This window comes from Oncorhynchus kisutch, linkage group LG15, assembly GCF_002021735.2.
Source record: "Oncorhynchus kisutch isolate 150728-3 linkage group LG15, Okis_V2, whole genome shotgun sequence".
Classification (NCBI taxonomy): Eukaryota; Metazoa; Chordata; class Actinopteri; order Salmoniformes; family Salmonidae; genus Oncorhynchus; species Oncorhynchus kisutch.
Genome location: NC_034188.2, coordinates 47,562,832 through 47,707,010, shown reverse-complemented (window position 1 = coordinate 47,707,010; position 144,179 = coordinate 47,562,832). Strand labels below are relative to the sequence as shown.

At 41.7% G+C, this 144,179-nt stretch overlaps 6 protein-coding genes and 1 long non-coding RNA gene across 14 annotated transcripts in view; 4 read left to right on the top strand and 3 right to left on the bottom strand.

Annotated features, from left to right (window-relative positions):
• The window catches only part of LOC109905358 (NADPH--cytochrome P450 reductase-like), a 37,211-nt gene extending 35,432 nt beyond the window's left edge, over nucleotides 1–1,779 (bottom strand). The window contains exon 1 of the mRNA XM_020502672.2: nucleotides 1,654–1,779. The gene's annotated coding sequence lies outside the window, so the exon portion shown is untranslated. The remainder of the gene's footprint in view (nucleotides 1–1,653) is intronic.
• gdpd1 (glycerophosphodiester phosphodiesterase domain containing 1) lies at nucleotides 815–22,423 on the top strand. 5 transcript variants are annotated; one of them, XM_020502678.2, is made up of 11 exons: nucleotides 815–851; nucleotides 15,299–15,456; nucleotides 15,624–15,666; nucleotides 17,716–17,851; nucleotides 18,434–18,479; nucleotides 18,563–18,684; nucleotides 18,784–18,873; nucleotides 19,100–19,233; nucleotides 21,100–21,165; nucleotides 21,373–21,424; nucleotides 21,513–21,667. In XM_020502678.2, the coding sequence occupies exons 2-11, from the start codon at nucleotides 15,321–15,323 to the stop codon at nucleotides 21,663–21,665; spliced, it is 978 nt and encodes a 325-aa protein (XP_020358267.1). In that variant the 5' UTR covers nucleotides 815–851; nucleotides 15,299–15,320; the 3' UTR covers nucleotides 21,666–21,667. The 5 variants fall into 5 exon arrangements, with proteins under 5 accessions (XP_020358267.1, XP_031646246.1, XP_031646245.1 ...); XM_031790386.1 differs by lacking the exon at nucleotides 815–851 and adding an exon at nucleotides 11,453–11,985; XM_031790385.1 differs by lacking the exon at nucleotides 815–851 and adding an exon at nucleotides 12,269–12,558 and having other exon boundaries at nucleotides 21,513–22,423.
• Nucleotides 8,900–11,365, bottom strand: LOC116353607 (uncharacterized). The gene is made up of 3 exons (XR_004203071.1): nucleotides 11,275–11,365; nucleotides 9,232–9,315; nucleotides 8,900–9,115 (listed from the first exon to the last, which is right to left on the bottom strand). It is a non-coding gene; the product is annotated as an uncharacterized LOC116353607 (long non-coding RNA).
• Nucleotides 22,424–40,462: 18,039 nt separating the features above from the next.
• LOC109905357 (AP-2 complex subunit mu-B) lies at nucleotides 40,463–83,035 on the top strand. 3 transcript variants are annotated; one of them, XR_004203070.1, is made up of 14 exons: nucleotides 40,463–40,595; nucleotides 48,519–48,631; nucleotides 57,892–58,069; nucleotides 58,151–58,238; nucleotides 60,917–60,999; nucleotides 61,263–61,268; nucleotides 63,809–63,944; nucleotides 70,652–70,799; nucleotides 76,168–76,182; nucleotides 76,946–77,077; nucleotides 77,189–77,410; nucleotides 77,566–77,663; nucleotides 80,022–80,133; nucleotides 80,512–83,035. XR_004203070.1 is itself a non-coding variant. In XM_020502670.2 (14 exons), exons 2-14 carry the CDS (start codon nucleotides 48,558–48,560, stop codon nucleotides 80,644–80,646), a joined length of 1,341 nt encoding a protein of 446 aa, XP_020358259.1. In that variant the 5' UTR covers nucleotides 40,464–40,595; nucleotides 48,519–48,557; the 3' UTR covers nucleotides 80,647–83,035. The 3 variants fall into 3 exon arrangements, 2 of the variants coding, with proteins under 2 accessions (XP_020358259.1, XP_020358260.1); XM_020502670.2 differs by having other exon boundaries at nucleotides 40,464–40,595; nucleotides 77,189–77,324; XM_020502671.2 differs by lacking the exon at nucleotides 76,168–76,182 and having other exon boundaries at nucleotides 40,464–40,595; nucleotides 77,189–77,324.
• Nucleotides 83,036–89,220: 6,185 nt separating this feature from the next.
• Nucleotides 89,221–115,733, top strand: LOC109906136 (matrix metalloproteinase-23). 2 transcript variants are annotated; one of them, XM_031790383.1, is made up of 9 exons: nucleotides 89,221–89,549; nucleotides 89,668–89,823; nucleotides 94,572–94,708; nucleotides 107,111–107,250; nucleotides 107,381–107,548; nucleotides 112,783–112,947; nucleotides 113,306–113,416; nucleotides 114,055–114,181; nucleotides 114,559–115,733. In XM_031790383.1, the coding sequence occupies exons 2-9, from the start codon at nucleotides 89,674–89,676 to the stop codon at nucleotides 114,749–114,751; spliced, it is 1,191 nt and encodes a 396-aa protein (XP_031646243.1). In that variant the 5' UTR covers nucleotides 89,221–89,549; nucleotides 89,668–89,673; the 3' UTR covers nucleotides 114,752–115,733. The 2 variants fall into 2 exon arrangements, with proteins under 2 accessions (XP_031646243.1, XP_020359384.1); XM_020503795.2 differs by having other exon boundaries at nucleotides 89,221–89,823.
• A 9,045-nt stretch (nucleotides 115,734–124,778) lies between these two features.
• LOC109905356 (stress-associated endoplasmic reticulum protein 1-like) lies at nucleotides 124,779–129,128 on the bottom strand. Its single transcript, XM_020502668.2, has 3 exons — nucleotides 128,904–129,128; nucleotides 128,666–128,741; nucleotides 124,779–125,412 (listed from the first exon to the last, which is right to left on the bottom strand). The coding sequence occupies exons 1-3, from the start codon at nucleotides 128,985–128,987 to the stop codon at nucleotides 125,372–125,374; spliced, it is 201 nt and encodes a 66-aa protein (XP_020358257.1). The 5' UTR covers nucleotides 128,988–129,128; the 3' UTR covers nucleotides 124,779–125,371.
• Nucleotides 129,129–129,483: 355 nt separating this feature from the next.
• Nucleotides 129,484–137,162, top strand: LOC109905354 (eukaryotic translation initiation factor 2A). The gene is made up of 14 exons (XM_020502667.2): nucleotides 129,484–129,579; nucleotides 129,930–129,999; nucleotides 130,097–130,168; nucleotides 130,410–130,528; nucleotides 130,853–130,952; nucleotides 131,775–131,857; nucleotides 132,077–132,150; nucleotides 132,245–132,389; nucleotides 132,518–132,634; nucleotides 132,953–133,527; nucleotides 134,878–134,991; nucleotides 135,187–135,303; nucleotides 135,800–135,865; nucleotides 136,486–137,162. The coding sequence occupies exons 1-14, from the start codon at nucleotides 129,552–129,554 to the stop codon at nucleotides 136,549–136,551; spliced, it is 1,746 nt and encodes a 581-aa protein (XP_020358256.1). The 5' UTR covers nucleotides 129,484–129,551; the 3' UTR covers nucleotides 136,552–137,162.
• Nucleotides 137,163–144,179: the final 7,017 nt, after the last annotated feature.

Sequence of the window (144,179 nt, the reverse complement as noted above, 5' to 3'; positions counted from 1 at the left end):
TAAACATGTTTTAAATAATAGCTTGAAAAAAAATCGTAGCTTGGCTGCTGAGGCAAGGAGACCCCTTGCCCCGCTAAAACCATTTACAACTTTGTGCTGTTTTCAAGGGATTGTTAAATGTTATAAATATTTGGTTTTAATATCATGACTTCTTGAAGAGCATAGTCAGAAGTACACATTTCCGATTATTCCAAATGTCGTTCCATCAGAGTTATACAGCCAGTAACTGATGTTCATGATCATTCCTCATCAATTGATCAAGTAATTTCAGATACGTGAGGGTAGCCTAACCATTTGGCATGTAAGCTAGCTATGCAAACAACATGTGTCATTTAGCTTGCTTCATCAGAGATTAGGATATTTTTTTTTTTAAAGCTTGTCAACGGCAATCCTCATCCAAGTAAAGTGGTCAGTCAGACTTCTGTCATCACCACTATAGATGACAAGCAAATCAAACAATATTTGGATATAGCCATCTAACTAGCCCTATTGATGTGATCTGTTATTAGCTAGCTAGCCAATTTAATGTGGTCAGTCGAATATACGTGGTCCATCAATCAATGTAGCCTAGCTATCATGTCTGTCAGCCGCAATCGTGATTAAACACTTAAACATGTTGTAAGGGGGATAATGTCAGGCAACTTAACTAGGTAGGCAGGCCTACGTTGGTTGGATAAAAAAAAAAAGTACATTAGGTCTACTTATCACTATGTTTAGCCAACTGTACAACGTTTCTACCGGTAGCTTCCAAAGTAAACATCAAGTAACGTTCATAGGAAAAATGCGCCCTTCTGCTGCTTGACAGGCAGAGCGCACAAAGGGTTGGAAATGAACCTAAACCACCTCAACAGGTATAGTTCACTTTTATTTTATAGCACTCATATCAAATTTATGGTGGCCAATATTGATAGATATCGTCAGGCTATCCTCAAGTATCTGAAATTGTGATCAATTGATGTTTACTGATCATGAAAAGCATCCAGTTACTTGCTGTATAATCGGACATTTCTCGTTCTGACTATGCTCTTCAAGTGATGATATTACAACCAAATACTGTTAATGCCTTAACGGCACGCAGTTTTATTGATAACGACCAATATAACTTGGAATGGAGCTTGACCACGACATTAGCAATCAAATCATACAACTACTAAGTTAGCTGACTCTCCAAAGAAAGTGACAAGTGGCAAAGCTGTTAATTAAAAACAGGGTTTGGTATATCAGTAAGTCAACTTGCTTAAACTAAATAGCAGACTATAGAAATTAACATTTAGCTAGAAGCTAACGTTTGCTTTACTTGCTGAAAAGTTTTTACAGCCGGGGCGGCACGGTAGCCTAGTGGTTAGAGCGTTGCAAGTTCAGATCCCCGAGCTGACAAGGTACAAATCTGTCGATCTGTTAACCCACTGTTCCTAGGCCGTCATTGAAAATAAGAATTTGTTCTTAACTGACTTGCCTAGTTAAAGAAAATAAAGAAAAAAACCTTGACAGTTGGCTAGGTTATGTAGCAAGCCTTGTCGTCGAGCTAGCTAAGTTTGAATTAAATCAGCTTTATTACAATCCATTCTCATGACATTGACAGTGTTGCCAGAGAAACGGCACTTCAGGATATTAAACATTTCAACATAGCTAGACTTTCAGTTAGCTACTTACCGTCCAGTCTTCACAATCAAGAAAAAGCACAACACAATGCAGAAACTTCACGCAATGCTGTGACTCTGAGGGACTAAACCAAACCAGTTTACTCAAGGGGTGTAGTACTTCCTACTCAGAGTGGACATACACGTCACGACAGGCTCTGTAGACAAGGTCAGATCACTTGTACAGAAAGACTTCAAAGAATGACCTATTGTCTCTGTCTAACAATTCAATGATTGTCTAACTTATTCCAAACGATTTTCTTAGTATCTCACTTTGCATTTTAAGAAATGGACTAGTCCATAAAGACGTTACCCAATGACTTTGTAACAGTAATAATAAATCACAGATCACAGTGCAGTGGGCCAGGGGTCAAGGTTATGTATCCACCGAATAGTACAAAGTGTCTTCACATCTCTGAAACAAGTTACCTTCAGTCATATTGAAGGTATCCTCGCATACTGAAAGATTAGTGTGTATTTTGTTTGGTGATAGTACCAAGGACAGATAGTATAGCACAGACCTGAACCCAGTGTTGTAAAGTACTTAAGTAAAAATACTTTAAAGTACTAATTAAGTAGTTTTTTAGGTATCTGTTCTTTTACTTTACTATTTATATTTTTGACCAACTTTAACTTCACTACATTCCAAATGAAAATAATGTACTTTTTACTCCTTACATTTTCCCTGACACCCAAAAAGTACTCGTTATATTTTGAACGCATAGCAGGAAAGGAAAATGGTCAAATTCACACACTTATCAAGAGAAAATTCCTGGTCATCTATACTACCTCTGATCTGGTGGACTGAACACAAATGCTTCATTTGTAAAGATGTCCAGGTGTTGGAGTGCCCCTGGCTCTCTATAAATAAAAAATCTGGTTTGCTTAATATAAGGAATTTGAAATGACTTATACTCTAACTTTTGACACTTAAGTATATTTAAACCAAACACTTTTAGTCACCCAGTAAAATACTACTTGAGTATCACCCGAGTCATTTTCTATTAAGATATCTTTACTTTTACTCAAGTAAAAGTGGATATAGCCATCTAGTTTATCCCCTGAAAGTTAGCAAACTAACCATATTGACATGATCTGTTATTAGCTAGCTAGCCAATTTGATGTGGTCAGTCAAATAGACATGGTCCATCAATCGATCAATGTAGCCTAGCTATCATGTCTGTCAGCCGCAATCGTGATTAAACACTTAAAAACAATGTTGAAAGGGGGATAATATTAGGCAACTTAACTAGGTAGTGTTAGATGAATTTAGTTCTTATGTGTTCATTAACCAATTCAATTAAAACACTGTCCATTTCTAAGAATTTGTAAGGTTCTTATTTGCATAAAATGGACAGAGACCAGCCACGAAAATTAGCCAATAGTGTTTTTTCTCGAGAGCTCTGGTCATAATACCATGTACATTGGTTTATATACCTCACATTTCGTCATAAATGTCCCTCCTCCTCTCAGATACAATGGCAATATAGTTCACAAGCCTTCTCACATTGTCTGCCACCTGTTAAACAATCTACTACAAGCCCAAGGTCTCTCCCCTCCCTGGGTAGGGACAGAATGCCCTGTAAGGAACACAGTATTCCAGCCGGTCTGACGATAGCTCCATTAGTTTCTATCAAGGAACAGAAAGTCCTTGTTCTAATTCTTGACTAAAATTACACACATTATATTCAGTGTTATGATTATAATAAGATTCATACATTCATACAGTGACAGAGTAGTATTCTGTTTAGTTATAGTTCTACGTTAAATGTGTACATCATTTAGTCATTATTATCCCATAACAGGTATGTACAGTGCCTTGCGAAAGTATTCGGCCCCCTTGAACTTTGCGACCTTTTGCCACATTTCAGGCTTCAAACATAATGATATAAAACTGTATTTTTTTTGTGAAGAATCAACAACAAGTGGGACACAATCATGAAGTGGAACGACATTTATTGGATATTTCAAACTTTTTTAACAAATCAAAAACGGAAAAATTGGGTGTGCAAAATTATTCAGCCCCTTTACTTTCAGTGCACGTGACAAATATACGTGACAAAGCAAACTAACTCCAGCTCAACTAATCTCACAGCCAGTGGAATCCCACAGCCAGATCCCATACTCACATGACCAAAAAACAGGAAGGGCAGAAGAAATGTCAGCCCTCGCCACATCCAGGACTGAAATCCTTCTAAAGGATAGATGGGCACAGAATAGATGTAACTAAATGTATCTCAAATATATCTCTATGTAACTATAACAAGGCGCATCATTATTAGACTGTCTCACCCACAGTCCGGTAGATTGTGTCTTTCTCCCAGGGTTCTTAGTCTGTACAGACAGCCGCTCTGATAGTAGTACTGCATGCAGTGAACTATGTCTGTGTTGCCAGAAAATACACACGCACGCACGCACACACAAACTCGACAATTACTTGCTGTAATTGTAACGCTAATGTATTCCTTGTGTTTTAAGACTTGTTTTGAAAGCTTACTTTGATATAAATAAAAGGCGAGGAATTGGTTCCTGAAACTCTTGTACAGGTATCCTTCAGGCCTACCAGACATCAGATAATGACTGTTGAATACAGTGTACTATATTGTATACGGTAAACCTTTTAACTTCACAGTTCAATACAGGCTCATCTTCAAATTGCTCATGGTCACCTACAAAGCACTCAATGGACTGGAGCCCACATATCTTACTGACCTCCTGCAGCATCCCTACACTCCCACCTGTTCACTATGCTCTTCGACACTGGCTTCCTCACCATCCCGAACACCAAGCTCTGATCCATGGGAGACCAGACTTTTTAGAACTGCAGCTCCCTAACTCTGGAACTCCCTCCCTCTCCATGTCGGAACCTCAAAATCCATACAAATATTCAAATCCACACAGACTTACCCAGGTTCCCAGTTGTCTTAGCTTTCATCCTCTGTCTAGTTCACTTCCCTGGTTAGTCTGTCATCATGTTTAGTGTTCTCCATGGTTAGTCTGCCCTTATGTTTAGTGCACCTTTATATATGTACTTATTTAATATGTGATTTTATTACTTTATATCCTGCTGATTTTGATGTGTATGTAGGTTAAGTGACTGTGTGTCGTGAATAGCGAATAGTTATAATAGCCCTTTCCTACAGTCAAATGACCAAATAGTCCTCTAGTGGCCTCATGGGTGGAATGCTATTATATTTCATAATTAATAAACAATATTTAAATTAAATTAACTGAAAATCCGGTGTTTATGTCAAATGGTTTTGTGAGGTCTTCTGTGATGTATATCAAGTGTCAAGTTGGAATGCAAACTTAAAATTGAATACATTTCAATTATCTTTCTTTAAGCCCATAACCATGTGTGTGAGGTGTACACATTTGTTTCAAAGTAGATTTGTTTAAGACTACCAAGAAACTCTGTGTGACCCTGATTTAGCCCACTGCAGTAAAAGGTTCATTCATCGACCTGGCCAAGGCTTTCGACTCTGTCAATCACTGCATTCTTATTGGCAGACTCAACAGCCTTGGTTTCTCAAATGACTACCTTGCCTGGTTCACCAACTACTTCTAAGACAGAGTTCAGTGTGTCAAATCGGAGGACCTGTTGTCCGGACGCCTGGCAGTCTATGGTGGTGCCACAGGGTTCAATTTTCGGGCTGACTCTTTTCTCTGTATACATCAATGATGTTGCTATTGCTGCTGGGGATTCTCTTATCCACCTATACGCAGACGACACAATTCTGTATTCTTCTGGCCCTTCTTTGGACACTGTGTTAACTAACCTCCAGACGAGCTTCAATGCCATACAACACTCCTTCCGTGGCCTCCAACTGCTCTTAAATGCAAGTAAAACTAAATGCATGCTCTTCAACCGACCGCTGCCCACCCGTCCAGCATCACTACTCTGGACGGTTCTGACTAGGTATTTGTAGTTGTCCACATATTCTAGGTGTCTGGTTAGACTGTAAACTCTCCTTCCAGACTCACATTAAGCATCTCTACTCCAAAATTTAATCTAGAATCGGCTTCCTATTTCGCATCAAAGCATCCTTCACTCATGCTGCCAAACATACCCTCATAAAACTGACTATCCTACCGATCTTTAACTTTGGCGGTGTCATTTACAAAATAGCCTCCAACACTCTACTCAGCAAATTGGATGCAGTCTATCACAGTGCCATCCGTTTTGTCACCAAAGCCCCATATACTACCCACCACTGCGACCTGTATGCGCTTGTTGGCTGGCCATCGCTTCATATTCGCCACCAAATCTCCAAGTCTTTGGAAACTCTCTCCAGAAGTTCAGTGAGGATCTCTGAATGATCCAATGTTGACCTAAATGACTAATGATGATAAATACAATCCACCTGTGTGTAATCAAGTCTCCGTATAAATGCACCTGCACTGTGATAGTCTCAGAGGTCCGTTAAAAGCGCAGAGAGCATCATGAAGAACAAGGAACACACCAGGCAGGTCCGAGATACTGTTGTGAAGAAGTTTAAAGCCGGATTTGGATACAAAAAGATTTCCCAAGCTTTAAACATCCCAAGGAGCACTGTGCAAGCGATAATATTGAAATGGAAGGAGTATCAGACCACTGCAAATCTACCAAGACCTGGCCGTCCCTCTAAACTTTCAGCTCATACAAGGAGAAGACTGATCAGAGATGCAGCCAAGAGGCCCATGATCACTCTGGATGAACTGCAGAGATCTACAGCTGAGGTGGGAGACTCTGTCCATAGGACAACAATCAGTTGTATATTGCACAGATCTGCCCTTTATGGAAGAGTGGAAAGAAGTAAGCCATTTCTTAAAGATATCCATAAAAAGTGTAGTTTAAAGTTTGCCACAAGCCACCTGGGAGACACACCAAACATGTGGAAGAAGGTGCTCTGGTCAGATGAAACCAAAATTGAACTTTTTGGCAACAATGCAAAACGTTATGTTTGGCGTAAAAGCAACACAGCTCATCACCCTGAACACACCATCCCCACTGTCAAACTTGGTGGTGGCAGCATCATGGTTTGGGCCTGCTTTTCTTCAGCAGGGACAGGGAAGATGGTTAAAATTGATGGGAAGATGGATGGAGCCAAATACAGGACCATTCTGGAAGGAAACCTGATGGAGTCTGCAAAAGACCTGAGACTGGGACGGAGATTTGTCTTCCAACAAGACAATGATCCAAAACATAAAGCAAAATCTACAATGGAATGGTTCAAAAATAAACATATCCAGGTGTTAGAATGGCCAAGTCAAAGTCCAGACCTGAATCCAATCGAGAATCTGTGGAAAGAACTGAAAACTGCTGTTCACAAATGCTCTCCATCCAACCTCACTGAGCTCGAGCTGTTTTGCAAGGAGGAATGGGAAAACATTTCAGTCTCTCGATGTGCAAAACTGATAGAGACATACCCCAAGCGACTTACAGCTGTAATCGCAGCAAAAGGTGGCGCTACAAAGTATTAACTTAAGGGGGCTGAATAATTTTGCACGCCCAATTTTTCCTTTTTGATTTGTTAAAAAAGTTTGAAATATCCAAAAAATGTCGTTCCACTTCATGATTGTGTCCCACTTGTTGTTGATTCTTCACAAAAAATACAGTTTTATATCTTTATGTTTGAAGCCTGAAATGTGGCAAAAGGTCGCAAAGTTCAAGGGGGCCGAATACTTTCGCAAGGCACTGTACATTGCCCAGAACAAGATTGAGATATAGCCTGTGGTTTGTGAGATATGAATGACAACTGTTTTATTTAACAAGCCATTGAAATACATTACCAGTCCAATGTTTGGACACACCTAATAATATAAGGGTTTTCTTTTTTGGACTATTTTCTACATTGTAGAATAATAGTGAAATATGAAATAACTACATGATTCCATATGAGTTATCAAAAAAGTTAAACAAATCAAAATATATTTTATATTTTTCAAAGTAGCCACCCTTTGCCTTGATGACAGCTTTGCACACTCTTGGTATTCTCTCATCCAATATCACCTGGAATGCTTTTCGAACAGGATTGAAGGAGTTCCCACTTGTTGGCTGCTTTTCCTTTACTCTGCGGTCCAAATCATCCCAAACCATCTCAATTTGGTTGAGGTTTGGTGATTGTGGAGGCCAGGTCATCTGATGCAGCACTCCATCACTCTCCTTCTTGGTCAAATAGCCCTTACACAGCCTGAAGGTGCGTTTTGGGTCATTGTCCTGAAAAACAAATGATAGTCCCGCAAACCAGATGGGATGGCGTGTCGCTGCAGAATCCTGTGGTAGCCATGCTGGTTAACTGTGCCTTGAATTCTAAATAAATCAGTGTCACCAGCAAAGAACCCCCACAACATCACACCTCCTCCTCCCTGCTTCACAGTGAAAACCACACATGCAGAGATCATCCATTCACCGACTCTGCGTCTCAGACATGGCGGTTGGAACCAAAAATCTACAATTTGGACTCATCAGACCAAAGGATCGATTTCCACCAGTGTAATGTCCATTGCTTGTATTTCTTGGCCCGAGCAAGTGTCATCTTCTTATTGGTGTCCTTTAGTAGTGGTTTCTTTGCAGCAATTTGACCATGAAGGCCTGATTCATGCAGTCTCCTCTGAACAGTTGATGTTGAGATGGGTTTATTACTTGAACTCTGAAGCATTTATTTGGGCTGCAATTTCTGAGGCTGGTAACTCTAATGAACTTATCCTCTGCAGCATAGAACTCTGGGTCTTCCATTCCGGTGGCGGTCCTCATGAAAACCAGTTTCATCATAGCGCTTGATGGCTTTTGCGACTGCACATAAAGAAACTTTCAAAGTTCTTGAAATGTTCCGAATTGACTGACCTTCATGTCTGAAAGTATTGATGGATGGTTGTTTCTCTTTTCTTATTTGTGCTGTTCCTGACATAATATAGTTTTACCAAATAGGGCTATCTTCTGTATACCACCCCTACCTTGTCACAACACAACTGATTGGCTCAAACGCATTAAGGAAAGAAATTCCACAAATTAACTTTTAAAAACACACACCTGTTAACTGAAATGCATTCCAGGTGACTACCTCATGAAGCTGGTTGAGAGAATGCCAAGAGTGTGCAAAGCTGTCATCAAGGCAAAGGGTTGCTACTTTGAAGAATCTTAAATATAAAATATATTTAGATTTGTTTAACACTATTTGGTTACCACATGATTCCATATTTGTTATAATGTAGAAAGATAGTAAAAATAAAATTTAAAAAATGAATGAGTAGGTGTGTACAAACTTGACTGGTACTGTATATAAATCATCAGAATAGGAAAACAGCCAACAACTCTTTCAAATGTCCCTCCTCTAAGACCTGTGAAATAATGTTTTTAATGTAGTGACACTCATACGCATTTTTCTTTGGAAGGAAAGCCTCCGTTTCAAAAAGTGTTGGGTCTTGCTTTAATGTGCTCCTTGATTTCATCCAAGGTTTTTACATCGTCCTCTGTCAGTCTCTCCTTATTGCATCTGTTGATGAATGATGGAGAGGGCCTTGAAAAACTGTGTTCGGGTGCATGAAACCTTTTAGAGAAAGAGAGCGAAGGTGTGTGTGTGAGCGCGTGCATGCGTGTGCACTAGCTTACTTCTTCACTAGCTGAGACATGTCCTTCAGCCTTCTCCGCTGGCGGGCGATAGAGGAAGAGCTCTGCAGCTAGCTGGTGGCTCTCCTGGTAACGAAATGTTAAATGTCATCATATCAATATACAAGACAGTGACAATGTATAGCCCATTAAAATCTATTTGAATGATTCTTCCTTTTTGACAAAGTACTGTGATTACTGTATGTACAGTGCATTTGGAAATTATTCAGAACCCTTTATTTAAAAAAAAAACTGTTATGTTACAGCCTTATTCTAAAATGGATCAAATAAAACAAATTATCTACACACTCAATACTCCATAATGACAAAGTAAAAACCAGGTTTCAGAAATTGTTGCTAATTTATAAAAAATTAAATATCTTATTTACATAAGTATTCAGACCCTTTGCTATGAGACTCAAAATTGAGCTCCGGTGCATACTGTTTCTATTGATCATCCTTCAGATGTTTCTACAACTTGATTGGAGTCCACCTGTGGTAAATTAAATTGATTGGACATAATTTGGAAAGGCACATACTTGTCTATATAAGGTCCCAGTGTTGACAGTGCATGTCAGAGCAAAAACCAAGCCACGAGATCAAAGGAATTTTGTCCAGGCACAGATCTGGGGAAGGGTACCAAAACATTTCTGCAGCATTGAAGGTCCCCCAAAACACAGTGGCCTTCATCATTATTAAATGGAAGTAGTATGAAACCACCAAGACTCTTCCTGGCGCTGGCCGCCATGCTAAACTAAGTGTAGCTGATGTGAAATGGCTAGCTACTAGCGGTGGTGCGCGCTACTGGCGTTTCAATTGGTGACGTCACTTGCTCTGAAACCTTGACGTAGTGGTTCCCCTTGCTCTGCAAGGGCCGCAGCTTTTGTGGAGTGATGGGTAACGATGCTTCAAGGGTGACTGTTGACGTGTACAGAACGTCCCTGGTTCGCGCCCAGGTCGGGGTGACGGGATGGACGTAAAGTCTATACTGTTACATTGGCAAGTGAGGGAGGGCAAGCGAGGGCCTTGGTCAGGGAGGTGACCACGAACCCGATGGTCACGCTGACAGAGCACCAGAGTTCCTCTTTGGAGATGGGAGAACCTCTCAGAAGGACAACCATCTCCGCAGCAATCCACCAATCAGGCCTTTACGGTAGAGTGGCCAGGCGGAAGGCACCTGAAGGACTCGCAGACCTTCAGGAAACCAGATCCTGGTCTGATGAAACCAAGATTGAACTCTTTGGCCTAAATGCCAAGCATCACGTCTGGAGGAAACCTGGCAAAATCCCTACGATGAGGCATGGTGGTGGCAGCATCATGCTGTGGGGATGTTTTTCAGCAGCAGGGACTTGGAGACTAGTCAGGATCGAGGGAAAGATGAACAGGGCAAAGTACAGAGATATCCTTGATGAAAAACTGCTCCAGAGCAATCAGATTATCATTATTTGACCCTGCTGGTCATCTATGAACATTTGAACATCTTGGCCATGTTCTGTTATAATCTCCACCCGGCACAGCCAGAAGAGGATTGGCCACCCCTCATAGCCTGGTTTCTCTCTAGGTTAAGGCCTTTCTAGGGAGTTTTTCCTAGCCACCGTGCATCTACACCTGCATTGCTTGCTGTTTGGGGTTTTAGGTTTGGCTTCTGTACAGCACTTTGAGATATGAGCTGATGTAAGAAGGGCTTTATAAATACATTTAATGGGCTGTTTATGATAGGCAGTGAACTTTGACTTTGTTACAAATGTTTGAGCTGACCAAGTAATTTGGTGTCACTAATGCGGAAAGGTGGAATAAACGAGTCAGGAGTAGGTTTTCTTGATTGAACACAGTTCTCTATTGAGGGATTTCTGTCAATACAAACACTCCAACACAATCAATGAGAATCTCTCAAGGAAAAACACATCTTCTTCAGATGAAACAGGAACACATGATTATCTTTAAACTGTAACAAACAAACAAAAAAATCACAGGTTTGTCACCGTCTTAATGGTTGTTCGTGGATAGCTCCCCTCTCTTGGTGGCCATTCTCCTGAGATAGTTTACCTTCTCCTCACCTTCCAAATGATACGTCCTCTCCTTTGGTGGAGCAACAACTCGTATACTTTCTTTTTCCTTCTCTCTCTGTAGGGGAAAGAGAATATATCATTAGTACCGTCAGCTGTGCTTAATTGCCTCTGGTCACCTTGACTCACATGCCTGGTTGGGCGACTATCCGTGAGCCCAGCCTACCCTCTGGTGGTCCTTCCACACATGCTTGATTGACATGGACATTGTTCTCTCTTACAATGATCTGCTTATCACATCTGGCACTTAATGGTTTTTGCGACTGCACTTAAAGAAACTTGATGGACTGTTGTTTCTCTTTTCTGGACTTCCTTGAGTGCCTTGTTAGGGTGAAAGAGTTTGAGGTGCCAAGGATCAAGGCTGTACAGCAGAGCTCCTATGTGGAGGCCGTGAAGAGAGTTAAAGGAGTAATAGGGCATATTGCTGAAGATGCACCGCAACCAGTTGCGTGTGTTTTTATGTCGATCAAGTGATCTGGATGCACTCCTTGTGAAGAAGGTGGATTTTGTAGCATTCATAGCCACAGTTATTAATTGTAATGCACACGTGTCCAAGAAGTCCAAGAAGCTGGACATCATTGTTTCCGTAGTCAAAAATGTTTTTGGGGCTCCAAGACTTTACGGCAGACGCACTGCAAGGACTACTGTCACCAGAAAATGTCCTGCCCTCACAGGATTCTTCTAAGCCTGTGTAAGGACCTGATTAGAATTTTAACAGAAAGGCAAGTTGATTTAGCTTAGTTTAACTTTCTTTTTGATAGTTTGTACGATAGTTTGTATTTTTTTATCATGCTTTATTTACTTTTTGGGATTATCCACCATCACAACAGGGGGCGTAATGCACATCCGATTGTTGTGAAAGTCATTATACGTGAGAATAAGAATATTTTGGTGCGGCCAATCAGCGACATTGCAATAATGATCATGAGTATGTGGGCTACAAAGTATCAGCTGTGTGCAAAGGAGAATGACAGATGGATGGAGTGGCAGTAGAGATGGCGTCCCTCAAGGAGGCAAGAAAGAGATTGCTGCGAAAAAGGGGAATATTTTCATAAGGAGTCGTTTAATTGGATTTCGGAGGAGGAAAGGACGTAAAAAGAGAGGAAGAATAGGTTGAAGAGAATGAGAGAGGCAAAGGTTGAGTCTGAATCTGTTGGAGATGATGGAATAGAGAGGAAGTGTGTTTAAGATGTTTGGTGTCAAGTGTAACAGAGTGAGCCCTACGCCACACCGAGTTCTGGAGGTGAAATGGAAGTGAATGAGGGTGAGTTAACTGAGGTGTGGTGAAGAGCTCAGAGCCTGAATCTGACATCAATGGACATGATAAAGAAGAATCTGGTCCAGTGGGAGTGACATTTTTGTGGTTTCAGGGTGGGTGGGAAAGGAGTTGGGTGCAGTTGAATCAGTGAAGGTAACCGGTAGTGGACTTATGATATTTGTTTGTGTTTCTTCTACCCAGAGGGAGCGGGTGCTCCGTGTCACGCAACTTGGGTCAAGATCTGTTTCTTGCTTTGCGCTTAGGAATAGTGCACCATTTAATGAAGTGATTCATGGGGTAGTGTTAAGTGTGGAGGTGGAACAATTGAAGTTGAATATTCCTGGTGTTTTTGACGCCTGCCATTTGGTACGGTGCAGACCCGGTGGTGAATGTGGTGAAACAGAATCATGGTCAGTCCTTTTTAGTTTTGAGTCTTATGTTATGTTAAAATATATCAGTTATCCTGTTAGAGCTTAGTGTGCCAAATCCACTGTGGTGTTTCAGGTGCAATGTTTATGGTCATGTCGCAGTAGCGTGTTGGAGGGAGATTCCAAGATGTGGGTAGCAGTAAAAGTTGACCAAATGAAGGGGAAGATTCCCGGTGTTTGTGATGCTTGTCGTTTGGTGCGATGCAGACAGGGTTGCGTGAGAGGTGAAACAGGAGTCATTGTCTGTTCTTTTGAGTTTTGATGTTGAGTCTTTGCGCGACAAAGTGATGTTAGGATATATAAGTTATCCTGTACAAGCTTTTGTGCCAAATACATTATGTTCTTACAGGGGTCAAGCTTATGGGCATGTGGCAGCAATGTGTAGGAGGGAGGTTCCTAGGTGTGAGAAGTGTGCAGAAAGGCACGAGACAAAGACATGTGTAGAGCATTGGGGAAAGTAGGGGTATGTGTTAATTGTAGGGGTGCCCACGGGGTTGGGAATCAGACATATCCCGTGCGAGAGAGGCAGGTTGAGGTTTACAGGGTTAGAGTAGTGCAGAAGTTGTCATATGCAGAGGAAGACGAGTCAAGGGGTAGGGATCCTGAGAGGAGTGTGTGAGTAGTAGATCTGTACCAGTACAGAGGGATAGGCCAACAAGTGATATGTTTCAGTAAGATTGGATTTTTAGCATTTACAGCAATGGTTATCAACTGTTCTGCAGGAATGGAACATAAGTCGCAAAAAATTGAGGTTATGGTGGCAGCTGCAGAGAGGTATTTGGGTGTGCGAGACTTGACATCAGAAGAGTTACAGGGTGTGTTAATAAGTGGTGGTGTCCCATCCTTTCAGGTTGTTGGACTTAGGTAGGACTAAATAGATTTAAATAGTGGAGTAGGGTGGTGTTTTTACTTTTTTTATGTGTTAGTGTAGTGTTCGATGTAAAAATAAAAAAATAAACATTAAAAAATAGTATTTAACTAGCCTTATTTACAATGACTGCCTACCCCGGCCAAACCCTAACCCAATTGTGCGCCGCCCTATGGGACTACCAGTCACGGCCGGTTGTGATACAGCCTGGATTCGAACCAGGGTCTGTAGAGACGCCTCTAGCGCTGAGATGCAGTGCCCATAGACCGCTGCGCTACTCGGGAGCTTTGTTTACTGATTTCTTTTTTAATTTTTTTTCAAGAAAAGTACAAGGGAGTTGTACTCCAGTCTAGTAGGTGGCGGTAATGCCACATTTATTGTATGCCAACCTCCGTTAAACTTCATCAAATAAGAAGATTTATGCCATCTGTCGTTGAAGTAAAGATTGTTCTGTCTGTGGTTGCAGTTGTAATAGCGTTCAGCAGACAGGACTTGCATAAACCTTGGCGTTTACCGGGCAGAAGTTTCCACATATCCAGAAGAAAAGTTAGTTTGTTGTCAAAGGTAAAATGAAATTTGTTGGCTCACACTACTGTAGATAAACACATTCACTAACGTTTTAGCCCATCTACACGTACGGTATCTGTCATTCAATTGCTAGCTATTTGTCATTATTGTATCTTCATGTACAGCATGTACTGTACTGTGCCGTAAAGCTAGCTCATGATTATGACTCAGTTCTATTCAATGATGTATATAAATCGTTGGTTCCATTGCATTACACAAAGGCAGCTTCTGTAGGGGGTGATTTTGTTAAGAGCCCCGAAGCTCGGTCTGAACATTATTAACGCATCGCTTGCGGTATGGTTTTGGAAGCATAAGGACCTTTTTCATATCGACGAGAAATGCTTTTTGAAAAAAGCAAAAGGTTAAATTGACACCTTTTTTAATAGGGTTAGGGTTCCAACATCGCCATATTTCCTTGTTACGGAAACAGACGGAAGACCGAGTGAACTGACGTTACCTGTACTAATTAGTTAGCTATCTGCGTCTCCGAACACCTGTGTGTAAAACGGAAGACAGACGCCAACAACGTGTTGTCACTGGAAAAAAAAACTGTCGGCTGCAAATGTATTGAAACCGGTTAAAACATTATACATGAAGTGTTTGTTTTGCATTTATTACATTATTTTGATATGAAAGGAACTGTACCGCAATTTAGATTCGATTCACGTTTAAATGGAGTATCTGGGTGCTTTGGCTTCCAAACAGAACATGTAAGGTCCTTGGACTAAGCAGTATTAGGCAACTTTAGTCCAATTTTGGACAGCAGTATGAGCGTGTACATTTTTTAAAATGTAATCTGACCTACTTATTAAAGCTGAATCATGGTGACTTATCAGTATTTGCTAGTATAACTATGCTTGACCATACATGTTACCTTTCCCAGTTGAGCTAAAGGAGAATCAGAGATGTGTGCTGCTGTCTACGTGTTGTCTACGGTGATGGGGTATGTGCTCACCTCTGCCTTGTTATTGAAATGCCCAACACTGCTGCATCGGCGGAAGAGAGAGCCATTCCTGAGCAGACACATATCCCATCGTGGAGGTGAGTGTTGCAGGAATCTTGCTTCATCCATACATAACACATCCATGAAACTGGAACTACAAAAGGCAGTGTTGTACCTCAAGACATCTCGCTAACTTGGCTCACACCAACTTCGTTTCGGGCACCTCTAATTTATGAACTTCTTTCTGTCATGTCTGTATTTGCAGGGGCAGGTGAAAACCTGGAGAACACCATGGCAGCTTTCAAGCAGTGAGTCAAGTCCATATCCTCCCATTGACTCGTGTTGCATCATGTCATGTCATGTTTAACATAGCCTAATCCTCCTGTGTTGGCCTAAATATCCAGACTAACAGCAAGCAATGCCATAAGCAGATAACACATGGAACATAATTGATGGTAAACCTACACTCTATGGAGGAAGTAGGCAGATGGGACTGGATGTCCTTATGGGTAAAATATAATTCTGCTGAATGTATTATTCGGCTTGCCAAAATGACTCATATCATCAAGTTTGTTTTATTGCTAGTAGAGGATGATTGTGTGTAATAGTAGTCTAGACTCAAAAGTATAAATCATGTCATGTCGGTGTGCTGGAGTGCTTTATCATGTACTGTGTGTGGCTGTTGCAACTGACGGATCAGACCATATTTTGCCATAATAACATGACACCAACAATGTTCAATTAGGAGCAGTAGCGGTTCATGGTTAAAATCATTGAGAAAAAAAACATGTTGGTAATTGCGTTGTTTGCTCCATGACCTGTTAGTTCATATGCCATGCCACCGATCACGGTCACAGTGCATTCGGAAAATATTCAGACCCCATGACCTTTTCCACATTTTGTTACGTTACAGCCTTATTCTAAAATGGATGAAATCGTTTCCCACCCCTCAATCTACACACAATACCCCATAATGACAAAGCAAAAACAGGTTTAGACATTTTTGCAAATGTATAAAAAAAACTGAAATCACATTTTCATGGGTATTCAGACCCTTTACTCAGTACTTTGTTGATGCAACTTTGGCAGCGATTACAGCCTCAAGTCTAATTGGGTATGATGCTACAAGCTTAGCACACTTGTATTTGTGTAGTTTCTCCCATTCTCTTCAGATCCTCAAGCTCTGTCAGGTTGGATGGGGAGTGTCGCTGCACAGCTATATTCAGGTCACTCCTGAGATGTTCAAGGTTGGGCTCTGGGTTTGAATACTTGTCTAAAGAAGTTATTTTTTTTAATACATTTCCAAACTTTTCTTAAAAACCTGTTTGCTTTGTCATTATTGGCTATTAATTGAAAATCAGTCAATCACTACTTTTATTTTTGTTTTCCTAGGTTACCTGGCAAAAAATGTTGCTTGCTTGCCTAACTTTCGTCATGGGCAACGATGAGCAAGTTAGTTAACGTTAGCCTACTACGTCTAGCTACATATTGAACTTCCATCCTCTCAAGGGCCAGGTGCACAATGTATAAATTAATGGTTATATCAGAATCGCCATTTATAATCATTGGCCTGTATGTTGAATTAAGTAAAACCACAAGTCCAAATCCCTATCTCCATCCATGGCTAATTTGAAAAAGGGATGAGTTTAGCTAGCCACCGGAGGGCAAAGACATAAATGTAAAAATTAAAGTTTTCTATCAATGGTGTTTTGCTTTTGATGTGATTGGTGTGAATTCAAATCCAAACTGGCTTTCCTTGACACTTATTTTTGGTGCGTCAGGACCATTCACAATTTAGCTCAATGCTGATTTTTGGCTATTTTAACTTTCTTTTTTATGAAGGGAGGCCAAATGCTTGCTGGCTTCCTTTGTGTTCAATGCTACGGGCGGCAACAATGTCGTGACCAGACAGCATCAGATAGATGGGCTACACATACAGAGGGGCAAAGTTTCGCTCGCTCGGTTGCCTTGTCCGGTGAGATGCATTGAAGGAAAATTATGAAACACAGAGACGAAATATGCATTATTACTTATTTTGGTAAATGCACACCACTTTGAAGTGTGGGTAACCGAGTTGAATTGGTTAGCCTCACTCCTTGGCTTGAAATGCCAACATTTGTGCCATCGACTTGCTAGCGTTGCGGTGGTGTAGTTGGCTATGGCATTGTCAAGAGGGTGGTCGTGTGTTTGCAAGACAGAGGACGCACAATAAATCCCAATAAGGGAGGAAGATGTACTGTTCAGCAAGCAGCGTTGATGTCCATTACGTGTGTACCCTGTCTAGATTTGTTGATGCTATCCTCAACTTACTGCTGGTGGGGTATATGTGTGTGATTGTCTCCTTTACATGTGTCCAGTGCAGTGGACCTTGGCACTGACATGCTGGAGCTGGACTGTCACATGACCAAGGACGAGCAGGTGGTCGTGTCACACGATGCCAACCTGGAGAGGTCGACTGGCATCAGTGCCTACATCTCTGACGTGGCCTACGCCGTGAGTATCGCAAGGTTGACTTCTCAACAGCCATATAAAAAATATACGTACTTTACCTAGGCCTCATTGAGGCAAGTGGTCCGTAAGGCCTCCATGGTCCCTACCTTTCTTCCTGTCTTGGGCTATTTTAGACGCCACTTTCCAGGTCTTGAACTCTGCTTTCATGTAATTCTACTTCCAAGTCTTTTGTTGCATTTATCTCAATATTAGAATAGATCCTGTCAAAGGTTTAATCTGATTTTTGACCAAAGAATACATCTCAAGGGATTAGTGTCACGATACCAGTATCGCAATAATACGACACCAGATTTTCCTTGGCAAGAAAGAGTACATGAGGCAGAATAAACTCTATGGTCCTTTTTTATAGCCTACTTTTATAAAAATATTGTGTGCTGTAGCTTGCAAAATAAACATGTGACTCTGGGTGACATCATAAGCCTGTTTTTTCCAACATTAGAAGTGTTTTCCTCAATTAAGTCTGCTTCATGTTTTGTTTCTTTTTCTTCCTTACTTCCTGGTATTGTGACAACACAAAAAGGGATATGCATGATAAAATGTGTGTAATATGTTTGTTCTCTACAGGATCTGCCTCCTTACCTGTGCAAGCTTGGTGTGACTTTCCAGAGAGGTGAATATCACTGTTTGTATGTAGTACATGCTGCTTTGGCAGGTGTGGATGTGTTCTTAATATTTCCCTGTGTGTGTCTACAGAATGCGTCTGTGAGGGAGGGGAGGACAAACGCATTCCTCTCCTCAGGGATGTGTTTGAGGCTTTCCCTAAGACCCCTGTCAACATTGACATCAAGGTCAACAATGACACCCTTATCAAGAAGGTGTGGCCTGGGGTTAGACATTTCAGGAAAGAAGTGGGTGCTTTGAGTGTTATGGGGTAAGTGTTCTCATTGTGGGTTGTGAACTTGTTTGTTCTGCAGGTCTCAGAGCTGGTTGTGAAGTATGACAGAGAACACATCACTGTTTGGGGCAACTCTAGCAACCAGATTGTGCAGAAGTGTTACAAGGAGGTACCTAATGGCTCATTTCCTTGTATAATGATATAATCTGTTTATGCTTGATAATATTTACCTTGATCAACACAAAATTGGAAATTATATTTACATGTTTTTATGATGGGTGTTTGGGAAGAACCTTTTTAGCAAATAGGAGGACCGAGCTCTTTGTCATACTAGGATAGCTGGATTGTGGACTTAGTTTTTATCACCACCTTGTACTTTCCTGTCTGTGTTGTAGAACCCTCGTATCCCAGTGCTGTTCAGCATGCGCAGGGTTCTAATGCTGGTGGGTCTCTTCTACACCGGCCTTCTGCCATTTGTGCCCCTCAAAGAGCAGTTCCTGGAGATCCCCATGCCCTCCATCGTCACTAAGTATGCAACACCCAGAGACACGCACACCCACTTAGCTTAGGCCATAATTTTACATGTAACACCTATCCTTGGTTCTAGTGTTTGTATGACACGTTTTACTTGACATTATGAGGCATGTCTTACCTTGCTTCAAAGTAGCCTAGCCAAAATTCCACTATAGAAATGTGGAGGCAATTATTTTATAAAGATTTCTTCATTTTTAATTGTAATTTTATTTTACCAATTAGGTTGATTGAGAACACGTTCTTATTTACAGCAACAACCTGGGGTTATAGTTACAGGAGAGAGGAGGGTGGATGAATGAGCCAATTGGATGTCTGTTTTAAGTGCCTTGCTAAATATCGACGTAAAGAAATCCACAGGGGCTGGTGCACTTGACCTCTTCTTACTACAGCCTCCTGCCACACTCATTGTTGAATCTTTTAACTTGACAATTGCTCCTGGTGTTATCCCTAAGGTTTTGAAAGCGGCACATGTCCTCCCGCTACATAAAGGCAGGAAGGTCCTTTTGATTTAGGTAATTACTGTCCAATCTCCAAGTTATCTTGCCTAGCCAAAGTATTAGAATCTCTGACCCACTCCCAGCTAATAATAACTCTATTCTAAATATGCACCAATGTTGTTTTAGATCTGGACATGGCACTGTTTCAGTTACTATGGTAACTGAAGTGTGCAAAGCTGTCAAGGCAAAGGGTGGCTTTTTGAAGAATCTCAAATATAAAATATATTTTGATTTGTTTGACACTTTTTAAAATATTTTTTTTACTACATGATCCCGTATGTGTTATTTCATAGTTTTGGTGTCTTCACTATTATTCTCCAATGTAGAAAATAGTAAAAATATAGAAAAACCCTTGAAGGAGTAGGTGTTATAAAACTTTAGACCGGTAGTGTATGTTCTGTAATTCATGGACATTTTTCTCAGATGGGCTACATATTCACTCATTGGATGTACAGTGGGGCAAAAAGGTATTTAGTCAACCACCAATTGTGCAAGTTCTCCCACTTTAAAAGATGAGAGGCCTGTAACTTTCATCATAGGTACACTTCAACGATGACAGACAAAATGAGAAAAAAATCCAGAAAATCACATTGTAGGATTTTTAATGAATTTATTTGCAAATTATGGTGGAAAATAAGTATAAGTTACTTTTGATTTACCTCGACTAACCTGCACATTGACTCGCTATCGGGACCCCCCTGTATGTAGCCTCGTTATTGTTACTTTTTTGTTTTTGGTAAATATTTTCTTAACTCTTTCTTGAACTGCACTGTTGGTTAATAGCTTGTAAGTAAACATTTCATGGTAAGGTCTACACTTGTTGTATTTGGTGCATGTGACAAAGTGAGATTTGTTCTCTTCACTGGCTCTCCTGCCTCTCAATCTCTTGTTATCAGGAACCACAGGTTGCCGTTTGAAAGTTGATCTCTGGGCACAATTTAAATGATTCGAATAACATGCCTGTTCTCTAGATTATAAATACTTTCCAATTTGGAAGTAAGCCCAACAGCAGGGATCATATGGATTAATAATAAATGCCTTTCCATTTAAAGCAGCTGAATTTGGACGTAAACAGAGGTTGAAGCCACTGTGGTTTGTTATAAGCTAGCCATTTTTCTTTTTGTTCACCGGAAGGTCCTTTTCAGAGGGATATTGTGAGATTCTGTACATTTTTCATCTTACCCAGAGTCAGATGAACTCATGGATAGTGCAGGTGTACCTGTAGACTCCAAGTCATTGTGCTAACGCTAGTTGGCATTGGCTCGCAAAACCTCTATCCTTTAAAAGAGGATTGATCGGTTTTAAGAAGTGTGCTTTTGATTCCTTTATTTTCACTTATGTATTGCCTGTGTTTGATTCCACAGACATCTTATGAGGGATCCTGATAAGATGACCAGGAGTCAGCATGTCATCACCTGGCTGGCAGATACGTAAGTGTAATAGTCTGAGATTACTGTACCCTCCACTTGGAACAACTGCTCCATTGCACCCTTCAGAAGAAGCTCACATAGCATTACATTTACTTCTGATCAGTGGTTCAGTACTTCTGATCAGTGGTTGGCTGTGGTCCAGTACAGGTGATAAGTATCATAAATGATGAGGTTCATTAATCAGGGTCTAAAAACTTTCTCATGCAGCCTCCTGATGAGAAGAGCTCTGTTCAATCACCTAACAGCAAGGGGAATACAAGTAAGGCCATTCTGACAACTGCTATCGTTTGCTTTTTATCACAGTCACGTTGTATAATAATATGTGCTCTTATTTTTTTACATTTCAGGTTTATGTCTGGGTGCTGAACGACGAGAAGGACTTTAAGAGAGCCTTTGACCTGGGAGCCACAGGGGTCATGACCGACTTCCCCACAAAGCTGAGGGACTTCATGGAGAAGAATGGCACTGCTAAATCACTAAATAAACTAAAGACTGAATGATCTGCCAAAGTTGCCACTTCCCCACCACTAAAGCCAACTGACCTGTCAAACTATCTCCAGACTCCATGTAGATACAGTATTGTTTGAACACCAGCACAGGCAGCTAAGATTATTTGGCCTTTGTCCTGCATGTCAACTGGGCAATAAGCCTTTTTAGTGTATCTACTTTTACAGTAAGGTTTTATTGTTGTTCGATTTAATTTAACATGGGTCAGTTCAGATGTTAATTGTAGTTGAGGGATATTTGATCAATAAGTGGTTCAATATTCAAGTGTGTCTTGTATTTTGCTGTTTGACAGATAATGCACACATCTGTCTTATTCAAGACTTATTTCAGTGCCAGTCAGTTTGTGCTATAATGCCAACTCCATTGCTCATAGTTGAGCCTAACATGGCATGACAATGAGTGAAAAGGAGTTGGCATGAAAGCACAAAGACTGGCATTACAATTAGTCTTGAATTTATGTAATAGTAAAGTGATAAATATTTTCACCTGCAGAATCAATAGAATTTTAAATGTTTTATATTTTGCAATTTTATATTTAATTTTTTTATTTAAATATTGATTGGAAAATTGTATTGAAATGTGAAATGCGTTTGAAGTTTGGTCGTGCTGTAAAGACAACTCTCCAGAAAAATGCATAGATTTGTATAAAACACGGGAAAGGGATAGATGTTAACAGAATGAAGCCATAGACATGGAAAATGTATGACAATTGACAAGTCAGTGTCAGAATGATTAAAGTGATTTTTCTGGACGTTTTGTATAATTTCAGCTAGTTTTTGACAAGCTGTCACGAGCCAAAACACAACCTCATTTGCAACCTCATTGGACTTTACTGTACTGACCTGACCCCGCCTCCCACTTTAAGCTTGCAACCTCATTGGGCGTCATTCCACCTGCCAATTAACATTGTCCATCATGTCTAGTTGTTGCAGAAAATTTTACAGAGATGGGATGGAGAAGCGGGGATCAGCAACAAGCCCATTTGATGGGAACCACGATTGCTAGGGAACAAAGACAAAAGGCTGGTCATTGTTTTTGTGTTCGATCATAAATTTCGGTTTCGAAAGTTAACGCAGTTGCATTCCAAATATATTTTTTTAACTAAACCAAGATAGACCACAGCCTGTCGTTTCCATTGGGAACAAATGAGTCATAGTGGGCAGAAAAGGGAAGGAGGTGGGCAGAGCCAAGCACGAGCTAGCGAGATCCTATTTAAGTTTTTTAGCGTGCATCTGCATATTTCTGTTAGGGAACTAAAGTGCGCGTGTTCAATATCTAAATTCACATCTGCACTCCTGCTAAATGTATAGCTTCCGTCCCTCTCCTCGCCCCAACCTGGGCCCAGGGACCCTCTGCACACATCAACAACGGACACCCACGAAGCATCACTCCACAAAAGCCGCGGCCCTTGCGGAGCAAGGGGAACCACTACTTCAAGGTCTCAGAGCGAGTGACGTCACCGATCGAAACGCTATTAGCGCGCACCACCAACTAGCTAGCCATTTCACATCGGTCACATAAACACGGTTTATAATGGATTCTAGCTTTGAGAACAGAAAACTGTTTAATTGATGAGAATTTGCAGAATGTCGGCTAAAATCCATCTCGTTCTATCTTCTCTCCCTGCAGTCCAGTGGGCTTCCTCTCACTACCATATTTGATAGTGAGTGGAAACGCAAAGCTGATGCTTCACATTTATACAGTGAAATAGCTCTCATTGTTCTATCTTTGACTGTGCAGAGACCGAGGTAGGCATGGCAGGTAGCTCAGATGGGAGTAAGTCTGAGATGGATGAAGGTAGTAGGATTAGTGGTGTCTACTTACACGACTACGGAAAGAAAATAGGAAAAGGTACAGAAGAGGGAATGGGGTGTTATGGGTGTAAGATGGCGGGGGTGGATTTACCACAGATGGGGACATAAATGGAAGGGGGAATCTGGAAGTGCAAACGGGCAGAAAAGAAAACCTGTGGTTTGAATTGAAGAGGGCAGTCAATAAGCGCCGATGAAGGATATCAAGGATCTGGAAGGATTCTGTATGGAGGAATGGGCTAAGATCCCCCCAATGTGTTCTCCACAGCAAAACATTTTAGAAGACGGCTCAGCGCTGTTGTCCCTTTCAAGGTGAGGTATTGAAAGGTACTGAAAACATGAGTGTAATTCAATTAGGCCCCTATCTTGTTTGTTGAACAAATTCTCTTTCTATGAGCAATTGTATTAGTATAAAATCATTTCCCAATGTTTGGAGCATACAATAAAGCTCAGTCATTTCTGCCCATCTCTATCAAGGGGTCAATAATTTGGGACCCCAGTGTATAATATAATGTAGGGTTATTCCCTGTAGTATTATTGTAGTAGAGCTTGTCGGTCTTGCTACCAGTCTTCAAAGTTGCTTAGACAAGAATGAGCTAAGAGGAACAGTATTTTGGAGAAAGTTTGCTAATATCAACCAACAAGTTCGCCACTAGACAGCATTAGAAATTAATGTAATACAGCTATCAAAATGCAGTTAATAGCCCCGGACCATTATTCCTCCTCCACCAAACTTTACAGTTGGCACAATGCATTGGAGCAGGTAGCGTTCTCCTGGCATCTGCCAAATCCATATTCGTCCGTCAGACTGCCAAGGACTGGAACGAATTGCAAAAATCATTGAAGCTGGAGATATCTCCCTCTCTAACTTTAAGCACCAGCTGTCAGATCAGCTCACAGATCACTGCACCTGTACATAGCCCATCTGTAAATAGCCCATCCAACTACCTCATCCCCATACTGTTATTTATTTTTTTGCTCCTTTGCACCCCAGTATCTCTACTTGCACATTCATCTTCTGCACATCTATCACTCCAATTCACTCACGCTAAATTGTTATTTCGCCACTATGGCATATTTATTGCCTTACCTCCCTTATATCTTACCTCATTTGCACACACTGTATATAGACTTTTCTATTGTGTTATTGACTGTATGTTTGTTTATTCCATGTGTAACTCTGTGTTGTTGTTTGTGTCGCACTGCTTTGCTTTATCTTGGCCAGGTTGCAGTTGTAAATGAGAACTTGTTCTCAACTGGCCTACCTGGTTAAATAAAGGTGAAATAAAAAATTGTGAAACTTGATACATTACTCCAGAGAGTACGTTTTCACTGTACCAGAGACCAATGGTGGTGAGCTTTACACTACTCCAGACCATGCTTGGCAATGCGCGGTGAGATCTTAGGCTTGTGAGCGGCTGCTCGGCCATGGTAACCCATTTCATGAAGCTCCCGATGAACAGTTCTTGTGCTGACGTTGCTTCCAGAGGCAGTAGTAGTAGATCTCAGTAGTGAGTGTTGCCACCCAGGATAGAGGATTTTTATGCGCTTCTGCACTCGGCGGTCCCATTCTGTGAGCTTGTGTGGGTTACCACTGAGCCGTTGTTGCTCCTATACATTTTTCACTTCACAATAACAGCACTTACAGTTGACCGGGGCAGCTCTAGCAGGGCAGCAATTTGATTAACTGACTTGTTGGAAAGGTGGCATCCTATGACGGTGCCACGTTGAATGCCACTGAGCTCTTCAGTAAGGCCATTCCACTGCTAATGTTTGTCTATGGATTTGATACTTCTGAAATTGCCGAAGGGGTGTAAAAAAAAAAAAGTGATGTTAAAACATACAATCTACTTGCAGTGAAGCCGCTCAACATCTACATCACATGTCCACATACTTTTGTATATATAGTGTAATTAGGTACTGTCACTGACTTGTCATGATTGACTTCACTGCATTTATCAACCTGTCTTATTACCATTGTGATATTGTAAATTAATAGTTTATTTTCATTATATTTAAAGGGCATAGCTTTGCACATGACAAGGACACATTCCAAGTCTTTCTTGGAATGGTGGGCCGACTAAAAAAGGAAGATACAGTCATGAGAAAGTCCATCAGCCCTGCAGAGAGACTGGATGTGACCCTAAACGCTTTCTGTTAAAAGGAGAGACATTCACATCTTTCGCCTACGTATTCTGAATAAGTTGTTATGCCATCTCAGAGATTGTCAATGAGACATGCAAGGCGCTGTTAAGTGTACTGAAGACAGACTATCTGAAGGTGAAAAGCAATAGCCCAGGGATAAGATGGCACCGATAGACATTGCCGCCTTGTTTCAGGCTCCCAAGCAACTTTGCGGTATATATTCTGTATTTACAGTTGGAAGTCGGAAGTTTACATACACCTTAGCCAGTGGGTCAGAAGTGTACATACACTCAATTAGTATTTGGTAGCATTGCCTTTAAATTGTTTAACTTGGGTCAAACATTTTGGGTAGCCTTCCACAAGATTCCCACAATAAGTTGGGTACATTTTGGATCATTCCTCTTGACAGAGCTGGTGTAACTGAGTCAGGTTTGTAGGCCTCCTTGCTCGCACACGCTTTTTCAGTTCTGCACACAAACTTTCTATTGGATTGAGGTCAGGGCTTTGTGATGGCCACTCCAATACTTTGACTTTGTTGTCCTTAAGCCATTTTGCCACAACTTTGGAAGTATGCTTGGGGTCATTGTCCATTTGGAAGACCCATTTGCGACCAAGCTTTAACTTCCTGACTGATGTCTTGAGATGTTGCTTCAATATATCCACCAAATTTTCCTTTCCTCATGATGCCATCTATTTTGTGAAGTGCACCAGTCCCTCCTGCAGCAAAGCACCCCCACAACATGATGCTGCCACATCCGTGCTTCACGGTTGGGATGGTGTTCTTCGGCTCGCAAGACTCCCCCTTTTTCCTCCAAACATAACGATGGTCATTATGGCCAAACAGTTCTATTTCTGTTTCATCAGACCAGAGGACATTTCTCAGAAAAGTACCATCTTTGTCCCCATGTGCAGTTGCAAACCGTAGTCTGGCTTTTTTATGACAGTTTTGGACCAGTGGCTTCTTCCTTGCTGAGTGGCCTTTCAGGTTATGTTGATATAGGACTCGTTTTACTGTGGATATAGATACTTTTGTACCTGTTTCCTCCAGCATCTTTACAGGGTCCTTTGCTGTTGTTCTGGGATTGATTTGCACTTTCCGCACCAAAGTACGTTCATCTCTAGGAAAAAGAACATGCCTCCTTCCTGAGCGGTATGACGGCTGCGTGGTCCCATGGTGTTTATACTTGTGTACTATTGTTTGTACAGATGAACGTGGTACCTTCAGGCGTTTGGAAATTACTCCCAAGGATGAACCAGACTTATGGAGGTCTACAATTTTCTTTCTGAGGTCTTGGCTGATTTATTTTGATTTACCCATGATGTCAAGCAAAGAGGCACTGAGTTTGAAGGTAGGCCTTGAAATACATCCACAGGTACGCCTCCAATTGACTCAAATTATGTAAATTAGCCTATCAGAAGCCTCTAAAGCCATGACAGGAGTTTTCCAAGCTGAAACCTCTTGTGGCTGCATCCCTTTGTTCTCAATTTCTGCCTGAAGACATACCATAATCTAACTGCCTGTAGCTCAGCCCAAGAGGCAAGGATATGCATATTCTTGGTATCATTTGAATGGAAACATTCGGAAGTTTGTGGAAATGTTAATTGAATGTAGGAGAACATAACACAATAGATCTGGTGGAAGAAAAGAGAAAGAAAGAGCATACGTTTTCTGTTTTTATTGTTGTAGCATCATCTTTCACATGTACTAGAATAGCCACACAGTCAGATAGGATATAATTTTGATGGATAACACAAGAGGGCAACTGTAGGTGTGCAAAGTTTCAGACTGATAACTTCAGGAATGGGTGAGCTACATGACATTTAGTATGAAGTCACCCAGGTGTCCCACACAAGTTGCCCAAATGTACTCAAGTTGCCGAATTGGTGAAATGACCTATAACTATATACAGTGGGGCAAAACAGTATTTAGTCAGCCACCAATTATGCAAGTTCTCCCACTTAAAAAGATGAGAGAGGCCTGTAATTTTCATCATAGGTACACTTCAACTCTGACAGACAAAATGAGAGAAAAAATCCAGAGAATCACATTGTAGGATTTTTTATGAATTTATTTGCAAATTATGGTGGAAAATAAGTATTTGGTCAATAACAAAAGTTTATCTCAATACTTTGTTATATACCATTTGTTGGCAATGACAGAGGTCAAACGTTTTCTGTAAGTCTAGCTAGCTTTCTGTAGGTTTTCACACACTGTTGCTGGTATTTTGGCCCATTCCTCCATGCAGATCTCCTCTAGAGCAGTGATGTTTTGAGGCTGTTGCTGGGCAACACGGACTTTCAACTCGCTTCAAAGATTTTCTATGGGGTTGAGATCTGGAGACTGGCTAGGCCACTCCAGGACCTTGAAATGCTTCTTACGAAGCCACTCCTTCGTTGCACGGGTGGTGTGTTTGGGATCATTGTCATGCTGAAAGACCCAGCCACGTTTCATCTTCAATGCCCTTGCTGATGGAAGGAGGTTTTCACTCAAAATCTCACGATACATGGCCCCATTCATTCTTTCCTTTACACGGATCAGTCGTCCTGGTCCCTTTGCAGAAAAACAGCCCCAAAGCATGATGTTTCCACCCCCATGCTTCACAGTAGGTATGGTGTTCTTTGGATGCAACTCAGCATTCTTTGTCCTCCAAACACGACGAGTTGAGTTTTTACCAAAAAGTTATATTTTGGTTTCATCTGACCATATGACATTCTCCCAATCTTCTTCTGGATCATCCAAATGCTCTCTAGCAAACTTCAGACGGGCCTGGACATGTATTGGCTTAACTGTTAAGGATTAATGCCACATGGTCAAGGTTAGGCTTGCACAGATCGAGAGGACCTCAGGAATGTTCCTGAGGTCTCATTGTGCTTCTCACCCTAACTGTTCTCCCGCTGTCACCCAAAAGCACCTGCAATTTAGGGCCAGGCTTCATTATGAGCTCAGACCGAGCAAGCTATGGTCTAGCGGGGCATCTCGTTGAACTCGGCACAGCCTAGGGATTATGGTAATGCCATTGCAGGCTCTGAGTGTCTTTAACCTGTTGTAACTCCCATCCCGTGAACAGGATCATTGTCATCATCTGAAATGGCTGCCGAGTACTTTATACTGAAAAACATGCACAGACACACGAGGACAAACAATATAGTGTCTTACTATTCTCCATGGTTGGTCTTCTTGCCTATTTTTTTTTACGTGGAAGAGAGTTTACATGCATGTAGCTAAGTAAATAGAATAATACTCTTATTGCAATGTGAATCCTCTTAAAATAGCCTTTGGTTGTGTATAGGGTAGTCTATGGTGTTGCCAGTGAACTGCACCCTCTCGAAGAAGTAGTGTAGTGGAAAATCGACTTTCAAATATAAAACTTACAAGAACTTGTGAATTCAATAAAGGCTTTTAATACAAAATATCAGAAGCCGAGCTGGTCCGTGGAACAACTCCCTTCCCTAAGCTCTGGCTCTGTATTTATACACATACAACATATGAGTTCATCCCACTTGCAAATGAAGTTACTTCCCTCAATCCATCTGCCACCATTATCTTTCAATCTGAGCTTCCTGCTTGTTCACGCCCAAAAACTCCCATACTGTATCTGCTTTTAGTTAGGTTATAATGGTGGCAGGACCCCTTCATGTCCTAAAAATAATATATGCCCATCTATCCTATGGGCCTATGTCTTTGGCCTTCGTACTTATGTTTAGCTTGGTGTGCTCTTTGGTATGTTTGTCCTTATCAGGACTAGTAGACTATGTGTCTCTCTAACATTAGTATGTCCAGCTGTCTTATGCACTTAAGTGTCGCCTTCTTCTCCTGTGGTCTGATGTCCACCTGTCTTTGCTCTATAGTATTATATCTGTCCCTATATGTACCATTTACTCCCACAGTAGGAGGTGAAGATCTCCCATACACGGATTGCCTCCCCTGCTGCGTTGTTGATCCCCTATCCTTGAAACATCTTCCAGAGCAGCAGACCTCTCCTCTGGAACATGGCGGCGAGCTGCAGATCCCCTCCTGGTCCTCATGTCCATCCTCATGAAGTTATGCAGGACACAGATCGCCTGAATTACCCTAGGAGGCCAGTCCCAGATGGTCCTGGTCACCCAACCTTGCCTGTAGGCAATCATTTTGAAAGGATGTCCAGTTGCAAGGTATCCGTAGGAATATGGAAGATAATGTTGTCATAGAAATTCTACACAGGGACACTCAAAATCAATCTTAAATTAATCATTCTTTATTATCAGCGTGCTGGAGAGGTTCCAACCAACTCAATGCACCAAGTACACATGTCAATCAGGAGCTCTATTGGGGCAGTCCTGTTAGTTCTCTTATATACTGCAGACAAGTTATATTTGCATGATTTAGCTTAGTCATCATTCATAATTAATTCATCATTAAAGTTTGCTTCATTCATGTATTCGACAAATACCAGTTCATTCATTTGACAGACCAATACCTCACGAGGCTTCTTCTCTCTAAGCTGAGACCTTGAAACTGAGATATCTTTCGTTCTCAAAACAAGAGTGTAGGCGTACTGCCAAATTGCAGATACTGATAGTGAGGATTCGTTCTATCAGTCACATCCATGAACAAAGAAATGGCTTATTAGAAAAGCACAAACATGGAACACAGAAATATATTATTAGAAAAGCACAAACATAGAACACAGAAATTGGTTATTAGAACAGCAAAAACATTACAATTTCCATCACATTCCCTCCCTTATCACTCAATCTGTGATATTTATCATAACATCTTAAGGTGTGCATTAGATTATAGTTTCTACGATAAGTTTCTATACTTCTATTAAAGTAAGGGAAAACAACACATAAAACTAGACATAATTTCAACCCCTTCATTCTGAGTTACACAATCTAAGTAGTATAGTAATACTATCATCATAAAAAAAAGTTATACTTCTATTAACGTGAGTGAATTTATCAAACATACACACACATACACAGCCTATGTCACATGTGCTTCCTCTCCAGCTTCTAGGTCACCAGGCTGTTTGTTATGGCTCACACCTGTCACCATCGTTACAACGCGCGTCTGCGCATCATTAGACTCACCTGGACTCATCAATTCCCTGATTACCATCGCTATATACAGTTGAAGTCGGGAGTTTACATACACCATAGCCAAATATATTAAAACTCGGTTTTTCACAACTCCTGACATTTAATCCTAGTAAGAATTCCCTGTCTTTGGTCAGTTAGGATCACCACTTTATTTTAAGAATGTGAAATGTCAGAATAATAGTAGAGAATATGATTTATTTCAGCTTTTATTTCTTTCATCACATTCCCAGTAGGTCAGAAGTTTACATACACTCAATTAGTATTTGGTAGCATTGCCTTTAAATTGTTTAGCTTGGGTCAAATGTTTTGGGTAGTCTTCCACAAGCGTCCCAAATTAAGTTGGGTGAATTTTGGCCGTTTCCTCCTTACAGAGCTGGTCAGGTTTGTAGGCCTCCTTGCTCGCACACGCTTTTTCAGTAAGGCTCACAAATTTTCTATAGGATTGAGGTCAGGGCTTTGTGATGGCCATTCCAATACTTTGACTTTGTTGTCCTTCAGCCATTTTGCCACAACTTTGGAAGTATGCTTGGGGTCATTGTCTAATTGGAAGACGTATTTGCGACCAAGCTTGAACCTTTCTAGGGCAGGCGTTCCGCTAGCGGAACCCCTTGACAACATTCTGCTGAAAAGGCAGTGCGCGGAATTCAAAAATATATTTTTGAAATATGTAACTTTTACAGTCCAATACAGCAAATGAAAGATAAACTTCTTGTTAAGAGCGGGTGAGGTGGCGATGACGGGACTGGGGATTGGCATCCTCTCTTACATCAAAACATACCTGCAGATGAGAGACAGAGAGGGAGATAGCATGGCCAAATATCCCGTTTACTACGGGAACGTTATTTTTCCAAAATGAAAATACTGCCCCCTAGTCACAAAATTAAGATAACCTTTCGGCCAACTGGGGGCCTGTCATGCCAAATAGTGTCCCCCTCAACGTCACAATAGGATTCGATGAGTTTGAGCTTCTGTTGCTAGGGCTGTTGCTAGAATTTGCAACATTCTGACCGGATTACGTAATGAACCAAAGCGTCTTTTGCGATGCTGGTTGTTTGGCTCTGTTTGACCTTGAAGGATGATGCGGGCAGTTCTAGTTCTATTTCACCACATAAGCGCTCGCTCAGTCAGCGCAAAACTATTACCTCAGAATTTCTCTCCAAGGACAGTGTTTTTGATGGTGACAACCTGCTGATTCAGAGGACCAAAAAGACTGGAAAGAGAACACTTTCTTCACCATGTATTTGTACATATTGTTAAATAGGAATAAATAATTTAAGCTATAAAGCTAACTACTTTACTTATATACCTCAGCCTGCCTAGCCAGCTAGCCAGACAGTTTTATTTAGCTAATGTTAGCTAGCTAGCTAGCAAGCAAGCTACTGTAAATGTTATTGCAGCTTTCTGTTTGTATGTAACGTTAGCTTGCACTTCAATGGCATCCCTCGAGGAGATTTTATTACATTTTTCCAACTAGGCTAGGTACTATGAAGACACCACTGATCTCGACAAGAGGCGCAACATTTAGAGAAATTCATAATTCAGGGTAAAGTTAAGCAGTTAACTTCAATAAGATAACTGGATGAATTTAGCTACGTACAACCATTTTCCATCTAATGTTAGCTAGTTGCTAGCTATACATATAGTTCAGTGGAAGCTGCTGAGGGAAGGATGGCTCATAATAATGTCTGGAATGGAGGGGGGAGTAGGGGGTGAGAAGGAAAGGATGAAAGTGAGAGGTGAGGTGGGAAGAGAGTGGAATACAGACAGAGATGGAGAGAGAAACAGAGAGAAAGACAGCAGTGCAAATATACTTAGACTTGAGTATTTCAACAACTCTTCTCTTCCAACTCGTTAGGCAATCATTTTTACCTATGGGGGAAGGATGGCCAGCCACACAGGAGGGTGATTTTTACTAAGTAGGAGGAGGCCGTGCTGACAGAGATGCATGCTGGACATTTGGTTGTGAAGCGCATGAATGCCAAAATCAACCTACACTTCTTCTGACGGGGAATTGTCAAGGTGGACAGCTGGGCAAGTGAAATAACCTTTTGTTAATCAATCATTCTATTATGTCTGAAATTATTATGATTTCAATTAATGTCATATCAGAGAGCACACAATGTTTAAATTTGTCACTTTTTGATTAAAGGTCAGTACCTGTCTAGCCTGCAAGAAATTTTAGAGGGCGAAGACAGTGGCACCGGAGTTGAAGCCCATCAAGTTGTTTCACCATGGCACATGATCTGTAAGTTTCCAATTCAAATTTTGCCCTGATAAGTTGTTTTGTAATGGTTTCTTTATTTGACCACAGCAGAGTTCAATATTATAGAGCATGTGTGTGTGTGTGTGTCAGTATCCTTACAAATACCAAAATCTGCAGACTGTATGACACAGATAGAGAGGAAATTACTTTATTCTTAAACCTCACTTTACATGTTAGGGGTGGACCTCATCAAACCCTTCACGAAATCCAGGAATGGCAACAGCTGGTGTCTGCCAGCGACTGATCACTTTACCAAGTGGGTGGAGTACCCATTAAGGTCAGTAAAGGAAGAGTACGTGGTTCTGTAACCCATTAAAAAGGGTGCTTGGAACCAAAAATTTATTTTAGTTTTGTATGATACCCATAAAGGACGAGACTAGCGAGGCCATCTCCAAGGTGATGGTGGACATCTTCAACACCCACGGTTCTTCTGAGGTCATCTTGAGTGACCGAGGTCACGAACGTTGGAACAAAGTACGGATGTCATAGGTTATATTCTGTCACCAATGATTTGTTTTATTTAGTTTTTACAATTTGTTTTCCATGGTACATAATCAAACATATTTCAATATCTTACATTGTCCAGGTTTGGTGAATGGACAAACCAGAACCTCAAGACTGCCATGGGCAAGTCCCTTGATACCAGGTAGGGTGGGAGAACAACCTGAAGGTAATTCTATTTGCACACAACAGCAGCATCCAGGCCGAGTACGGACGGGAGCCGCAGCTGTTGGCTGAAGTAAACAAAGCAATTGTATATACAACTATTACATACTGTAGTCTTTCAAATTTGTGAAAGGACTTAGTGTTGTTGTTTGTCTATTGCTATTTTTGTATAATGTACTTTCAGATTACTGAAATCCCACCTGATGTGGTGGAAGTTGTCAAAAGAGATTCGAGTACTACCTTCAGACACGGACTGAGAAGTATGTAGAGGTTTTTGACCAGGTAAAAATGATTTCCCGCTGTTCATTTATTTTATAACACCGCACGAATCCATCACATATTCTCACAGTAAAGTGTAAACCGTGTGTTTGCTTGTTTACGTCTCTGTCTCCTACCTTTTAACTCTGCTCCTGTTCTCCAGCACCTTGGAGTTCTGCCGAACACCCAGACGTGGATCCACCTGATGTCCTACATTACCTGTTCTCCAGGACCTAGTGGTTCTGCCCGACACCCAGATCTGAATCCACCGGATGTCCTACATTACCTGTTCTCCAGGACCTAGTGGTTCTACCCAACAGCCAGACCCACCTGATGTACTCCATTACCTGTTCTCCAGGACCTAGGGGCTCTACCCAACACCCAGACCTGGATCCACCGGATGTCCTACATTACCTGTTCTCCAGGACCTAGTGGTTCTACCCAACAGCCAGACCCACCTGATGTACTCCATTACCTGTTCTCCAGGACCTAGTGGTTCTACCCAACACCTAGACATGAATCCACCTAATGTCCTCCATTACCTGTTCTCCAGGACCTAGGGGTTCTACCCAACACCCAGACCTGGATCCACCTGATGTCCTCCATTACCTGTTCTCCAGGACCTAGGGTTTCTACCCAACACCCAGACCTGGATCCACCGGATGTCCTCCATTGCCTGTTCTCCAGGACCTAGTGGTTCTACCCAACACCTAGACATGAATCCACCTGATGTCCTCCATTACCTGTTCTCCAGGACCATGGGGTTCTACCCAACACCCAGACCTGGATCCACCTGATGTCCTCCATTACCTGTTCTCCAGGACCTAGGGTTTCTACCCAACACCCAGACCTGGATCCACCGGATGTCCTCCATTGCCTGTTCTCCAGGACCTAGTGGTTCTACCCAACACCTAGACATGAATCCACCTGATGTCCTCCATTACCTGTTCTCCAGGACCATGGGGTTCTACCCAACACCCAGACCCACCTGATGTCCTCCATTATCTGTTCTCCAGGACCTAGTGGTTTGAATTTGCATATGAATGGAGTGTAAATTAGCTGACTTGGTGATCTGTAAGGTAAATAGCAAGATAAATACTTTGACTAATTATTATTATTAGTAATTGACTGACCCGATCTCTCCAAATCTCTATTTCTAGGGTCAATTTTAGATCAATGCTATGCATTTTTAGCCATTCCTGGACCTGAGACCAGAAACAGACTACCTGAGGGGAATACCAAAACAAATGGTCTACTGATTCTGTGTCATCACAACAAAATATGCAGAGCTTCGATGATTTTATGCCCCAAATATTCAACATTTTGTTGGTGGCAAGAATTCTATATAATAATTTTAGCTGAAAAGCACGAAGTCTTGAATCTTGCGTTGTTTTTTATACAGTTGAAGTCGGAAGTTTACATACACCTAGGTTGGAGTCATTAAAACTTGTTTTTCAACCACTCCACAAATTTCTTGTTAACAAACTATAGTTTTGGCAAGTCGGGCATGACACAAATAATCTTTCTAACATTTGTTTACAGACAGATTATATGACTTAAGCCACTTCTCCAAAACCGCCATAAAAAGCCAGACTACGGTTTGCAACTGCACATGGGGACAAAGATGGTACTTTTTGGAGAAATGTCCTCTGGTCTGATGAAACAAAAATATAACTGATTGGCCATAATGACCATCGTTATGTTTGGAGGAAAAAGGGGGAGACTTGCAAGCTGAAGAACACCATCCCAACCGTGAAGCACGGGTGTGGCAGCATCATGTTGTGGGGGTGCTTTGCTGCAGGAGGGACTGGTGCACTTCACAAAATAGATGGCATCATGAGGAAAGGGAAATTGTGTGGATATATTGAAGTAACATCTCAAGACATCAGTCAGGAAGTTAAAGCTTGGTTGCAAATGGGTCTTCCAAATGGACAATGACCCCAAGCATACTTCCAAAGTGTGGCACAATTTCTTAAGGACAACAAAGTCAAGGTTTTGGAGTGGCTATCACAAAGCCCTGACCTCAATCCTATAGAGAATATGTGGGCAGAACTGAAAAAGCATGTGCGAGCAAGGAGGCCTACAAACCTAACTCAGTTACACCAGCTCTGTCAGGAGGAAAGGGCCAAAATTCACCCAACTTATTGTGGGAAGTTTGTGGAAGGCTTGTTTAACTTGACCCAAGTTAAACAATTTAAAGACAATGCTACCAAATACTAATTGAGTGTATGTAAACTTCTGACCCACTGGGATTGTGATGAAAGAAATAAAAGCTGAAATAAATCATTCTCTCTACTATTATTCTGACATTTCACATGATTAAAATAAAGTGGTGATCCTAACTGACCTAAAACAGGGAATTTTTACTAGGATTAAATGTCAGGAATTGTGAAAAACTGAGTTTAAATGTAATTGGCTAAGGTGTATTTAAACTTCCGACTTCAACTGTTTCAACTCATACACCCTGTACCATGGAATCGGTACATCAAAAATCTCTTCCCAACTATTTTGCAATCTGTATGGCACAGTTGTCCACATCCTGGTCCTCAAATTAAACTGGTATACTTTCCTATTTATGATATTTTTATTCCTCCGCCAGTTTTGATCCTTTTCAAACATCTTTCCCATAAATACAGGTATTTTATCAACCAGCACATTTGAGTTCAGCCATAATATTTGCTGTAATATTTGTTCTATCTTTTCAGGAGGATGAAATTGAAATTGTAGCCAGCTCTGCAATGCTTGTTTGAAAATGTGAGATACTTTGAAAAAATTATCATTTTCAATTAATCGAAAATGAGACATGGCAATCTGCACAAAGGCGAAAACGTCATTTTTAAACAATGTATGAGCTTTTCTTATTAATCTACTTGAGAACCATTTAAGGTTCAAGAAAAAAACGTTTTAATAAGTGAAGCTTTTAGAGAGAGGTTTAGTGCTTTTATATTTAATCATTTCAACCCACCTAATTCATATTCATTATATAGATAGGCACGCTTTATTTTCTCTGGTTTAGCATCCCAAATAAAGCAAAATATTTTTTTATCATGTGATTTGAAAAACGAATCATCAGGAGTAGGCAGCGTCATAAGTAAGTGAGTAAACTGAGATATGACTAAGGAGTTAATCAGGGCATTTTTTTTCATAAATAGACAGGTATTTACCTCTCCATGGTTGCAGGATCTTGTCTATTTTTACAAGTTTTCTAATCAAATTCATTGTTGAGAGCTTATTTATATATTTTGTGATATGAATACCAAGTATGTCTACTTCACCATCAGCCCATTTTATAGGTCAACTGCAGAGTAATGTAAAAGTTGTATTTTTTAAAGATCCAATACATAATATTGTACATTTAACATAATTAGGTTTAGGTCCAGAGAAGTAGAAAAAAGTTATCTAGATCTTCAATGAGACATTGCAGGGATCTAGCTTGCGGACATAATATAAAACTTGAGTCATCGGCATACATAGACACCTTTGTTTTTAAGCCTTGGATTTATAATCTTATAATGTTGTTATGGGACCTGATTTTAATAGATAGTATTTCGATGGCCATAACGAATATATATGGTGACAGCGGACACCCTTGTTAAACTCCTCTTGACAATTCAAAACTCTCTCAGAAGTAGCCGTTATTTACTATTTTACACCTGGGGTTGCTATACATTATTTGTACCCATTTTATAAGAGAAGTACTGAAATTGAAAAAATCCAGGCATTTATAAATAAAATCCAGTCTTTATCAAATGCCTTTTCAAAATCTGCTATAAATACCAGGCCTGGCTTCTTAGATGTTTCATGATGTTATATTATTTCTAGTAGTTGCTGTAAATAATCTCAAATGTATCGTCCATGTAAAAAACCTGTGATCAGGATGAACAATACCTGGTAAAACCCTTTTAATTGTAAGTGCAATGTATTTCGCTAGTATTTTTGCATCACAGCATTGATGGGTTCCATGTAGAACCATTTCCACAGAGGGTTCTACATGGAACCCAAAAGGATTCTACCTGGAAACAAAAATTGTTCTATCTGAAACTAAAAAGGGTTCCCTTATGGGTCCAGCCGAAGAACCCTTTCGGACCCCTTTTTGTAAGAGTCTAGTTTAAGTAGATCCAATTGAAATAGCACCATTTCTAATAATATGTTTGTCAGCAAATAAAATCCTATTTTAACACGCCTTTTTTTCCAGGTGCAAAACCCTTGTGTTCTGATTCAACAGACACCCCACTTGGTGATTCATGTAAAGTTTTCTCCCTTATGCTCAGTTGCAAAGAAGAAGAAGAGATTTTCTAATTACACCAATTGGTTGTTGCTCTTGAACAAGATAATATTTTGTTTCTTTATGTTCACATACAGTGGGGCAAAAAAGTATTTAGTCAGCCACCAATTGTGCAAGTTCTCCAACTTAAATTGATGAGAGAGGCCTGCAATTTTCATCATAGGTACACTTCAACTATGACAGACAAAATGAGGAAACAAATCCAGAAAATCACATTGTAGGATTTTTAATGAATTACACTATACACTACATGACCAAAAGTATGTGTACACCTTCTCGTTGAACATCTCATTCCAAAACCATGGGCATTAAAATGGGCACTCTTCTAAGGAGGCTTTCCACTAGATGTTGGAAGACTGCTGCGGGGACTTGCTTCCATTCAGCCACAAGAGCATTAATGAGGTTGGGCGATTAGGCCTGGATTGCGGTCGGTGTTCCAATTAATCCCAATGGTGTTCCATGGGGGTTGAGGTCAGGACTCTGGGCAGGCCAGTTAAGTTCATCCACACCGATCTCGACAAACCATTTCTGTATGGACCTCGCCTTCCCCAAACTGTTGACCCAAATTTGGAAGCACAGAATCCTCTAGAATGTCATTTTATGCTGAAGCGTTAAGATTTCCCTTCACTGGAACTAAGGGGCCTAGCCCGAAACATGAAAAACAGCCCCAGACCATTACTCCTCCTCCACCAACTTTACATTTGGCACTATGCATTCGGGCAGGTAGCGTTCTCCCGGCATCCACCAAACCCAAATTTGTCCGTCAAACTGCCAGATGGTGAAACGTGATTCATCACTCAAGAGAACATTTCCACTCCGCCAGAGTTCAATGGCATTGAGCTTTACACCACTCCAGCCGTGCGGCTGCTCAGTTATGGAAACCCATTTCAGGAACTTGGTATTGAGTGTTGCAACTGAAGACAGGCAATTTTTATATGCTACGCGCTTCAGCACTCGGTGGTCCCGTTCTGTAAGCTTGTGCTGCCTACCACTTCGCGGTTGAGCTGTTGTTGCTCCTTAACAGCACTTACAGTTGACTGGGGCAGCTTTAGCAGGGCAGAAATTTGACAGACTGACTTCTTGGAAGTGAAAGTGTGTCCACATACTTTTGTATATATAGTGTACTTTAATTTTTGCATTTACTTTCTTCTTTTAAGACTGCCAAGCTGTCCTCAACTGGGGGAACCTCTGTCCGGGACAACGTCCTCAGGATTATGGAGCGGTGTGTTTATAAAATGTTGTTTGAATATTACAACATGTATTAGGATTAAGCAAAACTTCACCATTTAAAAATGGTCATTATCCAAATACTGTCTAATTTTGATATCCTTTTTCTTTCAGATTGATGACCAATGAATTAATGTCCCACTTCAATATGAAGGGAAAGAGGAGCAAACATGCCTTTGCTACCACTTTTAGTAGATTCTGACTGTTGAAGATATTTTACTGTGCTTTACTGTTCTGTCGTGTCCTGCATGCCCATATTATGCCAATCCTTAATTTAATTAGTTCTCTTTTTATGCTTACAGTTAATGTCATGAAAGTCGGAAAATTCAGGAGATTAATCTGTTGCGGGCCTTCTGGAAAGTCCTAAAAATATTCCCCTGACTGGCATGCTGGAGAAGGACGCAAAGGATGTATATGAGCAAGTTGAAAGCAAATCTAAAAAGCTGGACTATGTGCGCCTCTTCTATGCTCCCCGTTCTTAAATTTCAGTTTTGTGTCTTTTACTTTCGGTTTTGCACACCAGTTTGAAAAAGCTGAAAATACAATATTTTTGGTTATGGAACATTTCACAGTGGTTTAAATGTTACAAAGATTCTCTGCACAATGACTGATTGTTTTGTCACATAAACTGAAATTAGGCTAACTATTAGAATTTGAACAACCAGGAAATGGCGGAGCGATTTCTGCATATTGCATCTTTAACTATGACCAGTAGGCTTCCTAATATAGCACATAACTTAGTGGTCAGAATTATGACCATCTGGTCAGAAAGGGGTCACAATTATGACCAACTGGTGGTATGGTGTTCAGGAAAAAACGTAATATTCCGGTCAGTAAAAATACGTTAAAAAGAACATAAAAATACCTCATACATCTTTTCAACCAGGTTTTGCAAATTGGGCCAGGTTAAAGGTTGTACATAATACCCTTTTTTAATAGTGTGGTTTATTCCTCCAAACTAAATCTAAAAGTTTCATTTCTACTACTTTCATTGTTGCTTGGGGAACATCCAATGCCATTACAGTACATGCTAGTCTTGATAAAGCAATACGACCGTTGAAATCTATAAATCCAGCAGGGTTAGTAGTTGTGGGTGCTTCACTGCCCTATAATCCGCTTCATTGTCAATTGACAGTGAGTCTCTTCGGAGTTAGGAGCGGTCGACATCTTGAATTGGAGTAAGTAGGTGAGTGAAATAAAAAACCTTGATCTTAACCATCCTGTTTCAAAATGAGTGCCTTTTGGACACGTATTTGCTGCTTTTCGGGGAAATTGGCCTGTACAGCTTCAGGTGAATGCGAGGGAGACCAGTGAGAACAGGAGCAATGCAGCAAAAATTTGACCGAGACGAGAGCAAACGAGTCGTGACAATGGTAACGTTAGCTTGCTAGCTAATCAGCCACATTTCGCATGCTAGCAAGATAATTTTAAAAGGCAATTTGGAACCAAGGACTGTGTTGTGTGATGTTGAAAAAACGGTATAGTTATGGGAATACACAATAGGACAGAATACCCTAACGGCGATGGCTACAAAATGTATAGCTAGTTATCGGTGATGGATAACGTTAGCTGGCTACAGTAGCTAGTTTTCCGGTCAGGCAGACATCTAGCAGTACAGTAGTACTAGTAGATTTTAGCTAGATAGCTCATTTCAAAACCTCTTACGTTAGCTGACATTAGTGAGCTAGGTACCTTGGTTTGCTGCATCCCCATGCGAATCGATGTAATAACGACATTATAACGCGTATTTCATGTATCTGCCCTCTTGCCACTGAGGATGTTCACAGGCCATTGTAATCTCAAATTGTTAAAATAGACACACTACCAAATGCGTTCAGAGTTGTTATGAAGGTTAACTGGCTAATATTAGCTGCTAGACTATTCTAGAACGCTGAAGACACGTTGATGGATGGAATTAGTCATTCAATGGGATCTCAGTGTTGATCCCGCTGGTTCTCCAGTCTTTGAATGGATTTATCCTCAAATAAAATGGTATTTGTCACATGCGCCGAAAACAACAGTTTACGTACGAGGCCTTTGACAACAATGCAGTTAAAAGGGAAGAAACTGTGCTAATTATACTGAAAAAATATATAAACGCAAACATTTCAAAGATTTCCCTGTTACAGTTCATATAAGGAAATCGGTCGATTAAAATGAATTCATAAGGCCCTAATGTATGGATTTCACATGACTGGTACCGAAGCTCCAAATCTAGGTCCAAGAGGCTTCTAAACTGCTTCTACCCCCAAACCATAAGACTCCTGAACATCTAATCAAATGGCTACCCAGACTATTTGCAGCTTCTACCCCCCCCCCCCCCCCCTTTATGCTGCTGCTACTCTGTTATTATATATGCCGTCACTTTAATAACTCTACCTACATGTATATATTACCTCGACCATTGACTCTGTACCGATACCCCCTGTACATAGCCTCACTATTGTTATTTTACTGTAGCTTTACTTTTACTTCTGGGTTTTTTTCTTCATAAAACTGCATTGTTGGTTAAGGGTGTAAGGGCTTGTAAGTAAGCATTTCACTGTAAGGTCTGTATCTATTGTATTCGGTGTGTGTGACAAATACAGTTTGATTTGATTTGGGAATACAGATATGCATCTGTTGGTGACAGATACCTGAAAAAAGGTAGGGGCGTGGACCAGAAAACCAGTCGCTATCTAGTGTGACCACCATTTGCCTCATGCGGTGTGACTATGGAGAGATAGCTGCCAAAAGGTTGAACATACATATAATTTAGGATCGTAAGAAAATCCATACGTACATTGTTAGGATCGTAAGAAAAGCCATGCTCGAAACTTGAAACGTAAATGTTAAATTAGATCTGTAAACGTACAAACCCTATGTTACGAGTATGAATTAACATTTACAAGTTCAAGTCTTACTTTACATTTTTTTATATATATTTTCAATTATTCAACAACAGAACAATACAACACAGCAAAAGTAAATGCTACGACAAAAAGTAAATCAATCCTCCCCACCCCAAAAATAAAATTACTTAAAATGATGACAAATGAGTTAAATTAGAATAGTAATAATACAAATGACTAAATAAGACAAATGACAAGAGATACCAACATATACACAATGCAATACAAACCGTACATTGCAGAGAGAAAATCGCTACATCGATCTAGAAGCTCACCTCCACCAACCTCAATGAAAGTGTTTTCATATAGTCCAGGAATGGCTGCCATATTTTCACAAGGTGGTTTAATTTATTTCTAAAAGCATAGGTAATCTTCGAAAATAGTAATACATTTATTCATTTCAGAGAGCCATCTTGTAATTGGGAGAGGGGAATGCGATTTCCATGTCAATGCAATGCATTTTCTTGCAGTGGCAAGTGCGATTTCTGTAAATTTGATTTTGAAGCTATTCCTCAAATTCACATTTGTGAACTTACCCAGAAGGCATATTTCAGGTTCAAGTGGGAAGGGACCTCCATAATAAAGGGAGAAGGGAGGAACCGTTCCGTATTGTATCGAACGGGTGGCAACCCTAAGTCTAAATATTGCTGTAACATTTCACAACCTTCAATGTTATGTCATAATTATGTAAAATTATGGCAAGTTCATTTCTGTCATTGTTAGGAACAAATGGTCTTCACACAGTTCGCAACGAGCCAGGTGGCCCAAACTGCTGCGTATACCCTGACGCGAATACGCTTTTATTAAATCATCACCTGTTTTGCGAAGTAGGCTGTGATTCAATGTTAAATTAACCGACACCACATTGATTATATGCAACGCAGGACAAGCTAGATAAACTAGTAATATCATCAACCATGTGTAGGGATTATGTTAAGATTGGTTGTTTTTTATAAAACAAGTTTAATGCTAGCTAGCAATTTACCTTGGCTCCTTGCTGCACTCGTGTAACAGGTGGTCAGCCTGCCACGCACTCTCCTCGTGGATTGCAATGTAATCAGCCATAATCGGCATCCAAAAATGCAGATTACCGATTGTTATGAAAACGTGAAAATCGGCCCTAATTAATCGGCCCGGCCATGGTCGACCTCTAATCTAGAGTTGATGGTCGCTGACACACTATCTTGGCATACGTCCGACCATAGACCCTCATCAATTGTAGTATTCCCATCACTCTCTCGACTTATGTACATCTTGTTTTGGGCATTGTTGCATTAGCAATGAGTACACTCTGGATATAAATCTATATGTGTCATTGTTATCATGGAGTAGTTGTTCAATGCTTGATAGGTTTGGTAAAGTCATATCTCCAAAAGTGCTTCTGAGAAAGGTTTAACTGTAAATAACTAAATAAATGATAATTGGGTAACTGGTATTTTTCTTTTAGTTGCTCAAATGAAATAAGTACCCCATCTATATAACAATGTTCTAAATGCATTATTCCCTTCTCATTCCCTTCTCCCTTCTCAAATTTTCTTGCTATCCAAGATCATTGGCAGGAGTCTGTTTTGACACGTCTTCTTTCAGACCAAATAACTTACGAATTTCATACCAAGATCTTACTAAATTGATGTTACAGGTATTGCTGGTTTTTGTTGATGTAGTCTTGTGGTTCCACTTGTAGATACTATTACTCCCAACCTCTTCATGAAGAGCAAACATTTCCATCTGAGTCCAAGAAGGGGCTGGTTCAGTTTCAAATAGGAATGAAATTAATATAATTTGCACTGCCCAGTAATACATCTTGAAATTTGGAAGGCAGAGACCTAGACTATAATCTCACGTTAACTGGTTTTACAGTTCCGTACAAATTGTCTTATGGTATTGTTATTTTTTTTTTTACCTTTATTTAACTAGGCAAGTCGGTTAAGAACAAATTCTTATTTTCAATAACAGCCTAGGAACAGTGGGTTAATTGCCTGTTCAGGGGCAGAACGACAGATTTGTACCTTGTCAGCTCCGGTTACTAGTCCAATGCTCTAACCACAAGACTACCCTGCCACCCTTAAAGAAACTCTCGGGTCGGGTTATTCGTAAAGATTAAAATAGGTACATCATTTTAGGCAGAACGTTCATCTTAATACAGATAATTCTCCCAAATAATGTGAGAGGCAGATCTATCCATCTATTCATGTCATCCACCTCCTTCTGAACCAAGGCAGAGTAGTTAAGCTTGTACAAATTTTTAAGTCATTATCAACTGTGATTCCTAGATATTTGAACCCCTGTGGCGACCATCTGAACGGACCCGTTCGGGTTCATTCACAGATGCTATAGTCAAAGCGAGTCAGTGGAAGTATTAGACTTTTGTCCATGTTGACTTTGTAACCTGAGCTGTATGTACCCAAAAGCGTCTGTAGTTTTGAGAGAGATCCGGTCGGGTGAGAGAGGAACAAAATAATGTTGTCTGCGAACAATGAGATCTTATACGTTATCTGGCCCACCAGAACGCCCTTTATGCCAGGATCCGTTCTTATGGCCTCTGCCAGGGGTTCTGTGGCTAGCACAAAAAGGAGCGGGGAAAGTGAACAGCCCTGTCTACTATCTCTAAAGAGTGGGAATGTGGCTGACATCATGCCATTAGTTGTGATCTTCCGGTTTATTGTATAAAGTTTTAACCCAGTTGACAAACAAAGGACCATGGTTCAATTTTGCCAGTACCTTGAATAGGTATGGCCACTCCAGCCTATCAAAGGCCTTTTCAGCATCTAGAGCTACTGCTATACTAGGATCGCTCCTCACACTGGCCATGTGAATTGCGTTGAATAAGATGTGCAAATTATTGGTGGAGGATATTTTCTGTATAAAGCCTGTTTGATCGGTGTTAATCAGATTTGGCAAATATTGTCCTAATCTATTAGCCATCACCTTAGAAATCAATTTATAGTTGGCATTGAGGAGCAAGATCGGCCTATAGGAAGAACATTGTAGAGGATCTTAATTTAAAAAAATGTATAACTGTTATTATAGCCGTGGAAAAGGAGTCCGTTAGACTCTGCGTCTCAGCAGATACATTTAGAACATCCATCAAGAGAGGAATAAGCAAATCCTTAAACTCCTTATAAAACCCTGGGGGAAAGCCATCGTCTCCTGGTGATTAGCTGGATTGTAGAGAGGAAATTGCCTTTTCGAATTTCTGTTTTTGTAAAGGGGCGTTCTAGTTCGTTTTGGTCTTCCTGTGTGAGGAGTAGTAGTTCAATAGTTGACAGAAATGTGTCTATCATTACTGGTTCCGTTCCATCAGAAGTGTATAACTTAGAATAGTATTGTTTAAATGAATCATTCATCTCTTCCGGGTTGTGAGACACTTGACCATTCTGTGTTTCAATAGAGTTGATGGTTCTCAAATTCTCCTCAGCTTTTATCTGCCAGGCCAAGACTTCTTCTTGTCTTCTTCCCCAATTCATGTTTTATTTTGATTTATAATCCCATCAGGTAGCCTGATCTCAGGTGTGTCGTGTAAACAACATTATGAGGGACATCGTTCTTCTTGCACAGCATGTAGGCTAAGCGTTTAAATCAAGCTATTATATTCATCTGACTATTCACAATAAACATATTATTGTGTGCATACTCTGTGCCGGCCATGTTCCTATTGGTTAGTCACCAGGATCTGACACTGCTAGAACTTTGTCATAGCCTACGACCACAAGTAGCGGTACTTAATCGGCAGACAGACCCGGTCACACTGACCTTGGAGTGAGAGAGACATAAGGTCAGATCTTGTGGAACACACACAGATCTTGTGGAACTACAGGCCCATTAGTATATTACCTGTGGTGTCAAAGGTTGTTGAAAAGTGTGTAGCAGAACAACTGATTGCCCACCTCAACAACAGCCCCTTCACATTACACTCCATGCAGTTTGGCTTCAGAGCGAAACACTCCACAGAAACGGCCAACTGCTTTCTTCTGGAAAATGTGAAGTCCAAGATGGACAAAGGGGGTGCTGTTGGGGCTGTGTTTCTGGACCTAAGGAAGGCTTTTGATACTGTTAACCATGAGATTCTCATCACAAAATTGTCCAAGTTCAACTTTTCCCCTGATGCCTTGAGATGGATGAAATCATACCTTGAAGGCAGAACTCAGTGTGTCAGAGTGAGCAATGAGCTGTCGCCCACTCGTAGCTATGATGTGGGCGTGCCCCAAGGGTCAATATGGGGCCCCTCCTGTTCAGCCTGTACATTAATGATCTGCCTTCTGTCTGTACTGGGTCTGAAGTTCAAATGTATGCAGATGATACAGTGATATATGTGCATGCAAAGAGCAAACAACAAGCTGCACAAGAACTCACTACTGTAATGGTCCAGGTTACAAAGTGGCTCAGTGACTCGTGTTTGCATCTCAATGTGAAAAAAACTGTTTGCATGTTCTTCACAAAGAGGGCAACAGATGCTACTGAGCCAGATGTCTATGTGTCAGGGGAGAAGCTCCAGGTGGTATCCGATTTTAAGTACCTTGGCATCATACTTGATTCCAACCTCTCTTTTAAAAAGCATGTGAAAAAGGTAATTCAAATAACCAAATTCAACCTAGCTAATTTCCGATTTATACGAAATTGTTTGACTACAGAGGTAGCAAAACTGTACTTCAAATCTATGATACTCCCCCACTTAACATGCTGCTTGACTAGTTGGGCCCAAGCTTGCTGTACAACATTAAAACCTATTCAGTCTGTCTACAAACAGGCTCTCAAAGTGCTTGATAGGAAGCCCAATAGCCATCATCATTGTCACATCCTTAGAAAGCATGAGCTCTTGAGTTGGGAAAATCTTGTGCAATACACCGACGCATGTCTTGTATTCAAGATCCTCAATGGCCTGGCTCCCCCTCCACTCAATATTTTTGTTAAACAGAAAACCCAGACATATGGCAGCAGATCCACAAGGTCTGCCATGAGAGGTGACTGTATAGTTCCCCTAAGGAAAAGCACCTTTAGTAAATCTGCATTCTCTGTGAGAGCTTCCCATGTCTGGAATACACTGCCATCAGACACACATAACTGCACCACATATCACACTTTCACAAAATGCTTGAAGACATGGCTAAAGGTCAATCAGATTTGTGAACATGGTCCCTAGCTGTGTGTTGCCACTCCATGTTGTCTGTTGTCTGTAGCTTGTGAGGTGTGGAAACACTTTGTTGCTTTTATGAATTTTGTCTTGCTGCTTTTTGTTTTATGCTGCTCTGTCTGTATGCTACGTCTTGCTTGTCCTATGTTGCTCTGTCTGTATGCTATGTCTTGCTTGTTCTATGTTGCTATTGTCTATATTGTAATTGTTTTTAATAACCTGCCCAGGGACTGCGGTTGAAAATTAGCCGGTTGGCTAAAACCGGCACTTTTACTGAAATGTTGATTAATGTGCACTGTCCCTGTAAAAATAAAAATAAACTCAAACTCAAACACACAAACACACATTCACACACACTAGGCTATTACGCTGACTTGCATATGTTAACTCTATCAGTCTGGCTTCATGATGTTTGAATAGATATAAGGGTCAAATGAGTTCTCTGTAAGCTTTTGGATGTGTCCTTCTGAATAGACTGAGAGGTAGAGAGGTAAAGGGGGTGGGGGGGGTCCTTCAATCTGAGCCGAATTCAGTTCAATCATGACATGACTTGGAAATGTGCTTCCTATGGCACCTGAAGGTCGAATGAAAGGGTAGACATGTTTTTAATTCATTAACAAATTAGCCTAGATGACATCGCTCCTCTAGGGTCGTGTTCATTAGGGCGCGTATTTGTTATTGGGAGTTTTGGTAGGACCAACCCTGTTTCAGTCAGCATTCTTTATTTTGGGGCCTAATGAACACCTTGATTCCCCTCCTGTTTGTGTGTTAGCTATAGGAGCAGTAATCTGGTCTAGGCCTATTTTATTGGTCTTCCTGGGGAAGGGGAAGGAGAGGATTAGTTAATCCAGGGCTTTTCTTGTTATGGATCATGTACTTTTGTTAAACTACTCCTTTCCTGCCTAGTAGTATCTAGAGATGGATGTAATAGTCTCTCTCTGCCTCTTCAGGCAGATATATGATTTCTTTCTGAATTCCTCCTGACCCAAGAAGACGTTTCTTCAAGAAGCCCTTTTCCCCCTCTGATTTTTTTTATTGTTGTACTGCCTGCTGATCACATCCCTACTCTTATCTCTCCCCCATGCAGTCACTCCTCATGGCCTGTTATGACTGAGAGGCTGCCATCATGATTGGAGGATTGTTCATCTACAACCACAAGGGGGAGGTGCTGATCTCCCGCGTCTACCGTGATGACATAGGGTGAGTCCACAGAGTAGTGTTGCATGGTATACCGAAACGTCAGAAATTTTTTGATAAAAAAATGAAACGGTTCGGTACTAACATTTTTGTTACATTCTGTACTTCTGTCAAATGTCTCACGTGATTGAGAGGATCAAGTCTGTCGATCAGCGCATCCACTTTATAGCGTGAAGAGGAAAGTGCATGCTCCACTTAGTCATTCATTGCAAGGCTGTCTGGGCTGCATTGTTAGCTCCCCAGTAATGCTTATCAAACACTTGAATAATGCAAAACATGTAGAAATGTTGAAACTGTTAATTACTGTTCACAAAACAATGTCCATACAGATTATAACAGTATCTTCCTGCTTTAATTGTGGGCGTACTCCTTGTTAGCTTGCATCTGAATTCACTACCCTAGTACCCCAAAAAAGACCGATTTCAAAGCTATTTGTCATCCATCAAAAACATTCTTAATTAACTTAGTCTCCCTTGCCACCAAAAACTCATTCATTTCATTGTCTCCCTCGCCTCCGTCTGATTTCTACTAGATTCCATAACCACATTCTGCCTTGCGAATGACGTCTTTACTTTCTTAGAGACAGTGCACACTTTTATAAAAGAGATTGCTTCTTCTATGCAAATGTTTTTGATAAAATAATATGTTCTCCTAGCAGTTGCCAATAAAATAAGTCCTTAATGGCAGTGATTATTTCTCATCTGTAGCCCCATGGAATCATCTAAAACAACCTTAACCTCTCTGAACTACCGATACCGGATCCGGGAGCGTGACTACACCCTCAGGCTCATTACCATAACGCAACGTTAACGATTTTCTAAAAATCGCAAATGAAATGAAATAAATATGCCTGCTCTCAAGCTTAGCCTTTTCTTAACAACACTGTCATCTCAGATTTTCAAAATATGCTTTTGAACCATAGAAAATCAATCATTTGTGTAAGAGTGTTGATGGCTAGCTTAGCATTTAGCACATAACATTTTCACAATTTCATAATTTACCTTTGAAGAACTTCAGATGTTTCAATGAGGAGACTCTCAGTTACATAGCAGATGTCCAGTTTTTCCTGAAAGATTCTTTGTGTAGGACAAATCGCTCCGTTTTGTTACTACACATTTGGCTACCGAAACGAACCGAAAATTCAGTCACCAAAACATCGAACTTTTTTCCGAATTAACTCCATAATATCGACCGAAACATGGCAAACGTTGTTTGAATCAATCCTCAAGGTGTTTTTTCACATATCTCTTCATTGATATGCTGTTCGTGGAAGCATGGTTTTTCTCAGAATCCCATGGAAAAATACCAGCACCTGAGTTTTGCGCACCAATTTCCACGCAGGACACCGTGCGGACACTTGGAAAATGTAGTCTCTTATGGTCAATCTTCCAATGATATGCCTGCAAATACGTCACAATGCTCCAGACCCCTTGGGGAAACGATAGAAAGGGTAGGCTCATTCCTGTCGCATTCACAGCCATATAAGGAGATGATGCAAATCGGAGCCTCAGAAATCCTGTTCATTTCCTGGTTGCAGAAACATCTTGGTTTCGCCTGTAGCATGAGTTCTGGGGCACTCACAGTGAAAATCTTTGCAGTTCTGGAAACGTCAGAGTGTCTTCTTTCCAAAGCTACCAATTCCATGCATAGTCGAGCATCTTTTTGTGACAAAATATTGCGCTTAAAACGGGAACGTCTTTTTATCCAAAAATGAAATAGCGCCCCCATAAGCTCAAGAGGTTTTAATAACGCAATGCATGCACACACTCCTATTGAACAATAAGCATTTACCTGTATTGTGAATAGGCCTAGACAGCATCTTGATTTACCCAGTTCATCAATAGATTTATCCTATCACCATTGTTATTTTGTAGTTAGATTGGTCAAAACAAATTCAAATTGATTGTATGATTTGTATAATTGATTCATTAATGCATACAGTGTGTTACTACACACAATAACCCATAATGTCAAAGTGAAATGATGTTTTTTGAAATTTGTACAAATTAATAAAAATGAAAAGCTGAAATGTCTTGTCAATGAGTATTCAATAACTATTGTTATGGAAAGCCTAAATATGTTCAGGAGTAAAAATGTGCTTAACAAGTCAAATAATAAGTTGCATGGATTCAATAATACTGTTTAACATAATTTTTGAATGACTACCTAATCTCTGTAACCCACACATACAATTATATGTAAGGTCCCTCAGTCTAGCAGTGATTTTCAACCACAAAGACCAGGGAGGTTTTCCAATGCCTCACAAAGAGGGGGACCTATTGTTTTATTTTTACCCATATACCAATGTGTAGTTTACTAATAAAATGGTCTGACGGTGAAGTAATCGGTCTTCATATCCCGAAGGAAAGAAATTCTCACTACAATACATTTGAATAGAAAGTTAGATCTTGCTACCATTGACAGGAAAAGACCTGCCTATTTGTGGAAATATCTCCTTTATTAACTCTAGTCATATCCCAGTTTACTTATTTGTGTATGGCCCTGCCTAACTGTAACGGTGTTCTTCGTTTGTTGAAAGAGAGTCGGACCGAAATGCAGCGTAGTGGTTAATCATGACTTTAATGAACAAAGTGACACATGAAATAACTATACAAATACGAAAACAACAAACGGAACGTAAAATCTAATTACAGCCTATCTGGTGAAACTACACAGAGACAGGAACAATCACCCACGAAATACAAAGTGAAGCTACCTAAATACGGTTCCCAATCCGAGACAACGAGAATCACCTGACTCCGATTGAGAACCGCCTCAGGCAGCCAAGCCTATACTAGACACACCCCTAATCAACCACAATCCCAATGCCTACAAAATCCCCAATAAGACAATACAATAACCCCATGTCACACCCTGGCCTGAACAAATAATTAGAGAAAACCCAAAATACTAAGACCAAGGCGTGACACTAACGACTTGTTTCTTACATTTTATGAGCAAAAAATATAAAATTTTATTTGGAATGGCAAGCCAGACAAAATTAAACGGGCATATTTATATAATGAATATGAATTCAGAGGACAGAAATTATTAAATATTAAAGATTTAGACCTCTCAGTAAAGGTTTCAGTCATACAAAAGTTTTCTAGTAGTTTAGTAAGAAAGGCTCACCCCATGTTCAAGAATGGCTTTTCTCCCTTTATTCAGATTACAACTGCTCACTTTCGGTTATTTGAAAATGAAATCATCTCAAAAATATAATTATTTTTAAAACAAGCTATAGAAAGTTGGTTTTAATCTCAGTTAAAATGTACTAATTGATGAAATATATATATATATATATACTTTTGGAGGAGAGAAAAAAAGGTATAATTTTTGTAAATTATATCAAAAATAGGACTGATGGAGTTATGTCACACATGCAGCTAACAAAAATATATGGAAATGTCTGCTCTACTCAAAATTACAACCAACTAATTGCAGTATTACCGCAAAAATGGAAGAGGCAAGTGGAAGGGGGAAAAAGTAAGGAACTTGTCTGTCAGCCCTGCATTAAAGACCAAAATTGGCTAAAGATAATTGTGAAAAATAAAAAAGTATACCAGTTTGACAGATGTGCCATACAGATTGCACAATAGTTGGGAAGAGATTTTCAAGGCACATGGTTAACGAACACCGGATTCAGAATCATTAGATCATTTGTTTTGGTCGCAGGTTCAAGAATGGCTGAATGGCCACATTTACCCTGAGTTAACTCTGCAAATAGCACTACTGGGTGATCCGAAAAGTCATAGTCAATCGATCATTTGATACGTATAAGCTGGAAGTAGAAGCCTAAGTGGTGTTGTCCATTAGTTTACTCCAATAGGGGAGGGGTGGTATGGTTATGGGAATAATAAAGGAAAATACACCACATAATCAAGAGTATGTGGACACCTGCTTGTTATACATCTCATTCAAAACTCATGTTCATTAATATGAAGTTGGTCCCTCCTTTGCTGCTATAACAGCCTCCACTCTTCTGAGAAGGCTTTCCACTAGATGTAGGAACATTGCTGCGGGGACTTGCTTTCATTCAGCCACAAGAGTTTTAGTGAGGTTGGGCACTGATGTTGGGCGATTAGGCCTGGCTCGCAGTCGGCGTTCCAATTCCTCCCAAAGGTGTTCGATGGAGTTGAGGTTAGGGCTCTGAGCAAGCCAGTGAAGTTCTTTCACACCAATCTCGACAAACCATTTCTTAATGGACCTCACTTTGTGAACGGGGGCATTGTCATGCTGAAACAGGAAAGGGCCTTTCCCAAACTGTTTCCACAAAGTTGGAAGCACGGAATCCTACAGAATGTAATTGTATGCTGTAGCATTAAGATTTCCCTTCACTGGAACTAAGGGGCCTAGACTGAACCATGAAAAACAGCCCCAGACCATTATTTATCCTCCCCCAAACTTTACAGTCGGCACTATCCAGGTACTGTTTCCCTGGCATCCCCCAAACCCATTCGTCTGTCGGACTGGCAGGTGGTGAAGCGCGATTCTTCACTCCAGAGCACGCGTTTGCATTGCTTCAGAGTCCAATGGCGGCTAGCTTTGCACCACTCCAGCCGACGCTTGGTATTGCTGAATGTTTTAAACCATGACTAGAGAGACTCAACGAATACAGCAAAGAGCTGCTGTTCTTGTTTACGTTGGTATTCAGCACTGTCAAGACTTTGTTCAACACTTTTATAAGCCATAAAATGTGCGTTCTCCCTACTTCCATTCACACTACAATCTGCACTGCAGCTGCAATTATTGAGTAAAGCAAAGGTTTCCAATAAGCTTGCGTTGTTATTATTAACAGCTTGTCTTTTTTTATGTCAAGTAATATTTCACATTCTCTGCTCATAGGAGTAACAACATGAATTGGTGCATGAGGCAGAAATAATGCAGTGTGACTTGAGTTTCACCATCAGCTGGAAGGGTGTCCCCTTTTCTCAGCGGAGGGAGGGACGGTGAGTCGGGTGAGAGGCAGCCTCACCGCTGCTCCTTCCTTCCCCTCAGACAGAGCATCAGATTCAGGCCATCAGTCCAGTAAAAAAAATGCAAATGATTATGCTCACTTAGCCGGGTCTCACAAGTTAAACAACAAATGATATATTACCAGTTTGATCATATACCTATATCTTTTCAATATAATTTCAAAATGGTCTGAGAAGAATAACATTGGCAGGGCAATTCAAGCATAGCCAATATATTGGGTCTATAGCCTACTGCAAAAACCTCATTGCTACAGAACTGTTTTTAATCGGTTAATGTTGCATACAGTGGTTCCTTTAAAAGTTGCAGTGTACTGCGGTGCAGCTTGCATGGTAACAAAGTTGAACAGCTGAATTGTTATGAACATACCCTACTGTCTGTCTCCAACAGTTTGGAAAGCATGTTAGCCTGTCCACTTCCTTCAGATGTTGAAATCAAGTGGCCTAGCTTATTTCTCAGAAGGAGAACGATTTGCCAATTTCTTATATTAAATCAAATCAAATCAAATTGTATTTGTCACATACACATGGTTAGCAGATGTTAATGCGAGTGTAGCGAAATGCTTGTGCTTCTAGTTCTGACAATTCAGTAATAACCAACAAGTAATCTAACTAACAATTCCAAAACTACTGTCTTATACACACAAGTGTAAAGGGATAAAGAATATGTACATAAAGATATATGAATGAGTGATGGTACAGAGCGGCATAGGCAAGATGCAGTAGATGGTATCGAGTACAGTATATACATATGAGATGAGTATGTAAACAGAGTGGCATAGTTAAAGTGGCTAGTGATACATGTATTACATAAAGATGCAGTAGATGATATAGAGTACAGTATATACGTATACATATGAGATTAATAATGTAGGGTATGTAAACATTATATTAGGTAGCATTGTTTAAAGTGGCTTTGTGTTATTGTGTTTTATGCTTATTGCACATTTATAAAACATAGACTAGACAGCTAGTATAACCGTCTTTGGCTAAAAGACCAGCTAAAAAAGCGGAAATTTTCCACAATCGATGTTCATTGATACTCTCATTTCAGTAGTGTCTCCTCTGCGCGCAATTTGAGTAGTTGAGACATAAAAAGGTATAATTAGAAAATAACTTATCCTCTATTACAGTAAAATAATATCTCAATGTGTTTTGGTGTCCGTATGACCGATTCTGTTGGACCAAACCTCTAATAATACCGTTGATCTCTCAACTTTGTTGGCATGAGAGGCAGGGGGAGGGGCTTGGTGTGTGTGTAAACCATAGCGGAAGAGGCGAAGCAAGAGGTTTCACTCTCGTTAAAATCTGTCCTAAATAAGGCAGATGTTTTTTTGGGGACCTAAGGTTGTTGCCTGCCTTCTCGCCTTTGGGACAACGACTCCTATTGTTAGGGCGGAGACATTTCATTATATACAGATCTCTGGATACCTAGTCAGTTGTACAACTGAATGCATTCAACCGAAATGTGTCTTCCGCATTTAACCCAACCCCTCTGAATCAGAGAGATGCGGGGGGCTGCTTTAATCTAAATCCACGTCATCGGCTCCCGGGGAGAAGTTGTTGTTAGGGGTTAACTCCTTGACGCTACCCACCTCGTTCGCGGGATCATTTTCGTCAGCAACCGCTGAATAGCATTCAAATAATCAGTCAAATAATATTACAAAAAAATATTCATATTCATGAAATCACAAGTGCAGTATTGCAAAACACAGCTTAGCCTATTGTTAATCCACCTGTCGTCTCATATTTTTAAATTATGCTTTACAGCGAAAGCAATCCAAGTGTTTGTGTAAGTTTATCGATAGCATAGCATAACATTATGTACACTAAGCATTAAGTAGCTAGGTCACGAAAATCAGAAAAGCAATCAAATTAATCGTTTACCTTTGATGATCTTCAGATGTTTTCACTCACGAGACTCCCAGTTACACAACAAATGTTCATTTTGTTCCATAAAGATTATTTTTATACCCAAAATACCTGTTTGTTTGTCGCGTTATGTTCAGAAATCCACAGGAAAGAGCGGTCACGACAACGCAGACGTATATTGCAAATAATATCCATAATGTCCACAGAAACATGTCAAACGTTTTTTTATAATAAATCCTCAGGTTCTTTTTAAAATATATATTCGATAATATATCAAACGGGTGTGTAGGTTTTTCAAAAACACAGAGAGAAACAATGGGCGCTTTACTCTGTAGCGCAAAACTCACTCTGAGAGCCCCCACCTATCCACTTACGCAATGTGATCTTTCACGCTAATCTTTTCAAAATAAAAGCCTGAAACTATGTCTAAAGACTGTTGACACCTTAGGGAAGCCATAGAAAAAGGAATCTGGTTGAAATCCCTTTAAATGGAGGATAGGCATGCATAGGAACAGAGAGGTTTCAAAATAAGAGCACTTCCTGATTGGATTTTCCTCAGGTTTTCGCCTGCAATATCAGTTCTGTTATGTTTTGGGAACTTTAGAGTGTTTTCTATCCTAATATGACAATTATATGCATATTCTAGTTTCTGGGGCTGAGAAATAGGCCGTTTCAAATGGGTACGTTTTTTAGCCCAAAACGAAAATACTGCCCCCTATACGCAAAAGGTTAACTGCCTTGCCCAATGGCATCTCTTCATTATATACAGATCTCTGGTGTAAATGGGAAGGTAAAGGGGGATACCTAGCCAGTTGCACAACTGAATGCATTTAACTAAAATGTGTCTTCCGCATTTAACCCAACACCTCTGAATCAGAGCGGTGCAAAGGGCTGCCTTAATTGAAACCCACATCATCAGCACCCAGGGATAAGTTGTTGTTAGGGGTTAACTACCTTGCTCAATGGCAGAACAGCATGTTTTCCCCTCTTGCCAGCTCGGGGATTTGAACAAGTGACCTTTTGGCTTCTGGCCCAACGCTCTTAACCGCTAGGCTACCTGCCGTACCTGGTTTACACAGCACAGAGGAGCGAAAGGGACGGGACCAAAAATACAACACGAGAACAAGCAGACATAAATGTTCATAAAAATGAAAAAATAAAAAAACTTGATTCTTGCAATACAGGCATTTGGAATAGTGCGCAAAAACATTCATTTGAATTAATCAAATCAAAAAATCGCCCAGCCCTAGGTGTGTTCAGTAGGATATAGGCCCAAAACACTTATATTGGCTCTGCTTGAATTGCCCTGCCATTGCGTGGCTATATGATCACACCGGGTAATAGATCAGTTGTTGTATTACTTGTGAGGCACAGCTGAGTGAGCATACATTTTAATAATTCACTTTTTTTTATAAATTTTACTGGGTTGATGGAGCCTGCATCTGAGTTGATGGAGCCTGCATCTGACAGTCTCAGTGGAGGGAGAGAGCAGCAGACTGAGGGTTTGCCTCTCAACGTCCCTCCGCTGATACTGACTGGAAAGGGACCGTCTGGTGACTTGGTGAAACTCAAGTCACACCACATTATTTCTATAGTGATTTGCTCTCTGGGCCTCGGGGCAGCTAAATCGGGTGCACCTACCTTGGATAGCGACCGGTTGGTGACCACCTTACGGCCACATGCACAGTAGCCTGCATTTGGCCGTACCAACATTCATCTCATCTTTCTCCACTACAATTAAAACATTTGTCCACACGGAGGACATTCCAGGCTATAGGCATATTTTTTTCGTATTTTTTTTTTTGCGAGAATGGTGCTGAAGCGTGAAATTGGGATGCCGGCTAGAATTGTATTTATTTTTATCAGCCAAAAGCCTGCAGTTGCCAGCTAATGGAAACCCTGGTGTGCCTGTGCTTGCGCCCGCCATTCGTGTGTCTCTCTAACCCTCTGCCCTGATGTCTCTATTCCCATCTTCATTCTCCACCTCCTTCTTCTGCTCCTCCTCCTCCTTGTCTTTTGTGTTTCTGTCCACCCTTTTTGCTGGTGCCATTTCTCTCCATGTCCACCATCTTGTCCATTGGATACTGTAGGAATAGGTAAGATGATGTGCTCGCCTGGCAACTGATTATCTCCTGACTGAAGTGTCTTGCCGGCATGCAAGCTACATTGACAACCCCCCATTAAAGCCTGTTTTCTTTTTCTCCAGATGTAAGCTTACCGTTTCCTTTCTTCGGTGCATCTCGTGGTCATATATTTCTCCTCTTCCTCTTTCACTCTTCCCCTTTTTGACTTTTAATCATCTCATATCTTTACCTGCCTAATAAATGTCTCTAACACTCTCTGTTCCTCTTCCTGCTCAAGGTCTTTTGAATGTCCCTAACGACCCCCTCCTTTTCTTTCCTGTCTTTGTGTGTCCAGGCGCAACGCGGTGGATGCGTTCCGCGTGAACGTGATCCATGCGCGGCAGCAGGTGCGCTCGCCGGTCACCAACATCGCCCGCACCAGCTTCTTCCACGTCAAGCGCTCCAACATCTGGCTGGCGGCGGTCACCAAGCAGAATGTCAACGCCGCCATGGTGTTCGAGTTCCTCTACAAGGTACATTTGTTGGTGTTGTATGTATTGGCTGGAGCAATCACATTTTCTTAAATAACTATCTGATTTTTATCTCATCTTAAGATGTGCGACGTCATGACGGCCTACTTCGGCAAGATCAGCGAGGAGAACATCAAGAACAACTTTGTGCTGATCTACGAGCTGCTGGACGGTAAAGGAAGCCTTTTCTTTTGCCACTCTTTTAGGTTATCGCTCTCTTTTTTCTCTGTCTCTTTGTTCCTCTGGAAAGAGTCGTCTTGAAAGAGTAGAGGTGATGCATCAGTCGTCTATTGTTGCTACTTTGTGTGTGTGTGTGTGGTGTGTGTCTGTTAGGGATTTCTGGATAGTCGAAATACATGTTTTAAATATTATATATGTATTTTTACTTCAATTGGGGCTTGCTCGTGCTCTCAGGTAAGAGCCGGTGCACTCTGCTTGTTGTTTTAACAGAAGGGTGGGGGAGGGTCGAAAGAGGAGCAGGGGCCAGTGTGTGATACGGAGGAAGAACAAATGAGAAAGTAGCCAAACTGGCAAGTTAGACAAAAGTATTACTGCGATTGGTTATCTATCATCTCATCTGGTAGTGTCTGTCTTCACTGCATTAAATCGATGTAAAGTTAGCTACACCATCCAGATTGCAACTTTTGAATACTCTCACAAGTAATCGAATACTAAATACGTTCTGATATTTAAATAACTGCCCACCCCTGGTGTGTGTGTGTGTGTGTGTGTGTGTGTGTGTGTGTGTGTGTGCTCAATTGCAGCTTGTTATTTTCCCCCTCTGTTTACAACCACCTAACAAACTTTACAGGAATTCCACACAACCATCATGCCACATCCTGAAGTGGTTCTCTTGTGCCACAGTCAGCCTTTCTCCTGTGCTGTTGTTTTTTTAGGTTTAGACTTTTGTGACTTTTAAGTGAGAAAATCTAAACCTAAAAAAAATATAGCGCTGGCAGACGTCTACGTGTGCTGTGACAGACATTGCATGCAGACTTGCTAATATCCACTCAAGAAATTGGTGAAATTAATATGATTGCTTTCCTTTCTTTCAAATAATTGCTTTTTATTTTCAGATAGTGAGATAGGATGATAGTGGGGAAAGATGGAGGCCAGTAGGCCAGATTAGAACCTATGCCCACACAGTAGACGTGTGTCAGAGGCTGGGGCTTTACCCCTAAACCAGCCAGGACACATTGGTTTTCTTTAGGTGTATACAGAACATGTTTTGAAAACATACAAGTACCACTTTCTTCTGACCTATGATGTGATGATGTTTGGGGAGACGACTATGTGTTTATGAAACTAAAAGAGGGTAACTGTTCTAGGGCTGTACCCGACAAAAAACAATCTTGGTCTACCGAAAGTTGTCTGTTCTTTCGACCAATCGATCTTTAAAAAATGTAAACATGTGTTTTTCCATATATAGACACTCCCTATGTGTTTTAAGAAAATCAACTATATGCAGTGAGCTTGTCTGATTCTTTAAGCTTATGATTTGATGAAATAAGACAAATGCCTCAATAGGGCGCCAGATATCTAGATAACCAGAAGAAAAAAACCTGACCCAACTATTCTTCTCCCGCTCCCGCTGGCTTTCACAGATTCTGCCGTTACTCGCTTGAAGTTGCTAGTAAATAGACTACATGGCCACCTACTCAAAAACCTTTCTCATGTACAATGCCAATTTATTTGACCATTTCTACCGATCTGCGTGCTAGTTATAGTTTTCATATGCACATTTTCAGTTTCAATTTCATATATAATGTCTTCATATTTCAAAATCATTGTCGTGTTAATCAAAATTCTATCCAAATCTATATGAAAATGATACAAACCTAAAAAGTAACTTCTATTGCCAACTATATAAAAATAGCCTACATAAAGCCAACAAATAAAAACATTTCAGCCTGCAGGTAGAAATATTCTGATAAAAATAAATATCCTATAAATCACATTGGCTACACATGGCCTGTCTGCAACCAATTTGAAACATTGTATAAACTATTAACTTGGGTCAGGCTTTACTAGCGAACTTGCAACATTATATAAAATATTCTGGGTCTTCAGAGTTTCCAGCGCACAGACACAGATGTAAGCTATTTGCTCAGGGGATAAGAAGCAGTGCTTGACTTGGGCACTAGCTCACCGGACCTGAGTACCGGCACCTGAAATGTTCCACTGATTGAGCTCCTGTTCCTCTTATAGAATATTATCTCTAAAGTATTGTGGAGCTCCTGCACCTAAATATAAACAGTAGCAGCATCCAAAATGAGAACCGGAACCTATTTCAGTCCAAGTCGAGCACTGATAAGAAGTAATCAGGTAGGCCTGTTTTATGACGTTTCCACTGGATCAGAGCAAAACTGTCATCAAGGCAAAGGGTGGCTACTTTGAAGAATTTCAAATATAAAATATTTTTTTGATTTGTTTCACATGTTTTTGGTTACTACATGATTCCATATGTGCTATTTCATAGTTTTGATGTCTTCGCTAGTATTCTACAATGTAGAAAATAGTAAAAATAAAGAAAAACCCTTGAATGAGTAGGTGTGTCCAAACTTTTGACTGGTACTGTATTTGTTTGTTACTGCTCGACTAAAATAATCTTGGTTGACCAACAGCCTAACGACCAAACAATCAACCAGTCGAGTAATTGGGCTCAGCTGAATTGTTTGAAACAACCCCTCTCCTCCCCTGCAACCCTTTCCCAGATCGTCGCTCATGTTCAATACAGAATTTACCTGGTCAAATAACGGATACATAAAACAAGATGGTGTTTCTTTGTGAGCCCATCTGGTGAGCTCATAGCAGAAGTGTGTGGTCTCACGGTCCCCTTGTCCGTTGTAGAGATCCTGGACTTTGGCTACCCCCAGAACTCGGAGACTGGCGCACTGAAGACCTTCATCACTCAAACAGGCATCAAGAGCCAGGTGGGAACTACGACCATTTTTTAAAGATATATCTCATATCCAGTTTGGACTGCGTGGTAATCACAGTAGTATACCTTTTCAGCTGTTGATGTTGGGCATGAGGGACAGCTCCAGTCAGAGCTGATGATATTGTTTAATTGGTTGTAGACTTGTGTAATGTCCTTTTCTCTCTCTCACTTGCTCTTTTTCTTCTCTCTCTCTCTCTCTCTCTCTCGATGTGCTCCGTGGCTGATATTTTATCGCCTGGTCATGTCATTCTCCAGCACCATGTGAGTACTCTCCCTTTTGATTGGTTGTTTATAGGCAGACTCAACTGTTTTACATCTTGCACAGCTTGGTGACTGTGGCAAATCTTGGTGCTTGGTGACAAATCAAATGTTATTTGTCACATGCGCCGAATACAACAGGTGTAGACCTTACAGTGAAATGCTTACTTACAAGCCCTTAAAACCCCTCTGGGATAGGGGTCCCGTCAGCGGGACGACTTCCGGTGAAACTGGAGGGCGTGCAATTCAAATAAATAATCATAAAACGTATTAATATTAACATTTGGTACATATAAATGTATAATATCAGTTGAAAGCTTAAATTCTTGTTAATCTAACTGCATTGTCCAATGTTCAGTAGGCTTTACAGCAAAAGCATGCCATGCGATTGTTTGAAGATGGCGCCCCACATCAAAATATTTTTCCACCGCACAGGTTTCATAAATTCACAAATAGCTATTAAATATTCACTTACTTTTTCAAAATCTTCCTCTGATTTGTCATCCAAAGGGTCTCAGCTATAACATGTAGTGTCGTTTTGGTAGATAAAATACTTATTTTATCCCAAAAATTCTGTTTAGTTGGCACCATCGATTTGAGTAATCCACTCGTTCAACATGCCAAGATAAGAATCCAAAAATCTACCCCTAAACTTTGTTTCAACAAGTTAAAATACGTTTCTATTAACTCCTCAGATACCCTAAAATGTAATCAAACTATAATATTTCATACGGAAAGAAGTATGTTCAATAGGAATCTGATTTTAGCAGGTGCGCATTGTCTTCATGGCGCTCGCACACATGAATTTCCAAGCAGGTGTCCTTGTACTCTTGTTTTATGTAACCGTTATTTGACTCATTATTCTTACTCGTTTTGGAAGAATCAAGCCTGAAGCCTTGAACAAAGAATACTGACACCCAGTGGAAGTCATGGGAATTGCATCCTGGGAGGTAGATTTCATGATTTCCCTATACTTTCCATTGTAAGAGCATGGGCTCTCAAAAAAACAAATCTGGTTGGTTTTTCTTTGGATTTTCTCCTATCATATCTATTGTGTTATAGTCTCCTACATTATTTTAACATTTCTACAAACTTCAGAGTGTTTTTTTCCCAATGGTACCAATTATATGCATATCCTGGCTTCAGGATATGTAACAGGCAGTTTACTTTGGGCACGTTAGTCAGGCGGAAATTGAGAAAAAATGACCTTAGCCTGAAGAAGTTTTAACCAACAATGCCGTTTTAATAAAAAAATATAAAAAATGTTATAAAAAGTTACAAATAATTAAAGAGCAGCAGTAAAATAACAATAGCGAGGCTATATACAGGGGGAACTATATACAGGGGGAATAATAGTAGCAGCAGTGTAAAATGGGTGGGGGGGGGGCAGACTATAGCCAGATTAGATGTTCAGGTGTCTTATGGCTTGGGGGTAGAAGCTGTTTAGAAGCCTCTTGGATCTAGACACCGGTACCGCTTGCCATGCGGTAGCAGATAGAACAGTCTATGACTAGGGTGGCTGGATTCTTTGACAACTTTTAGGGCCTTCCTCTGACATCGGCTGGTATAGAGGTTCTGGATGGCAGGAAGCTTAGCCCTGGTGATGTACTGGGCCGTTCGCACTACCCTCTGTAGTGCCTTGCGGTGGGAGGCCGAGCAGTTGCCATACCAGGCAGTGATGCTCTCAACCTGCTCCACTACAGCCCCGTCAATGAGAATGGGGGCGTGCTCGGTCCTCCTTTTTCTGTAGTCCACAATCATCTCCTTTGTCTTGATCACGTTGAGGGAGAGGTTGTTGTCCTGGCAACACACGGTCAGGTCTCTGACGTCCTCCCTATAGGCTGTCTCGACTGTTGTGTCATCGGCAAACTTAATGATGGTGTTGGAGTCATGAGTGAACAGGGAGTCCTTGAGGGGACTGAGCACGCACCCCTGAGGGGCCCCTGTGTTGAGGATCAGCATCCAGAGGGAGGTGTTTAGTTCCAGGGTCCTTAGCTTATTGATGAGCTTTGAGGTGTTTCTTTTGTCCAGGTGGGAAAGGGCAGTGTGGAGTGCAATTGGGATTGCATCATCTATGGATCTGTTGGGGCGGTATGCAAATTGGAGTGGGTCTAGGGTTTCTGGGATATTAGTGTTGATGTATATGTCACCAACATATTGCTAAGTCCAACTTTACATATTGAGTTATCATTACAAATTATCCTGGTGAAAAATGTTTCAGGCATAACAATCTGGCATTCTCTTTTTCTCACTCCTACTGTTTGTTCATCTCTCTCTCTCCCCTATCGCTATTTTTTCCCTCACTATCCTTTTACTTTCTTCTCTTTATGTCCATCCCTCTTCTCTTTCCTCTTCCTTGTCCGTTTCCTGTATCCTCTCTCTGTCAACCTTTTTTCTCTACTCCTCTCTATCCTTTTCCTCCTGCCCTTCTCCCTATCCTTTTCTCCCTCTCTCCTCATTGTCTTTTCCCTCTATCTCCCCTATCAATGTCAACCACTTGTTTCTCTCCCCTTTCTGTCCCTTTTTCTATCTCTGTCCACCAGTCCAAGGAGGAGCAGTCTCAGATCACCAGTCAGGTGACCGGGCAGATCGGCTGGCGTCGCGAGGGCATCAAGTACCGTCGCAACGAGCTCTTCCTGGACGTGCTGGAGAGCGTCAACCTGCTGATGTCCCCACAAGGTAATACCGGTGTCGAGTTTGTTTTGCAGCAAGGACTTTGTATCACTGCTGTACTGAAACAAATCAACAAAGACAAACGTACACTGGACTCGGGTCTTGAATTAAAACATTTTATTGGACATGTTTAAAATGCATATAGAGGTGACTCATTCATGTGAGGACAACACTAATTACATAAAAAAATTATAAGAGAATTTTAAAAACAATGAAGTCTATTGACTTATTTCCATTATGGTCCTCGTTATCATGTGGGCAACAAGAATGGACAGTGTGGGCAAGACTGGCCGTGCATTGGGCACTTCAAAGGCACTTCAAATTCAATACAATTGGAAAATACATACAATACAGGGATCTCTAAAACTATTGGGACAGTGACACACTTTTTGTTGTTTTGGCTCTGTACTCCAGCGCTTTGGATATGAAATGGTACAATGACAGACTGGTTGAATTGCTGACTGTCAGCTTTAATTGCTTTAATTTTAATCCATATCAGGTAAACCGTTTAAATTCTAGATTATTTTTTTTACATAGTCCACCCACATTAAAGGGACCGAAAGTATTGGGACAAATTCACTTATGTGTATTAAAGAGGTCAAAAGTTTCAAGCTTGTGACTACAAATTTGTTTAACGCATTTTCTGTTTGTTTTGGCTGTTTCAGATTATTTTGTGCCCAATAGAATTAAATGGTACATTTATTGCAAATAAGAATAGAATACTTTTCTAAACACTTCTACATTAATGTGGATGCTACCATGATTACGGATAGTCCTGAATGAATCGTGAATAAGGATGAGTGAGAAAGTATCATACAGACATGATAACCTCTCACCATTAGACTAGCATGGTAGGCTAGCATTTTTTTTTGGGGGGGGGGGGGGATGATAATTGTGCATCTAACTTTCTCACTCATCATTATTCACTATCTGTAATCATGGTAGCATCCGCATTAATGTAGAAGTGTTTAGAAAAGTATTCTATTCTTATTTACAATAAAAGTGACTCTGAAATGACAAAATACATTATTTAACTTTAATTTACATTGAGCATAAAATAATCAGAAACGCAACCAAAACAAACAGCAAATGCATCTAACAAGTTGTAGAGTCACTAGCTTGATGTAATTATTGAATATTAGGATTATGGGACCAAATACTAAACTTTTGCTTGCTTTAATACACATATAAGTGAATTTCTGTTCCCTCAAATGGGGAATATGTACAAAAAGGGCTGTAATTTCTAAACGGTTCACCCAATATGGATGAAAATGACTGACTGCACCTTAACCTTATAGTCATTGTATCGTTTCAAATTCAAAGTGCTGAAGTACAGAGCCAAAATAACAAAACATTTGTCTCTGTCCCAATACTTTTGGAGTTCACTGTATATACACACTATACAGTCACCTAGACTAGACAAGGTCAGGGATCCAATGATCTATCAAGTTTTTGTAAGTGCAGTCGCCAATCCATGAAGGGCTATGATGAAACTGGCTGTCATGAGGACCGCCACAGAGGATAAGTTCATTAGAGTTACCATCCTCAGAAATTACAGGCCAAACAAATGCTTCACAGAGTTCAAGTAACACACATCTCAACATCAACTGTTCAGAGGAGACTGCCTGAATCAGGCCTTTATGGTTGAATTGCTGCAAAGAAACCACTACTAAAGGATACCAATAAGAAGAAGAGACTTGCTTGGGCCAAGAAACACGAGCAATGGATATTAGACCGGTGGACATCTGTCCTTTGGTCTGATGAGTCCAAATTTTAGATTTTTGGTTCCAACCGCCGTGTCTTTGTGAGACGTAGAGTAGGTCAACGGATGATCTCCACGTGTGGTTCCCACCGTGAAGCATGGAGGAGGAGGTGTCAGTGATTTATTTAGAATTCAAGACACACTTAACCAGCATGGCAACCACAGCATTCTGCAACGATACGCCATCCCATCTGGTTTGCGCTCAGTGGGACTATCATTTGTTTTTCGACAGGACAATGACCCAACATACCTCCAGGCTGTGTAAGGGCTATTTGACCAAGAAGGAGAGTGATGGAGTGCTGCATCAGATGACCTGACCTCCACAATCACCCGACCTCAACCCAATTCAGATGGTTTGGGATGAGTTGGACCGCAGAGTGAAGGAAAAGCAGCCAACAACTGCTCAGCATATGTAGGAACTCCTTCAAGACTGTTGGAAAATCATTCCCCATGAAGCTGGTTGAGAGAATGCCAAGAGTGTGCAAGCTGTCATCAAGGCAAAGGGTGGCTACTTTGAGGAATCTAAAATCTATTTTGATTTAACACTATTTTGTTTAGCTCTTTTATTGGTTACTCCCTGATTCCATATGTTTTATTTTATAGATTTGATGTCTTCACTATTATTGTACAAAGTATAAAATAGTAAAAATAAAGAAAAACCCTTGAATTAGGTGTGTCCAAACTTTTAACTGGTGCTGTATATAATTTTTGCATTGTAACTTCAGAAAATGTCCATAATATATCTGCAGTAATAATGTAATGATAGTGTTTCACAGTATTACTTATCCGACAGAGCGATTTCCACTAGGTAACAAGGCCAGAAAGTCAGATCAGCTTTCCATATCAAGAAGCTGATTGAGCAGCATGTTCATTACACAGGTGCACCTTGTGCTGGGGACAATAAAAGGCCACTCTAAAATATGCAGTTTTTTCAAACAACACAATGTCACAGATGTCTGGGAGGGAGCGTGCAATTGGTATGCTGACTACAGGAATGTCCACCAAAGCTGTTGCCAGAGAATTTAATGTTAATTTCTCTACCATAAGCCGCCTCCAAAGTAATTATTTAGAATTAGAATTATGTCCAAACGGCCTCACAACCGCAGACCCCGTTTAACCATGCCACCCCAGGACCTCCACATCCAGATTCTTCTCCTGCGGTATCGTATGAGACCAGCCACCCAGACAGCTGGTGAAACTGAGGAGTATTTCTGTCTTTAATCAAGCCATTTAATAAAGCCCACCCATGACTGCGCCCCTGCCCAGTCATGTGAAATAAATAGATTTGATTTAAATTGACCGATTTCCTTATATGAACTGTAACTCAGTAAAATCTTTGAAATTGTTGCATGTTGCGTTAATATTTTTATAATGGACATATAAGCACTACTATATGTTAAATATGTTGGGTATTGAAAAATAAACAACAGGGCTAAACCAAACTAGGGATAACAGCAGTAATCATCAAAAACATAGGCAAAGAAGTCTAACAGCTGGTTTGGACAACAGTTAGTGAGCTAGTAAGCTCCCTCCATGTGGAAACAACAAGTACAAATTGGGGGGTTGTCACTGGACCAACAAAGGGACCTTCAATGTTTGTCAAGTGCTGTAGGAAGTTGTGCTCTAGGAACATCCATGGGTTTACTTTCAGCTTGATTTAACCATGTCTGATTGTAGCCCTTTGCTCTGAATCTTTCTTGGAGTTCGCCCTTTCTTCTGTTGAATGTGCTTTAACTCATGGATGTTCCTAGAGTACAACTACTGAGAAAGCCCACAAGCCATAGAGCCAGACCGTCTATCCAACTGGTCACTACCAACACCCCACAAAGTCCAGAACTACTAGACATCATTAAAAAGCAGTTGGCATATTCTACGCTCAGACTCGGCCCTAGGTAATACATTTCAGCATCCTCCTGCGGCTGCCTACCGTAGAGCTAAAAACATTAAAGACAGTGTTGTCCGATCCGACATCAGCCAAGGCGCAAACAAGACCAGCCTCCTGCATATTCCCCCCCGGCAACTACAAGTGTGCCAGTACACAAAACATATGAAAAGTTTCTCACACCCCAGATCGGGTCGAGACATAAAAATCAAAAGTACCATCAATTGTAATTCTCACGTTGGGATCTATGGGATTCGCTGCCCGTGCAGTTTATTTTACGTAGGAGAAACTTCAAGGGAGTTACACACACCGGCTCTGACGCTCATCGAATATGGCAGGGCTTGCAAACCATTACAGACCAGAAAGGGAAGCACAGCCGAGAGCTGCCCAGTGACACGAGCCTACCAGACGAGCTAAACTACTTCTATTCTCGCTTCGAGGCAAATTACACTGAAACATGCATGAGAGCACCAGCTGTGTGACGACTGTGTGATCACACTCTCCGCAGCCAATGTGAGTATGACCTTTAGACAGTCAACATTCACAAGGCCGCAGTGCCAGACGGATTACCAGGACCTGTACTGCAAGCATGCGCTGACCAACTGGCAAGTGTCTTCACTGACATTTTCAACCTCTCCCTGTCCGAGTCTGTAATACCAACATGTGTTAAGCAGACCGCTATAGTGCCTGTGCCAAAGAACACTAAGGTAACCTGTCTAAATGACTACCGACCCGTAGCACTTACGTCTGTAGCCATGAAGTGCTTTGAAAGGCTGGTCATGGCTCACATCAACACTATCATCCCAGAAACCCTAGACCCACTCCATTTTGCCTACAGCCCCAAGAGATCCACAGATGAGCAGTCTCTATTGCGCTCCACACTGCCCTTTCCCACCTGGACAAAAGGAACCTATGTGAGAATGCTATTCATTGACTATAGCTCAGCGTTCAACACCATAGTGCCCTCAAAGCTCATCAATAAGCTAAGGACCCTGGGACTAAACACCTCCCTCTGCAACTGGATCCTGGACTTCCTGACAGGCCGCCCCCAGGTGGTAAGGGTATGTAACAACACATCCGCCACGCTGATCCTCAACACAGGGGCCCCTCAGGGGTGCATGCTCAGCCCCCTGCTGTACTCCCTGTTCACTCATGACTGCATGGCCAGGCACGACTCCAACACCATCATTCAATTTGATGATGACACAACAGTGGTAGGCCTGATCACCGACAACAACAAGACAGCTTATAGGGAGGAGGTCAGAGACCTGTCCGGGTGGTGCCAGAATAACAACGTCTCCTACAACGTGATCAAGACAGGAGATGATTGTGGACTACAGGAAAAAGAGGACCAAGCACACCCCCATTCTCATTGACGGGGCTGCAGTGGAGCAGGTTGAGAGCTTCAAGTTCCCTGGTGTCCACATCACCAACAAACTATCATGGTCCAAGCACACCAAGACAGTCATGTAGCAGGCACGACAAAACCTATTCCCCCTCAGGAGACTGAACATATTTGGCATGGGTCCTCAGATCCTCATAAGGTTCAACAGCTGCACCATCGAGAGCATCCTGACTGGTTGCATCACTGTCTGGTATAGCAACTGCTCTGCCCCTGACCACAAGGCACTACAGAGGGTAGTGCGAACGGCCCACTACATCACTGGGGCCAAGCTTCCTGCCATTCAGGACCTCTATACCAGACGGTGTCAGAGGAAGGCCCTAAACATTGTCAAAGACTCCAGCCACCCTAGTCATAGACTGTTCTCTCTGCTACCGCACGTCAAACAGAGAGAACAAGTCTAGGTCCAAGAGGCTTCTAAGCCATAAGACTCCTGAACATCTAATCAAATGGCTACCCAGACTATTTGCATTGCCCCCCCTCCCCTCTCCACACCTTTGCCACTCTCTGTTATCATCACTTTAATATCTACCTACATGTACATACTACCTCAACTAACCGGTGCCCCCGCACATTGACTCTGTACCGGCACCCCCCTGTATATATTGTTATTTTTTACTGCTGCTCTTTAATTACTTGTTACTTTTATCTCTTGTATTTGGCGCATGTGACTGAATAAAATTTGATTTGATTTGATACTAGAATGTGTGAGCACCGAAGTGCCATTTGACGTGCTGACCCCAACAGCCCAGTGGCCTTCCATTTCAAAGAGAGGGGACAGTAAAAACAAACGGGGTTGCGAAGACAAAAGGTCCAGAGAGATATACTGGATCCATTCCTTAGATACTTTAATCCCCAGAGTTCTTAATCTAGAGAAGGACTAAAGCTTTTGTGAAGGGCCCCATCCTTTTGTTGGTCCAGTGACACCCACAACAATCCAGCGTAGCATCTTTTTTAAGTTTACAAAAAATAAAAATGGTTCTGCAATGTTACAATCCAATAACAAGGTGTGGAAACCACTTTTTTTTCTCCAATTACAACTTCTGATCTTGTTCATTCTTTTGTTTGTAAATTAAATTTTAACACCCTTTTCCCCCCAATTTCGTGATTACGATCTTGTCTCATCGCTGCAACTCCCCAACGGTCTCGGGAGAGGCAAAGGTTGAGTCATTTCGTCCTCCGAAAACATTACCTGCCAAGCCGCCCTTAACACCCGCTCAATTAACACGGAAGCCAGCTGCACCAATGTGTCAGTGGGAAACACCGTTCAACTGATGACCGAACCCCAGGCTGTAGTGGCGGCCCAACCCTGCGATTCCGTGCCTTAGACCACTGCGCCACTCGGGAGGTCAATTGCAACTTATTTTCGAAGAAATGGGGAATTATTTCAGAAAGTGTAAGGGTGACAATATATTTGGCCGCAACTGTATGCATGACTATGTATGCATATTTAGCAGTGTGGTGTAGTGCCGATGTGGCCACTAGAGGCCGCCACCCGCCTGTTTTAATGTTTGAGAAAGCTTCTCTTCTACTATAAATTATTCTATAACTCTACATAAGTGTATCACTACCTCATAAAACACTCCTTGACAGCTCTCCTGAACCAGTTACCTGCCTTCCGTGTTGCTCCGTGGTAACCTCGCCCTCTCTCCCTCTTCTCCAATCAGGCCAGGTGCTGAGCGCCCACGTCTCGGGCCGCGTGGTGATGAAGAGCTACCTGAGCGGCATGCCGGAGTGCAAATTTGGAATGAACGACAAGATCGTCATCGACAAACAGGGCAAAGGGGGCGCCACTGAGGAGGCGGCGGGCAAGAGGTGAGGGGGCAACGGGTGTGTCCAGCTTTGGCCGTTTAGGGTCGTACCACCTCCCTGGATGGGAGAGAAGATGCTGCTGGAAGTGGTGTTGTATGGCCAGTAGGACACACTCTTTCCTCTGGTCTAAAAATATACACTGCTCAAAAAAATAAAGGGAACACTAAAATAACACATCCTAGATCTGAATGAATGAAATATTCTTATTAAATACTTAGTTGAATGTGCTGACAACAAAATCACACAAAAATGATCAGGGGAAATCAAATTTATCAACCCATGGAGGTCTGGATTTGGAGTCACACTCAAAATTAAAGTGGAAAACCACACTACAGGCTGATCCAACGTTGATGTAATGTCCTTAAAACAAGTCAATATGAGGCTCAGTAGTGTGTGTGGCCTCCACGTGCCTGTATGACCTCCCTACAACGCCTGGGCATGCTCCTGATGATGTGGCGGATGGTCTCCTGAGGGATCTCCTCACAGACCTGGACTAAAGCATCCGCCAACTCCTGGACAGTCTGTGATGCAACGTGGCATTGGTGGATGGAGCGAGACATGATGTCCCAGATGTGCTCAATTGGATTCAGGTCTGGGGAATGGGCGGGCCAGTCCATAGCATCAATGCCTTCCACTTGCAGGAACTGCTGACACACTCCAGCCACATGCGGTCTAGCATTGTCTTGCATTAGGAGGAACCCAGGGCCAACCGCACCAGCATATGGTCTCACAAGGTGTCTGAGGATCTCATCTCGGTACCTAATGGCAGTCAGGCTACCTCTGGCGAGCACATGGAGGGCTGTGCGGCCCCCCAAAGAAATGCCACACCACACCATGACTGACCCACCGCCAAACCGGTCATGCTGGAGGATGTTGCAGGCAGCAGAACGTTCTCCATGGCGTCTCCAGACTCTGTCACGTCTGTCACATGTGCTCAGTGTGAACCTGCTTTCATCTGTGAAGAGCACAGGGTGCCAGTGGCGAATTTGCCAATCTGGGTGTTCTCTGGCAAATGCCAAACGTCCTGCACGGTGTTGGGCTGTAAGCACAACCCCAACCTGTGGACGTCGGGCCCTCATACCACCCTCATGGAGTCTGTTTCTGACCATTTGAGCAGACACATGCACATTTGTGGCCTGCTGGAGGTCATTTTGCAGGGCTCTGGCAGTGCTCCTCCTGCTCCTCCTTGCACAAATGCAGAGGTAGCGGTCCTGCTGCTGGGTTGTTGCCCTCTTAGACTTTTACCCAACTGAAGGCCATTAGACCAATATTAGGATATCCCTAGATGTGAAATATCTTCACTCCTAGAAGGGCCTCCAGGCTTCTGTCATAACGGTCAATTTTGAATGAGGGAAAAAAAGATTGGACATGCTGGGGTAATAATTACATAACCAATGTTCTAAAGTAATACTAGTCCCATGCGAATAGGCCTAGACTGTCCATGTAATTCCACTTATAGATGTCACTTTTTAAATTCACTTCAATCAGTGTAGATGAAGGGGAGGAGACAGGTTAAAGAAGGATTTTTAAGCCCTGAGACATGGGTTTTGTATGTGTGCCATTGAGGATACGATTTAAGTCACTTTGAACGGGGTATGGTAGTAGCTGCCAGGCGAACCGGTTTGTGTGTGTCAAGAACTGCAATGCTGCTGAATTTTTCATGCTCAACAGTTTCCTGTGTGTATCAAGAATGGTCCACCACCCAACGGACATCCAGCCAACTTGACAACTGTGGGAAGCATTGGAGTCAACACGGGCCAGCATCCCTGTGGAATGCTGTCGACACCTTGTAGAGTCCATGCCCCGACAAATTGAGGCTGTTCTGTGGGCAAAAGGGGGTGCAACTCAATATTAGGATGGTGTTCCTAGTAAAATAAAAAAAATTGTACACTGTATATTCACCCCTCAAAAAGACAGGCAAAAGTTAGTTGAATTTCCAATGTGTGACCACTATGCTTTCAACCATCTAAAAAGCGCAATCAAATACCAGTGGAAAAACACTTTGACATTTTGTTAAGTTGTCACCCTATTGTCTATCACTGCACTGTCAACCATTTAAAAGTACAGAAAGTTCCAATGGGAATACAATGTCAGATATTTTGTTTATTTATGCAACAGATTGTGTTATCACTGTTTCATCTAATAGCAGAACCAAGTGACCTGCATTGTAGTTGAGATTGCATTCAAAGTACATGGTGCAAGTGATCAATGCTGTTTGAGATTCTGTGCAGATTATTACAGCAATTGTGAAGATCTGCGACGACCTTTGCATATGCTATCTTGAACATGCACACTTTATACGGTTACATAAGACATTTATAGTCACTGTAACCTGAATGTGGCCATGGATGTGTTACTAATTTTAAGGTTGAATGTTACATTAGTTTGTAATAAAACTATTTACTGTATTACAAAAGTAATATTGAATTGTGTTTGGTTGACAACGCAACCAAATATCAATATTTAAAGGAGATGTATCCTCTGCTTGGATATCTGTGCCACTGACTTAATCTGACTTTAATTTGTCTACAGATAAAAAATGTATAGTCTGTTGATTTCACGACTCAATCTCAACTGCCAAATATTTGAATGTACTTTAAAAAAGTTTTAATTTAATCCTATTCTTTAAGTTTGATGTTTAGTTGATACGGAGACGTGAATCCAACAACCTGGAATTAAAGCCAGACTAAGTCAGTGGTACAGATGGAACTATCCAAGCAGAAGATACATCTTTAAATGTTGATATTTGGTTGCACTGACAACCAAACATAATTAGGGCTGTAGCAGTCATTAAATTTTGTCAGCTGGTGATTGTCAAGCAAATAACTGCTGGTCTCATGGTAATTGACCGTTAATTAACATAAACACATTTAGAATATCCTGGCTTCCACACATATCCTACCATCCACAGACCTTTGGAAAATCTACATTTTTACAAATCTAATAAATCCATGTAATATATCGTACACCTTCAAAAAATCTATTATTTATTTTAGACAGGTCTAAAGAAAGATGATATGAAGAAAATGTAGTATATTTCAGAAGAACAGAATAGCGTACTGTGAGTTGTCCTTATGTTAGTTTCCTGATCTGGCTACGCCATATGGCTGTGGGCTACACTAGTTCATTTAGCAGACAAGATTTGCTTAGAATTCTGTGGCATTATTTTATATTATTTTATAGTATGAGGAATACAATGGAACAAAACTGAATAAAATAGAAAGGATATTTTCTCCAAATGATTTGAGTGCGCACATGCAGCAGTTAATAAAGAAACAGGTCCTCCTATATGCTTAATTTAGAGTTATTTACGTAACTGCAGTTGTGATACAAACATTAGGCTATATGTTTTGATGTATAATACATTGTAAGGCTGCATGATACGACTCTAATGATGGTTTGAAAAGAAGTCACATGAAAGTCATGAGCTCTCCTTTGTTTTTTTGCACAGGCTGTACACTCTTCATCAGTCTCTTATTCACAATTTGACAAGCACTTCATAATGCCTTAAATTTCCCGGCTGGCATCCCTGTTGTGTGGCCATAATGCTCCCTAAAAAAATCCATACTTTTTGCGGCCAGTGACCGTTTGTGCCCTTGAGCTGAATATAATATTATAATTCCCTTCTCCCGGCTGGGTGCTCGAAGGACCTCCCACTCACATGGCTCTCTGTCACGTGATCGTGTCTTTCTCACAGGCTACAAGTGAAGACAAACACATCTGGGACAAAGATATAAGAAGAACAGCCCACATTTACTTTTCATCAGCCAACAAGATGAGTAGGCCTAACGAACAGCAAAATCACTGACCTATGTCAATATACTATCCCCCATAGTGCAAAAGATTACCTTTTCTATTCTGTGCGAGAACTGAAAATTCCGAACATGGTCTTGGACAGTTGTGGGAGGCGAAAGATTCCAAATTAAAACAGCCAGTAGCATCCCCCAATCAATTTTACACAATGAGGCTGGGGCAACAGATCAGAACGTTTAGCTTAAAAATGTTGATAAACTATTAGGCCATTTCTTCACATAGGCTCAGCAATGCGCACACAGCAGTATATTATAAGCGCAAATGTTACAGCGGTGTATATATATCCCAATGCCCCAGGTCAGTGATTGAGGACATTGCCCTGTGTAGGGTGCTGTCTTTTGCATGGGACGTTAAACGGGTGTTCTGACTCTCTATGGTCGCTAAATATCCCATGGCACTTATCATAGGGGTGTTAACTCCAGTGGCATGGCTAAATTCCCAATCTGGCTCTCATACCATCATTGCCACCTAATCATCCCCAGTTTCCAATTGGCTCATTAATCCCCCCTCCTCTTCCCTGTAACTATTCCCCAGGTCATTGCTGTAAGTGATGTGTTCTCAGTCAATTATTTTTGCAGATGTCACTGTCCGAGAGTATCAAACAAGATATCACAACAAAAACAGTGGCCCAAAAATATAGATATAGAAGTAGATTAGAATATAGATTAGAATCATCTGTGGAATAGATATAGAAAGGCACTTGATCTGATTCAATTAAGCTGTGCACAGCTCTTGTATTTCCAAGGGGGCAGAGGTGCTTAATGAGGTTTCACAGCTACGGTCCATAGAACTCTCACCCCAGTAAGCTGTTGAATTCACCAATAGGAAATATTCTAAACTCTAGAGCAAGCTGACTGAAGGCCCTTTGCTGGTGCCTGCAGCTATACCGTGGATTAAGCTAGCCTGAGTGCCAGTCTGTTTGTGCCGTCATGCCAACTCTGGCAATCATTGTCATGCCAAACAATGTTTGGCTTGCCAATGACATCAATGGAGTTGGCAAAAACAACAGATCTGGGACCAGGCTAGAATTAAGCTCCTGTACTGTACATTTTTGTTTTAAAATATTTTTGTTTATGCTCATTGAATGTTTTGTAAAGCCTTGAACATCTTGATTTTTTTTAAGTACCCATAATGATCAAAGCAAAATGGGTCACTGACACGGTCAAGTACTGGATTACTGCTGAAAAGACTGAGATAAAACTGTAAAATGGAAAACCTTAAATCATTATCTAAAGTGTTTTCACATGCCGTTCTTCTTGTCCAAAACACTGATTGGGAGGTGAACACATTGGCTGTGTTCCACATGGCACCCTATTCCCTATGAAGTGCACTACTTTTGACCAGATCACTCCGTTTTCCGCAGCCATCGTAACCAAGTCATCATGCTGCAACTACATCACATGGCTTGTTACTTTGTTCATCATTTTCCACCACCCTCTTTTTTATGACCTTTTTCTTTCCTGGCATTATGTTTATAGTGCTAAGATGTCAAGCTGTGTTTTTTCCCCCTTCTTGATTCGTGCTGTGATTTTCTCCCTCTCTCTGTGCTGGACCTCAGTGATTTGGGAGGCAGGTAGCGTACATCATTCACTCTCCATCCTCAGTCTGTCTCTGTGTGTGTCTGTCTTGTCTGTCCATCGTTTTGTCTACACAGGGTTGCGTTCAGTACCAGAGCAATGTTATGTGTCTGATTTTCTGACTGGTAGATCTGGACATGTAGTGTTCATAATCAATCAATCTAATGTTGCATCCTTCTGAACACAACATGACATACAAGTCAGACCGACCAGGCAATTAGTGTTGTGGTGTCTGGCTGGTATACCTCTACTGCTTTGTCTATCCGTTGTGTGTGTGTGTGGATTTCAGTATGTTGGAGCTCAGAGTGCATCAGCTCTTCATTGAAATTCATACTCTTCGTAAATGTATGTTAATTGTTAATCTCACTGTCATCTAATGTCTGTGTATTATGATAAGGATCGGTTTCCCCTCCTTCAGTGTGTGTGTCTATGTGTGGCTCTCTTGTCCCCTCTAAACACCTGTCTCCCTCTCTCCCCTTTATCCCCCCCCCCCCCCCCTCTCTCTCTCTCTATTTCTCCTTTATCTCACTCTCTCTTCTCTCCCTTCCTCTCTTCTTTATCTCCCTCTCTTGCTCCCTCGCTCTCTCCCTCCTTTATCTCCCTCCCTCCCTCTCCTTTATCTCCCTCTCTCTATCCTTTATCTCCCTCTCTTGCTCCCTCGCTCTCTCCCTCCTTTATCTCCCTCCCTCCCTCTCCTTTATCTCCCTCCCTCTCTCCTTTATCGCCCTCTCTCGCTCCATCCCTTTCTCTCTCTCTTAGTGGCGGTGGTGGCGGTAAGCAATCCATAGCCATTGACGACTGTACATTCCACCAGTGTGTGCGTCTCAGCAAGTTTGACGCTGAGCGCAGCATCAGCTTCATTCCTCCGGACGGAGAATGTGAACTCATGAGGTAACGAGCTTGTGTGATACAGACACACAAACACATGCACACACACACATTCACACACAGGCTATGTCTTTATGTGTCTGTTTTGTGTGTGTGTTTGCCTCTTCTCCACAGGTACCGCACCACCAAGGACATCATCCTACCCTTCCGTGTCATCCCCCTTGTCAGGGAGGTGGGCCGCACCAAGCTTGAAGTCAAGGTGGTCATTAAGTCCAACTTCAAGCCCTCGCTTCTGGCTCAGAAGATTGAGGTATGGCTACAGAGGGATATAGGGGTACCAAGTGAGCATAGAGCTTTGGACACAGTACCTGACCAGGTCGTGGTCATCACGGTCAGGTAAAAGTCCTGAAATTACACACTTTTGTAGTAGTGCTCAACATAGCCATTTTGGAAGCACCCTTGGTCTTACCCATAAACTAATGAATGAGTGTTTGTAGATGGGGAATGGATCCACTGAGCTGAATGTCTTTTTCCATGTTCTTACTACCCAGGTGCGCATCCCCACCCCTCTCAACACCAGCGGGGTCCAGGTGATCTGCATGAAGGGCAAGGCCAAGTACAAGGCCAGCGAGAACGCCATCGTCTGGAAGTAAGTTTTCCTCACTGTCGTTCTCAGGTTATCCGTACCAGGGCCCTGTTTATTAGGGCTCACATTGGAAAACATTACGCAACCGGGGGAAAAACATGGAAAATAAGTGGTTCTTATTGGACAAGTCCAGGTAGTCCCTCCCTGTTTCAGTCCATTTTTACTGTTTTGTACCTGATGAACTCCACACGGGTTAGGCGCCAGTCTAAGAAGCGCTTCACAGTCGCCTATAAACTACGGACCAAAAAAAGTTGTTAATTGCGCCACTGGTTAATTGGGGACTTTATTCAGTTAAACAAGTCCTATATCGACATAACCTGTAAGGCCGCTCAGCAAGGAAGAAGCCACTGCTCCAAAACCGCCATAAAAAAAGCCAGACTACGGTTTGCAACTTTTTGGAGAAATGTCCTCTGGTCTGATGAAACAAAAATAGAACTGTTAGGCCATAATGACCATCGTTATGTTTGGAGGAGAAATGGGGAAGCTTGCAAGCTGAAGATCACGATCCCAACCGTGAAGCACGGGGGTGGCAGCATCATGTTGTGGGGGTGCTTTGCTGCGGGAGGGACTGGTGCACTTCACAAAATAGATGGCTTCATGAGGAAAGCTTGAGGATATATTGAAGCAACATCTCAAGACATCAGTCAGGAAGTTAAAGCATGGTCACAAATGGGTCTTCCAAATGGACAATGACCCCAAGCATACTTCTAATGTTGCGGCAAAATGGCTTAACCTCTCTGGGATATTCAGGACGGTAGCGTCCCACCCCGCCAACAGCCAGTGAAAGTGCAGGGCGCCAAATTCAAAACAACAAAAATCTCATAATTAAAATTCATCAAGCAAACAATTATTTCACACCATTTTAAAGATAAGATTCTTGTTAATCCAGCCACAGTGTCTGATTTCAAAAAGGCTTTACAGCGAAAGCACCACAAATGATTGTTAGGTCACCACCAAGTCACAGAAAAACACTGCCATTTTCTAGTCAAAGAGAGGAGTCACAAAAAGCAGAAATATAGATAAAATTGATCACTAACCTTTGATGATCTTCATCAGATGACACTCATAGGACTTCATGTTACACAATACATGTATGTTTTGTTCGATAAAGTGCATATTTATATCCAAAAATCTCATTTTACATTGGCGTGTTATGTTCAGTAGGTCCAAAACATGCAGTGATTTTGCAGAGAGCCACATCAATTTACAGAAATACTCATAATAAACATTGATAAAATATACAACTATTATACATGGAACTATAGATAAACTTCTCCTTAATGCAACTGCTGTGTCAGATTTTTTTAAAACTTTACGGAAAAAGCATACCATGCAATAATCTGAGTACGGCGCTCAGAGACCAAAACAGCCAAAGAGATATCCGCCATGTTGTGGAGTCAACATTAGTCAGAAATAGCATTATAAATATTAACTTACCTTTGATGATCTTCATCAGAACTCCCAGGAATCCCAGTTCCACAATAAATGTTTGATTTGTTCGATAAAGTTCATAATTTATGTCCAAATAACTCCTTGTTTTTTAAGAGAGAGAGAGAATGAGTAGGAATAGGAGGTGCATCTTGTGTTGATAGCAAGCCCTAAGCCTGATGGAGAGGTGTGTGTGTGAATCTGTGAGTGGATTATGAGAGAGCTGTTTGTTCAGGAAAATAAACAGAATTGAGCACTTTAGATGTTAATATCGTCCTAAAACTGAGCACATATTACTTTTATTGCTTTATATGAAATTAACGTGAAAAGAAAACATCTCAAAATGTATTGCAGATTTTCAGAAAAGCTGCAGCAAAACAAGCATTTTTGGCCACGGGAATCACAATTTTTCTTCACAAAATCCTGGAGGCACTGCATAATATGGACACCAAATAGGGCTATCTTCTGTTAACCACCCCTACCTTGTCACAACACAACTGATTGGCTCAAACGCGTTAAGAAGGAAAGAAATTCCACAAATAACTTTCAACAAGGCACAACTGTTAATTGAAATGCATTCCAGGTGACTACTTCATGAAGCTGGTTGAGAGAATGCCAAAAGTGTGCAAAGCTGTCTTCAAAGCAAAGAGTGGCTACTTTGAAGAATCTCAAATATAAAATATATTTTGATTGGTTTAACACTTTTTTGGTTACTAAATTATTCCATGTGTATTATTTCATCGTTTTGATGTCTTCACTATTATTCAACAATTTAGAAAATAGTACAAAATTAAACAAAACCCTTGAATGAGGGTTTGATATCCGGATATTCGATTAACCGTGCTCATCCCTAGCGTGTGTGCGCGTGTGCGCACGCGCCTGTGTTTGTGCTGTGGAATGGTCTTAACTGTGTGTGGCTATGCGTGTCTGCAGGATCAAGCGTATGGCAGGGATGAAGGAGTCTCAAATCAGTGCTGAGATCGAGCTGCTGCCCACCAACGACAAGAAGAAGTGGGCGCGCCCTCCCATCTCCATGAACTTTGAGGTGATTAGGTATTTTATTTCCTTTACACAGTCATCTCTACTGTAGCTGGGCTCCAGATCAGTTTGTGCTGTATTACCAACTTCAATGGTTGAATGACCCAGATGTGATAATGTTTCTGGCCTGTCAAATGGGCCACCCAGTGGCACAGCGGTCTCAGGCACTGCATCTTCATGCTAGAGGCGTCACTACAGACACCCTGGTTTGAATCCAGGCTGTATCACAACGAACTGTGTTTGGTCCCATAGGGTGGCGCACAATTGGCCAAGTGTAGCCGTCATTATAAATAAGATTTTGTGCTTAACTGACTTACCTAGTTAAATAAAAAACAATACTGAACTCTCTCCCAGGTGTAATTATGGTTCTGTTATGGTCTCCCAGGTGCCATTTGCTCCGTCCGGACTCAAGGTGCGCTACCTGAAGGTGTTCGAGCCCAAGCTGAACTACAGTGACCACGACGTCATCAAATGGGTGCGCTATATCGGCCGCAGCGGCATTTATGAGACACGCTGCTAACCGCCACCTCACAATCGGGTGGAAAGAGGGACGCAACAGGGAAGAGGCTGGACCAAGGGAGGGAGCGAAAGACGACAACATGGGATCGTTTCTTTCAGTCTTTTTTTCCCCCGGGCTGGCTGACAAACGGAAAAAAAATCTATATATTGAAAATTATTATATTACTAAAAGCATATATGTATAAATAATGCAAACATCCTGTGAAGTACAAAAAATACCATCTGCATCTAAAGGGTCTTTTCCCCTTTTTAATCTAAACAAAACATCCATTCCACCCCCATGATATGTTGTTTACTATTCCTGTACAACCCATCTATTCCCCCTGGCACTGAATTAGTGGACGACTGTACCCCTTGCCCATAACCACAGATCTAGAATCAGATCATGCACCATACCCTCAATCCTAATGTATTAGGAGGATAAAAAAAAAGTGTCTGACCATGTATCATTGGCTTAGGAGTAACTGCTACCCTCCCTCTCTCTTGATGCTGGCATAGGTGTGTGTGTATCGCTCTTCTGTTCTCCTGTAGCAACTAACGTCTCCTGTCCCACCTCTCTCTCCCCAGCCCTGCCCCTGTATCTATATCTAACCGGCGGAGTCACTCTTTAGCCCAGTGTGTAGTTTTCAGCCGTATGTGGTGTAGACGCATCCGTTAAGTGTCATGCCGTTGTCAGTACATTTTCTAAGTTTTGTTATTTTAACACCCGGCCTTCCCAGAGTATTGTATTCATGAATCGTCTTGTGTTTTTGTATTTAGTGCTTTGTCGTGCTTCTCTAAAGCTCTCTGGCCACCATTCCATCGAGCTGCCTCACGGTCTTATCCCACACCCTTAGTCCTCCTCTACTATTTCCAATAGCTGGTGGTGTCATTATTATGATTCCTCCTGACGCAGGTATCATTTTGCTGTAGTTCTGTCTTAAGTGCTGCAGAGATTCCTTCTGTGTGACCAAAATTGTCAGTTTTAGGAACAAAAAAAATGTAGCGATGACAATAGACGGGACACATCAGTCTATGAATATAAATATATATAAACACATCTCTATATTGTATGAATGGTAAAAATGTGCTATCGAGCAGAGCCAGTTGTTACGGTCTCAATGGTCTGCTGTTAGGGATGGTGTTTGTGTAGGAGACGCAGTTGAGCAGATCTGTGTGTGTGTGCGTGCGTGCATTGCTATTCTTCCCCAGGACCACGATCTGCTAAACATGTCTCGGGAGTCTGAAATTCTGGCTGCAAATTCCCAGTTCTGATCCCGACTGGAATTCTGACCCTCCCATATGCTTTACATTAGCATGGGTGTATTTATTGACCAGTTAAAGGGATAGTTCAACAAATTACAATGGCTTTGGTTTCCTTACCCTGTAAGCAGTCTATGGACAAGGTATGACAACAACATGCTTTGGTTTAGTTTCCCTGTCACTGTTATCACATGCAAATGTTTTATCATTTGTGGCACAAATCCCATTCATGTCATGGGACCGATATTAGCATTTGTCGCGCATCATGTTCAAATCAATTTGTGATCCATTTGGACATGATGCATGAAAAACGATAATATTGGTCCCATGACTTCAATGGGATTTGTGCCACAAATGTTAAAATGTTTGCATGTGGAAACGGTGCCAAGGAAGCTAAACCAAAGCATGGCTTGCTGTCATACCTTGTCCAAAGACTGATTTCCCCCACCCATATAAAAAAATATATTGTTTACAACTTAATTTTGAAATCAGTTTAATGAAGGGATTTGGATATGGAACAATGGTGTGTGTTACCAGAGAGAGAGAAATGGGTTGCGTCCCAAATAGTACATTACTTTTAAGGTGCCATTTGGGACAGAGACAGAGTGACTGAGTGTTCAACTCATCTCAGCCTACTGGACTTGGACTGCCTGCATTTCAAATGAACATTTTGAAATATTCCACCTTTCAGATAGCGTTCCTCTTCCTCTCATATTCCTTCTAGTTCAGTCATGGCTATTGTGGGTATTAAACAAAGGCTATCAGATTGTATGAGCATTTGCAGTTGCAACAAACACTCAGTGTGACACTGCATAAAGTTTCCATTCTCTTTTTCTCTGGCACTACGTTCTACCAATGAACACTAAAAGCGCTTCTGCTAACTCCTGAAAAACCCTATCTCTCTGGCTGGCTGTAATTGCACACTATTCCCAAAATCCTATGGGTCCTGGCCAAAAGTAGTGCACTATATAGGCAATAGGTTGCCAATTGAGACCTAGTCTCCCTCTCTGGTCAATGCCCACTATGTCATGGGATGGGGAGGGAGAGTCCTGGGGGCTTGACCCTCTGCTTCAATGTTTCCATGGGATCCATTTGGTAACTATGTGACTGTCAAGGTAATCCCAATAAAAAAGGTGTAACCAATGGAATTCTGTCTATCAACTTATTTCTGCAGCAGAAGTTCAGTTTCTGTCTTGCAGTTACAGTGCTTTCAGAAAGTATTTGCACACTTCGACCTTTTCCACTTTTTGTTGTGTTACAGCCTGAATTTAAAATGAGATATTTTGTCACTGGCCTACATACAATACCCAGTAATGTCAAAGTGTAACTCTTAAAAAAAAAAAATGTTTTCAAATGAATTTATCAAAAGCTGAAATATGCTGAGTCAAGTATTCAAACCCATTTGTTATGGCAAGCATAAATACATTTAGGAGTAAAAATGTGCTCAACAAGTCACAAGTTGCATGGACTCACTCTGTGTGCAATAATAGTGTTTAACGTAATTGTAATGACTACCTCATCTCTGTACCCCACACATACAATTATCTATAAGGTCCCTCAGTCGAGCAGTGAATTTCAAACACAGATTCAAGCACAAAGACCAGGGAGGTTTTCAGACAATGAATATCCCTTTGAGCATGGTGAAGTTATTAATTCAACTTTTGATGATGTATCATCAATACACCCAGTCACTACAAAGATACAGGTGTCTTTCCCAACTCAGTTGCTGGAGAGGAAGGAAACCGACCAGGGATTTCATCATGAGGCCAATAGTGACTTTAAAACAGTTGAAAGTTTAATGGCTGTGAGTAACACTGATAACTTGGCAAAGCCATTCATTAACTTTTTGTCCAGAATAGAAAGTGATATGTTTGAGGAATTTCCAATATAACACATCACTGAGTACCACTCTCCATATTTTCAAGCATAGTGGTGGCTGCATCATGTTATGGATATGCTTGTAATCATTTATTTTTGAACCTTTATTTAACTAGGCAAGTCAGTTAAGAACAAATTCCTATTTACAATGACAGCCTACACCGACCAAACCCAGATGTCACTGGGCCAATTGTGCGCCACCCTATGGGACTCCAGATCACAGGCAGTTGTGATATAGCCCAGGATCAAACCAGGGTCTGTATTGACACCTTTAGCACTGAGATGCAGTGCCTTAGACTGCTGCGCCACTCTGGAACCAAAATTCATTAAGGATTTGGGAGTTCTTCCGAATAAAAAAGAAACGGAACGGAATGAAGCTAAACACAGGCAAAATCCTAGAGGAAAACTTGGCTCATTCTGCTTTCCACCAGACACTGGGAGATAAATTCCCCTTTCAGCAGGACAATAACCTAAAACAGAAGACCAAATCTATACTGGAGTCCCTTACCAAGAAGACCATGAATGTTCCTGAGTGTGTCACGTTGTGTCATGTTGGCTGGTCCTCACTTCATACTCGCCGCCAAACCCACTGGCTCCAGGTCATCTACAAGTCTTTGCTAGGTAAAGCACCAATTTATCTCACTGGTCACCATAGCAGCACCTACCCGTATCACGCGCTCCAGCAGGTATATCTCACTGGTCACCCCCAAAGTCATTTCTTCCTTTGGCCGCCTTTCCTTCCAGTTCTCTGTTACCAATGACTGGAACGAACTGCAAAAATCACTGAAGTTGGAAACACTTATCTCCCTCACTAGTTTTATCCACCAGCTGTCAGAGCAGCTCACAGATCACTGCGCCTGTACATAGTTAATCTGTAAATAGCCATCCAACTACCTCATCCCCATACTGTATTTATATATCTTGCTCCTTTGCACCCCAGTATCTCTACTTGCACATTCATCTTCTGCACATCTACCATTCCAGTGTTTAATTGCTATATTGTAATTACTTATTTATTGCCTTACCTCCCTTATCCTACCTCATTATATAGACTTTTTCTACTGTATTATTGACTGTATGTTTGCTTATTCCATGTGTAACTCTGGATTGTTGTTTGTGTCGAACTGCTTTGCTTTATCTTGGCCAGGTCGCAGTTGTAAATGAGAACTTGTTCTCAACTAGCCTACCTGGTTAAATAAAGGTGAAATAAAAAATGTGAGTATTGTGTATAGATTGTTGACAAAAAGATTACAAATCCATTTTAATCCCACTTTGTAACAACAAAATGTGGAAAAAGTCAGGGTAGCCTAGTGGTTAGAGCGTTGGACTAGTAATGTGGAAAAAATCAGGGTAGCCTAGTGGTTAGAGCGTTGGTTGTAAGTTCAAACCCCCGAGCTGACAAGGTACAAATCTGTCGTTCTGCCCCTGAACAGGCAGTTAACCCACTGTTCCTAGGCCGTCATTGAAAATAAGAATTTGTTCTTAACTAACTTGACTAGTTAAATAAAGGTAAAAAAATAAATAATACCTTCTGAAGGCGCTGTATATTATTAATGTTTACACTAATAACTATATACAGTGCATTCGGAAAGTATTCAGATCCCTTGACTTTTTCAAAACGTTGTTACGTTACAGCCTTATTCTAAAATGGATGAAATAATTTCCCCCCTCTCATCAATCTTGACACAATACCCCATAATGACAAAGAATAACTCGTTTTTAGACATTTTTGCAAATATATTGAAATAAAAAAACTGAAATATCAAAATTACATAAGTATTCAGACCCTTTACTCAGTACTTTGTTGAAGGACCTTTGGCAGCGATTACAGCCTTGAGGCTTCTTGGGTATGACGCTACAAGCTTGGCACACCTGTATTTGGGGAGTTTCTCCCATTCTTCTCTGCAGATCCTCTCAAGCTCTGTCAGGTTGGATGGGGAGCGTCACTGCACGGCTATTTTCAGGTCTCTCCAGAGATGTTTGATCGGGCTCTGGCTGGGCCACTCAAGGACATTCAGAGACTTGTCCCAAAACCACTCCTGTGTTGTCTTGGCTGTGTACTTAGGGTCGTTGTCCTGTTGGAAGGTAAACCTTCGGCCCAGTCTGAGATCCTGAGCACTCTGGAGGACGTTTTCATCAAGGATCACTCTGTACTTTGCTCCGTTCATCTTTCCCTTGATCTGGACTAGTCTCCCAGTCCCTGCCGCTGAAAAACATCCCACAGCATGATGCTGCCACCGCCATGCTTTACCGTAAGGGTGGTGGCAGGTTTCCTCCAGGTGTGAAGCTTGGCATTCAGGGTAATCTTGGTTTCATCAGAACAGATAATCTTGTTTCTCATGGTCTGAGAGTCCTTTAGGTACCTTTTGGCAAACTCCAAGTGGGCAGTCATGTGCCTTTTACTGAGGAGTAGCTTCCATCTGGCCACTCTATCATAAAGGCCTGATTGGTGGAGTGCTGCAGAGATGGTTGTCCTTCTGAAACATTCTCCCATCTCCACAGAGGAACTCTGGAGCTCTGTCAGAGTGGCCATCAGGTTCTTGGTCACCTCCCTGACCAAGGCCCTTCTCCCCCAATTACTCAGTTTGGCCAGGTGGCAAGCTCCAGGAAGAGTCTTGGTGGTTCCAAACTTCTTCCATTTAAGAATGATGGAGACCAACTGTGTTCTTGGGGACCTTAAATGTTGCAGAAATATTTTGGTACCCTTCCAGAGATCTGTGCCTCGACACAATCCTGTCTCAGAGATCTACGGACAATTCCTACGACTTGGTTTTCGCTCTGACATGCACTGTCAACTGTGGGACCTTATATAGACAGGTGTGCCTTTCCAAATCATGTCCAATCAATTGAATTTTCCACATGTGGACTCCAATCAAGTTGTAGAAACATCTCAAGGATGATTAATGGAAACAGGATGAACTTGAGTTGAAATTAGAGTCTCATTGCAAAGGGTCCGAATACTTATGTAAAGGTATTTCTGTTTTTATAAATTTGCAAAAATTTGACAAAATCTGTTTTGCTTTGTCATTATGGGGTATTGTGTGTAGATTGTGTGTAGATTTTATTTAACCCATTTTAGAATAGGGCTGTAACGTAACAAAATGTTGAAAAAAATGAAGGGGTCTGAATACTTTCTGAATGCACTGTATAATAAGCCATCAAATGTGTGTGAATTGTAAAGCTTATATCGGATTTATAAATGGGGGGGGGGGGGGGGGGGTGACTCATTAGTACCCACTACTTATAAGTAGATAATTCATGCGCATTCATGAAAGTCAATGTGTTGGCAATTAGATTTTTCTGTCAAATTTAAAAGAAACATTTTCAATGTTTAAGTGTGATTGAGCGTTGTGTAGGCTAACTCTAATGGTGGGTTACTGACTTTGAAGTTAAAGAAGTAAAACAATGTGGGGATAAACTTGAAATAGGTTTTAAAGTGTCCGTAGGGAAAAATTTGCTGAAGGTGACTGTTTAGAAATGTTAGCTTGTGCAGTGTTGGTGTGGGTTGGACAGATGAATAAAGAGATGCGTAATTAAATTCTCATCTTTCAGGGCCCCATAAAAGATCTCCTTTCCAGCTTTTCTTTTCGACTCCCCCCATTTCCTCCTTCCTTCCCTATTTTCTCTCCACTCCTTCCCAGGGTGGGTGACATCGTCAGGTCAGCCCGCCCAGAGTTTCCCTAGTCACCTGGAGTGCAGCCAGACCCTGGGCATAGGGCCAAGTCCAGTGAGGGGCGGAAGTTATGAGACCGCCATTCAGGTGCCCTTTACTGAAAAATCTGTCTCTAGAAAGGATTTTTTTCTATATTTTTTGGGGTGAACCAAAGTGGACGTCTTAGGCTACTCTCCTTATGTTTAGGTTTATTTGAACATCTTGGTGACACAGACAGACACATACAGAAAATGTGATGTCATACAATATATACACACAAGTAAAAAATAAAAATGTATGCGCTTATTCTGTAGATGTGTGTTAGTGGTAGTTTTACAGCAATTTAAAAAGTGTGATGGTCACTGACGGTTCTCACAGTATCCATCATCTCCGGGCGATTTTGCGACAAGCTACTCGTCAAAAAGTGATTAATTTATCCGAATTTATCAGTGGAAGGATGGGACAACAAAAGCATTGTCGTTGGGCCTGATCTATAAATATCATGCAACATAACCCACAAATTCTTGCTATATGTTCTTAAGAGTCACAGGGGTCCTCTTCTATTGAAAACCACAGGCTGTCTCGGGGTCTTCCTAAGGTCAGCCCGAGTGATGGGGATAGGGGGAAACTGTGGACCACTTGGCCAGCCAGACCATGGGCAATGCCAAAAAGTTCAATTGACAAACATTTTACCTCATTCTGCACAATGTATTTTTTATGAGAGCACACTTCACATGCAGAATTGTATAACTTTTAGAGTTGCCAGCGTGGCCACTTTCTGGAGGTGAATGAAGGGATGTAGGCTAGAACAAACCCTTGATGCAGTGAGGCAAAGCCTAAAGCCTTTTCCTGAGCCACAGCATTGCAGACGGTGACACATTGCTGTAGCCTAACCAGGATGGGGCATACTGTGGGCTAGTCATGATAGACTACTAAACGCCCTCCTCTTCAATGGATCATCCATAATTAGCTGAGGAGCTATCACACCTAGATGGGGCTCAGAGAGAGTTGAGATAGGCTAGATGTAGGCCTGGATTTCAAACATTATTTTGAGTTAGTTTACTTTTTGACATCTCCTCTGTTAGTCTTTTGAGTTGCCACTTGCTAATTGCAGGGAAGTGGATAATGGAGCCTGTTTGAACAGATGGATTGGAAAATGGATCCATTCAAGCAAAGAAAAATGAGCGCATCTGGAAGGATGTTCTTTGCGGCAATATTGTCATGGTGCCCACCTTCCTTGCACAGACAGTTGGGACTGCACGCCACATGAGTCAACAGGTGAAGAAACAGTCTGTGCAATTTGGAATCCTTGGGACGTCCATACCCCTTTGGGACGTCCCTATGGTTAGGGTTAGAGTTTATGGACGTCCCAAGGATCCCCGATAGTACTGACCCTGGCTCTGTTGCTGTGTTTTTTGCGGGTTTGCAGACTTGCCGGTGTCGATGTCAAGTTTTGGTGGCTAAATAACACTTACTAATAAATGTGGAAAAAAAGTTTCCTTATAAAAATGTGTCTTTAGCCTATAAACTATGAATGACTTTCATAATTTGTATTCTAAACCATGGCGGATTGAGGCCTCAACCGATGAGAGATACTTTTACATTCCACGAGCGGTTATTTAAGTAAGAGTTTACAGCCCAAAAATAGTTTGAAGACTTGAAGGCAACATTTTACCCTCTATTCGTCTGGTTGAGAACTGTGTGTAGTTTGAGAGCCCTTGAGAGAATGGGAGAGCAGAGGCTGTGAGACAAATTGTTGTTTTAGAACTGGGCGGCGCTCTCACTCTATCCCACCAACTCGACTGACGTGCACGAACTTGTACGACCGACACCTGATCCGTTCGGTCGCTGCATAGCCCAGGCAGGGAAGTATCAAAGTTACCCAATAAACATACAAACGCGACGCAATTAACCAAGGACTCGGTTGAAAAGTAAGAGTTTACAATTATATCACAGGGGAATAGCGCGGAATGCTGAGAATGATACGAGTTTGATGGGACAGGAGAATTTGGAGCTCCATGCCCAAATGGCCAATTCTCCGCAGAGCTGTTCAAATGTGGTTTTCACGTTGTGATACGCACCGCGTTCTGGTTCAGAACTCATGCTTTCTGCATGAAAACACCTGAATTAGGGTAGCCTATCCAAGATGATCAATCTATTTTATACCAATCCTTGCATTTAGCAGAATCATGTGCTCTCAACATTGAGTGTAGGTTACCATTGACTGTCAACTGTAAAAAACGACTACAGGTTCCAATGGAGCACAGGAAGCAGAAGTTGAGTTCGGCCAAGGACTTCGTCCCAGTGTTTGAGATGCGCGGAACTCGTCGGATACTTTTTCTACTAGTGCTGATGTTGGTAGGTTTGGATGGGGTCGGCGGACTCCCTACGTGTAGAAGGAAAACGGTAAGTGGACAGCTGCACATGGAAATGATAAAAGTAATATTTAGACTGTTTGTCTGTGCGAGCAACTCAACAAACCCAGTATTGTCATTAATTTATTGTGTTTTGTTATAATTTTTTTTACAGACTGAAAAAACAAGTGTTTTAAGTAAGCTACACTGACAGTCATATTTTTCTGGTTTGATCCTAATGTATTTTTGTGTATGTTTATTTTTTGATCAGTGTTACAATAGCCTACAATAGGAAAATAAATGGGGAGAAAGAAGAAAAGAAAGGAAGGAGTGGTTTAGGTGGTGAGGGGAGGGGAGCGCTGGAGGAGAAGCTTCAGCTCACATGTGGGTGACAGATATTTTAGCACAGAGAGATGGATAGATAGATGGAGAGGGGCTGTCAGGCGACGAGAGCAGATGAGGAGGGTTTTACATCTGTGTCGGGTTAAGTTGTGATTTCTGTTCCCTTTTGCACTTGTGCCACGTGTCTTTTTTTACATTTTCTTCCTAGAGGCCAGACATGCTCCCTTTTGCCAGGAAGCCTGAAAAATGCTTAACTTGACTTATTCCTTGTTATTCCTTTTAACTCATAGTGGAAGAAATGTGGAGAAATAGAATGAACAACTCCAATTACTATTTTGTGTTTGGGTGGTAGTTGAAATCTTCCCCCATTTACTGATTCAAAAAAATGTCATAATTGATAATTATAATAATTGGTGGGGTAAACTCAACTTGTTTTTTTATGCATGCCAGCAAAGCCACTACACAACACACACAACACTAAACAATACATTAATTGCACTATAACGGTGACAAACGGTGCCCGCAAACTGTTAGGGTCTACATAAAGCTATCCCAGCAGCAGAAGCTTTCTTTTCAGCACCATGGAGTGAATCCTAACCACTGCTGCACCTGGCTATCAGCGGAGCCTTGTCTGGCAGCGAAACAGTTCATTCAGCCTCATTTACTGCATAAAACAAAAAACATATCTGATATTGCTGACTTGCTTAAACCAATGTGGTTTCTACTGACAATTGAGATGTACAAACTATGGCATAAGGGAATGACGGGCAGATAATAGGCAATCCGTAATTTCGATTAAGACATTAATGAGCGAGCTAAGACGGACGTAGTCAATATAACTATATGTTCAGCGACAGAATTCAGAACATGGCCCGTTCTTACAGTATTCTCTCTGTACACCAAGTCAGAACCGTAGGATAAATAAAGGGGGCATATAAGCAGACAATGAAAGCTCTTATAATATTCAATGATTACATTTCTCTAAAACAGTCTACAGCCTACATGTGCACCACCAAGTCAGAACAGTAGGCTAAGTTATGAGGGGGAAAGGGCAATTATTAGGGTGAGGCACACGGGCTACTATGAGCTTACTACACAACATACACTTAGTATTACTTTCTTAGCTACAGTATACATATCTCCCTGGCATATTACATCATTTATGCAGCAGCATACAATACACTTTTGGACTCAAATGGTTGTGCTGTGCTCACTTGAACAGGAAGGTAGCTCTGCGGTCCTTGTGGGCAAATTTTGTCATCAAACTATGTCATCAAAGTCTGGCATTCTCTGGATTTATGATGGTTTTAAGACAACTGGGAACTCTTAAAAAAACAAAGTTGAATCATGACGTCATTGATCTTCAGATCAGAGCTCTAGAAAGAGCACCGAGTTCCAGACATGGAATTCCGAGTTGGATGACCATTCAAAACGTATTTTCATAGTCGGAGCAAGATTTCCCAGTTCCGAGTTTCCAGTTGTTTTGAATGGGGCAGAAGTCATGTCGGAAAGTATTCAGACCCCTTGACTTTTTCCACATTTTGTTACCCTACAGTCGTATTCTAAAAATTATTAAATTAATATTTTTCATGGCCTAGTGGCGCAGCAGTCTAAGGCACTGTATCGCAGTGCTAGCTGCGTCACTACAGATCCTGGTTCGATCCCAGGCTGTGATGCAGCTGGCCGTGACTGGGAGACCCATGAGGCGGCGCAAAATTGGCCCAGTGTTGTCTGGGTCAGGGGAGGGTTTGGCCGGCTGGGTTGTCCTTGTCCTATTGCACTCTAGTGACTACTGTGGCAGGCCAGGCGCAATGCACACTTACACGGTCGCCAGTTTCCTCCAACACATTGGTGCGGCTGGCTTCCGGGTTAAGCGAGCAAGGTGTCAAGAAGCACTGCGGCTTGGCTGGGTTGTGTTTCAGATGACGCATGGCTCTCGACCTTTGCTTCTCCTGAATCTGTACGGGAGTTGCAGCGATGAGAAAAGACTAGTTACTAGTTACTACCAATTGGATATCACAATATTAGGGAGAAAAAGGGGTAAATATATATATATATATATATATATATATATTAACAAAAATGCAATAATTGTCACGTTCTCACCTTAGTTCTTTTGTTATGTCTTTGTTTTAGTATGGTCAGGGTGTGTGTTGGGTGGGTTGTCTATGTTAGTTTTTCTATGATTTGCTATTTCTATGTTTGGCCTGGTATGGTTCTCAATCAGAGGCAGCTGTCTATCGTTGTCCCTGATTGAGAACCATATTTAGGTAGCCTGTTTTCTATTGTGTTTCGTGGGTGATTATTTTCTGTTTTCTGTTGTGTGTCTGCACAAGCCAGTACTGTTTTTGGTCGTTCTCTTTGTTAGTTTTGTTAACTCCGTGTTCATTTGAATAAATATGGACACATACCACGCTGCACCTTGGTCTTCACCTTCTTCCACCAACAACGGCCGTTACAATAATGTTTTTCCTCATCAATATACACATAATACCAAATAATGACAAAGAGGAAACAGGTTTTTAGAAATGTTTGCTAATTTATAAAAAATAAAAACTGAAATACCGTATTTGCATAAGTATTGAGAGCGTTTTCTATGAGACACTAAATTGAGGTCATATGCATCATGTCAGAGCAAAAACCAAAGCCATGAGGTCGAAGGGATTGTCCAAAGAGCTCAGAGACAGGATTATGTCGAGGCACAGATCTAGGGAAGGGTACTAAAACATTTCTGCAGCATTGAAGGTCCCCAAGAACACAGTGGCCTCCATCATTCTTAAATGGAATAAGTTTGGAACCACCAAGACTCTTCCTGGAGCTTGCCTCCTGGCCAAACTGAGCAATCAGGGGAGAAGGGCCTTGGTCAGGGAGGTGACCAAGAACCCAATGGTCATTCTGATAGAGCTCCAGAGTTCCTCTGCGGAGATGGGAGAACCTTCCAGAAGGACAACCATCTCTGCAGCACTCCACCAATCAGGCCTTTATGGTAGAGTGGCCAGACGGAAGCCACTCCTCATTAAAAGGCACATGACAGCCTGCTTGGAGTTTGCGAAAAGGCACCTAAAGACTTACAGATCATGAAAAACAAGACTCTCTGGTCTGATGAAACCAAGATTGGACTCTTTGGCTAGTCAGGATCGAGGGAAAGATGAACGGAGCAAAGTACAGAACGATCCTTGATGAAAACCTACTCCAGAGCACACAGGACCTCAGACTGGGGCAAATGTTCACCTTCCAACAGGAAAATGACCCTAAGCACACAGCTAAGACAACGCAGGAGTGGCTTTGGGACAAGTCTCTGAATGTCCTTGAGTGGCCCAGTCAGGGCACGGACTTGAACCCGATCTAACATCTCTGGAGAGACATGAAAATAGCTGTGCAGCAATGCTCCCCATCCAACCTGACAGAGCTTGAGAGGATCTTCAGAGAATAATGGGAGAAACTCCCCAAATACAGGTGTGCCAAGCTTGTAGCTTCGTACCCAAGAAGCCTCAAGGCTGTAATCGCTGCCAAAGGTGCTTCAACAAAGTACTGAGAAAAGGGTCTGTATATGTATTATGTAAATGTCATATTTACATATTCTTTTAATACATTTGCTAAAATACCTGTTTTTGCTTGGTCATGATGGGGTATTGTGTATAGATTGATGAGGGGGAAAAACGAATGAATCCATTTTAGGACAAGGCTTTAACGTAACAAAATGTGAAAAAAGTCAAGGGGTCTGAATACTTTCCGAATGCACTGTATTTCAACCTTTTCTGGTCCATGGTGTTGAATGCTTATCCTTTTAAACTTGGAAGAGAGACCTTTAAACCCAGACTTGGACCACACACCTTCTCCACTGAATAGCAGGCTAGTGCTTGCTTTGCAACACTTGCGGTTAGCCACTGATTCCTTCCAAACCACTGATTTGAATTTGCGATTTTGATCTTGGTGTGTAATGTTCATGTCAAATTGTCAATGAGCACCGATACGTTTTATCTATAATGTCTCTTCATATGACAAGGATTGAAAAGGATTTGCCAGTAGATGATGACCTCTTCTCTAGCTTGCAAGCAAAGATTTTGAAAGTGTGATGTTGACATGATCAGTCCAATCAAAGCTACGGTAGATATAAAGTGAATTGATGTCATTTTATCTGTGGCCAATGACCTTGAGCATTCTTGGATGGGCACTTCTGATGTAACTCTATGGCAGGACCCAAGGGGCTTGAATTTTCGAGCTCGCCCTGAATGGCGGGTTGCCACTGGTCCTGTCTTGTTTCACAGGCTACTGATCATTTGTTCTTTGTCTCAGGCGCTGTACCATTCTCTCTCTACTGCAACATACTGACTATGCAAAGCTTCTCTCTCACTCTCTCTCCTACACACACACTGTTTTCACCTCTCCATGGTCATGTCATGCTCCTCTTGTCACCTCTAATGATCTCTCTCTCTCTCCCCGCTCCATCTCTCTCAGGAAGCTGGTGAGCGGTCTGTGGAGTCCCTGAGCTCTGTGAAGCATCATCCCGTGACGGGAGCGGCATTGAGCCGCTCCAAACGCTACGCCATCAACCCATTGGGACACAAGTGGAAGCATTTCAACCTCACCTACAAGTGAGACCCTGAATACCAAGTCAGACCCCTGTCCCTACCCCCTAGGCACTTTTGAAGATCTGAGAGGATTAGATATGCAGTGCCTTCAGAAAGTATTCAATCCCAATGTTCCTTCAAAAGGGACACTGAGCAAATTTCAGGTCTGCTGACCGCAAACTTGAAGGTGGTAAAAAATTCTGTGCAACTTCCAGCGTGCGTTTACTGTGAACAATAAGGCTGTCAAGCCTGTCTCGAAATACGACACTGCCCCTTTAATACAAAACAATCTTTACCAGACTCGCTTTTCAAAGATGTCTAGAAATGTTCACGTTTTGTGCTCCTGTAGAAAGCAATCACTCCCCTATTGCTGACTACAAAGGATCTATACCTGGACTACTAACTCACTAATGAGCAAAGGATATGAAAACATGTGCAAACGTGGCTCCATGCAGCTCTCTCTTTGATAAAAAAAAAGCTCATCTACTCATGACCACTCATGCTGTAAACACAGTCCAGTTCAAAGTGAATGGCACAAATCCATATACGGCAATGGTCTATTTGCATGTAAGCCTACCACAGCTCTGATTAGTACAGGCTGAATTGTACTCTGATGCGTTCTGCCTACAATAAAATCTCTTCAAATCAAATGTTATTGGTCACATACACATTGTTAGCAGGTTATTGCGAGTGTAGCGAAATACTTGTGCTTTTAGTTCCGACAGTGCAGCAATATCTAACATGTAATCTAATTATTCCACAACAACTACCCAATACACACAAATCTAAGTAAAGGAATGGAATAATAATATATACATATAAATATATGGATGAGCAATGACAGAGAGGCATAGGCAAGATGCAATCTCCTTTGTTTTGTTGACGTTGAGTGAGAGGTTGTTTTGCTGACACTAGTACCCTCACCTCCTCCCTGTAGCTGTCTCATCATTGTTGGTGATCAAGCCTACTACTGTTGTGTCGTCAACAAACTTAATGATTGAGTTGGAGGCGTGCATGGCCACGCAGTTATGAGTGAACAGGGAGTACAGGAGGGGACTGAGCACACACCCTTGTGGGGCCCCAGTGTTGAGGATCAGCGAAGTTGTTTCCTACCTTTATAACCTGTAGGTGGCCCGTCAATTAGTCTAGAACCCAATAGCACAGGGCGGGTTTGAGACCCAGGGCCTCTAGCTTAATGATGAGCTTGGAGGGTACTATGATGTTGAATGCTGAGCTATAGTCAATGAACATAGGTATTCCTCTTGTCCAGATGGGATAGGGCAGTGTGCAGTGTTATGGCGATTGCATTTTCTGTGGACCTATTGGGGCGGTAAGCAAATTGAACTGTGTGATCCTTGAGTAGCCGCTCAAAGCACTTCATAATGACTGAAGTGAGTTCTACGGGGCTATAGTCATTTAGTTTGTTTACCTTTGCCTTCTTGGGTACAGGAACAATGGTGGCCATCTTGAAGCATGTGGGGACAGCAGACTGGGATAGGGAAAGATTGAATATGTCCGTAAACACACCAGCCAGCTGGTCTGCGCATGCTCTGAGGATGCTGCTAGGGATGCCGTCTTGCGAGGGTTCACACGTTTAAATGTCTTACTCACATCAGCCACGGAGAAGGAGAGCCCACAGTCCTTGGTAGCGGGCCATGTTGGTGGCACTGTATTATCCTCAAAGCGGGAAAAGAAGGTATTTAGTTTGTCTTGAAGCAAGATGTCGGTGTCTGTGACATGGCTGGTTTTCTTTTTGTAGTCCGTGATTGTCTGTAGACCCTGCCACATACGTCTCGTGTCTGAGCCTTTGAATTGCGACTCCACTTTGTCTCTATACTGACATTTCGCTTGTTTGTTTACCTTGCGGAGGGAATAACTACACTGTTTATATTCGGCCATAATCCCAGTCACCGTTCCATAGTTAAATGCGGTGGTTCGTGCTTTCAGTTTTGCGTGAATGCCGCCATCTATCCACGATTTCTGGTTAGGGTAGGTTTTAATAGTCACGGTGGGTACAACATCTCCTATGCACTTCCTTATAAACTCACACGCCGAATCACAGCCCAGGATTTTTTCAAATGTTGTCGTGTTATAGCCTGAATTTAAAATTACATTGAGGTTTTGTGTCACTGGCCTACTGACAATAATGTCAAAGTGTAATTATGTTTTTAGAATTGTTTTACACATGAATTACAAATGAAAAAATGTAATGTCTTGAGATGTCTTGAGTCAATTCAACCCCTTTCTTATTGCAAATAGGTGCTTAACGAGTCCCACAATAATCGCTGCCAAAGGTGACAAAAAACATATCTAATTGGTAGTTACATTCTTGTCCCACCGCTGCAACTCCCGTACGGACTTGGGACTCGAGAGCCATGAGTCATCCAAAACACTACCCTGCCAAGCCACACTGCTTCTTAACCCGGAAGCCAGCCGCACCAATGTGTCAGAGCAAACACTTTACAACTGGCTACCGTGTCAGCGTGCATGCGCCCAACACGCCACAGGAATCAGAAGAGTGTGATGGGACAAGGACATCTCAGCTGACCAAATCCTTCAATAAGACCGCTGCGCCACTCGGGAGGCACAGCCAAAGGTGATTCTGACAGGGGTGTGAATACTTATGTAAAATAGATTTTTCTGTTTTTCATTTTCACAAAATGTGACCTTTGTTTTTTTTTTAAACATGTTCTCACTTTGTCATTATAGGGTGTTATGTGAAGATGGGTGAGGACAAAAATCTATTGAATCCACTTGGAATTCAGGCTGTAACACAACAAAATGTTGAATAAGTCACTGGGTATGAATACTTTCTGGAAGCACTGTAGATAAAGAAATATGGCAGCAATTCCCCCGAGTTTTAGTGGGTAAGATGGAGGTTCCACCATATTGCTGACACCTATCCAATCCTCTCAGATGTAGTGTCGAGGAGGAAGGGACTAGGGATTCAGGAAGTGAGAGAGAAAGAGACAAATGGGGAAAGAGAGAGATGGGGAGGAGATGGAAGAGACTGGGAGGTCGGCTTCGGAGTAATATTTTGAGAATTATGGCTTGGGGCCACTGGCCAGATATATAAATATTCATTGTGAAAGCAAAATTGATAACATACAATTATGAATATAATTACTGTTCCCTTAAGGAGGAACATACTATGGAGAGTCAACGACCATTCATATTCCCCTGAAAACTTAAATAAATCCCAACTGGCCAATAGATGCCGAGCCTGCCCTCAGAAGCTCTCCTGGCTATAATACCCAAAGGCAGCCCACTGCCTCCATTTCCTCAATTCAGTACCCCTCTTCAGCAAGCTCAAATCCCCTGACAGCACGAGGCAAAAGTATAGGGAACAGTAGTTATTTTCATACATTCTCTTTCAGTCGGTCACTTGCTATAACATACAGTGGGGAAATACAATCAAGCCCCAAGCCGGCAAACGGTTCCAAGAACAATACTTACCTTGAGAGCCTGAAATGTCAGAACTCGTACAAGGAACCCCAAGTCCAAAACAACAGAACACCTGTCATGACATGGTAAAGCATAGCATCGACCACGGCAGCCCAAGGCTCAAACCCACAGGAGACTGTGGTAACCTTGATAATGCGCACGTTGCACGCTGCCAGCACCCACTTCTGGACCCAGCCATAAGAACACTATGAGCCACACCGGGAGCAGTTACATCCACGCAATAAAACCTCACAAAGGTATGTTGGGAACCCCATCTCACTGCAGCACAGATATCACCAATTGTCATAGCCCTGAACAATACCCAAGCAGCCGCCACACTCCTAGTGGAGTGAGCATGCACACCGCTAGGCAACCTTTGTCCTTGTCGAAAGTCAGGGACCTCTGCCATATCGTGGATTCGGAGCTATCCATCTAATAGAACTCAAAAGGTTCTTTAATGGAAGCTTCTCTAATGTCAAGCATGTAAAGTGTGGTGTACCGCATGGCAGCTCTCTAGGCCTTTTACTCTTTTCTATTCTTACCAATGACCTGCCACTGGCATTAAACAATGCTGAAGATTCAACAATATACGCATCAGCAACCACAGCTAATGAAGTCACTGAAACCCTTACAAAGGGTTGCAGTATGTTTTGGAATGGGCGGCCAATAATAAACTGGTGCTGAACATCTCTAAAACTAAGAGCATTGTATTTGGTACAAATCTTTCCCTATGTTCTAGACCTCAGCTGAATCTGGTAATGAATGGTGTGGCTGTTGAACAATTTGAGGAGACTAAATTACTTGGCATTACAAGAGATTGTAAACTGTCATGGTCAAAACATATAGATTCAATGTTTGTAAAGATGGGGAGAGGTCTGTCCGTAATAGAAAAGCAAGTCCTGCAGGCTCTAGTTTTGTCTTATCTTGATTATTGTCCAGTCGTGTGGTCCAGTGCTGCAAGGAAAGACCTAGTCAAGCTGCAGCTGGCCCAGAACAGAGCAGCATGTCTTGCTCTTCATTGTAATCAGAGGGCTAATTATAATTATTATGCATGCCAGTCTCTCTTGGTTAAGAGTTGAGTAGAGACTGACTGCATCTTTTCTTATTTTTATAAAAACATTAATGTGTTGAAAATCCCAAATTGTTTGCATAGTCAATTTACACACACAATTATCCCACCAGACATGCCACCAGGTGTCTTTTCACAGTCCCCAAATCCAGAACAAATTCAAGAATGCGTACAGTATTATATAGAGCCATTATTGCATGGAACTCCGTTCCATCTCATATTGCTCAAGTGAACAGCAAACCTGGTTTCAAAAAACAGATAAAGCGACACCTCACGACACAACGCCTCTCCCCTGTTTGACCTAGATAGCTTGTGTGTGGGCTACGGGTGTTGCGGGGGGCTGTTGCGGTGACTGTATTACCGCCACACCGGCGGTCACGAGTCATGAAGGCAGTCACATTTCACAGTTACATTTCGATAATTAGGCTTCTCCAAGCTCTGATAATGCTGTTGGTCATTAGTAGCCTACCAAACTTGCTAACTGCCTGATACTCAGCAATCTGTTGTCCCTCTTATCACAGCGTCCTTCATTCGCTATTCAAGTGCGTAGATGACATGTATTTTTTCCCGCTGCCCCTGTTTCGAGACGGGTGCATGATAATGGTCCATTCTAAATCAAAATGAATATTATTTAGTATATGTAAATACAAGAATAAATCAAGAATAGTCTGATGGGTGACAATATTAGCCTATCACTTGTGAATAATATATTATCACTTGTGAATGATGCCCAGCATAAGGTTTGTATCACAGCTAAAGCGTCCAAATAACTTCTCAAAATTAAGCACATTAATCGGCTTTACATAGGTCGTGGAGCCTAACTGGCATACATAAAGCAGTGTGCTTCAAGTTTGGGGAAGATCATTTTCACCATAAAAATGCACCTGCGGTCACTTTGCGGTCACTTTTGAGAGTGGTGTTTTCCCGCTAATGGAACATTCCTGCTTATAGCCTTTCTGCGCTTATAATGTGCAGGAATAGCCTAATAGTTTAGCCGTGTGCACATTGCTGCACATATCATTTGAATAAATAGCCTAATAGTTTATAAACATTTAAAACTAAACGTCTAAACTAAACCTCTGTTGTGTCAGCCTCATTGCATAAAAAAGTTTGTTTGATGCTAGTGGTTGTATTAATTTGGGATCTATCGTATCACACAACTGTCCCAGACTATGCTTGGAATATTTATTTCTCACACAGAATAGGATAGGTAAACTTTTGTACTACGGGGGATAGTAGATTGACATAGGCTAGTGCTTTTGCTGTTTGTTAGGCCTACTCATTTTGTTGACGAAAAGTAAATGTGGACAGTTCTTCCAATATCTTCAATATGCACCTCGCAGTTGCGTTCCCGATGTGTCCGTCTCCACTTGTAGCCTGTGAGAAAGACCCAATCACGTGATGGAGTGCCCTGCGAGTGAGATGAGAGGTGCTTCAGAGCAGGCAGACATGTATTTTTTTAGGGAGCATTATGGCCACACAAAAGGGATGCCGCTGGGAAATGTGAGGGCTTCTCTAATTGTGAATTGGAAATTGACAGAGTGTGTACTGCCTGCGCAAAATAAACAAAGCAGACCTCATGCCTTTCAAGGGACATTTTTCAAATCATCATTATTTGTATTTATTTTTTATTTCACCTTTATTTAACCAGGTAGGCTAGTTGAGAACAAGTTCTCATTTGCAACTGCGACCTAGCCAAGATAAAGCAAAGCAGTGCGACACATACAACAACAAAGAGTTACACATGGAATAAACAAACATACAATCAATAATACAGTAAAAAGGTCTATATACAGCATGTGCAAATAAAGTAGGATAAGGAGCTGCTCTGACAGCTGATGCTTAAACCTAGTGAGGGAGGTAAGAGTCTCCAGCTTTAGTGATTTTTGCAGTTCGTTCCAGTCATTGGCAGCAGAGAACTGGAAGGAAAGGCGGCCAAAGGAAGAATTGGCTTTGTGGGTGACCAGTGAGATGTACCTGCTGGAGCGCGTGCTACGGGTGGGTGCTGCTATGGTGACCAGTGAGCTGAGATAAGGCGGGGCTTTACCTAGCAGAGACTTGTAGATGACCTGGAGCCAGTGGGTTTGTGAGGGCCAGCCAACGAGAGCGTACAGGTCGCAGTGGTGGGTAGTATATGGGGCTTTGGTGACAAAACAGATGGCACTGTGATAGACTGTATCCAATTTGTTGAGTAGAGTGATGGGGGCTATTTTGTAAATGACATCACCGAAGTCGAGGATCGGTAGGATGGTCAGTTTTACAAGGGTATGTTTGGCAGCATGAGTGAAGGATGCTTTGTTGCGAAATAGGCAGCCGATTGTAGATTTAATTTTGGATTGGAGATGTTTAATGTGACCCTGGAAGGAGAATTTACAGTCTAACCAGACATTTAGGTATTTGTAGTTGTCCACATATTCTAAGTCAGAACCGTCCAGAGTAGTGATGCTGGACGGGCTGGCAGATGTGGGCAGTGATCGGTTGAAGAGCATGCATTTAGTTTTACTTGCATTTAAGAGCAGTTGGAGGCCACGGAAGGAGAGTTGTATGGCATTGAAGCTCGTTTGGATGTTAGTTAGCACAGTGTCCAAGACGGGCCAGAAGTATACAGAATGGTGTCGTCTGCGTAGAGGTGGATCAAAAAATCACCAGCAGCAAAAGCGTCATCATTGATGTATACAGAGAAGAGAGTCGGCCCGAGAATTTAACCCTGTGGCACCCCCATAGAGACTGCCAGAGGTCTGGACAACAGGCCCTCCTATTTGACACACTGAACTCTGTCAGAGAAGTAGTTGGTGAACCAGGCGAGGCAATCATTTTAGAAACCAAGGCTGTTGAGTCTGCCGATAAGAATGAATGGTGATTGACAGAGTCGAAAGCCTTAGCCAGGTCGATGAATATGGCTGCACAGTAATGTCTCTTATCGATGGTGGTTATAATATTGTTTAGGGCCTTGAGCGTGGCTGAGGTGCACCCATGACCAGCTCTGAAACCAGATTGCATAGCGGAGAAGGTACGGTGGGATTCGAAATGGTCGGTAATCTGTTTGTTAACTTGGCTTTCGAAGACCTTAGAAAAGCAGGGTAGAATAGATATTGGTCTGTAGCAGTTTGGGTCAAGAGTGTCTCCCAATTTGAAGAGGGGGATGACCGCGGCAGCTTTCCAATCTATGGGAATCTCAGACGATATGAAAGAGGTTGAACAGGCTAGTAATAGGGGTTGCAACAATTTCAGCAGATAATTTTAGAAAGTGAGGGTCCAGATTGTCTAGCCCAGCTGATTTGTAGGGGTCAGATTTTGCGGCTCTTTCAGAACATCAGCTATCTGGATTTGGGTGAAGGAGAAGTGGGGAGGCTTGGGCGAGTTGCTGTGGGGGGGTGGAGGGCTGTTGATCGGGGTAGGGGTAGCCAGGTGGAAAGCATGGCCAGCTGTAGAAAAATGCTTTTTGAAATTCTCAATTATAGTGGATTTATCGGTGGTGACAGTGTTTCCTAGCCTCATTGCATTGGGCAGCTGGGAGGCGGTGCTCTTATTCTCCATGGACTTTACAGTGTCCCAGAACTTTTTTAAGTTTGTGCTACAGGATGCAAATTTCTGCTTGAAAAAGCTAGCCTTAGCTTTCCTAACTGCCTGTGTATATTTGTTCCTAACTTCCCTGAAAAGTTGCATATCACGGGGGCTATTCGATGCTAATGCAGAACGTCACAGGATGTTTTTGTGTTGGTCAATGGCAGTCGGGTCTGGAGTGAACCAATTGCTATATCTGTTCCTGGTTCATTTTTTTTTAATGGGGCATGCTTATTTAAGATGGTGAGGAAGGCACTTTTAAAGAATAACTAGGCATCCTTTACTGACGGGATGAGGTCAATATCCTTCCAGGATACCCGGGACAGGTCGATTAGATAGGCCTGCTCGCTGAAGTGTTTTAGGGAGCGTTTGACGGTGATGAGGGGTGGTCGTTTGACTGCAGACCCATAACGGATGCAGGCAATGAGGCAGTGATAGCTGAGATCTTGGTTGAATACAGCAGAGGTGTATTTGGAGGGCAAGTTGGTCAGGATGATATGTATGAGGGTGCCCGTGTTTACGGATTTGGGGTTGTACCTGGTGGGTTCATTGATAATGTGTGAGATTGAGGCCATCAAGCTTAGATTGTAGGATGGCCGGAGTGTTAAGCATGTCACAGTTTAGGTCACCTAGCAGCACAAGCTCAGAAGACAGATGGGAGCAATCAATTCACATTTGGTGTCCAGGGCACAGCTGGGGGCAGAGGATGGTCTATAGCAAGCGGCACCGGTGAGAGACTTGTTTCTGGTAAGGTGGATTTTTAAAGGTAGAAGCTCAAATTATTTAGGTACAGACCTGGATAGTAAGACAGAACTCTGCAGGCTATCTCTGCAGTAGATAGCAACACCGCCCCATTTGGCAGTTCTATCTTGTCAGAAAATGTTATAGTTAGGGATGGAAATTTCAGGGTTTTTGGTAGAGTTGCATCATGCAGTCTCACAATGTATTAAATCTTCAAAACATATAGCCTAACATTTGTAGAACAACTAAAGTTATATTAATAACTCTAAATTAAGCACATATGAGTACCAATTTCTTTGTTAACCCCTCAACACAGAATAGCATGTGTGCACTCCCTCAAATCGTTTGGAGAAAATATCCTTTGTATTTTATTCAGCTTTGATATAGTATTCTTAATATAAAATAATGCAACGGAATTCTAAGAAAATCTTGTCTGCTAAATTAACTAGTGTAGCCCACAGCGATATGGCATACTCAGATCAGGACCTAACATAAGGACATCTCAGAGTATGCTATTTGGTTCTTCTGAAATTGACTACATTTTCTTCATATCATGTTACTTTAGACTTGTCTAAAATAAATAATGGATTTATTGTAAAGGTGTAGGCTATATTACATGGCTTTATTAGACTTTTTAAAATGTAGATGCTCCATAGGTCTGCATTACTGGCTTGTAGGCTATGTGTGGAAGCCAGGAGATGCTAAATGTGTTTATGTTAATTGACGTACCAACAGTTATTTGCTTGACAATAACCGGCTAGCAAAATTTAGTGACCGCCACAGCCCTACGTATGCCTTTGTCTTTACATTTAAAAAAATAGTTTTGTTCTCTAGCTGTTGTCTAGTAATGTTCTTTATTATGTCATGTTTCATATTTTGTGTGGACCCCAAGAAGAATAGCTGTCGCATTAGTATGTAACATCAATTTGGAGTCGCCTGGCACGGACTCCATATGGGAAGGGTATAATGATATAAACCTTTAATGTGGAAAAAGAAAGGCCCTACTCAAAAAGCTCCTGCAAGGACATCAAAATGTTCACCAAAGACCTCTGAAAAGGAGAAACTCCTTTAACGTGACACCAAATTGTGAATGAGAGACTGACGAACAACCCTCTTGTAAAGGGCGCATGTGACGACTGTATAGTCGTAATCACGTTTGAGGGTAAACTCATAGCCGTCAAATTCAACCTTTCAGGGGCCAAACCCACAGATCCCATATCTGTGGTCCTGTGCGCCTGGGACAATAGACCCAATGACACAAAACCCACCACAGGTCCCCTCAGAGTGCACAGATCCCTCATTGAGAAGAACAGATGACAACACGCAGTTTTGTTGCTTTTTTAATCAGAACAACAGTTTTATTCTGTGCTAACATAATTGCAAAAGGGTTTTCTAATTATCAATTAGCCTTTTAAAATTATAAACTTGGAGTAGCTCACACAACGTGCCATTGGAACACAGTAGTGATGGTTGCTGATAATGGGCCTCTGTACGCCTATGTAGATATTCCATTAGAAATCAGCCGTTTCCAGCTACAATAGTCATTTACAACATTAACATGGTCTACACTGTATTTCTGATCCATTTGATGTTATTTTAAGAGACAATAACATTTGCCTTTCTTTCAAAAACAAGGACATTTCTAAGTGACCCTTAGAAAACTTGGCAGCTTTCCATCCATCGGCGGTGTGCAAACGAGCCCCGCCTCCTTCATACCCTCTACATTCATGAACTCATCCATAACCTGGCAGCACCAGCCTGGCTGAATGAGGGGAATCCCAGGTCGTCTTTAGCTCATCTGCAAAATGTTTAAACTGGGCTAAGCGACGCTTCACTTCTGCAGGGACAGAAGGTAAATACCTTCCCCCAAACCTGGAATATGTCCACTGAGGGGGAGAAGATGGCCAATCCACAACCAGGTGATCTGCCGCCTTACAACACAGCTCCATCAAAGGCGCATTAACCACCAACAGTCCACTCTTCCCGCCAAAACCATAGCCGGGGCTTTAGGTTGCCCCAGACTGATGTCATCCGACTAGTTAGCCTTTTTAAACTTACTCTTACCACTGGCCATCTTACTCAAGCAAGGAAGCACTGGCTAAACAAGCAGAGCAGAAATTAATGGGGTATTAGCAAACACAAATCCTACCCAAGCAAGGAAGCATTAGCTACACAAGTAGAGCAGAATGTAGTTTGCTTTAAGCAAACACAAAAACCGATACCAATACCCAAAACTCTAGGGGGATGAGTACTCCCCACTAACAGACACCGAAGTCAGAGGCAAATCTCGTAGTCTTTGTGTGCTTGAAAAGTTTGCTTGATAAGCCAAGCTGAAGAGAAAATAATTGAGGAAATGGATGTGAGCATTTACTAAGGAACGGACACAGAACGAGACAGGAACAGCATCAGCACAAGGGTAACAAAGACAAAAACAATTAATGCATCAGCAGGTACTAGGGCAGGGGAACTGACAAATATAGGGGAGGTAATAAACATGTGATGAGTGAGTCCAGGTGAGTCCAATATCGCTGATGCGCGTGACGAGGGAAGGCAGGTGTGCGTAATTGATGATGGCAGGAGTGCGTGATGCAGGGCATCCTGGCGCCCTGAAGTGCCAAGGGGGGAAGAGCGGGAGCAGGCGTGACAGTACCCCCCCTCTAGGGGCGCCATCCTGCGTCTAACCTGGGCGAAACGGCCGAGACATACGCGCTGGGCAAGCCAGTTGGGGCGTGGAAAGCCCGACAAACCGGCAGGAGCATTGGAGCGTGGAGAGCCGGCTGAGACATGGGGGCCTGACGATCCGGCTGAGGCAAGGACGCCTGTCGATCCCTCTGCAATGAGGGAGACCGATGATCCGGTGGAGCGTGACATGGAATGGAAACCTGCCGAGCCAACCGGGGCAAGGAAACCACTCGAGCAAGCTAAGGCGTGGAAGCCCGACGAGTTAGCTAGGCACCTCCGGTTCCATCAACGGTGACCCAGAGCTGACGTCACCACCAACCGGAACACCAGTACTCCCGATGCTTCGAATGTCGGCTGATGCATTCTGTCACATGAATTGACGCTGGAGAAGCGAAGCAGTTATGGGGAGTCAAACATTTTCTAAGGAACGGACATGGAACGAGACAAGAACAGCGTCAGCACAAGGGTAACAAAGACAAAAACAGTTAATGCATCAACAGGGAACAGAGCAGGGGAACTGACAAATATAGGGGAGGTAATAAACAAGTGATGAGTGAGTCCAGGTGAGTCCAATATCGCTGATGCTCATGACAAGGGAAGGCCGATTGAAGGCAGTTTGTGCAATTGATGATGGTAGGAGTGCGTGATGCAGGTCAGCCTGGCGCCCTCAAGCGCCAAGGGGGGAAGAGCGGGAGCAGGCGTGACAGACTTGGCATCCATTGGCCTGTTGGGCGTTTTTCAGGTGAATACGGTTGATCGTTGACTCCCCATACTATGTTATACTGAATGACCGACTGAAAGGGAACAGCAATATGTTTTTGGGAATCCAAGTTCGTCGCATTGTCTGTCACTTTCCAATCTATACTTGTGTCTGTCTTTCTGTTCACATCTGTCTGTATGTCTGCGTGTCCGTTCACGTCTGTCAGGATCGTGAAGTTTCCCAACACGCTGAACAAAGACGGCACCCGCAAGGCCATCAGCATTGCGTTCTCCAAGTGGAGCGACGTGTCCCCTCTCTACTTTGCTGAAATCACAAACCCCAACAAAAGTGCTGACATTATCATCGGTAAGACTACATAATTAAATAGAACCTGACAGTATCACTATGGATTAGACATTAATAAGTTAACGGTGTGTGTGTGACTTTAATTCACCCTGCTTTAAATGTGTGCACGTGTGTGTGCTCATGCTTCCAGGCTTCTACACGTGGAACCACACAGACTGCTGGTGGTCTCCATTGCACCCCTGTTTTGATGGGCTAAACGGGGAGTTGGCCCATGCCTTCCTACCCCCGCGCGGGGAGATCCACTTTGACAACCATGAGTTCTGGATCCTGGGGAAGTCCCGCTTCAGCTGGAAACAAGGTGCAAAGACTCTACTCCCTGTCTGTCTGTGCTCCGATTCTCTATCCTCCCCCAAAACGTGTACTCGTTCACTTTCCCTCACCCATGGATTTCAAAAGAATCGATTGACGTTGATGACATCTTTTTTAGATGCTTTTGTCAGATGTAAACTTGATGTTGTCTTGAAAAAAAAACTGTTTACCTGGTTGTAATAGAGACCAGTTGGTTATAATCTGGTTGACGTATCCTCAACCAGAAAACCAGTTTACAACCAGAGGTGCACTTGATATTGTGTGTGTTAGATGGGCACGAAGAGGTTGCACTTTGTGCTGACTCTGCTCGCCAGACGAGTTACTGTAAATCGAACATCCTTCCGTTATCCCCCTTGTCCTTTTTGGAGGCGGAAAATTGTATTTATTGGTTTTCACAACATTCAATAAGTCATGTGATATTCAGTAATTCCATTTTATAAGCACAGCAAATAACAAAAACAAACAACAAACAAACAAAAACAAAAAACATACAGCACATAGATACATCACACAAATGTATTGTATCATACAATAATATATAGGTAACTGCATATACAGGTAACTGCAAAAACAAAGGAAACACCAACATAAAGTGTCTCAATAGGGCGTTGAGCAGCTCCAATGCACCTTGGCATAGATCAGGGGCATCATGCACCCAAAAAATCTGAGGGGGCATAAACTATGTGAGGATGTCTAGGGGTGGTACGTAGGGGGGCTAGGCCCACCGTCCTTAAGTTGGACAATTTAGAATTTTTCAAACACCTAAAACAGCTTTTTCCTGCAATCGAGAGCCATAATAATTATGATTAAAAAACGTGTTTATTTTTCTGCATGTCTAAGCATACCTCTTGAGCTGTCTGTATCCTCCTGACTGGTGGCAATTTTTTTTTAAAGATGCAAAATATGCTTCTCTGCAACAATCTGGGTAAAAGATTGAAAGGCATGTGAGTCTTACTTAGTACATTTAGTTGTTGTTTGCTTTTCTAAAGTCCTCCAACCTTGCCAGCAGGCATGCCAGCTAAGACGGTTAGACAAGCTAGCTACTCTAACTTGATTGATAGCCTGAAATGGTTTCTTGGTAGCTAGTTATGAGGTTGGGAACTTATCGGGGCTAGCTGAAGCCAATTTCATAAAAGTGCTAGGTGGCTAGTAGTATTACAGAGAAACAAACAACCAGGTGAAATGGGGACATCCAGGAGTCATCAGGCCAGGTAGTCCTGGGGCATGGTCCTAGGGCTCATGTCCTCCAGGAGGGGAGGGAGAGAGAATTAGAGGGAGCATACTTACATTCACACAGGACACCAGATAAGACAGGATAATTACACCAGAAATAACAGACTGATTCTAGCTTCCGGCACATAGACTAGTGCAGCATTGATACTGGAGGTTGAGATGGGGGGGGGGTTGACACTGTGGCCCTGTCCGATACCTCCTGACAGGGCCAACCAGGCAGGATATAACACCACTCACTTTTCCAAAGTACAGCTCCCACACCACTAGAGGGATATCAACAGACCACCAACTTACTACCCTTAGACAAGGCTTATAGCCCACGAAGATCTCCTCCACCACACAAGCTCAAGGGGGTGAAAAAACGGACAGGAAGATCACGTCAGTGTCTCAAACCACTCAAGTGATGCACCCCTCCTAGGGACGGGATGGAAGAGCATCAGTAAGCCAGTGACTCAGCCCCTGTAATAGGGTCAGAGGCAGAGAATCCCAGTGGAGAGAGGGGAGCTGGCCAGGCAGAGACAGCAAGGGTAGTTCGTCGCTCCAGTGCCTTGCCGTTCACCTTGCACCCCTGGGCTAGACTACACTCAATCATAGGACCTACTAAAGTGAAGAGTCTTCAGTAAAGAATTAAAGGTTGAGACCGAGTCTGCGTCTCTCACATGGATAGGCAGACCATTCCATAAAAATGGAGCTCTATAGGAGAAGGCCCTGCCTCCAGCTGTTTGCTTAGACATTCTAGGGACAATAAGGAGGCCTGTGTCTTCTGACCGCAGCGTACGTACGGCAGGACCAAATCGGAGAGATAGGTAGGAGCAAACCTATGTAATGCTTTGTAGGTTATCAGTAAAACCTTGAAATCAGCCCTAGCCTTAACAGGAAGCCAGTGTAGAGAGGCTAGTACTACTATTAGCCACATTAATGGAAAATAAAATATATTGATTAGATATGTATACAACGATCTGGGTCAATAAATGTTAAAATAACCTTTGGCAGCGATTATAGTTGTGAGTCTTTTTGGGTAAGTCTCCAAAAGCCTTGCACAACTGAATTGTACAATATTTACCCATTATTCTTGAAATAATTATTCAAGCTCTTTCAAGTTGGTTGTTGATCATTGCTAGACAGACAAGTCTTGCCATAGATTTTCAAGCCTATTTAATTAAAAACTGTAACTACGCCACTCAGGAACATTCAACGTTGTCTTGGTAAGCAACTTCAGTGTTTATTTGGCCTTGTGTTTTAGGTAAATGTCCTGCTGAAAGGTGAATTCACCTCCCAGTGTCTATTGGAATGCAGATTGAACCAGGTTTTCCTCTAGGATTCTGCCTGTGCTTGGCTCTATTACGTTTATTTTTATCCTAAAACACTCCCTGGTCCTTGCCGATGACAAGCATACTCATAACATGTTGCAGCCACCACCATGCTTACATATGAAGAGTGGTACTCAGTGATGTGTTGTGTTTGCCCAGAACATAACGCTTTGTGTTCAGGACAAAAAGTGAATTTCTTTGCCACATTCTTTGCAGTATTACTTTAGTACCTTATTACAAACAGAATGCATGTTTTGGAATATTTGTATTCTGTATAGGCTTCATTCTTTTCACTCTGTCATTTATGTTAGTATTGTGGAGTAACTACAATATTGTTAATCCATCCTCAGTTATCTCCTATCACAGCCATTAAACCCAGTAACTGTTTTAAAGTCACAAAGCCCTTCTTTGTATATATACAGTTGAAGTTGGAAGTTTACATACACCTTAGCCAAATACATTTAAACTCAGTTTTTCACAATTCCTGACATTTCATCCCAGTAAAAATGTAATCCCAGTTTAAATATATTTGGCTAAGGTGTATGTAAATTTCCCAACTTCAACTGTATTTTTGTACTTTTATTTAGCTAGGCATGTCAGTTAAGATCAAATTCTTATTTAAAATGGACTGCCTACTGGAGAACAATGGGTTAGCCCAATGCTCTAACCACTAGGTTCCTGCCACCCCTGTGGGGTACTGAAATGGGGTAGTCATTTAAAAATCATGTTAAAAACTATTATTACATACAGATTGAGTCCATGCAACATATTATGTGACTTGTTAAGCACATTTTCACTGCTGAATTTATTTAGGCTTCCCATAACAAAAGGGTTGAATACTTATTAACTCAAGACATTTCAGCTTTTCATTTTTAATTAATGTGTAAACCTTTCTAAAAACATAATTCCACTTTGACATTATGGGGTGTTGTGTGTAGATCAGTGACACAAAATCTCAATTGAATCCATTTTAAATGCAGGCTGTAACACAACCAAATGTGGAAAATGTAAAGGAATGTGAAGACTTTCTGAAGGCACTATATGCTCCACATGGGGCGGCAGGGTAGCCTAGTGGTTAGAGCATTGGACTAGTAACCGAAAAGTTGCAAGTTCAAATCCCCGAGCTGACAAGGTACAAAATCTGTCGTTCTGCCCCTGAACAGGCAGTTAACCCACTGTTCCTAGGCCGTCATTGAAAATAAGAATTTGTTCTTAACTGCCTTGCCTTGTAAAATAAAAAATGACAAAAATTATGTGAACATCTGCTCATCAAACATTTCATTCCAAAATCATGGTTATTAATATGGAGTTGGTCCCCCCCCCCTTTGCTGCTATAACAGCCTCCACTCTTCTGGGAAGGCTTTCCATGAGCTGTTGTAATATTGCTGTGGGGACTTGCTTCCATTCAGCCACAATAACATGAGGTCGGGCACTGATGTTGTGTGATTAGGCCTGGATCGCATTCAAGTTCATCCCAAGGTGTTCGATGAGGTTGAGGTCAGGCCTCTGTGCAGGCCAGTCACGTTCTTCCACACAGATCTCGACAAACCATTTCTGTATGGACCCCACTTTGTGCACAGGGGCATTGTCATGCTGAAACAGGAAAAAGCCTGCCACAAAGCTGGAAGCACAGAATCCTCTAGAATTGCATGATTCCTCCTCCACCAAACTTTACAGTTGGCACTATGCATCCGCCAAACCCAGATTTGTCCATTGGACAGCCAGATGGTGGAGCTAGATTCATCACTCCAAAGAAGGCGTTTCCACTGAGTCCAATGGTGGGGAGCTTTACACCTCTCCAGCCGAGGCTTGGCATTGCGCATGATGATCTTAGGCTTGTGTGCCGCTGCTCGGCCATGGAAACTCAATTCATGAAGCTCCAGACAAACAGTTATTGTGCTGACATTGCTTCCAGAGGCCGTTTGGAACGCATTAGTCAGTGTTGCAACCGAGGTCAGACGATTTTTACACGCTACGTGCTTCAGCACTTACCGGTTCCATTCTGTGACCTTGTGTGGCCTACCACTTCTCATTTGAGCCGTTGTTGCTCCAAGATGTTTCCACTTCACATTTTACAGCACTTACAGTTGACCGGGGCAGCTCTAGCAGGGCAGAAATTTTACGAACTGACTTGTTGGAAAGGTGGCATTCTGTGACGGTGCCACGTTGAAAGTCACTGATCTCTTCAGTAAGGCCATTGTACTGCCAATGTTTGTCTCTGGATATTGCATGGCTGTGTGCTCGATTTTATACACCTGTCAGCAATGGGTGGGGCTGAAATAGCTGAATCCACTAATTTGAAGGGGTGTCCACATACCTTTGTATATATAGTGTATATGTATATTTTTGAACTGGACAAATCTGAGGTGGCACGTGCACCTGTGTCGCCTATGAGCATGATGCTTCTGGCATAGATTCTACAAGTGTCTGGAACTCTATTGGAGGGTTTCGACAACATTCTTCCACAAGAAATACCACACACACACACACTCATTTACTCGTGTTTCCTTTTTTTTGGCAGTTACCTGTACATACCAACACACCATTCTAGAATCTTTAAGTTTCCTCAACCATGATCACGTCTATAATGACTCTACGTATTCTACCCAGGGATCCCAATCCCCCTTGTCCTTTGATATAAGTTGTGTACCTGCGTAATTGTGTCTATTCCCTCCCCCAGGTGTATGGTTGAATGACCTGGTACAGGTTGCGGCTCATGAGATCGGGCACGCCCTGGGACTGTGGCACTCCCGTGACCCCCAGGCCCTGATGCACCCCAATGCCACCTACACGGGCCAGAGGAACATTGCCCAGGACGACATCTGGGGAATCCAGCGCCTCTATGGTGAAGGAACACTCAGATCAATCATATGGTTTTTTGTTTGTGTGCAAGGATACATTAAGACTTTTTATATATATATATATATATATATATATATATATATATATATACATGTATTGTAATGATGTAGTTTCTAACATTGTATTAACATTGTCTTAACATTGTATTAACATATTCTCTATTCCCCCAATTGCCGCTCAACTCATTGTGCAATTACAACACAATAACAAGACAAATACCACAGTACCATGTAACGTGTTAATACAATGTTATTGCTACACAAGTCATTCGTTTTAATTATAAGACATAAGTCTAAGAAAACGTTAATACCACAAATGTCTATATGTGTGTTGTATTCCAGGATGCACAGACAAGAAGCGCGTGTGTGATCCATGGGCTCGCCTTGGCTTCTGTGAAAGGAGGAAGAGCTTCATGAAGAAACACTGTGCCCGCCGCTGCGACCTCTGCTATGGTCAGACAGGCATATTGTCCACTCTTGATTGTACATTCATTTAAGTACACTGCAGTTCAACAGTTGGATTTTTATATTGAATGTAAAGTTTCATTCTCCATGTATCTGCATCTATTAACAGCATGCTTTTAGGACTGTCTTAAGCCAACAAATGGATCAGGACTCAATAGTTAAATGTGGATCTAGCATGGTTTTGATAGATTTGATTTTGGACCTGCCTGGGTTTGTAAAGGAGCTTTGGATGACAACATTTGCGAAACGGATAACTAAAATGCTTAAACCTTGTGTTATGTTGCACAAATTCAGGCTTTAGCTTGCCCAACTCTGTGTTCTGTGTCCTCCCTTGTCCTACTGTACTGATATCACTTCTGTGGCATATGTTTTATCCCCAAATAGACTCATCTTTACACAAATCCTCGCATCATATCTTCTCTCCTCTTTCTCAACCATATTGGAGGAGAACGTCCAAGGTCTCTCCCCTCAGACCTTCTCCTCCGGTTTGTTTTGAGAGGGAGGAGAGGAAATAGGATGCGAGCAATTGAGGAAAGATGAACTGAGAAAAACCCACAGAGAAATATTAGGCCTATCTTGTGGGGGAAGTATCATGACTGTCCTGGTATTTCACTCACTTCCTGTAGAGCCTCTTGAGGCCGTTATCACGCCAACTCCACTGCCTTCCAACGTCAAGGTCAAGATGGTTCCTCGTGGAAAGGTTGTGGGCTTCCGCTGTGGGACGAAGAATCCTAGATCGCCTCCCAAAGTCAGGTGAGAGAATAGTCTAAATACAGTAATGTACAAATCATATTTTTGGTATTTATTGGACAGGATAGAGAGCGAGAGAAGTAGATGGAGGAGATATGGTGATAGAAGGTTGGTTTCGAACCAATGCACATAGTGGCAGTACACAATACAAGTGATCCAGAGGCAGAGGCAGACGGCTTGTCCAAATCTCAGACCACTATATACCATAATTAATGGTCAGATTCTCCCATTGCTCTGTCAGGTCTTTTTATGGGAGTATTTCTTATTTTACTGTGACTATGTTTCTGGCAAAGGTTGTTGGACATATGTACATAACATTTGAATGATTGATTCCTCTCTCCCCGTGCTCGTCCCTGGTATGACCTTTGACCTTGCTCCAGCTGGTACAAGGATGGAGAACAGCTCCTGATCTCTATCCCCGGCTACATCATCATGAAGGGCCGCGACCTCCGCATCGTTGCCAACGAGTTTAACGAGGGCACTTACACCTGTCGCGTCCATCGTAGCGGCAATGTGGTCTCTGCAAACTCCTGGGCCATCCGGCTGAAGCCTGAACAGCCCTCCAACAGTTGAGCTGAACGGAGTGAGTGAGGGAAGGGAAGAATGAGAGCTGGGAAGGAAAGTATAACGCATGGAGGAAAAGAAGACGAACCCACAGCTGTGCCACATGTGCCTCTCCGCTAGCCGCAGTGGAATGCAGGTGGCAACAATTATAATATTAAAAGGGAACTCAGCAATTTGACATCATCATACACCATGACGACTTCCTGATATTTAAAATCTGCCAAGACTGCCACATATTGGACCATATTCACTCAGTGGTTGTGAGCTCTGATTCAGAGGGGTTGGGTTAAATGCGGAAGACACATTTCAGTTGAAGACATTCAGTTGTACAACTGACTAGGTATCCCCCTTTCCCTAAAATAAAAAAACCCAACAGAAAACAGAAAACCTTCCTTGAGTTTAACCTTAGAATCAACAGATAATTTACCAATGGAAACAACCCTCTAGTCTAGAGCCAATAGTGTCAGTCTTAGCAGATTGAAATTCTGTTGTTGTTAATGTCTGTAAACAGGAAGTTTCCCCGGTTTGTAGGATGATATCATATAGCTGAGTCTACCTTTAAGCAGGCTGTACTCTGACAGTAGTCCCCAGGTCATAAATGGGATAGACCCCAGTGCTCAACCTTATACTTCATTCATCATCAAGGACATCAGACTTTAAGATCCAGACAGAAAAGACTAGCTTTGCTCACCCTTTAAATGTGATGACTGTCATTTCCATGCAGTTGTTGTATTGATATATCTCACTTTGTAAAATGTCTAGGACAGAGTTGATATTTCTAGTAATATGTTTTGAGAAAAATGGTGGAAATATGATGCAGCTATCACTGTGTGTACAGTACTTACGGAAAGTATTCGCAGATTTAAGTCAGAACTGATATTAGGGCACTCAAGCCCCGTTTATGCCTGGTTCTAACATGCATCCTGGTCTTGTCCACATTCTGATCGTGCCCACATTCTCAGACATGCATCTATAAACTATTGAACAGTCATCCGTTGTTGTGATGTGACTATCATTAATGCGATGACTGTTATCTTATCAAAATCAATTAATTATTATTTAATTAGTATGTGATTAAATTACTTGTGTAACAATTAACTCAGTAACTTGGGGCACCAGGGGGAAAACGTATTTAACGAGTTACTATCTCTCAAATTAAACTCTTATAAGATATAGTTTAAGTCGGAAGTTTACATACACTTAGGTTGGAGTCATTAAAACTCGTTTTTCAACCACTCCACAAATTTCTTGTTAACAAACTATAGTTTTGGTAAGTCGGTTATGACATCTACTTTGTGCATTACACAAGTATTTTTTACAACAATTGTTTAGTCAGATAATTTCACTTATAATTCACTGTATCACAATTCCAGTGGGTCAGAAGTTTACATACACTAAGTTGACTGTGCCTTTAAACAGCTTGGATAATTCCAGAATATCATGTCTTAAGAAGCATGATGGGCTAATTGACATAATTTGAGTCAATTGGAGGTGTACCTGTGGATGTATTTCAAGGCCTACCTTCAAACTCAGTGCCTCTTTGCTTGACATCATGGGAAAATCAAAAGAAATCAGCCAAGACCTCAGAAAAAAGATTGTAGACCTCCACAAGTCTGGTTCATCCTTGGGAGCAATTTCCAAATGCCTGAAGGTACCACGTTCATCTGTACAAACAATAGTACGCAAGTATAACACCATGGGACCACGAAGCCGTCATACCGCTCAGGAAGGCGGCACGTTCTGTCTCCTAGAGATGAACGTACTTTGGTGCAAAAAGTTAAAATCAATCCCAGAACAACAGCAAAGGACCTTGTGAAGATGCTGGAAGAAACAGGTACAAAAGTATCTATATCCACAGTAAAACGAGTCCTACCGTAAATCGACATAACCTGAATGGCCGCTCAGCAAGGAAGAAGCCACTGCTCCAAAAACCACCATAAAAAAAGCCAGACTACAGTTTGCAACTGCCCATGGGGACAAAGTTTGTACTTTTTGGAGAAATGTCCTCTGGTCTGATGAAACAAAAATAGAACTGTTTGGACATAATGACCATCGTTATGTTTGGAGGAGAAAGGGGGAGGCTTGCTAGCCGAAGAACACCATCCGAACCATGAAGCATGGGGGTGGCAGCATCATGGTGTGGGGATGATTTGCTGCAGGAGGGACTGGTGCACTTCACAAAATAGATGGCATCATGAGGTTGTAACGCTTCTCGTCTGGACCAAGGTGCAGCGTGGTAAGTGTTCATATTATTTAATGAAATATGCAACACAAGACAAAACAACAAACACAACAAACAAACAGTCCTGAAAGGTGAAACAAAAACACTAAACAGGAAACAACCACCCACAAAATGCAATGGAAAACAGGCTACCTAAATATGGTTCTCAATCAGGGACAACGATTTACAGCTGCCTCTGATTGAGAACCATACCAGGCCAAACACAGAAATAGAAAATCATAGACAAACTAACATAGACAACCCACCCAACTCACACCCTGACCATACTAAAACAAAAGACAAAACAAAGGAACTATGGTCAGAACTTGACAGAGGTACGAAAATGATGGGGATACATTGAAGCAACATCTCAAGACATCAGTTAAAGCTTGGTTGCAAATGGGTCTTCCAAATGGACAATGACCCCAAGCATACTTCCAACATTGTGGCAAAATGGCTTAAGGACAACAAAGTCAAGGTATTGGAGTTGCCATCACAAAGCCCTGACCTCAATCCTATAGAAAATGTGTAGGCAGAACTGAAAAAGCGTGTACGAGCAAGGAGGCCTACAAACCTGACTTAGTTGCACCAGCTCTGTCTGGAGGAATGGGCCAAAATTCACCCAACTTATTGTGGGAAGCTTGTGGAAGGCTACCCGAAATGTTTGACCCAAGTTAAATAATTTAAAGGTAATTCTACCAAATACTAATTGAGTGTATGAAAACTTCTGACCCACTGGGAATGTGATGAAAGAAATAACAGCTATTATTCTGACATTTCACATTCTTAAAATAAAGTGGCCTAACTGACCTAAAACACTGAATTTGTACTTGGATTAAATGTCAGGAATTGTGAAAAACTGAGTTTAAATGTAGTTGGCTAAGGTGTATGTAAACATTGGTCTTATTCTGGGTTATTGTCCTGGTGAAACTCTTATCCAAGCGTTCAACAGACTGAATATGTTTTACCTGGGCTTTGCACCATTTTTCTTTTGACTCTGCTAGTATTGTGGAGTGACTGAAATGTTGTTTATCTTTTTTCCCCCCATCTGAGCCAAGGAACTCTAGCTATTTCACAATCACCATGGCCTCGCAGTGACATTGCATTACCTTCCTCTCCGGCAGCTCAGTTAGGATAGATGGACAGATCTTTGTGTCGTATGGGGGATGTGATAAATCATTCACAGCTTAATTATTAACTTGACCATGCTTAAAGGACCCTCTTCTTGTCTGTACCTGCCTATAAATCTATTAATGGATGTTCTGAATGCTCCAGGGTAGCTTTGAGGTTAAATATTTGCTTGAAATCTATCACAAATATGGGTATTTATTCTGAAATAATGTCAACAAATGTTGTTGCACAGAGATGGATTACATTTATTTAGTGTCTTGTTAAAGGACATTACTGCAATTTTGAATGGATTAGGTTTGCCACAGGAAAGGGGGTGAATATGTATGCATTCAAGCAGAAATTCATTTTAGAACATTTCTATATTTTGTCTCTCCCTATAAAGATGTGGCGTAGGATGTGCAGATCAGTGAAAATAAAATGACAATGTTATTCATTTTTATATTTAACGCAACATATGAAAACTGCAATTGAAGTGAATACGATTGCCTATGATGTTTTTGTACCATGTTAAATTGTTTGGTATATATTGTAGAAAAAAATATGAGAATTCAGATATTTTCACTCCTGTGTAACACGGAATGGTTGCCAGAAATGTATATGCACCAACACCACTTTAGAAATATGCAACAACACATTGCCAAACATAGACCATTGTATATTAAAGTGATTTTACTTCAAAGTTGCGTATTTTTCTTTTAACATTTTAGTCCTGTTACAACTGATTGTAGTCAACAGGTTAACAGTATGACAAGACAGACATGCCCTTTGCCATTGAAAAGCTCAAATAAAAACAAGATTTGTATTTTTATTTATTACCATTAGCTGCTGCCAAGGCAAATTAATCCAAATTAAGGCAGTTTATACAATTGTAAAAACATTTCAATACATTCACAGACCGTGTGCCCTCAGGCCCTTACTCCACCACTAACACATATATACAGTACAGAATCCATGTGTATGTGTATAGTATGGATGCTATCGTGTATTTGAGTTTGAATTTATTAAATTTTTTACAGGGACAGTGCACATCAATCAACGTTTCAGTAAAAGTGCCAGTTTTAGCCAGCCGGTTAATTTTCAACCGCAGTCCCTGGGCAGGTTATTAAAAACAATTACAATAACAATACAGACAATCATTGAGCAGTGAGCACACGCAGAGCAACATAGGACAAGCAAGACATAGCATACAGACAGAGCAACATAGCACAAAAAGCAACAAGACAAAATTCATAAAAACAACAGTGTTTCCAAGATTTTCCCAACTCACGAGCTCATGCTTTCTGAGGATGTAACAGTGATGACGGCTATTGGACTTCCTATCAAGCACTTTGAGAGCCTGTTTGTAGACAGACTGAATAGGTTTTAATGTTGTACAGCAAGCTTGGGCCCAACTAGTCAAGCAGTATGTTAAGTGGTGGAGTATCATAGATTTGAAGTACAGTTTTGCTACCTCTGCAGTCAAAAATTTCATATAAATCGGAAATTAGCTAGGTTGAATTTGGTTATTTGAATTACCTTTTTAACATGCTTTTTATTAGAGAGGTTGGAATCAAGTATGATGCCAAGGTACTTAAAATCAGATACCACCTGGAGCTTCTCCCCTGACACAAATCTGGCTCAGTAGCATCTGTTGCCCTCTTTGTGAAGAACATGCAGAGTTTTTTTTCACATTGAGATGCAAACACGAGTCACTGAGCCATTTTGTAACCTGGACCATTACAGTAGTGAGTTCTTGTGCAGCTTGTTGTTTGCTCTTTGCATGCAAATATATCACTGTATCATCTGCATACATTTGAACTTCAGACCCAGTACAGACAGAAGGCAGATCATTAATGTACAGGCTGAACAGGAGGGGCCCCCGTATTGACCCTTGGGGCACGCCCACATCATAGCTAAGAGTGGGCGACAGCTCATTGCTTACTCTGACACACTTGAGTTCTGCCTTCAAGGTAGGATTTCATCTATCTCAAGGCTTCTGGGGAAAACTTGTACTTGGACAATTTTGTGATGAGAATCTAATGGTTAACAATATCAAAAGCCTTCCTTAGGTCCAGAAACACATCCCCAACAACACCCCCTTTGTCCATCTTGGACTTCACATTTTCCAGAAGAAATCAGTTGGCCGTTTCTGTGGAGTGTTTCGCTCTGAAGCCAAACTGCATGGAGTATAATGTGGAGGGGCTGTTGTTGAGGTGGGCAATCAGTTGTTCTGCTACACACTTTTCAGCAACCTACGACACCACAGGTAGTATACTAATGGGCCTGTAGTTACTCACGTCAGCAGGGTCACCCGACTTACATACCCTTGGAAACACCCCCAGACCAATAGATGTGTTGGTGACCTTAGTAATGGGGCCAATGAGTGACTCTTTGTAGTTTTTAAGAAAGGTAGAGTCCATTCCAAACACATCTTTGGCTTTAGAGTTCTTTAGTGAGCTAATCACCTTGTTCACCTTTGACTCAGAAACCTCCCTTATGATGAAGACAGGTTGAGCGTAATTTACTTGCACTGAGCCCAAGAAACCAGTGGAGGGGTTCTGTGTCAGTACCCTGACAGAGTCAATAAAGTAGGAATTGAAGGCTATTGCTATTTCGACTGCATCCTGTGTTAGATTGTTATTCACCATGATTTCTAGTCTTTTTGCAGTGTTACTATGGTCTTTCCCTGTTAACTTTTTCAGATTCTCCCAGATCAATTTAGAATTTCCCTTGCTTCACCAATTATGTTAATAAAAAAGTTTGCCTTGGCCTGTCCGATTTCTTTCATCACCTTATTGCTCAACATGGTAAACCTACGTCTGTCATGCTCTTATTTGAATTTTAGGGCTGTTTTTAGAGCATAATCTCATTCTTGCATCAATTTCCAGACTTCTCCATTTAGCCAAGGAAGAGTGCTCTTTTGGCCAGGTTTGGATTTGATTTTCTTTAGGTGTGTGTGTATGCATGTGTCTGTGCCTGTGCTTATGTTTGTGGTGCTTCACAGACCCCGCTGTTCCATAAGGTGTTTTTTAAATGTTTTTTTTAAATCAAATTTTTCTGCTTGCATGAGTTATTTGATGTGGAGTAGAGTTCCATGTAGTCATGGCTTTATTTAGTACTGTGCCTGTTCCATAGTCTGTTATGGACTTGGGGACTGTGAAGAGACTTCTGGTGGCATGTCTTGTGGGATATGCATGTGTGTCCGAGCTGTGTGCCAGTAGTTCAAACAAACAGCTCGGTGCATTCAACATATCAATACCTCTCATAAATACAAGCAGTAATGAAGTCAATCTCTCCTCCACTTTGAGTCAGGAGAGATTGACATGCATATTACTAATATTAGCTCTCCATGTACATCCAAGGGCCAGCCGTGCTGCCCTGTTCTGAGCCAATTGCAATTTTCCTTTTTTGTAGGCACCTGACGGAACAGTAGTCCAGGTGCGACAAAACTAGGGCCTGTAGGACCTGCCTGGTTGACAGTGCTGTTAAGAAGGTAGAAACTAGGGCCTGTAGGACCTGCCTTGTTGATGGTGTTGTTAAGAAATTGTGAACTGTAAATTGTTTACTGTAAAATAGCATTGTATCCGGTCAAACACAATTTTTTCCAAAAGTTTACAAAGGATTGGTAACAGGCTGATTGGTCGACTATTTGAGCCAGGAAAGGGGGCTTTACTATTCTTAGGTGGCAGAATTACTTTAGCTTCCCTCCAGGCCTGAGGGCACACACTTTCTAGTAGGCTTAGATTGAAGATGTGGCAATATCATCTGCTATTATCCTCAGTCATTTTCCATCCAAGTTGTCAGGCCCCAGTGGCTTGTCATTGTTGATAGACAACAATAATTTTTTCACCTCTTCCACAGTCACTTTACGGAATTTAAAATGACAATGCTTGTCTTTTATAATTTGGTCAGTTATACTTGGATGTGTAGTGTCAGCATTTATTGCTGGCATGTTATGCTTGCTAAACCTGACAATGAAAAACATCATTAAAGTAGTTAGCATTATCAGTGGGTTTTGTGATGAATGAGCCATCTGTTTCAATGAATGATGGAGCTGAGGTTTGCCTTTTTTTCCCAGAATTTCATTGAATGTCTTCCAAAGCTTTTTACTATCATTCTTTATTTCATTTATCTTTGTTTCATAGTATAGTTTCTTCTTCTTTTCATTCAGGTTAGACACGGGATTTCTCAATTTGCAATACGTTTGCCAATCGGTTGTGCAGCCAGACTTATTTGCCATTCCTTTTGCCTCATCCCTCTCAACCATAACATTTTTCAATTCCTCATCAATCAATGGGGATTCAACAGTTTTTAACAGTCATTTCCTTAATGGGTGCATGCTTAGTAGCAACTGGAATAAGCAATTTCATAAATGTGTCAAGTGCAGCATCTGGTTGCTACTCATTACACACCACGGACCAACAGATATTCTTACATCAACAACATAGGAATCACTACAAAACGTATTGTATGACCTCTTATACAATATATTAGGTCCAGCCTTTGGAACTGTGGTTTTCCTAGATATGGCTACTATATTGTGATCACTACATCCGATGGATCTGGATACTGCTTTCAAGCAGATTGCTGCAGCATTAGTAAAGATGAAAGGGCAGAGAAACAATGAGGAAATGTTAAGAAACAGGAGGGTGATGTGCTGTGGCAGCCCTCAATCTCATAAGCCTGCCACTGGATAGCACACATTTTGGTCAATGTGACAGGCAAAAACACCATGAATGGAAGCAGTCACATGAACAACGTTTACACCAATGAAATCCTGTCACTAACCCATATACCTCCTGTGCCTAGAACTGTTGTTTGTGCATCCAGGAGCATGAATACAGGACATCAATAAGCTGCTCCCTGACATTATAAACCTGCATCAGGACATCAATAAGCTGCTATCACATATTATAAACCAGAATCAGGACATATATAAGCTGCTCCTTAACATTATAAACCTGCATCAGGACATCAATAAGCTGCTCCCTAACATTATAAACCTGCATCAGGACATCAATAACCTGCTCCCTAACATTATAAACCTGCATCAGGACATCAATAACCTGCTCCCTAAAATTATAAACCTGCATCAGGACATCAATTACCTGCTACCAAACATTATAAACCTGCATCTGGACATCAATAACCTCCTCCCAAACATTATAAACCTGCACCAAGACATCAATAAGCTGCTCCCAAACACTATAAACTTGCATCAGGACATCAATAAGCTGCTCCCAAACATTATAAACCTGCATCAGGACATCAATAACCTGCTACCAAACATTATAAACCTGCATCCGGACATCAATAAGCTGCTCCCAAACATTATAAACCTGCATCAGGACATCAATAACCTCCTCCCAAACATTATAAACCTACATCAGGACAACAATAAGCTGCTCCCAAACATTATAAACTTGCACCAAGACATCAATAAGCTGCTCCCAAACATTATAAACCTGCATCAGGACATCAATAAGCTGCTCCCAAACATTATAAACCTACATCAGGACAACAATAAGCTGCTCCCAAACATTGTAAACCTGCATCAGGACATCAATAACCTGCTACCCAACATTATAAACCTGCATCAGGACATCAATAAACCGCTCCCAAACATTATAAACCTGCACCAAGACATCAATAAGCTGCTCCCAAACATTATAAACCTGCATCAGGACATCAATAAGCTGCTCCCAAACATCATAAACCTGCATCAGGACATCAATAATCTGCTCCCAAACATTATAAACCTGCATCAGGACATCAATAAACTGTTACACTGGCAATACTAAAGTGCCTATAAGAACATCCAATAGTCAAAGGTTAATGAAATACAAATGGTATAGAGAGAAATAGTCCTATAATAACTACAACCTATAAACCTAACTAGTGAATACTTACTCACAATGATTCCTAAATCATTGCTAAGAATATTGAAAATGAATGCAGTTTCTACTGGTCATTGTTTTCAGGCTGGTTTCATTGGTGCTATCTAGGTACCAAGCTAAAGCTAGCTAGCTACTCCAGAAGTTGCTAATAACATCTGTATCCAAAAAAATGGCAAATTTTGTTGATCATTCGGTGGCGCTTGGTTTGCACATTTAATTAACTTACGTATTTGGCAATGTATCAATTAATTGGCACAATATTGTCCACTTCACCTTTTAAAAGTAGTATGTCACTAGGAAAGTTGATATGACAAAACAGAGCATTCATCTGTAGGCTACGTGTATAGCACTTTGTTTTAGGCATCAATTTCTTCCCATGTTCTTACCCAAACTGGGTGCAGTACATGTTAAACTCTGTAATATTCCTCAAAACACAGGGATGACGACTCGCACAGGATAAGTATTATCAGAGGACCCGAGTCTGCAAAAAAAAAAAAAAAAGTAGGTTTTCATGGCTGGGATAATAAACCTTCCTGCCAAGTAAAAATTATTGACATGGCAGATTCATACAGGACAGATATTACTTAGCGCCACCAGTAACACTAATCCCATAAGAACACATACCCCCCCCCCCCCATTGGAATCAAACCCACGACCCTGGTGTTGCAAGTGCCATGCTCTACCAACTGAGCCACACAGGACCAGTTGTTTGTTTATATTCCTCTTTCAATACAACATGACACATTTGAAGTGCATGAACCCATACAATGTTATTTGGCATGCAGACACTCAAGAAAATAACACGTTAAACAATAACAAGGATATACCTTTTTATTTTATTTGTTTAAGCAGAAATAGTAGATGTCATTGTCTTAGCCACACAGTGCAAATCTGATTCAAAAGACCTTTACTTTCCTTTCGTAACTGAAGAAATGACTGGAAATACAGCAAAGGCGTCACATAATATTCATTATAATATAAAGGGTATAAGACACCAGATACTGGCCGTGTACAACCAAGAAGAAGAGTTTAGTCCTAGAATGAAGTCACTGTGGTCTTGTGTTCTGGAATTTATACCACAGGAGAATATCAGACATTCACTCCATTTGGTTTTGGCACATCAATCAACACATACAGCAGTCATCACTGTACAAATACCCATGTAGTTCCCTGAAACAACAACATCTCCAATCTTTTTTTTTCTTCTTAATTTATGTCAGGCAAAGATGACAAGGGTGTGCTTACCCTGCTTGGCTATGCCAAAGAGGGGAAAAGAGAAATAGGGGGAAAAAAGGAATGGACAGATGGTAGTTGATCATCTTCAGTCTTGTGAGGCACCATGAAACCACTTGATGTGTAGAGGAATGCTGGAAACAGGTGATGGTGGTAGGGCTCCTGATATTACATTCCCATTCGAATGCTCTGAATGATCTGGAAGATTGCTGAAAAATATCAGAACACTATTAAGCATTCGATACGTTTGAGAGAGGAACATTAAATAGGGAACTCAATCACATTACATAAACTGGATAGTTCCACTGTGGTTTATGTACTCTTGATTGACTGATTTATTTATCCCACTTGTGGAAAAAAAAAACATGCATGATAGTATGACGCAGCAAATTCAAACCCATCTTATCTTTAGATTGTATTTAAATACAGAGGTTATTCCTGCTTCTATCAAATAGCAGGGGGAAGGTTAGATTAGATTGATGAAATGGTGTTTTGCTCCCGGACAAGCTAAACACCTTCTTCACCCGCTTTGAGAAGAACACAGTGCCACCGACGTGGCCTGCTCCCAGGGACTGTGGGCTCTCGTTCTCCATGGCCGACGTGAGTAAGACATTTAAACGTGTTAACCCTCGCAAGGCTGCCGGCCCAGACGGAATCCCTAGCCGCGTCCTTAGAGCATGTGCAGACCAGCTAGCTGGTGTGTTTAAGGACATATTCAATCGCTCCCTACCCCAGTCTGATGTCCCCACTTGCTTCAAGATGTCCACCCTTGTTCCTGTACCCAAGAAAGCAAAGGTAACTGAGCTAAATGACTATCGCCTCGTAGCACTCACTTCTGTCATCATGAAGTGCTTTGAGAGGCTAGTTAAGGATCATATCACATCTACCTTACCTAAAACCCTAGATCCACTTCAATTTGCATACCACCCCAATAGATCCACAGACGATGCAATCCCCATCACACTGCCCTAACCCATCTGCACCGCCCGGCTCTCTAGAGGTTGGTGCAGTCTGCTCAACGCATCACTGCCTGCCCTCCAGGACATCTACAGCACCAAAACTGGGACAGAGAGACAGAAAAACAGCTTCTATCTTAAGGCCATCAGACTGTTAAATAGCCATCACTAGCCAGCTACCACCCGTTTACTCAACCCTGCACCTTAGAGGCTGCTGCCCTATATTCATAAACATGGAATCACTGGTCACTTTAATAATGGAACACTAGACACTTGAATAATGTTTACATACTGCTTTACTCATTTCATATGTATATACTGTATTATATTCTACTGTATTTTAGTCAATGCCTCTTGACATTGCTCGTCCTAATATTTATATATTTTTGAACTCCATTCTTTTAGATTGTTAGATACTACTGCACTGTTGGAGCTAGCAACACAAACATTTCGCTACACCCACAATAACATCTGCAAAATGTGTCAAATGTTATATTATGTAATACAATTTTATTTGAATCTGAAAAATGTATGTGCTCCTATTCAGCAGTAGCCTACTGGCTATGGTATCACTGTACAGCATACAAATCAAGTCACATTTTATTGGTCGCCTACACATACATAGATGTTTTGCGGGTGTAGCGAAAATGTTTGATTGTTGGATAGGACCTTGCAAAAGTAACACTACACGTATTAGGTACAGACAGGAAGTATAACTATCTAAAACTGTCCACAGCCAGAGGGCCTAAGCTCAAGGTTTGAGAGAGTTAGTGGATACAGTGGTGAACTTCAACCTTTCAGTCAAACAGCACTTATTTGAGAAACTGATGTTTGGTATCATATTGAATCTCCTAACCTAGCCAACGAATGTACTCTTAAGGAGTGTAGGCAAGCATACCGTTACTCCTTAAAGCCAATTTCTGTTTGATTTGAAAATGTGGTTGGAGCAATTGTGGAGCATCCAGAGGCCAAACTGAGCTCCGTACCGCATCGCCATGCGTCTTCAAAATGCTGTAACAATGAGGGCGCAGTATAGCTCCACAATGAGATGATTGGTTGACAAAAGGTGGGGGTGGGAGGTCCTGTATAAGCACAAACTCACTTCCTTGACAACAGCCCTGCGCTACTCCACAAAGCACATGAAGTATGAATGCCCTGACTTCTGCAGAGGCCGTATCACCTTAAATGCTGCACGGCCAATGCAGATGTTAGATGGACATGAAAAGGTGCTGCATGGTCAAAGTATCTTATGTTATTTTCAGAGGTAGACTAGCTCTAGCAGCTAAAAACAGCCAAATACTCCATCTAAACGTTAATCGATTCTCATTTGCAATACGGTTCTAGAAACATAAAACCTATTACTTTCATATCAAATCAATTTCACAAATGCAAAATATATCCTTAATGTACATGATTTTATCTGGATTTATTGCAGTTACAGCCGACAGTATCGGCTGTAGGTCGGAACGCAATTGCCATTGCAAAATGCATTCAGGTAAGTTCTGACCCATATCTCGCGCCGGCTCCACGGTGTCTTAATGTAACCATGATTGCGTTCTGACCTCAGTGCAGCTCAGTGTAAGCCGGTGTAATGGTAGGTTCAGCATCTTCTGGTAAGGCTGTGTGGGAACACTAACCCAAACCCTATAAAAAAGGTGTGTAGTAATTTCACCTTTTGTTTTTTGAAAGTTATTTATCGCTGATATGAAAGATATGTTCCTTATGATTCCAAAACTGTACCGCATGCCACGCATGTTCACGTTGAAACCTAGCTTTTGATCATGACTCTCAGTTCCTTTACAAATAAGAGTCTTTGAATGAAGGCCTCTTCTGTATTTTTTTTCTCCCCCAAAAAAACGTTAAATTGATTCACACCTTTCATGCAGTTAGTATTCCCACAAAGCCATATATCCATGTTACGAGTTTACGAAAGACAGAGGGACCCCCTGTGCTAATTAGTTATCTATAGCATGCTCCGAACACCTGTGCGTAAAAGAAGGCGGCCACCAGAAACGTGTTGTCACTGAAAAATACTGTTGGCTGCAACTATGATAAAGGCAGTTAACAGTGTGCAGTATGTGTGTCTTTTGCATTTGTACAATTATTTAGATGTGATATGAAAGTAAATGGCTTTATGTTTCTGGAACCGTATTGCAAATGAGAATCGATTAACGTTTAGATGGAGTATTTGGCTGTTTTGGCCGCTAGAGCAAGTCTACCTCTGAAAATAACATAAGGTCCTTGGTAACGTTAGGCTTCTTAAGAGTACATATTGGGCTAGTTCAGACCAAGGGTGGGCTCTTAACTAAAGTCCCCCGGGAAGAAGATACCTTCATCAATAGGCGCTAAAAGTAGCTATAGTGTCTATGAATGGGGAACTCCTTACCCGAATCACATAATATTAGCCGCGTAAAACAATTGGTTTATCATGAGACATAGGCCTAGAGAAAATCAATAGTAATGTATACATCACTGGAAAAAGTGTACACTGTACATATGCATTTACCTGATCCGCAGACGACAAAGATGAATAACGCCAGAAGCCATGGTCCCACTGCCACCTTGTCTTCACCTGGATTTCTCTGCAGAAATAGATCAGAAACCAACATCAAAATGTTGAAGTAAACTTTTAGATATTTTGAAACCATTCAAACAAGTAACTAGGATATTATTTTCAAACAAAATAGAAATGTATCTAGTACAGTCTTCACTGACTATTGATTCTTTGTATCCCAAAAACTTACCGTGGATTTGGCCACATTGCCTCTCAGCGTGATGTTTTTGCTGTGTTTCTCGTTGGCCATGCGTATTCTCTGTTTTGCCACCATTGTTTAAGATAATTGTAGCCTTTTAGCTATTGATTATTTATGAAGTTGTGGCTGTCAAATGTAGACAGTAGGCTAATTTCCAGAGCTCGGTCGCCGTTTAGTGATGAGTGAGGGGTGGAGTCCGTTTTGCATGCCCCGGTACCCGGGCGTAATAGACTTTAGACCATTCCAATTGGTCCTTCAGTAAAATCTCGATTCAGCGGGGCACCGGATCATGCAAAACAAACTCCACCATTGGCAGGGTGTCTCGAATTTGTCTACGTACACACAAAGTAGACCACTCCCACACAGGAAGGGCTATTCCGTGGTCGTGTCATTCCACAAATGTTTTTTTCTTTTCTTAGAAAGAATACAAAATGGCTAAAAGCATTTCATACATTTTTTTTATAGATCAGCATGTATTTGATCATAAACAACATTCAATTTAGGAGTGAATTTATCATGGACATAAAATGTGATTAGTCACATATTTCATGATGATGTGGCCAATGTTCCAATGACACGCCCCTTCTTTCTTGAGACTTCCGCATTTCCTTTTGCAAATTATTCTCTTTCCGGTACATCATGGCGCCCCCCATACCTATTTTAGCAGGTGGGTTACTTTATTGAAGAGTAAACTCTTTATTTCTTGTTTACGTGTTGTTTTACATGTTAACCTGGTTTGTAGAATATACGCAACGGCCCATCTTAACTGTCACGTGAGTTGGAATGTGGAATTTCCTTAATTTCAAGTCGACCGTGACCTGCTGTTGTCAAAGTAATAATGTTACAAGCTAGCCAAATGCTTTATAAATATTTTGGTAGATGCTGTAGCATGCAAGCCCAATTATGTTCCAATCAGATTCACCTCCTGCTGATGATAATATGGCCAATTCTTTAATCTTCCAGAACTATTACATCAGTGATTTTAGACTAACTGCTGCTGTTATTCTGATCACACAGTCCGGGGATCTGACGGGACAGTGCTGCTCCGTGGACCACCAAACTGCGAGAAGAATGCAGATTTTCAAAGGTCATTCCCCTTCCATCAATTTTAAATTGTTAGCCAAATCAATCACTGTGCAACTGTTTCGAATTCCATTTTTATTTACTAAACCTTTCAATTTCAGGGACCCTCTGCAAAGTAGATATGTGGCGTTCAGCAAGGACGGGACATTGTTTGCATGGTGCAATGGAGAGAAGTAATAAAAGCTACATCATGACACTATGTCTGCGTCCAAAATTGCACTCTATTCCCTACATAGTACACCACTTTTGCCCTGAGCCCTATGTATCCGTATGCAGAATTAGTATACAGCTCTTGCATGCTGTAGTTTGAATGACATTAGTCCTGTAGACTACCTCTTCAGTCATTGGAATATTTTGCATGCGTTGAGACTGTACCGATTACAGTAGTTGTCATGCCCATGTTTTGTTTGTCAGGGTCACTGTTGTGAAGGTTGCAGACGGCTCTCAAGTCAGGTCGTTTGACCTTCCAAAGACTGCAATGTTGGAGTTCTCTCCGCTGAACACTGTGCTGGCTACATGGCAGGTGTATAGCAGTAAGTTTCCAGAACTACATAGAAATGCAATAAAACATTTATTATAAGGTTTGGTTAGATGATGATAAATGGAAAACACTGATGCAAATGGAGTGACGGAGAGTCACTTTCTACCTAGTTCTATGTAACTTTTACTCTGTTTGCCTAGTGTATTAGAGCCCTCAAGCAGGAACACGAGTAGGGAGTCGAGATGTGTTCCGTTTGAAACTAGATATAATTTGAATGTCATGTCCATTGCAATGTATGGTTTGCGGTTGTTTGTGCTGCACTAGCACTCATCTTTACAATTAGTAATGTAATTATAGTTTCCCTTTCTCTTGTCAGAGACGCAGGACAACCCACAGGGAGATGCCAACTTGCAGCTGTGGGATTTGAAAACTGGGACCTGCCTCAAGGCTCTTTACCAGAAGAAGGTTCAGGGATGGTGAGTTTGCACAGTGTTGTATTATTGTGTTTGTCCATCTGTAAAGAAATGCAGAGGATTAGCCAGCAGCATAACACCCTGCATCCCACTACTGGCTTTCCTCTCAAGCTAAGCAGGGTCGGTCCTGGTCGGTCCCTGGATGGGAAACCAGATTCTGCTGGAAGTGGTGTTGGAGGTCCAGTAGGGGGCACTTTTCCCTCTGGTCTAAGGAGATCCCAATGCCCCGGGGCAGTGATGGGGACATTACCCTGCGTAAGTTGCCGTCTTTCAGATGGGACATTAAAACAGGTGTCCTGACTCTCTGTGGTCACTAAAGATCCCATGGCACTAATCATAAAAGTAGGGGTGTTAGCCGGTGTCCTGGCTAAATTCCTATCCTGGCCCCTTTCAATCATCCCCAGCTTCCAATTGGCTCATTCATCCCCTTTCCTTCCCCCTGTGACTCTTCCCCAGGTCATTGCTGTAAAAGAGAATATGTTCTCAGTCAACTTACATCTAAAAATAATGGTAAATAAATACATTAGTATGTGTTGCCCATCAATGATGCACAGACTGAGTTAGAAACAGGGTCTCCTGTGTGCCCACTAAGCTAAAGCCTAGGCCCAAGTCTATGACAAGGTTACTAATCATGTGAGTGTGATTTAATTAATGATGGACTTGGGAAGGCTAGATAACGTCTGCCACCACTTTGTCCAACTGTCGATTGTTATATCCCCTCGCTCCATTGAATAGAAACTGAAAATGTTGAGAGTTTTTAGCTATGTTTGCATCATGCCCTTTATTTTCTGAACAGATCATTTTTTATCTTGTCAATGTGTACAGGTGTCCAAGTTGGTCAGATGACGAGAAGATTGCGGTCAGGAGTGTTAACAATGAACTTCACTTTTTCGAGAACAACGATTTTAGTAAGTGTCTTCAATTGCCCCATTTGTTGTCCACCATAAATTGTATTTATTTATTTATTGAAAGTTTAATCAACCAGGAATTCCCATTGAGGTCAAGAGATCTCCTTAACAATATAGAACAAGCTATGATGGCAGCTCCATACTGATGTGACACAGAACCAAGAATTTATTGTACAAGTACCAATAGTTGTATTAGTTAATCATCTCTTTTTTTCCCAGTCAACATTGCCAATAAGCTTCACTTGCAGAAGGTGTCTGAGTTTATGCTGTCCCCTGGAAATCAGCCTAGTAAGGTATACCTCTGTTTTTATCTTGTTTCCATATATCAGTTTGGTTATCTGACTGTAGAAGAGGGTACTGACATTTGCCACTGTGTTTCTGCTGAAGGTGGCTGTTTATGTCCCTGGGAGCAAAGGTGCCCCCTCGTTTGTCCGGCTATACCAATACCCCAACTTTGGTGGCACGACCTGTGCTCTGGCCAACAAGAGTTTCTTTAAGGCCGACAGGGTGACCATGCTATGGAACAAAAAAGGTTGGTCAACGTTTATAATAGAATTATGTTAAGTAAATGTTATGGAGAATGTGTGGTTTGCCTTATCCTAATAAAGTTTGTAGTTGTAGAAGATTACTGCCATGATGGCTTTTGTTTTTTCCCATCAGCCACTGCGGTTCTGGTGCAGGCCAGCATAGAGGTGGATAAAACAGGAGCCTCATACTACGGAGAACAAACTTTACACTACTTGGCCACCAATGGCGAGACTGCTGCTGTGCAGCTACGTGAGTCTGCAGATTTGTATATAGTGTGTTTTTACTCCACCATTATTTGTATGTCTGAAGGCATGGTCATTTGGTATGATTTTAGCTGTTACACTGGACGTGTAGGTTTTGCCGCCGGGAGCGTGAGCCACATTATTAAGTATTATCTGGCGTGAGCAGCGCGTCATTCTTAAAAAAATAGAACCAGAGTGCAATTGTACGCTGAGCAGCTCGAACCTCTGACCGGGCCACACTGCTTGCGCCCAGGTTTCATTTAAATGAATTTAGCTGATGCTCTGTGGTTCATAAACGTGTGGTATCTATCTGTGTTGTGAACAGAGAAGAACGGGCCCATCTACGATGTGGCATGGAGCCCAAGCTCCACAGAGTTCTGCGTGGTCTATGGCTTCATGCCCGCCAAGGCTACTGTCTACAACCTCAAGTGTGACCCTGTCTTCGACTTCGGCACGGGCCCCCGCAATGCCGTCTACTACAGCCCCCAGGGCCACATCCTGGTCTTGGCCGGCTTCGGGAACCTACGGGGCCAGATGGAGGTGTGGGATGTCAAGAAGTGGAAGCAGGTGTCCAAGCCCCAGGTGCCCGACTCCACCCACTTCGCCTGGTGCCCGGACGGTGAACATGTCGTCACGTCGACCTGTGCCCCCCGGCTACGTGTCAGTAACGGCTATAAGATCTGGCACTACACTGGCACGGTTCTGTACAAGCAGGACACGCCGACGGGAACAGAGCTCTGGGAGACTGTATGGCAGCCCTTCCCAGACGGGACGTTCCCTGAGAGGCCGGTGAAGTACCAGGCAACACCCAGCGAGCTGGGCAGCACAGAGGCCAAGCCGACCCAGGCCTACCGCCCACCTGCCCTGCGGAATAAACCGGTCACAGCCAGCTCCAAACTGGTGAGTAGAGGAGGTCCAGGGGTCAGGTTTGTGTTGTTTTCAGTAGGCATTCAATTGTAAAACAAAAATGTGCATTTAAAGAGAGAGTTCCCCAAATTCGAATTAGCATGTCCAATCATCTTTTAAGTGACTTTATTGAGCTACACAATCAGTTTGAAACACTTTGGGATGATTTGGACATAAAATGCATTGGTGCTAATATTAGTGATACCAGGCATTGGTTTTGTGCCATAAATGCTGACAAGTTAGCATTTGGAGACCGTGGCCAGGTGAACAAAACCAAAGCATGGATTGCTGTCTTACCTTGTCCATAGACTGCTTACAGAGTAAAGAAACCATGATGTCATGTGGGTGAACTATCCTTTTAACCCCCTAAGGTCAATGTCGGCGTGGAAATCTAATTAGCATAATGCATAAAAAAAGAAAAAAGTTTAAGATAGAAATTTATTTTGCATTGGATGAGTCTCAATCCACCACATCTGCCTATGTTGCACTTCCGAATCTGTGGTGAAAGGTGACAGAGCTAGAGCGGTGTTTGTCAGACCATGAGACATCCTGAGAATCGGTCTTCTCACAAAATCGTCTGAACGTTTTGGCCTACAAACTATTATGACCCCTCTATGGAAAGATGAGACTCTCACGAACACAATGCTACCATTTTGCTCTAAGACCATCACAAGTGTCAGGAGACTCGTCTGAAGTCGGTACAGCCGATCTGCCAACGTCTGTCTGTAGCGTCCAAACCGTTTGGGCTACACACTAATATTACCCCTCTGCAAAGGTGAGATTCTCACCAACATGTACAGTACCAGTCAAAACCTACTCATTTAAGGGTTCTTCTTTATTTTTTACTATTTTCTACATTGTAGAATAATAGTGAAGACATCAAAACTATGAAATAACACATGGAATCATGTAGTAACCAAAAAAGTGTTAAACAAATCAAAATATATTTTGCCAAAAATATGGTGTTAAAAACATGTATAACAACATTTTTTTCTGATCTTAACAGATATAGGAGAGACACTTCAGAGCAAACTTCCTTTCGATATATTTGGGACTATCTGTTATTCAATGCGTTTGTATGGGCTAGTAGCAGTAAGGACATTTAAAAAAAATTTGAATATGTTTTTTGGGGTCTTAAAATGTAAAATCAAATAACTAAATGATCCCTGTTATGACCATCTTAAAACAATTCCATATAGCTTAGTAGAACTCACACACCCCTCCCCTGGCTTAAACTCTGATGTGTAAAAGGGCCAAATAAAGTTGTATTAAATCCACCCCTGAGGAGAAAAACCTAATAGTGATGAGGGAATATCCATAAATATCCACCCTTTTTTCTGTCAGCATGAAGAGGAGCCTCCACAGAACATGAGGCCTGGCGCCACCGGAGACAAGCAGCTGTCCAAGACTGCTCTGAAGAACCAGAAAAAACGAGAGGCAAAGAAAGCAGCCAAACAGGTACAGATGCTTTGCATGATCTTCTCCTAATGAGTGAGTGAGGTGGAGAATAGCTCAGAGCTACTGCTCTTGTCTAAGTTATCAGATGGGGAGAGTGGGAGTTAGCGAGGTAAGCGATCTCAAGTTGTGTGTATTATTTTTGTGACGTTTGAAGCCTTCTAGGGTTTGAAAAAGTTATGTTTTCTCCTTGTGTAGGAGATAAACCCAGATGCCCTTGAGCCCCAGTCAGACCCATCTCCAGCCAGTAATGCTCAACCTGAAACCTCTTGTGGCGACCCAGAGACTGACAAGAAGATCAAGAGCGTCAAAAAGGTAACAAAACACAGTCACTGTTTATTACTCAGGAGAATTACTGTATCAGTTGGTGGCTGAAGTACCTGCAGTAACCTGTTTGTTACTTACAAATTTACTTTAGTCATTTCCCATATGCAATATACACTACCAGTCAAAAGTTTAAACACCTACTCTTTCAAGAGTTTTTCTACATTGCAGGATAATAGTGAAGACATCAAAATTATGAGATAACACATGGAATCATGTAGTAACCAAAAAAAGTCGCTATTATTCTACAATGTAGAAAATTGTAAAACATAAAGAGAAACCGTTGACTGGTTTCCCAAATGTCTGTGGGAAAGCGAGTTTTACTTCTTTCTATACTTTTTAATTTTTTCACTCCTATGAAAATGATTTATCACAAGCATACTGTAGACAAATGACTCTTTGAGTAAGTTCCACGTCAAGTGTTGCCCTTGGTGTTGAGAATGGCTTAGCTGTACATTAATTCTGTTCATTTCAAACTAACTCCTAGAAACTGAAAGCTATAGACGAGCTGAAAGCGCTGCAAGCAACTGGGAAACCCATTCAAAAGAACCAGGTATTATTCTGACAAACTATTGTCATGCAAACCGTCAATAAATATCCACAGTTTATACATTTGTATATTAAACTTGTAAATATCACAGAATTGTGTTAAAATATGTATTCTCGGCCTCCCGGGTGGCGCAGTGGATAAGGGCGCTGTACTGCAGCGCCAGCTGTGCCATCAGAGACTCTGGGTTCGCGCCCAGGCTCTGTCGTAACCGGCCGCGACCGGGAGGTCCGTGGGGCGACGCACAATTGGCCTAGCGTCGTCTGGGTTAGGGAGGGTTTGGCCGGTAGGGAAATCCTTGTCTCATCGCGCACCAGCGACTCCTGTGGCGGGCCGGGCGCAGTGCGCACTAACCAAGGTTGCCAGGTGCACAGTGTTTCCTCCAACCCATTGGTGCGGCTGGCTTCCGGGTTGGATGGCGCTGTGTTAAGAAGCAGTGCGGCTTGGTTGGGTTGTGTATCGGAGGACGCATGACTTTCAATCTTCGTCTCTCCCGAGCCGGTACGGGAGTTGTAGCGATGAGACAAGATAGTAGCTACTAAACAATTGGATACCATGAAAAAGGGGTAAAATAAAAATAAATTTAATATGTATTCTCTTTTTCTCCCTTGTCATTTCTCTTTTAGCTTGAAAAGATGGAAAAGGAGGCTCAACTCATGAAAGAGCTTGAGGATCTTCAACTAAAAGTGTAAAATAAATGACTGAATTTGTTCATGAATAAAACACAAAACATCCTTGCCATATGATCAAGATCCAAGAGCACTCCCAAAGCTACATTTAATGGACACAAATTCGGATGTCATACCATTTTTACTACTCGGGAAGGCTTGTCACATTTTAAAGTAAATTTGAGCCTTGAAAACTTAAAAACATCGAGGCACTATTGCTATGCAATGTATGTACAGGTTATTAAAGCCAGAGACAATACATATTATTTAGAATTTGATGTATATAGTAAGCAGTTAACTGTTTCAACAGCTAGATGTTACGTTGGTTTTTACTTTAAATTGAATGAACTAGTTTCAGTTCATTGAGATTCTGAAAAAAAGGTATGCTGCCAAAACAGTTGTTCTTCTTCATGGTTCCAAGAAAGGGTTGCTAATTTCATAAATTGCCACAAAAAAAAGTGTAATTGAGAATAGTTTGTGTGATGTCACTACTACTGATTGAATTGGGTTATCATTGGACGAGAGCATTGCCAATCACGGTTCTTCCTTGCCATTGGCAACCACACAACACACCAGTGATATTGTAACCACCCGAAAGGTAAACCGAGAAAAATAAACATTTGTTATGTAGAAAACGTGTTTGTGGTCTCAAGGGTCGGTGGAGAAGCAATATAGAAACCATCGTTCTATATTGGGTTAGGCGTTTAGCAACAGCTGTACTGGACTGTACACGACATGGATGATAGTTCTGACGGTATGGGTGGGGATGATGAATGTCATGGACCTGGATGGTCTGGTGAAAAAAAAATGACCCTTCTATAAGCGCTACTGACAGCAGTGGCACTTCTAGTGTTGCGAGGGTAAAGCTAGTGGAAAACGAAAGTAATGTGTCGAAGTGGAAAGTTGTAATCGTGTTTGATGAGACCATGGGGCCTCATCTACTGTGCAACCTATTCGATTAACCAAGGGCGTAAGAAAGATAGGTGAAGTCGCATTAGCCTGATTCGTTGGTAATGGTAGACTGTTAATATTCTGTGCTGACCATGTTCAACGGGACGATTCTGAAAATGAATACTCTCAATGGGAAGAAAAAAACGAGTTATCTCCATGGAGCTTCTGCTAAGCTGAGGGGGGGGGGGGGGGGGGGGTCATTTCTGGGGTTCCACTATCTATGTCCATAGATAATATAAAATCAAATGTAGTGCGGAGGGAGCATAGTGGTTGAAGCCAAAAGGCTATTCAGTAAGAAGGGGGAGAGAAGTGAAAGCCTGACAGCAGTATTCATGTTTGAGAAGGTTTTGCCTAAGGAAGTTCAGATGGGCTTCCTGGCTTTCGCTGTTAGAGAGTTTGTCCCACCTCCATTAAGGTGTTTTAAATGCTAACGAATGGGACGTGTAGTGTCTCTGTGCAAAGAAAATAAAATATGTGCCAAGTGGGAGGGGAAAAGGATTATGGTGAATGTGGAAACAATATCAAGGTTAACTGTTGTAATAGTGGGGGCAACACAGTGCAGCATTTGGTGGATGCCAGGTGCAGAAAGAGGCTAGAGGCCCATTTATATATATATATATATATATATATATATATATATATATAAAATAACTAATGTTTCTTATGCGGAGGCTGCAAGACAGATTGGTGGAACTATTAGACAGAATGATGGAGTTAATGGGGTCAGTACTGGAATAAGTGGAACGACGGTAGGAAATGTTGCTTATGTTGGTCCAGACACAGATACCAGACCTGTTTAGAAATCTTGCTCTCACAAATGTGTTGTGTCAAAGGACACCTTGTTAGTTAATCAGATTGACTTCATAGCTTTAATTGGAAAGGTTACCAACCTGACTGTGTTTGTGGAAAGAACAACTGCCAAGTTAAAGATCATTGAGGAAGCAGCAACAAAGTATTTAGGAGTAACAGTTACTGTCACCATGGTTGTTGATAGGTTGACTCATAATAATACTAATGATGGAATGTTACTATCACCATGGTTGTTAATATGTTGACTCCTAATAATACTAATGATGGTATGTTACTGTCACCATGGTTGTTAATATGTTGACTCCTAATAATACTAATGATGGAATATCTCAGTATGATTATAATCCAAGTTATGGTTTTTGTTATCCTTCAGTGGAATGCCAGAAGCCTTATTGCTAATGGTCAGGAGTTTAAGAAACATTGATTTAGAGATCAAACCTGATGTGATATGCTTAAAGTCTGTTTGCTTAAAGTCTGTTGGACAGTTATCTTTAGAGAGGCTGGTTGATGTATGTGCTGCCTCTGTGACCGCTGATTTTAAGTGCTGTGAATTTATATTTACCAGTAAGTGAAGTGGGTGAGAAAAGGAAGGTGGTTCCTTGGTGGACTGAAGAGTGCACTGCATCTATTCAAGAAAATAAATTGTGTTTACATGATGTTGCATAGGGATTATGACTCCTGAGAATCTACTTGATTTCCAAAGGATGAGAGCATTAGTTCGTAGGGTCATTAAGTCTTTCAAGTGAAATGCATGGAGACAGTTCTGCTCTACAATGGGCAGGGGTACAGAGCTGGGGGATGTATGGTCTATGTTCAAGAAAATGACTGGGAGAAGCAAGTCCACTCGAATTCCAATTTTAATTGTGGGTCAAAAAATGGCTGTAACTAAATAAAGAAAAAGCTGACTTGTTGGGGAAGACATTTGTTAGGGTACATAGTGGGGTTACTTTGGATGAAGTATATAAGCAATGCAGGTGTGAGTTTTTTTAATGCTCATGTTAATGTGTATAAGAAAAGGGATACTGATGACTCTTCTTTGGATGTTGATTTTACCATACATGAGATGCATTCAGCCTTAATAGGCTGTGGATATACAGCCCCAGGTCATGATCAGCTGTGCTATGTAATGTGTAAGCATCTACCTGATGAGGTCATACATGTTCTCCTGGGATTATTTAATACGATTTGGAGTGAGGGGGTTATACCTTCTATTTGGAAATGTGCAGTAAGGCCTGAGGAGACAGCCTATAGGGAGGAGGTCAGAGACTGCCAAGGACAACAACCTCTCCCTCAATGTGATCAAGACAAAAGAGATGATCGTGGATTACAGGAAAACGAGGGCCGAGCACGCCCCCATTCTCATCGACAAGGCTGCAGTGGAGCAGGTTGAGAGCTTCAAGCTCCTTGGTGTCCACATCACCAACTAACTATCATGGTCCAAACACACCAAGAGAGTCTTGAAGAGGGCACGACAGTGCCTATTCCCCTCAGGAGATTTGGCATAGGTCCTCAGATCCTCAAAAAGTTATACAGCTACACCATCCTGACTGGTTGCATCACCGCCTGGTATGGCAACTGCTCGGCCTCTGACCGCAAGGCACTACAGAGGGTAGTGAGTACGGCCCAGTACATCACTGGGGCCAAGATTCCTGCCATCCATGACCTCTATACCAGACGGTGTCAGAGGAAGGCCCTAAAAATGGTCAAAGACTCCAGCCACCCTAGCCAGTCACAGACTGTTCTCCCTGCTACCGCATGGCAGAAAGCGGTACCGGAGCGCCAAGTCTGCGACCAAAAGGCTTCTTAACAGCTTCCACCCCCAAGCCATAAGACTCCTAAACCGCTAACCAAATGGCTACCTGGACTATTTACATTGAATCCACACACATTTTTATGCTGTTGCTACTCTCTGTTTATAGTCTATGCATAGTCACTTTAACTCTACCTCCATATTACCTTAATTACCTCGACTAACCTGTGTCCCCGCACATTGACTCTGTACCGGTACCCCCTGTATATAGCCTCGTTACTGTTATTTTTTTGTTCTTTAATTATTTGATATTTTTCTATTTTCTCATTTCTTTACATTTGAACTTTTTTCTTAAATCTGCATTGTTGGCTAAAGGCTTGTAAGTAAGCATTTCACTGTTGTATTCGGCGCATGTGACAAAATTAGATTTCATATTACCTTTTGTAAAAGCCTGGTAAGGACCCTTCATGTGCTGATTAGTTATAGACCAATAGCACTGACCTCTAACTTGTGTAAACTTGTGAAAAGATGATAGTCATATTTCCTGGAACATAAAGGTTTATTGAGTCAATTTCGAAGTGGATTCCATGAAGGTACATCTAATTTGGATGCATAAGTAAAGGTAAGCAATGAAGATGAAAAAACCCTGGTCATGAAAGATGTAATGGCTGTTTTTTTATATTGAAAAGGCATACAACTCTGTGGAGAGAAGGCCTACTGATTAAGATGGAAATACTTGGTATTGGTGGGAGATTATATAACTGGGTTTTGGCCTTCTTATTTAATCACTCTTTTTTAATTAAAATAGGATCAATTTTATCGGATGCCTATGGAGTTGACAATGGCATTCGTCAAGGCAGTGCTATCAGTCCGATTGTGTTCAACATTATGATTAACAATGTGTTTTCGAATGTAGGTAGGGGTATTGGGACTTCCCTATATGCTGATGATGGAGCTATTTGGAAGAGGCGAAGGAATGTCTCTCGTGACCAAATCTATTCAACAAGCTATAGTGGATGTTGAAAGATGGTCGATTGACTAGGGTTTTAAATTGTCATTGGCAAAGTCTTTCGAAAGTAGGAAGTTGCTGATAATATACAGTTGTTTCTGTATGGACAGCTTATGGGGAGGGTTTCTGAGTACAAATATTTGTGTCTATGGTTCAATGAGGGATATACATGGAAAGATCATGTCATAAATGTTGAAACAAAGTGTAAAGAAGGTGGTGAATCTTAAGCGCTCGGTCTCAGGTTATGAATGGGGTGCTGACAGACAATCGTTGATGGATATTTATAGAGCTCTGATCAGGACTACAATTGATTACAGGTGTATAGTTTATGGAACAGAGGTGAAGACTAGGCTTCAGAGGCTGGACAGAATTCAGTATACAGCTTTAAGGATATGTATTGGTGCATTTAAATCAACATCTGTATGATGCATTACTAATGGAGGCAGGTGAGATGCCTTTGGATATACGACGTAAAAAATTGTCATTATTAAGTTAGGCTGAAAGGCTGTGAGGTTGGTCATCTCACTGCTACTGTTCTAGATGACTGTTGGGAATATACTAGTAGACAAGGTAGTGATTTTGGTTGGACAGTTGGAAAGCTTGCTGATGAGAGTGGTTTGAGGGAGTTGGAGGTTGGCCCTTCTGTGGTGATAGGGGATGTTCCTCCATGGTCACTCCCAGATCCTATTGATGATCTAACCTTGGCAGAGAAAAGGAAAGTTTGGTCAGAAGTCAGTGATATATGGAAACTGGTTGATAATTACAATGGTAGAAGTTTTTATGCATTTTTCCACTTTTCACAGATGGATTCAAGGACCCAGATAGATGGTGCACAGGAGCAGGTGTTGACGTTCCTGAATTTGATGAATTTGATGTCAGTATACTCAGTTGAACTGTTGGTGATGATAGTTGCCCTCTAGTGGGTGGAGGACGTACAACCTGTTAGAATTATAGGATGCTCAGATTCCCTGTCTGTATTGAATAGTTTATCATCTGGTAAATCTAATAGGAGTGACCTACTATTGGAGGAATTCATGTTATTATGGAGAATTGAGAGAATGTGTGTAGTAGTGAGATTCTGCTGGGTCCCAGCCCATTCGGGTGTGGAAGGGAATGAAATTGTAGACCATTTAAAACGAGATATATAAATGATATAAATGTTCCACTGGGTAAAGGTGAGGGCAAATGTAATATCAGAGCCATTTTGATAGTGTGGCAGAAGAGATGGGTCATTGAGGTTGGGGGATGGGGTCTATTAGAAGTTAATAGGGCTGTTTTTTATTTTCCCAGTAGTACTGAGTTAGGTAGGAGGATTTAATGTTGTAAACTGTGATTGGCCACACACTCCAGCACAGTAGGTAGCGGCATGCACCTTTAATGTTTGTTTGTAGACTGCAATCATATAATAGAAGGTTTTGCCCAAGTCTTAATCTTAATTGCATATAGTAAACATTGTTGGGGTTAATGCTAGTAATTGTTCTAGGAGGTGATCCTGTGGGGTTCGTGCTGATTGTACAGAGATTGTGACAGCCGGTTAAATGGCATCCCTTGAGAAAGCAAGAAGAAGATATACACTGCTCAAAAAAATAAAGGGAACACTAAAATAACACATCCTAGATCTGAATGAATGAAATATTTTTATTAAATACTTTTTTCTTTACGTAGTTGAATGTGCTGACAACAAAATCACACAAAAATTATCAATGGAAATCAAATTGATCAACCCATGGAGGTCTGGATTTGGAGTCACACTCAAAATTAAAGTGGAAAACCACACTACAGGCTGATCCAACTTTGATGTAATGTCCTTAAAACAAGTCAAAATGAGGCTCAGTAGTGTGTGTGGCCTCCACGTGCCTGTATGTCCTCCCTACAATGCCTGGGCATGCTCCTGATGAAGTGATAGATGGTCTCCTGAGGGATCTCCTCCCAGACCTGGACTAAAGCATCCGCCAACTCCTGGACAGTCTGTGGTGCAACGTGGCGTTGGTGGATGGAGCTGATGTCCCAGATGTGCTCAAATGGATTCAGGTCTGGGGAACGGGCGGACCAGTCCATAGCATCAATGCCTTCCTCTTGCAGGAACTGCTGACACACTCCAGCCACATGAGGTCTAGCATTGTCTTGCATTAGGAGGAACCTAGGTCTGAGGATCTCATCTCTGTACCTAATGGCAGTCAGGCTACCTCTGGCGAGCACATGGAGGGCTGTGCGGCCCCCAAAGAAATGCCACCGCACACCATGACTGACCCACCGCCAAACCGGTCATGCTGGAGAATGTTGCAGGCAGCAGAACATTCTCCACGGCGTCTCCAGACTCTGTCACGTCTGTCACGTGCTCAGTGTGAACCTGCTTTCATCTGTGAAGAGCACAGGGCACCAGTGGCGAATTTGCCAATCTTGCTGTTCTCTGGCAAATGCCAAACGTCCTGTACGGTGTTGGGCTGTAAGAACAACCCACACATGTGGACGTCAGGCTCTCATTCCACCCTCATGGAGTCTGTTTCTGACTGTTTGAGCAGACACATGCACATTTGTGGCCTGCTGGAGGTCATTTTGCAGGGATCCTCCTGCTCCTCCTTGCACAAAGGCGGAGGTAGCGGTACTGCTGCTGGGTTGTTGCCCTCATACGGCCTCCTCCACGTCTCCTGATGTACTGGCCTGTCTCCTGGTAGCGCCTCCATGCTCTGGACACTACGCTGACAGACACAGCAAACCTTCTTGCCACAGCTCGCATTGATCTGCCATCCTGGATGAGCTGCACTACCTGAGCCACTTGTGTGGGTTGTAGACTCCGTCTCATGCTACCACTAGAGTGAAAGCACCACCAGCATTCAAAAGTGACCAAAACATCAGCCAGGAAGCATAGGAACTGAGAAGTGGTCTGTGGTCACCCCCTGCAGAACCACTCCTTTATTGGGGGTGTCTTACTAATTGCCTATAATTTCCACCTGTTCCATTTGCACAACAGCATGTGAAATGTATTGTCAATCAGTGTTGCTTCCTAAGTGGACAGTTTGATTTCACAGAAGTGTGATTGACTTGGAGTTACATTGTGTTGTTTAAGTGTTCCCTTTATTTTTTTGAGCAGTGTATATCAGGAGAAGTGCAGTATTATCACAAGGAGACGTG

Bases quoted from the DNA above. Each gene is read 5' to 3' on its own strand.
- LOC109906136 (XM_031790383.1), top strand. From the start codon at position 89,674: ATGGAGCACAGGAAGCAGAAGTTGAGTTCGGCCAAGGACTTCGTCCCA. The intron at 94,709-107,110 runs GTGAGACCCTGA...CACGTCTGTCAG, and splicing joins CATTTCAACCTCACCTACAA to GATCGTGAAGTTTCCCAACA. The intron at 114,182-114,558 runs GTGAGAGAATAG...ACCTTGCTCCAG, and splicing joins AGATCGCCTCCCAAAGTCAG to CTGGTACAAGGATGGAGAAC.
- LOC109905357 (XM_020502670.2), top strand. From the start codon at position 48,558: ATGATTGGAGGATTGTTCATCTACAACCACAAGGGGGAGGTGCTGATC. The intron at 58,070-58,150 runs GTACATTTGTTG...TCTCATCTTAAG, and splicing joins TGTTCGAGTTCCTCTACAAG to ATGTGCGACGTCATGACGGC. The intron at 77,078-77,188 runs GTAACGAGCTTG...TCTTCTCCACAG, and splicing joins GGAGAATGTGAACTCATGAG to GTACCGCACCACCAAGGACA.
- LOC109905356 (XM_020502668.2), bottom strand. From the start codon at position 128,987: ATGGTGGCAAAACAGAGAATACGCATGGCCAACGAGAAACACAGCAAA. The intron at 128,742-128,903 runs GTAAGTTTTTGG...CTATTTCTGCAG, and splicing joins GCAATGTGGCCAAATCCACG to AGAAATCCAGGTGAAGACAA. The intron at 125,413-128,665 runs GTAAATGCATAT...GATATTTTTCAG, and splicing joins CTTTGTCGTCTGCGGATCAG to CAATCTTCCAGATCATTCAG.
- LOC109905354 (XM_020502667.2), top strand. From the start codon at position 129,552: ATGGCGCCCCCCATACCTATTTTAGCAG. The intron at 130,000-130,096 runs GTCATTCCCCTT...TTTCAATTTCAG, and splicing joins AAGAATGCAGATTTTCAAAG to GGACCCTCTGCAAAGTAGAT. The intron at 130,169-130,409 runs GTAATAAAAGCT...TTTGTTTGTCAG, and splicing joins GCATGGTGCAATGGAGAGAA to GGTCACTGTTGTGAAGGTTG.
- gdpd1 (XM_031790385.1), top strand. From the start codon at position 15,321: ATGTGTGCTGCTGTCTACGTGTTGTCTACGGTGATGGGGTATGTGCTC. The intron at 18,685-18,783 runs GTGTGGCCTGGG...TTTGTTCTGCAG, and splicing joins ATGACACCCTTATCAAGAAG to GTCTCAGAGCTGGTTGTGAA. The intron at 21,166-21,372 runs GTAAGTGTAATA...TTTCTCATGCAG, and splicing joins ATCACCTGGCTGGCAGATAC to CCTCCTGATGAGAAGAGCTC.